Source organism: Platalea leucorodia (genome assembly GCF_965183815.1).
Source record: "Platalea leucorodia genome assembly, chromosome: 5".
In the NCBI taxonomy this organism is placed as follows: domain Eukaryota; kingdom Metazoa; phylum Chordata; class Aves; order Pelecaniformes; family Threskiornithidae; genus Platalea; species Platalea leucorodia.
Window position 1 is genome coordinate 39,693,708 of NC_138827.1, and position 129,030 is coordinate 39,822,737.

Consider the following 129,030-nt stretch of genomic DNA (forward strand, 5'->3'; position numbering starts at 1 on the left):
CAGGAGAGCGTGAAAGCAGAATGCTCAGCTCAGCTCGTACTGCTTTGGTGAACCACAGCTATTTGGTGACAGGACCAATAGCTTATTTCCTAGACAGCTCTGCAATATAAAACTGTAAGACGACTGAACTTACATATTTTTACTGCACTGACCATGCCTTCATTAGAACTAACTCTAAGACATCAATCATTTTTCACCTTATTTAAACTACCACTCTAATCTATAGCCAACAAGTAACTATGTGGTAACCGAGGGCTGTAGCTTAGAAGTGACTAAACAGTAAATGCTGCAACCTTGTTAAATCATGAAAAATTTATTTTCATTACATATATATGAAGGTAAAAGATTTCAGTCAATAGTGTTTTGAACAAGCATTTCTGACATGGACCTGTTAGTGTAGCTAGGCTGAAACTTAATGTAAAGTTAGTGTTTTGCCTTTATTTAGTAATTCATTTCTAGTGTATATATACAGAATTCATTTTCCTGTTAGAATAACAGAGACAGTAATATTGCAACATTTACATTCCTCATATAAAATGGTGTAATGTACATTTTCAGCTTAGTGTAGATATATAAATATGTACAAAATAAACATTATTGTAATTAATATATTCAGACCAGGTATTATTTAGCAACATCAAAAGCAGATGCACATAGATTTAAGTGAAAATGGTGAAAAACACCTTTATGACATTAGTGACCATTATTTGCATATGTGGAGTAGTACAGATAAAGGCTCCTCTTTCAAGCCTTCTGTGGGCATCCAATAACTTTAGTAAAAACAAAAGTAATTGAGAAGCGTAAGATAATTATATATATATGTGTGTGTGTGTCATGATCAGATGGTTTACTACGGTCCATCTTGATCACAAATGGATAACAATGTAAAACATACACATTTGTTCAGAGCATAAAATATTGCACAACAGCAATTTCTTTTGAGGAAAATAATTCCTGTGTTTGTGAACAGCAAAAATGGTTCTTATGCATTAAAGAAATGATATACTTGCAGTTTCTAAACCAAGGAACATTCAGTAATACTGTCAGAACTGTCATCCATCAACTTCTTCCCAGCCTGTTTTATGGCAATGGTATGTCATTAGCAAGATTTGGCAAAGAGAGAAGGCAGATAGACAGTACGTGTATATATTTATCACAGGCCAGACCAGATCCAATAGGTACCTAAACCAACTGCTGGATAGTTTCAGTTATCTGACAATTTCACCCTTAAAGAAATATGAAAGTCCTCAATGCTAGTCAGTGATAATCACACAGTAGTAGAGTAAGATTCCATTCTTCTCTGCTTAGAAACCATCTTGTCTGAATTCCCAGTCTGAAGGGCACTTTCCTCAGTATCACTGTCACTGCTGTCTACAACTGTGTGATCCAAAGCCATCTGACCAGTCCTCCTGTGTAGATGAAAGTTCACCCCACTCTCCTGTATGGAGTTAGTTATAAAATCTTCATCAGAAGAATGAAATGATTCGTCATCTCCTGTGAAATGGTTGACAATGTGAATCCCATCAAAAGTGGGTTGGTCTGAGAAGTCTCTCTGGCCTTTTAGACATTTGATCTGTTAGAAAAAGTGGAAGTTAACAGTTAATCAGAGCTGAAGAGTCCAGCAGTAAAAAAAAAAAAAACCAAAACCCAAAACAAACCAAAACAAAAAACGAAACACAACCAAACCAAACAAAAAACCCCAAATGTTTCCAAGAAATGTCTCACTGAACTCTTCCTGGATTAAATTAAATGCTAGATCTAGAAGCAGCACATTTGATGATCGCTTCGAAACTCAGCTGGAATCAGAACAAAGTGACTTCTCATTTCTGGCTGCCCAAGCAGAGATCTTGAAAGAACATCTTAAATAGTACTTGGAATTTTCCAAAATTCTCCTTCCACCCTCAGAGTATTTCAGTTTTAAGGCTTAATAATCAAGGTACCTAGAATCACTAATGGCAGATTCCTCCAGGCTATTTACTGCATCTTTAATATCCCCACAAGCATGGTTTATAGTTAGTTTTCTAGAGTGGCCTATTTGTTTTGGCAGCACTTTTGGCTTTCACATCTGACTCTTACAGCTCCATTCTTTCCCTTATCACCTAACTTCTCACTTGCGAAAAGCCCTCCCCCAATCCCAAAGAGCAGGGTCCCAAGTGAATATTGCCAGTTTCACACAGCCAAAGGGGCGGGGGGGAATCAGAGAATATGCTTAGTTCTGTCTACACTGCAGATCAAGTGTCTTTTCATTATCTAGTTCAAACCCAATGAGATTTCAGATCAAGAAGTATGAGAGAAACTTCTCTTTGTATGGCATAAATAGATTGCAGTTTCAATTTTAAGAGAACATCAAACAAGTCAAAAATGATTGTCAGACCACTGACAGATAAGACAACATTTTAATTCAAAATGCACTGTGGAGTGATAAACTATTACAACCATGCATTCAAACTACTCAAAAGTAAAATCTAAAGCCCCGAAGTCTGGCAAGTCCCCTGTTAATTTAGTGAAAATAACTGCAACTCATGGAAGACATTCCTGAGGTTATTGTTTTAGAATTTCACTTTTGCGGGCTTTTATTAGCAACTACCTCAGGCTCAGTTTGACAGTCTAAGAGTATTAAGATAAAAAATCCTAAGGATGCAGAAAAACATTAAAAATGCATTACAGAAACTTCCTAATGTCACTCTGGAAGCTTAAAAAGGAAGATGCATCAAGTGCTATTTTGTAAACGACTTTTCACAGTAAGAGAGACCTGGAAAACAGAAAGAAGAAAAAGCCTGAAGAGCTTCTTTACACAAATGTATTTGACATTTCAGAAATCTGAAGCAATATCCGCTTTGATAAATAAAAAGTGCACCTAGGTCCTTGCTACTAACACCAATAGAAGATTTTACCTGTCCATTTGGGGAAGAAGGGATCTCTGTACTTACCATGGGCTTGTACAAAAGATGAGAATAAAAAAGGGTTTGGAAAAAAGATCACAAGAGTCATAATCATGCTAGAAGCTATCAAATCGGATGTTAACAGCATGTAAAAGCTCCAGCTTTTAATATATATCAAAACATCCCTGTTAGGAATATGGGTGCATGCTATAGATCTAAACTTGTGTTGTAACTACAGGTACTGATGTTAGGTTTTTTCCATTTTCTTCACATACACATAGGCTGCAGTTGTTTCATGAAGAACTTGCTTGTGTAAAGCCAAGCAAAAAGTTCCACAATTGCACAGCATAATTCATGCTGTAAGCAAAATCAGCTTATGCCAAATATTAGATACTAGACAGTAACATGTATCTGGAATAAATATTTTTTACTAGCTTGTATACCTAGATACAGAAAGCCTGATACAGAGATTCTTGTGTTATTTAAAAATATTATCCCTGAAAATATCCTGCAATATGATCAGATTAGCTGCCACATGAAGTTTCCAAAACAGCTATCAATTTTAGTCACTAAGAAAATAAAACACAGAAAAACAAAACGAAACCCAACGATTTCTCTCCACCCTCACCACAGAAAAAAAGCTCCACTGTACAAGTGACTACAAATTTCATATTAGAATAAGAAATTATATGCTTTTAGGTCTGCACAGTTAAGCCATTGGTTCACCTGAAATTATAAAGCTGATACTCAATGTTAGTTGTTTTGAACATTCAGAATGCCAAGCCAATGACCTCAACTGTTTTCCTGAAGACTTCAACACATACCTTTAGATATTCAGGTATTTAGGTAACATGACAAAATCATTGCTTCATGGTTTTAGGCAGTAGCCTTTCCAAACACCAAATAAGAGTCTGTGGAAAATGCTGTTGGTGAAAAAAATCATGAATAGACACAGCCTTTGCCAATTCCTAAAGTGTGGCTGGGAAAACAGTGAGTTGTTATCTTTTCTTATTCTAATGAAGGGATGCACAATCTGTGACCTTCCAGAAACACTTCTTTTGACCCGCAGCTTTACACTTGCCTGCCCTTTGTCTCAAATACTCACATCCAAGGGGAACCAGACTACTAGGAAGAAACATGAATGTACTGTAGAGAATATATGCAACAAGTCTATTGACAGTCATACAGTTCCATAACTTCTCTGTCTGCTTGAAAAGTGTCTGTCTCGGCCAGAAGCACAGACAAACACTGTAGCATAGAATTTGTAGTAGGGGATCAACAGGCTGGATAGCAACACTGCTGAAGAGGACATGGGGGTCCTGACACACAGGAGGCTAAACACAAATCAGCAGTGTCCCTGAGCAGTGACGAAGGCTAACAGCACACTAGGCTGTATTGACAAGGGCATAGCCAGTACATCGTGGGAACCAATTCTTATCTGGCACTTGTTAGCCTGCATCTGCTGTATTCTGCGCTTGCTACCTCACTCCTTCCTCAGTACAAGATATTCATGAGTAGTTTCAGTGGAGAGGCACCAAGACAGTTAAGGGGCAGAAGCTTATGCCTTAAGATAACAGAGAACTGGTTCTGTACTGAAATGCATGGGAAGAAGAGACATTGATCATAACACAAAACACAAGGTTGTGTTTGAATATGAAAGGCAAATAATTGCTACAAGGCTAGTTAAGAATTAGAACAGGTTGTTCAGAGACTGTGGACTCTCCATCCTCAGCGGGTTTCAACACCCAAATGACAAAGCCCTAAGCAACCTGCTTTGAATTCAGGGTTGATCCTGTTTTGAGCAGGCAGTTGGACTAGAGGCCTCCCAGGGTCCCTTCCAGCCTGAAAGACAGATTACAATTCAGTGAGATGTGTGAAAAGCATGGGCAGTGGGATGCATGTTACTGTTCTTATGGCAGCCATTTTGAGTTTGAGAAACTGAAATACTTTGCACCTGCCAAAATTACTGCACTAGTATTTGTTCAGGAGCATTTCTAAAGGAGCCTGATTATCTGCAATTTCTGTTGCAGCAGAAAGGCTTTGTAAGGCTTCTCAAAGCGTTTGGAACAACTTGCAGACAGCACATGCTCCAATGCAATTAGAGACCAGCGGTTAATGCCAGCTTAAGGCTCTAAAACAGAGGTTTCTTAAAATGAAAAGTTTTGTACTCTCACATAACTTCACAGTCTAGCAAGTGAGGCTCTGCACTTCTGATAGAAAAAGCAGTATCTTTTTTCAAGATGGGAACATAAGCAGTGTCCTACTGGCTCACGGCAATGGTCCATCAGCCTAATATTCTATCTCCAACAGTGACAACAGGACTTTCATGTTGGTTTGTTTTTAAGGGAAAGCATGTCAATATGACCAATTTTTGCAATTTATTCCCTTCATATTCCCAAGGCCCCACTCACTTGTCCAGGAACTGTTGTAGCAGATATGGGAGTGCATCTCTTCCTAGCTGTTTTCAGCATCCATTTATAGATCAATTGTCCATAACTTATGATTTATTTTTTTTTAATTTGCTGTCTACGTCCACAGCTTCCTGTGGCAGTAAGTTCCAGAAATTCCTTTATTTGTTTTAAACTAATCTCCTATTTGTTTCAGGAATTGCCCCAAATTCTAGTAAGGCAGGAACAAGTGGTGAAAAACAGTTCTGCAGTCATGATTCTGAAACTTACATCATAACACCTCCCTCAGCCTTCTCTCTAAAACAGATGAGCCCCAAGCCTTTTTAGCCTCTCACAAACAGGCAGTGCTGAAGACCAGTGATGATTTTAGTTGCCCTTTAACTTCCCTACAGACCTTCTTTAAACTCTCTACATCCATCTTGAGGTGTAGAAACCAGCCCTGCACCAAGGTTTTGTAGTGGCAACATAAAATCCTTTATTTTGTTTTGAATATATACTTCCTATTGATGCCCAACATTGTCTTGTCTGTTTTGGCTGCTGCTGCACCCTAAGCCAATGATGTCAGAGGACTCTCAGTGACAACTCAAAAATATCTTTCCCAATCTGTAACTATCAATTCTGTGTTTGCCATCATGTAGGTATGGCTAAGATTTTGCAATTAATGAATTACCTTATTCACATTGAAGCTCATCTGTCACCTTTCTAAGAGAGATTTTTTGAGATTCTTGCCATCAGTGTTTTATTTGAACACAGAAAAAGAGCTTGAAGTAGGAAGTAAAGCATTATGCCAAGATCTTGTCATTCGTGTAGCCACGCATATCAAGATAATGGTAAATCCGACTAAGGACTCGGAGCGGGGGGCACATGGACCCAACCCAAACACCCTCCCAGCCCCACCCCAAACCCTAGTTCTACTCTACCCTTATCATTCCACCTGAAGGAAAAACAGCAGCCCTTTTTCTTGCAGCCATGTTGAGCAGAGTATGGACTTACACCCCAGCGTCTGTCACTTCTGTTCTCTTTTGTACAAAGAGCCAATACTGGTTAAAGCTTTTCAGTTTTGGGTCTGGCCCTCCTTCATGTGAAGGGAACTAGACCTCTGTCACCCCGACAAGTGATATTCAAATGAACCTTGGCTGTTTCTTACTGCTTCAGTTTTGCAAGAATCTCAAATCTGATCACATCTGTAAAAAAAACAGGTCTGGTAAACCCACATGTTTTGCTTTTAATTCTCAAATCCAGGTCGTATTGTCTAGATGACTGCAGCTTCAACCCAGTTTTCACTACAGCACATTCACGTGGTCTTTAAGACATTTCAAAGGGTTAATAACATTATGCGACCAAAATATATGTCATATGCCATCATTATCGCTTCAAAAGCCAGCTGAATCAATAACAGAATGTAAGTAATACTGTTTGCATTTATATACCTTCTTGTGCCTAAAGAATTCAGCATTTTAAAGAAACTACGTCCTACTGGTCAACATATGAAAAGACTTTAATTTTACATACTCTTAACAGGTAACAGTGTACTTTCACAAATTCAGAAGAGCTGAAAAAAGGCTAAGAATCAGATCCTAGAACCTCAATAAACTTTCTTACCTGATGCTGACTGCCTCATGAAGCCAGGCATGAAGGAGAGACAGTAAAGAGAAATTTAGAAGTTTTAATACAATTCAAAAGTTCTTCCATGTTAAATCATAGAATAGTTTGACGGGTGCTAGTCAGTTGAAATCAAGTTATATTTCTAAGCCCCTTTATTTTTTAAATAGAGAGCACAGGTCAAGTTTTCAAGTGAGACTTCATGAAAGAGAGTTCTACTTAAGCTCTGGGAGACATTTTTATGTTGTAACCTGTGAGGTTTTTTTTAAAGCTAAGTCGTCAGTGGTGGAAGGAAGTCAGGCTAAAATGTTACTTTCTGCTCCCTTTAAAAGGCTTCAGTAGCTAATTCTTGAAATTTTCTCAATTCTGAAGTAGTAAAGAAGAGTTTTAACAAAGCTTGGCAAGAAATATTCAATCTACTCACAGCAGGATAAGCAAGCAATACACAAGTGAGATCAAAATATGATAAAAATATGAACGCTGCCTTGGGTGAATGAAATTCATGAATGAACTTCTTGGCAGAAGGCAGTATGTTACATTTTTATTTAAAGAATAAAGATACTGAATTCTCAGTGCTTTTACTTATAGCAAGAGGAATCTAAAAATCAGAGTTCCCTCTTTATTTGTCTCCACCTTAGTAACAGTAGGAAGTCTTAGTAAGATTTCCTGCTTAAAAACCAAACATGATTCAAAAGAAAACTAGAATGTTGCTGAAAGTATGATCTAACCATGTTTAGCTGAAGAGAAACAAGTCATAAGCATTTTCAAATACCTGTCAGAAAAACATTGTCAACTTGGCAACATGAAAAGAGAGATTTAGAAGTCAAAATCTAGTAACAAGCCAATTAAAAATACCAGTTATGATCTATTAAATTATAATCACATTGAACATGAATAAAAGCAACTTAATGGGAGCTCTTAAAACTTCCTGAGACTAACAGTCCACAGCCTCTAACGGGATCCCTTATCACACTTAACAGTTGACTGCTACTTACTGCTGACCCTCTCCCATTGTGACGAGATCACTCCAGTTTAAGGCATACGCTAGCACACTATCACTTCTTTAAAAAAGCTCCCAGTAACTTCTTGTAGAAAAATGCTTATCTCAGAAAATGAAGTAGTCGCAGCACCTCAGACTGAATTAATGGAAAATACGTTGTCATTTGGGAGACAAATATCAGTCCAGGTGAATATCATCCAGTAGGTACTACAATGCAGAAGCATTTCTGCACATGTATACAAAAAGAATGAACAACGTTAAGGTTGCAGGTCTTTTCATGCTACTTTTTCACTTCCATGAACACAAGCAACTCCTTAGATATCTTGAGCTCTCTGAAGCCCATTTTTAAATATACGGTTGTACTTCCACAGTGAGCTACATTCATACTGAAACCATTGCAACATGAACATTGCACAAATGGAGACATGAGCTAAACGAATAGTTGCAGAAATTAACATTAGCAATCCATCACCTAAAACAATTCTTAGCAAGTTTAATGGCCGTACAGCTACAATGCAAATGGGGTTTCTAAAGTTCCCCAACAGAATCAGCTTCCTTATATGAAAGGGACTGCTAGGCATGCATTGTGACAGAACTGTATCAGAGCATTTTTAATGAAAGCCATTGCTTATTGATCTTTGAAAAGTCTGAGATTTAAAAAAAGCTTAAGTATGGTCTAATATATCCTGCAACAAAGGAAAAGTTTAATGCAAAACCAAACCAACTTTAAAGACATTCTTCATCTTCCTCAAGCACGAGACAGTTTTTACCCAAACATGTGGATCATATGCAAAAGGCAGAGGATAGTCTTTTGAAAGCTTCCTGACAACTTGTACAGCTCTCAAGATTACATGTAAAATAAGAGTACGTGCAAAATAAGTCAACAGCACACATTGCATATAATACGACAACATTCTCTGTTTACAGACAGTGACACATTCTCTAACAAATTTAAAAATAAATTTGAAAAAGCTATGTTAAATTAGAAATGTGTTATCATTGTAACTGTATTAGGACAAAGCTCAAAGTTGTGGCTTTTATGTCAGTGTCAGTGAATTTCCTGTTTCGCTTCAGTTAACATCGAGGTTTTTTTTCTAAAGCCATAGCTATAAATGCAGCCATAATTAGGATTATTAACCTGTAAATAACAGCCACGAGCAATGCCAGACAAGGGTCATTCTTGGAAATTACTGATGATTCAAGAAGCCCAAACCAACCAGACCAAACAGATGCTGAATCCAGGAACTCACATTTACTCTGCTTGCTCCCATTACCTGATCACTATTGTCCCTCCTGAGGAAGAGGCCCTAATACCACGGACTCACTGCTTGAAAGATAACAGCTGAGAGGGACTGTATGGGCTTCTCTTCCCTGAAATCCATATGAAAAGCTGCAGAGATAGCCACTCCCACATCTCTTACCAAAGCCATTTTGGATTCTCCAATGCCATATCTACCTCTAGAGATTTAAAAACTGAATTAGAATACATTTTGTAGACCTCAAAAGATATACAAGGAATATGTAAAAAAAAAAAAAAAAAAGAAGAAAAGAAAAAGGGAGGGGGAGAAAAATCATAATGAACCATCTTTTCCTTTTACCGCAAGGCAGACATGGAAGAGATCTACAATAATCAGAGATATCCTTAGCAGAGAAATTCAGGAAATAGGTTACATCTTCATTTATTGCTTTCACACAGTTGTCTGTCTTTTTTCTTTTTTATTTAAAATACTAAGATTAAAACTCTTCCAGAACAACTTTGAGTCTTCTCAGATTTCCTGAAGATGTTCTGCTTCAGCTTAAGATCTGACTAATTTTGAAATTGATACAATAGAAAATTATATTCTCAAATAGGAAGTGTTACTGTGCTGTTCTCTTTACTGCTCCTTTCCCTGAGATTTAATCTCATGTCAAAATTCAAAAAAATCCCAGCAAATTAGCTAGATTTTGTTGAAATCAAGTTGTTCAACACATTCTAATGGGTTGTTGAAGAGTCACGGACATAAGGAGGAAACTGAATACATTTTAAAATGCATTAAAAAACTCTGGAAAGCTATTTCAGGGAAGTTTTACTACAACACTAACATGGACAAGAATACTTTTTCCCCTTGTAGTTCATCTAAACTATAAATATTAAAGTTAGCCTGAAGCGTTCAGGGTGGGGGTTTGACATAAATTTGGGGTTTAGCAGATTGGAATCATCATTGCGTAGTTTTATGACTTGTCTTTGCTTTTGCCTTCACCCCACCCCCAAAAGTGATGTTTGTAAGGCAGTACTCAAGATTCTAATGAGAGTTTAATTTAACAAATTAGACTAGTTAAGCAAAATCAAGCAAACTGAAATAGCTTTTTAAAAAAAATCCAGTGCATTAAGTACTGTGACATAAGAAAGCAGGAAATGTCTTGATCATGCTTACAAATAACATGCACTGAGAGCGTTTCAAAAATCTGTTTGCAAAATTGCTTCCTTTGCTTACTAGTTAATAAATCACTATTAAACATTTCATTTATCATGGAGGCTTATTTTTTTTTTTAAGACATAGTTTTGTCTCTGATATCCTTTAAATGTGGAAATTCATTTCCTCATTAAAAATTTTCACCCAGCAGAAGTTTCAGTCAGATAAACAAAATACTGAATTTTAGGGAGTCTAGCAATGACCTTTGAAATGAAGTTGTTAGCTAGTCCCTGTAGGAAGGGCCAAGCTGCACTCCAGCATACTCAAGACTGTCTGGGATCCACCTTAGCACATTTGGGACTGAGTTTAACATGACTAAAACAGGAAACCTACACAATCAACAATGAACCCTGACAAGAGTTAATGATCCTAGAATAGTGCAAGTTTAGTGGTTTCTATAAAATAGTATTTCTAAAGAATATAAGCTATAGTTTCCCAAAGAAAATGAACTCTGCTTTCTATGGATGAGTTCAGAGCTGTATTTGCTTCCTGCTAGCATTACCTTGTCTGCCCCCAAAACAATTTTATAATGCTCACACCAAGATAAAAACCAGTTGACAGAAATTCTTAAAGAGAACTTAGCAGAGTATTTGGCTCCTTATTTTGAAGTGTGATAAAATGAATCTTGGAGAAAAGTTCATTTGATTTGTTAGGGTTTTTAGGACAAGCAGAAAGAAGCAGATTGAGAAAATTAATTTTATATTACTTTCAATATGGTCGAAGGGTTCAAGGAAGGCTGATTTGCAGCATAACTTAATGGTAGGAAGGCTGCATCTGTCCATATCTAGTTGTCTCCAGGGTCTCATATGTGTCTGAACTTCTTGATCTGCACTATTTCAAAACAATGCAACTGTTTCTGGAGTTCATAGATTGAATTCAATCTAATACAGTTGTAGTATGATCTGTCCACTTGTTACAGCAATTGCAGCAAAACACCTTGAAACTGGCAACAACAGAAGCTGATCAGAAGTCAGAGCAAGTATTAAACTCCAGGCTTGATAAGCCTATTGTGGGCCCAAACCAGAACAGCAGTGAATGACAGTATTATATACCCAAACAGATCTAGTCTGCTTTTTTTAGTTGTACCAATATGGCTGCTATTCTTAAAAGATAAAAACCCAAAGAGTCTCTGGACAGAGATTTTCTTTTTTTTTTTTTTTTTTGGTCATCTATAGTGGGATTAAAAGCAACAGTCATGAGGTACTACAACATTAGATGAACCTGCCCCACTCATTGTTAACTCTTTGGAATCCAAGCTCATGTATGTGATTAACTACTAAATTCTCTTGTTTAAGGAAAGAATTACCTTTGTTTTTGAAACTCGTACTTTTAAAAGGATGACCCAGAGTAACACACTGGTATACAACCTGAAATATTTATCTCAAATGAACTTTGCTGACCATATCACTAGACAGAGTTCAAACCATTGCAGTGTGTCATAAGTGAAAAGCAAAAGAGCAGCAAGAAATTTCCAAGACTGAGTCATTTCAGGCTTCTGGGTTTTTTAATAGCACTTAAATATTTGGCCTCTGTTTTAAATTTCCAGCTTCTGTAAGTTATATTCAGTCTCACAGTAATACAAAATGCTTTACAAAATCCCTATAGATGTCAGGAAGCTTAAATAAAATCTATAAAATAGTTTTAATGCATTAAAAGGAAGCTCATCTCCAGTTGTCCTGCTATTTATTTCATATTGCTCTGAATGTACTCTTACATTTCCTGACTTAAGTTTTCATAAAAAGTGTTTTTTCAACATTATCAGTTCAAGAGCACTTGAGCCAAAAGGAAATACCATCTTAAATGTATGTTGTATATCAGTTCTACCATAGATGAGTCTGCTGTATTGTAAACGTGACAAAGATTAAAACTAGCAACAAGTGTTCAGACCAGAAGGTTTCCAGTGAATCAGAACAGGAAACCAATAAAGCGATCAATGGGAGGTCATGACTTTTTGATCACTGCACTATATGGTTAAAGAATCTGGTTTTGATCTAATGCCGTGTAATCACATTAAACTTTGAAGTTCTGTATCAAATATGCAATTGAAATAGCAAGAGCGCTAAGGAAGTACCCAACTTTTAAACTATTTTCAAAAGAAAATCAGTCTTGGGTAACTAAGTCAGATTTTATCTATTGAGGGAATTTTTCTAAGATCTGACAGGTTTGTTGTAGTGAGGTTATATGCAATTCCAAAAAAAGTTCTAAGCTGACTTAGCGCTGGGAAATTTCTATAAATACCTAGTTGGTAGGTGGAAGGAAAGTTCCCAGAAACTCTCCCTACGAGAAGTTCTAATGAAAGTGTTTATTTGGAGTTAGGACATGGCAACAAAGATATTTTAAAACAGCAGCATGATCACACTAAACATACTGCAATTATTATATAGGAACTACCTAAATCTCAATGCCCCTTCTCCCTAGAGCATGCATCTATAAATACAAAAGTTACTGAAACCTCAAGCATTAACTAGAACGTACTGGCTGATACAGAGACTGAAAATGTACCCATTATGGGCAACAGTTACAGGAAATTACCATTTTGCACTTTTACTCTGTCCTTTTAAAGCATTCCTCTCTTGGGCTTGTTTCTCACATAGATGTCAGCTGTGTATGGTTGCTAACACAAAATTTTTTGCAAGGAACAACTATTCAGATAAATTCAAATCAGTAGAACCTCAATCTCAATCCCTCCACTTTTCAATCCATAGGCAGAAACATAGGATAGACCCTGACATAGCTATAATTAGTACAGCAGACGGGTCACGCAGCATCAACACTCAAGAGAAGACCGTCATTGCCATGATAATGAAATAACTTTATCTGTAATCAGTTTACTTGCTTTGACAATCCAGACAAACTCTAAACAGAGACTTAGTATAGTTAGGTATAGCTAGCTCCATTAATCTCTAATGCTACAATCAAGAACTAGCATATTGCTCAGCAAGACAGATCTGGAGCTTTGTCACAGTAGGATACAGTAAAAAAAAAAAAAAAGGGAAATGTTTGTAAAGAGAACAATCACCAATCTTCATTTATTTGATCACTGAATCTCATCTGTCAGCAGCGGCAGTGAAACAGTTAAGATTCATGTCTAAAACTGTTGCCCTCATCGAAGTGAGCAAAGCACTACCTACTCTGAGGACAGACTACATCACTGTCTTGGTTACACCGTTCACATTTAGAGGTTTCCTTCACTTTCATGAGAGAGATGAAAGATATTTTGTTGATGGTGTTGCTACTGGGGGGAAGGGAGAGGAATTGATCTTAACCTGAGGCAAAGATGAGGATGGAGTTTGTGGCCAAAGATTTGTGGAATGGGGTACCCATCATTATGGAATCAATCCTAGCTTTTTGAGCAAGCGTAACATGTCTGTGTTAATTACGCTATGAACACCCATTCAAAATTAATTGAATTAAACAACTGATGTTCCTACAATATACAGGGATTCCATTGTGCAATAACACTTGTGCTTGTTGATTGCTTAGTTAAGCCAGACAGTTTCTAAAGCTAGTTGTTTTATTAAGGGCAGGGTAACTAAATTGGAGAAAGTTATTGGAGAATTAAGACTCCCAATCTGTTCAGTCTCATGCTTCTGTAACAATCAAGCCAGTATAACATCTCTGACTCTCAAGGACAAGCTGAATTAAAGGAATAAAGCAATTCACTTTTCTAACGCATACAGTATATATTTAACTATCCTGTGTAGACAAAGCTGCTACATTAGATTGGGTGTTTGCAAACCACATGACCTCACAAACGCTATCTTATCACATCACAGGTTCCTCAGACTGACCACAACCACTTAAATCAGACTCTGCCAGCACAGAGGCTCGGTAACTTTGACACGTACTAGTAAAGCATCTACATTTTTAGCTGTCCAGCAGCCTTGCAAGAACTTTAATTGTGGGGAGGGAAAAAATCTGATGCTCTCTTGTCCAACTGTGCTTGCAAGATACAGTAAAAGAAAAGCACATGATTTATTGTGCTATAAACTTCCACCACAAGTTGAAATGCTTACTTTGTAAATCTGAGGGCTAACATATTTCCTTTCAGGGACAACATTTCTTATCAAGTAAGAAAACATTTAGAGCATGCCACATATTTTGAAAGCATTTGTCTACTAAAACAAACTATTAGAAGGTGTTAATGTGATTCTAGTCAATATTGAGAAACAAGCGCTTTGCAAGAGTTAATACAGTACTTTTAACAAACGTTACAGTTTTAGTGAGAACTATGAAGTGAGAACAGTGTAAAAACTGACTGAAATAAATCCCACAAACATTAGCTGGTTTTATGAAAGCAAGCAAGTAAAATGACAATTGCCAAGAGAGAAATATACATCTGCCTGTACTACATGGAAAGCAAATAATACACTCTTTCCCAAAGAAAGGGGGAAAAAATAAGTTGGCAAGAGACTGAGTGGAAGAGCATTATATCTAATTATAAATTTTACAGGAAGAGTACTAAGCCTTTTTGGACTTGCTGTTCTTGCCTTAGTTCTGATAAAAGAAATTTATCCTATTTCTGTTTCCAAGATACCTAAATGCTGATAAATCTGATCATCTCTTATTTGCCTATATGATCTGATCCACTGCTAGCCACCACCCTATAAATATGTCTTCAGAGGATAACTTAAAAAAATTCTAGTAGGTTGAACTTAAACTAGAATTCGCTTTCCCCAGTTAATCCTCCTATCTCCATCATGCAAAGCCATGCACAACTCATAGCTTTAAAAGTTACTTAAAGATGTGCCCACACTGCAGTCATGACTGCAACACAGCATAGGCACATCCAAACCAAGTGGCTGGACAGCAGCAGTCCAAGTATGGCAGGATGAAGCTCAGAATTATTTACCCTGCTTCTGAATGTAGTCTAGTGGTGCTTCAGATAAGAGAACGTTTGATTTGGTAAGCATTGAATTTGACTCAAAAGAATCCTAGTAACAAATTTAACAGAGGAAAGGAATAATGCTTCCTGCTCGTGTCCCGCCATCAAGCCCAGATGCTATTATTGAGAGAAATAGGAGCTAGGAATGCTGCTAGAAGTGGCCAGCCCATCTTGTGATACTCCAGTGGGCCACAAGCAGCAGCATCATTTTGTGCTCATCGATGGCTGATGCAGGAGTCATTTAGCTGCTTGTGAAAATATTCCCTCATCTCCTCAGGGGACAACCTGGACTAAACTGTGCTGGGGACCAGAACCACTCACTGTACCATACTGTTTTAAGATTATTAACTAGTATTAAAAAAAACAAGGAGGAAATAATTTGGCAGCTTTTAAACACAGCTTACTGACCATACAAGTTTATGGTATTTAAGACCAAAGGAACTGTTAATGTGGTTTAAACTTTCTTCCTGTGTACTATAGTGCACTGAATTTTATTTAGGTGTTGTATTATGTGGCCTATATAGGTGGGGTTTTTTTAATCCTTCACACTGATGTCTACGGTTTACTTTCCCTTCTCCATTTTAGTTTCAGCAGTGAAAGCCTAGAAAGCTAACTCAAGTTGCAATATGTATCCTTAATTCAGCCATATTACCAACTACTCCTTTGGTCATAACTTATGCATTATTTATCCTCAAAGTAATTACTTAAGTGTCTTGAATTTTATTTACACAAGCAAAATCTTTTAAAAGCATAGTATTCAATCTCCAACTTTTATATCTCTCTTCATTAAGCCAATCTTAATGATTGCTCTCACCAGGAGCAAGATCAGACCATGAGATAACACCTATATCAGAATCTTACTGACTGCATTAGGTTCTTAAAACATAATATCAGATCCATTCCTAGATAAGCTATATGTATGTGGGAATGGAAGAGTAGTAAACTAGTGGTCACTACTACTTTGAATAGCCATCGAGTTTTCAGATACTGAAAATGGGAAATACTTAAAAAAAAATCCCCCCTTTTCTGCATTGTCAATATGCAAGAATTTAATCACCAGAATTTCACTTAAAGTTATTATAGCCTTTCAAAAGCCTCAAAGAATTCTTTCAGCAGAATAATAATACTCCAGTCATCTGTCATCTTGTTCTTTTCCATCAGCCATGCTGAAATATTATTGATATGTGCAGTTTGCAGAGGGTTTTCTAACTGTTGGAACACTGTTCCAACAGTTAACATCAGGATTTTGTTTTTCATTCAAATACCAAACACACACGCATAAGATTTGCACATTAGCAATCTCATCCTTGCTTCCTCTCAAAATATTTCAAATAATTATTTGTTAAGAGTATATCTCATTACAGAGGAACAGCTAGGAGAAAACTAGCTCCATATTCTGTCTCTGACATTGGTCAATAGCAGATGCCTGGAAAAGAATGTAACACTAGGCAAATATGTAGTGGTACTTTCCCAGAATGTTGTTCTCAAACTCCACCAAGTAGCCCATTTTTCAATTATACATGTGACATCTGTACATCTCCAGGGATGCCCCGCCCCCGACCTTAGGCAGTTATTTTTTCCACTCTGTATTAACATGGATTTTAGTATGAGGAACGATTTTGGATCTAAAGGAATTTAATATTTTAGATGTGCAAAAATCATATCCTCTAGTGTCTTCTTCAACAGACCTCCATTTTCATTTGAAGATTCTAATTCTTGCACTGGAAGAGAAGTGAACAAATGCTCTCTACCCATCATCTTCATCCCACTTACAGTTTGAATATTTTATATCCCCCCCATTCAAAATTCCTTGGATAAAAAAAAAAAAACAACCCAACCATTTCCATTTACTAATGTTATCTAGATACCAAAAGTAGGTGAGTAGGAATTAGTTGATCCTCTTCCTTAGGGTCACAAGTTGCACTGGCTGCTGAAGGTGCCTAGACAACAGCTAGAACAGTATGAGAAGCAAAAGCAAGGGCACAAAGACACAAGTCAGTTTATTTCAAAACTTGCTATTTTGCTTCAGTTATCTTGCCTGGTAACTTTGTGTTTATTACGCTTTTAGTATTAGTTCAGTCAAGTCCTAATTCAGTCAGAATTTGTATCCCCTGGGAATGAGAGACATAGCAAAGAAACATCCCAGTATCTTTTGAAAGCTCTACTCAAATTTAAGACAAAAATTGCAGATAATTCCCAGAAACCACCTTCTCTCCTCCACAAGTCTCCTTGACTCTATTAATGTCTGAAACTTTTTATCTGGAAATAATTTTTTTTTACATAAGAATATAGATCAAGAGCAAAAGGTGCCAGGATTATAAAGAATATTTTGTATGTAAAAAATGCCAAATAATTTGTCAAAAAAAAAAAAAAAAAAGCATCACTAAGCTCTGAGTATTCTTCAACTGCTTCCGAGCTAAAAACAAGTACTGAATCCCTCAAGTATAGGAAAACGTTGTTAAAATGGATTTTAAAGAGCTATCTTCATCATCCATATTCCTGCTTTCTAAGGAAAAAATGCATGCTAAGTGAAGGAAGCACTAAGTTTCTGTATGTTGTTGCTCCCCTTCATAAAGCTGTCCCCTAATGCAGATGGCCAATACACAGTAGAATCATAGCCTTATGGAATAATGCTCCACAAGCCCAAATTGTAGAGGCTACTTGCTTTTGCAGCCTTGAATACATACTAGGCAGAATTTAGCTTTTAATATGAAAACTTTCATAAGATTAAAACAAACCTATGTTTGATATACTGTAGTAATATAATAATATAATAATAAGAAACTGAAATTTAACAGCAAAACAAACTCCTTAAAGCATTCCAAGAGACACAAAAATCAGCTAGCAGTATGACAAAGACAAACTTTACAAAGTTTCACTTGAAATACAATTTAAACTTAAGCACTTCAGTCCTAAATCACAAAGTCTGTAAGACTGGAAACCACTTGCTTTTGTCTCCAAAGGTGTCTTGTGGTCTGCCAGTGTAGTTTGTGGGTAAGCATGTCAATTCTAATCTTTTGTACCACTCCTGTAATCTAGGTAACACATACAAGCCTTGCAACATCCAACAGGAAGCAGAGACAGCTGCTGTGTAATATATATAAAGTGACTGCATGTACAGAGGGGCAGTGCATGAAATGCAGAACTTCAGCAGTTTATAAATCATTTAATTCCATTCAGTTTGAATTAAAAGTAAAGAGTGGCAAACTACAAAGAACCTCCTCCTTTTCTCCCCAGTACGTGATTTATGTTGAAATGCATAACAACTAGTTCAAGATTTCTCTTAGTCAGTTTTTCTTAAGCCTTCAACTTTACTTAAGGGAAACTTGTAACAGTCCAAACTTCCTATGTATTCTTTTCCACATACAGTAACTGCTTTACTTCAGTACTACCTACTGAAGTGGGATACTCTCTTGAAGGGTAAAAGTGTTTCACAAAAGTTGCTTTCACTTAATGTTTCAGTGTCTAATCAAAGGCAACTTCTATGAAGTACTAGCACTCCTTGTGCAGCCTGAGAGTATGTAACCCACTGTACAAGTCTTGCAGCGCCTGTATACTCATGCCATTTATGTTACATCATTTAAAGCACCTTAACTGTAAGGTCAAGTGGCAGAGTACAGTGCTCACCAGCCCTTACTGCTCTTGTGCCAAAGACAGGGCAACCAAGCTTGTGTACTTACTGACAAGAGTAACAAAATTGCTTCATAGAAGCTGCAACCTGTCAGGGCTGCACAATGGAAAAGCATTTTAGGTTAAAATCCTACTCAGCTAAAAGTCATCAAGAATGCTGTAGAGGTAGCTTTAAGAATGGAAGGAAAACAGAGGAAGAAAGAAAACGCTAGGTGGAAAGATTTCAATTTATGAAAAGAACAAATGGCAATGGGACGCTAATTTCTGAAAAGGCAAGCAGAGTGTCTAAGTCTAGTGCATACTAAAAGCTCTGAAAGAAATTTAGTCATGACTTCCTGTTTGAATCTGTGACAATCCTCAAAATTTCAGGTTTTCACGCTAGTTTCAGCCTTCAACCATAAAACAAGTCAGCCAATAAGGAGGAAAGGAAGTGCAGCACTAATCTGACACTACACAACTTTTCACAGGATTAGCTATTGGCTAACTAGAAATACTGCACTCCCCGAGTGTCCTTTCATTATGCACAGCTGTTTTTCAAATGTTGATAGGTTGTGTAAAAGATTAAAGGATAGCTGTCAGTAACTTTCTAGGGAATTAACATAAAAATGACTAACATGTATTTCCTAAAGTTAAAATGGCAAGTTGATAATTGATTTATGTGTATGTGAACTGTGAGTGAAGTTATGGCTGCACTGAGGAATTTAAGTATGAGTTCAGCATTTTATATAGTAAAGTATGTTAAATATTTTGATTCTAACCCATATTTGGTTACTCAAGTTAGTGCAAAGAGCTGCACGTGACTAGATCTGAGACGTGTGCATAGAGCAGAAGTCTACAACACAAGTATTGTTACATGTTCTCAAAGCTCCAGCTTTTGTCTGTTTGCTCTCCTGAAATGTTCATCAAATACAAGTTTAAGACTTAGTGTGAAATAGTCAAACTACAATTCAGCTTACCATACTACAGAAATCCACTGGTTAGGTATAAGAGGAATCAGGCAGATACCTTGTTAGAACAAACCAAAAATCCAATACAGTAATTCCATTTATAGTTATTTTACTTTATTTGAAAGGTAAGAAAAAAGGCATCATCTTTTTCTATGTAATTTACCTTGTACATTTAATAGCAATGTGCCTAACTGGTTCAGTTTTGGATGCCATACTACCAATTTCAAGTATGTGCAATTTTACTCAGTAACAGGAACACAACAACTTGAATTTACTATGAATAAGTCCTCTTATAATATGATTCGAAGACTGACTGTAGCATTACTATTCCCAGATGAGTAATAAAAGCAGATGAAATTTATCCTTTAGGCTGCAAGCTGCACCATATTTAAGACACATGCAAAATTTTGAGCTCAGAAAAGGAAGACCAATGTTAATCAATGGACTCAGATTACAACAAAGGGCAATCAACTGGAAATTTTTAAAAATATAAACAAAACTTTTAAAAAATTAAATTAATAATCTGAAATTATATGCAGGGTTCTGATATGTAGCTGATTGAGGTTACCATACTGAAACGGGTGAGAGAAATAGCTGAAACCTGAGGGTCAAACTTTCTTCCACTACAAAGTCAAGAGGTGTTACCGCAGCAGCCTGTTGCACCCTGTGCCATACTACACCACCCCACCCCCCTTTTGGTGGAGAGGATTCAGCTTTAGACCTTGGGCAGTAATAGTGACCCTCTTTTTGCTGTTCTCTGGTGTTCTAGGTTTGCCCTGTCCCTGGCTACTAGCCTGGCTTGCAAACACTGATGGAACAATAAACCTTTCACTGGAACTCTGTGATTAGGGTGGATCGTGCTATTGCCACATCTTGGTACCATTGCCATCTGATGGATCATATCACAGGATAGAATTAAAGTATCTAGCTCCTCCAGGTTCCACTGATACAGGAACACATGCATTCAGATTGCTGGCCAAAGACATGAAATAAGTGTTTATCAGAAAGCCCAAATATGGACTTAGTTTGCAGTTACTTATATTCAATATAGGATCTGTTCATTATTTTGTTCCATCCTTCAGATGGAGAACTTACAATTCTTCTGATGTAAACGTCTGTAAAAATGCAGTACTGGAGAGGAAAAACAATGTTCAATAAGCAGAATCAGCGTTGACGGCCATCCCAAGACATTTAATCTTGTTTCACGCACCCCCCCCCCCCCCCACCTTAAACTATAACTTTTACATTAATTTATGTCCAATTTAAAGTTCCGCAATTACAATATATTAGATGGTAACCATGCAGTGACCAAGAACTCTGTTCCTTTACCGTGCCTTTTACAAGTTAACCAGTTAGGAGGTTGTGGTCAGCATGTCACATACACCATCACCCTATCTTCAGGAAGATGAATTTGCAAATTTGTACCGTTACTTTTAGCTTCTGCAGAGGCAGAATCAAAAAGCAGCTAGCCAAAAAGCAAAGAGCATGGTCATTAACAGATTAACACATGAAGACACTTCAGTGCAGATGTAAAAGAGTTGGCTTATTTAATTGGTATTGACTAAATTATACTAATCCTAACATTTAGCAGTTGAGGGCAAACATTTTTGCCTCTTCCTATTGCCACTTTATTCAGATTTTGCTGTTTCAGGAAACACTGCAAGCGAAGTTCTTTACTTAGCAGCTACGTTAATCCAAGACAATTATTTATTGGCACCAACTTACCTACATACATTTCAGACTTAACCTTACATTATCTCAAAATCAGCCCAATGGGTTATGCTCAAAATAAAGGATTGTGCGTTAAGTATTACTTTCCCTCCCAAATTTTTATTTAAAAACCATACAAAAAGATATGTAACAGTAAGGGAAAAAAAAAAAAACTCAGTAGCAAACAAGGACTTCCAGGCTTTAAGAAATTCTGTGAAAGGAAGCATTCAGAAATACTGCCAAGATAGAACTTGTCTACTACATACAGAATTTCTTCCTACTGTTTCTGTCTATCAAAAAATGACATACTTTGTTCCTCTAGTGTTTACCTAGTTTGGAAATTAAAGATTAAGCCACAACAAAGCACACATCTGGATGAGGACTGCCCTTCTACATGGGATTACTCAAACTCTGCTATTATTGAAATTCATATTCTCCCTAGCTGATGTTTTCTTTCAATCAAATTGAAATGCTAATCAAGATTTGTCTAGACTTAGCTGTTTAGGAATCACTGGTATTACTCAAAATTATCATTGTTCTGTGAGCTGACAAACGTCATCTTCATTCCAACCTGTTCACATAAACTTGTACACATTAAACACGTACAAAATTACATGCCCTCATGACAATTGAGTTGCTCAGCCAGATACATGACAAATGCTTGTATAGAGAAAATTATGCAACAGCTTTCCAACAGTAATTCTGTTTTTCCTCCAAAGCAGTGGTTTCTTACCTTTTAAACTTACACTGACCAGAAGAAAAAGTCAGTACAGTGCCTTATTTATTCATAATGCAAAATATGCAAAATATCTGGCTTTCTGGGAATTCTACAAGCAACTTATTTTCTCATAAGGAACAAAGCAAGCTAGTTATAGTCCTTTAATGGAAAAAGCCATGTTATTGATTTTAAAATTTGTTTCTAAGTGAGCGTAATGATTGGTAAAGGTGCTGGACTGATGGCCCTAGAGACTATCCTCAATCTATAGCATAGACAGCATTCTAAGATGCTACACTATGTTATAACTCTCAAGGGATCAGTCCTAAGAGGTTGAATCCACCAAGATTGTTATGAAAACACTACCTACACTTAAAGAAAGGATGCGTTTATTTAACAAAAGCAAAAAGGCAACAAACAATTAGGATGTCTGGCTCTATGATACTACAGTTTTAAGCAACACCATCAGAGCTGTGTATTAGAAGGCATATGGAAACAGAAGCAGACTACAAATGCAAAGATGACTGGGCATTTTGCACACAGTGTAGTATTAGGTAAAGACATTTCTTCACAATGCAGGATGAACTGAAATGAGCCAGTGAGCACAGTAGTTACATAAGCCATTTTGGTTTCAGGACCTTCTGATTTTTTTAACTAACAGAAAGTTACTACAACTATTAGACCAAGGAAGTTTGAAGACAGAAATTTCATAGGTTGAAGGTTTTGGCAGTTTAAAACTTAAAAATCTGTTAACTGATATTAAGCAAGCATCCTTTTTCTTTTTAAGCAATCTCAGTATACTACCATGTAAAGTTCATCCTCATGACAGCAAGGACGAAAAAAATCTACACACTCCATTTGCACAAATGCAGCTTAGTTTCTAACTAAATTAGCCTTAAAAGTTGTAGCTAATAAAGACATAAAGGGGCTTATATTTTCATGCACATAGCTCCAAATGCAGTAAATGCAACAGGGTGAAATGTGATCAACTCATGAAATTAAGGAAAAGCACAAAACAGAACATAAATGCTGATCTCATTCAATGTCAAATCATTTAACTAAGCAATTTTTCGTTCTCTTACATACCAGGATAAGGGCAAGATTCATGTATGAGAGTTAGTTTTATTACATTCATTTAAAATCACGTATGTTGGCAAAATCAGGTACTGAAGCTGCAATAACTATTAGACAAGCAAAACAAATGAAAGATAGGACAAAAGGTGCAACTGATCAGAGACAATAGTATTTTACCACTTACCTCATGATGCAGCTCAGCTATCTGATCTTTCAGTTCTCTGATGTACTGGTTGGAATCAGATTTATTAAGCTGCCCTTGAATTTTTCCTTCTTCTTTCTGTTTTGATTAAAAAGAGAATCTTATTAAAATTATTCACAGATATACTATATTAAAAATCTTATTTTACCTGTCCACATGTTTTTGTCATGAACAGAAACTATTCACAGACACCATCCAGCACTTTTCATCTGGCTGGAGTTACAGCAGGTATCTAGGTGTGTCAGTAGCTCAGACCAAGCTGACCCTCTCAATACCAGCCATAGTACAGGCAGGATTCCATGGAGAAGCATGAAGAATTAACAAAGCTTCACAGGTGTAGTTCACATCCAATGTACACGAGGTTGCATATGCAATTTAGGAAAGCACCCCTACAGAACACTATCAATATACGGAACATATCTTAGCGTACATTACTTTCACTAACAAAGTTTTCATTTAGTAACAAGGAATTTCCCTTTGTCTCCAAGCGGCAAGTAAACAAAACATGCTCTTTCCTTTCATTGTAGGACATGCACTGGGAAACACTAGATATGACAAGCATTTTTCTCCCCTAAATAAAAGTTGTAGCACACAAAATATTGTGGTATTTATCATATAGGAGTTCCAGAGAGCATAAGTGAAGAGAAGTATGTCCCCTAGCACCAATACTGTGAGAGGTATAGAGAAAAATCAGCAAGTAAAAAAAAAACCCAGAGATGAAGAGGAATGTGAGATTTCCCTCATTTGTCAACCAAATGCAGCTCCTAAGTTTCAAGATGCTCAAGAAGGTGTCATCTGCACTTGTATGCCTGCAACACTGACTTTCAGCTTGTCTCTAAAGGGAATCCTAATGTGACTGAACCAAACTTGGCAGATCTGAGATAAATAACCACCCTTGATGGAGAAGGCAGCCCACATCTTCAGTTTGCTACTAGCAAGTCAAGAGCAGCATTGGGTGTTTGGTTTTTTTTTTTTTCCATCTGAGTAATTTCTGAAGCAGCCACCAGCTTTAGAGGACAGAAGCACCTTGATTTTATATAAATCTTTACCTTGACTGTAAGTCACATACAACCAATATATTACAGAAATACAAATATAATGGGAATATCTGTTTTTTCTACCTGTAGCTCATTTTGCTGAAGTTTGAATTATACTTGAAGAAAGCAAACAATTAATTTCAACAACAGGCAAGTTCAAAGTCATTTGCAAACAGAATTTAAATACCTTTTATTGTCAAATGTTCTTCAAAATACAGGACAAAAAGCTTTAATGTAGAGGTTCTCTTAAAACATCCCTCTGAAATATCAACTCCAAGACAGAACACGTACCAGGACATTAGGGGGAGGGACAACATACCCCCTTCCAAACCCTTCTGTTGCATGAAGAAAACAACCTTGCCAACACTGTCAGTATTGGCAACCTCAAAGCAATTTCTCTAATTTCACACTTTGTTTTTCTTGCAGCAAGGCATGCATTACAATATTACTCGTAAAATAACTTTGTCATATTCACTATTCATTCACAGAATCTGCAACATGGAGGCACAAGATCCTTTAATGCATAATTCCATATTGAACCTAGTTTCCAGGGCAACCTATGGCTCAAATTCACAAAAAAAAAATTATTAATATTAACAACATTACTAATTTTTCCTGTCCTAAATAGGTTAAAAACACACCCACAAACCCATCATCTCCCTTTACAAGGATGACTATTGGTATTGGAGAAACCGAAACAGAAGCAACATAGCTGCAGACCAAAAATAATGCTGTTTACATCTGTGTATAGAGAAAGTTTCATTGCTGTCAGAAACTAAGATTCCAGACAATGAGAATGACCTGATCTCTTGTGGTAGCAGGAATATATGGGAGAAATGCTTGTCTAAGTCCTTTCCCTGTTTGAAACCCTGACTTTTCCATTTAAGCCTCTTGTTCTATGGACTCCAAATTACTATGTAACCATACACGATAGGATCAAAAGGCAAGAGTAAAGCAAGCTTTTACCATCAATAGAAGATAGGTGCCCCAGCCCTTTTAAAATGGAAGTGTAATAAATAGCTGAGCTTACATTCAAACTGGATGCACAAGAGGACATGAAACTGGCATTCCCAAGTCAAGTCAGTATAAAGTAACAGCAGAAGCGCTAACATTTACTAGCTTAAGTTTGGCACTGCACAAGTAGCTGGAAGCTATTAGTGTATACCACAGAGCATACCATATTGGGAGTTAAAACACTTTCATTGTATTTATGTTTATTGTTACTTTTTATTCCATAAATAACACTGTAAAGTTAATGCAGATATCACAGAATAATTTGACATGTAAATTTGCTCATGGAAGAACTGACTCTAGCTTCAATAAAGTGGAGCTGAATATAGGGCATAAGTCTGGCTTGCAAGATCATCATTATTAGTGAAGGGCAAATAAGTTTCAGGTTTCCTTTCAGAACTCACAGATTTTTATAGAGCTGACAATTCACAAAAATGCATTTAGCACAAAAAAGGAACCCTGCAATGTCATTTTCTACAAACATACTTTTCAAAGAAAAGTCATGCTGTAACTTCCTCTTGCAACATTCAAAACACTAGAGGTCAGAAGCTGATCCTTTTAACTGGCTGCAACAGAAATCAGATATTTCTAGCTAACTAAATAAGCTCATTCTATAAGCTACAAAGTCTGTTCACAGTGGGTAAATTGGAAGGATGACATAGGAGAAATTTTAGGACGAGGTCTTCTTCATAGCTGCTGTTCATCTCGCTGAGCAACAGCAAAGATACATTCTACTTTTTTTTATATAAGCTAAGTTGATCATGCCATTAATTTAGTTAGCTAATTTACTTATTGAAAAAGACACTCATGCAGGTGCAGTAGCAAACCATTGGAAAACATGCAGGGGTAAGACACTATAGCATTAAAATATTTTTAATTCTTACCAAATCATCTCACTTAGAGAATAAATAATAAGTAGACAGCTGAAAGTTTATATACTTCAAATGAAAAAAAATTTCATAAAAAGTAGTTTTATTTGTCAGATTATGATCTTTAAGTTACCCAGCATATTTTAAAACTGTGAGAAGAGATTGATATTTCTCATTGATGCATATATTTATTTTCATACAAAATATTACTATGATCTACAAAATTATTTCACTTTCCAGTCACATTTCATATTTGCATTAAGTTCAGATTACTTTCTAGCAATTTCCAGCTTCTGATGAGCATTTGTTAATCAAAGGCAAATTTTAATGTGAGCAACTTAAATTTGGTCGTAATATTCTTTAACACTAGTTTTTCATTAGGGCAGCCTGACAGAAGTCAAGAAGAAATATTGTTGGCAGGAAAAACTTCAACATGGCAATTCCTTTTAACATGACAGAAAGCAATATTAACAGCTTTCCCTACTATCCCTTGGTATCTGTCAAAGGCAGAATACTTTCTCCCAAAAATTCTGTAGCTCTAGATTTGCTTCTCAACCTACCCTAGATTATACGACACCTTATCTATTACTTCCTGATTATCAGAAAAACCTATTTCTTACTGTTTCTATCAAGTGATCTTAGTATCATCCCAGAGTCTCTTTTAAGGAGTATTGTCAGCATGTGCGCATCTTGAGATAGTGAAAACCTCCACCACTGCAAAACAAACCCTATATTCTGCCACCATGCAGGTTAGACTCCCACTTGTACATCACAATTCTAGATGACATTAGATTAGTGCCAAAGCACAGCTATATGCCATGGTGATTGGTGAAAGCCCCAGAGACAGCAAGTACACTCATGCTCCAAACATTTATCAACACACATGGAAACTGCACAAAGGATTTTATGTTCGTTTCATTTAGTAGCCTAATTAAGAAAGCTCGAGCAGGTTCAGCTTGGATTTTTCAGTTTCAAATATAACACCGTATTACACAGATATAATTTCTAACTCTTCACACTGATCTAGTCATGAGGCAACTGAGATTAATATCAGATTAATACCATCTGTTCTTAGTTCAGAATCTGCATTAAACTTGGCAGAGAAATAGAGGGACAAATTAGCAAGGTTCCAAGTGACATGAAAGCAGGACAGAAACTGAAAAGTGAAGATACAACAGGTACTGAATGGAACTGAAACAAAGGTAAGGACCTTAGACAATAACACTGATGGATTCTTGCAGATTTCATCTTCAGCCGACTATCTGCAGGATGTGGCTGTTGCATTTATTTAGTTAGTTGATGTACTGCAGGGCAACTGAAGATAATAATCTTCCAGGAATAACTACTAGCCCTCTATCATTCATTTGCTTCTCTGGAGATGCACGTTTTCCATTCTTCCTGTTCTACTGCTGCCATCCTTCATTTTGCTTCCAGGTATCATAACCCTCTACAGAACGGATTAATTCATTTCTCCTCCTAAGGGTCCAACAGTATATGTTGAAAAGGTTTCTAGGCTCAGGCAGGAAGAAATCAGTCTTGAATGGATTAAGTCTTGTCTGGCCTCAGTCACCTCAGCCTAAGAACCAGCTATGGCAGATGGAAGCTCAACTACTAAGATCAAAGGGTAACTTGAGTTGGTGAACAGAGGGTTACTTGCCCAAAGGACAGAAGCCTGCACTCTTCCTGATCCAACCCCAGTAGCCAGGGAGGTTGGAGCCCACATTCAGGACATTCTTGATATCCTTCTTTCTTGTCAATCCTAATATTATCATTGCTAGCTTCTTGCTTCAAGTGTTGAGCCATGCAGATGTGCTGGAAAATACATGCTTTTAGAATGGACTGATTAGGCAAGTCTTTCACAGCTAAAACAGATTGATCTCAACTCTCTTAAATGTAAAGGTGCTCAAGAGCAAAAGAACATAAAACCGGTCTTCTGTAAAATGACCAAGGAAAAAAGGGAGCTGACTGCCCTGCTCAAGGCCCTTCTGTATTCTGAATCCAGCTTTAACTTTCAATTTTTTTTAAATACCCAAAAACTAAGGGTTTCTGTTTCCATTAAATTACATTTTCATGTGCTCTGGCTGCGAACTGGTCCAGCAACCTCAGAATAGAATAGAATAGATTATTTCAGTTAGAAGGGACCTACAATGATCATCTAGTCCAACTGCCTGACCAATTCAGGGCTGACCAAGTTAAAGCGTGTTATTAAGGGCATTGTCCAAAAGCCCGTTAAACACCGAGAGGCTTGGGGCATCAACCGCCTCTCTAGGAGGCCTGTTCCAGTGTTTGACCACCCCCTCAGTAAAGAGATGCTTCCTAATGCCCAGTCTAAACCTCCCCTGGTGCAGCTTCAAAACATTCCCACGCGTCCTGTCACTGGATACCAGGGAGAAGAGTTCAGCACCTCCACGTCCCCTCCTCAGGAAGCTGTAGAGAGCAATGAGGTCACCCCTCAGCCTCCTTTCCTCCAAACTAGACAAGCCCAAAGTCCTGAACTGCTCCTCACAGGACATGCCTTCCAGCCCTTTCACCAGCTTTGTTGCCCTCCTCTGGACACATCCAAGGACCTTCACACCCTTCTTAAATTGTGGGGCCCAGAACTGCACACAGTATTCAAGGTGAGGCCACGCCACAAGTTACTAGACAGCCCCACTGACATAAGAAAAATTAAATTGCTTTCATGTTGCTTGAGTTAATTTAATTGAATGCTTCCTATTGTAGCATTTACTTCAGTAGGAACCTGGCATTTCACTCTGCATTACTTTTATACTGTGCTTGAATAGTTTTGTACTACCGTGCTTGAGCAGTTTTGTACTTCTGAAGAAAACACTCAGATCAACTGTACTGGTTCAAAAGTGAATGTTAAGACTCCACTTACAATTTAAAAGTCTTTAAAGTATGAACATCATACCTTTTAAAAGGAAATAGCATAAGCAATTAGTAATCTCTCTCTTCATGGGTTTTTTTAAAAATCTAAGATTATACACATAGGATGTGGGTTGTTGGTTTTTTTTTTTTTTGAGGGGGAGCACTGTTACAGAAAATCTGTGGTATTTGGGGAGGTCACGACACAAAGAAGAATAGCTGGTCGCTAGGCAAATAATAGCCATTTTAAGTTTAAAATGAATATACAGTGAAAAAGCCAGATAACGTATCAATAAGCAAAGTGTGAGTATTATCAGAATAGCAAAATAATGAAAGCTAGCCAATTCTGGAATCTAGGAATTTTGTTTAAAAAAAATCCCACAGTCATATGTGAGTGAATCTCTACATCCATTTCCCTGGGGTACTGCTTCTGCATATTGGCGCCACTGCAGTGCCTAGGCTCTCTTCCCAGAAGGGTTTTTAGGAAAGTAATGCCAGTTGGTGTTACATTATAATTAACGATCCATCATCTCGATTTCACTGCTTTTGAAAATTAATAACTCCTCCCAGTCTTATCGTCTCTTCCAACAGGCCAGCTCCACCAGCACTAACAGGGTTAGAAAACTCCATATCAGGGAAACAAACACCCTACTGGCCAGGTATCACTTCTCCTCAAGGAAAAGGTACTTCTAACAGCATAAGCAGCCAATACGCAATCCAACCTCCTGCCTCAGGGGTTGTGTATAGAGAGGGAGTAGCACGGGCAGCGGAGCAGGAAGTGAGCCCTACAGATCAAAAAAAGCAGTTGCTAAAACAGAGCTCACTTAGGCCCCTTCAGTTTTGGAAGCTCTCCTCTCTCATTCTGCTCTGAAGTACTAAAGTTACTGTACTTGCCTGCATACAAAGAGCTACATTGAGAGCTCCTGGGAAGAAAAATCTGTTCCCCAAAAATTTGCTTCTTAGAAGAAAAATTCTGCCCACCAAAAAGCATCAGTTGAGATTCATGTTTGTAGTATCATACTTAAATCCACCTTTGTCTGGCTTTCTAAGAGAAAAACAGCTTTTCTGTACCTTCAAAAGAAGCAGCAGCTAGTCTCAAGAAACACGCCTACTGAGAACTACTGAGCATGTGGAGACCTTCCAGACTCAGTCAGCATAGGACCAGGATGCACAGCTGGCAACACAAGAGCGCAAGGACAGACTGCTTCAAAGACTGCTGATCTTAAATACCTGAAACCATTACTGTATAGTACCCCCCAAAAATCAAGTATAGTAGTCATGATAAAACAAAGTTTAAATAACAAATAAATCAATCAATCACTGGAAACTACCTGGAACACACTGGAGGCCTTAAGCCTGCTTTTGCTGCTCGACCAAGAAAGGTCTAAGTAGACAATACAGAAGATCCATGTAATCAAATTTCAGTTGCAAGTGGTTCATCCCAAGAGGAGCACAAGCAAAAGTTTTCTAAAACACTCTTGATGATCACATCAGAGTAGGAAAGGAAATACAGGTCAACAAGAAAATAGGCCATTTTAAATAATAAGAAAGTATCTAGGGTTGTCTTCACTTTAATAACTGTGAACTTAAAACCACAGAAAACCAAAACCAAAGTTTTTATAGGCAGCCAAAATCCAGGCACACCAGATGGTTGCTGTTCCTCAGATAACAGTGTATCATCTTTACTAAAAATGTCTAGAGGGTAGGACATTTCCCCAACACCCTTAGTTTGATCTCTTCTGACTTAGAAATATTTACTTGGTAACAATCTGTCTCAGCCTTTTTTCAAGGGAGGCTTTTAAATTCTTACTCTGTGGCAAAAGACACTGCATTAAAAATGTAAATGAAGTTTATTCAGAAGGGTAAATGTGGTAACTAGTGTCCTTTCAGTGACTTTACAGTGACTCATTCTAGACTTTCAAAAAACACATCACTAACATCACACACCACTATTGATAAGAGTAAAAAAAGTTTCCTGTAATTTGAAAAGATGGAAACAATTTCTTTACTGAACAGTCAGTACTTGGAAAAGTTATTAAACAGAGGTCATAGAAAGGCTTTATTCTAACGAAATAGTGCTAAAAGTTTAAACTGTGGGGGAGAAAACTAGCACAATCATGGATTTCCTTTACAGTTGTTCTCAAAGCAGCTTTGACATGGTTAGATAGGGTAAATGTGACAAAATTCTCTGAATCTGCCAGGAAACACATCAGGAGGAAGTGATGTTATACCCTGTCCAGATCAACCTAACAAAGAGAGAATGAATTCTTATAGATAGTTTTTGCTTTAAGATTACTCAGGCCTAAAACCAGTTTTCTATATTACAAGTGTGCTCTGTACCTCCCCAACCCAAACCAGCTATGGATAATTTTAAAAGGATGCTACAAGTCACCGGCCTGAATAGAAATAGAGGGAGAGGGATTAAGCTGCAGAGCAGAGACACCAGCGGACCCAGTTCTGCTTCCTCAGTCTGTCTACACTTTCACTGGCCTAGGGCTCCTTACTCTAGCCAGCTGTTTGACTCTAGCTTGCAACTGATTTAACCTTGCCTGAATTTCTCTAAAGCCTCTTTTTCTCTCATTTAGTCTGTCCTTCCTTCAACTGTTGCAGGGAAAGCTTTTTTTTTTTAAAGAAAAAAAAAAACAACCCACAACATCAAGGGACCAACAGGATTGCCCATGTGCGACCAGAAGGAACACTTGCTATTAGGCCAGAAGGTAGTGAAGCTTGGTAGACTTTTCTTGGCAGCTTTAGGAAAGCACACACAAGCTAAAAGCAGTAGGGGTTTAAAGGCTTATATTAAGAAGTTAAAAGCATTTGCTTGTTGCAGTTTGCAGCTATCAGACCAGTTCAGCTGAAAACAAGAAAGACTAATTCCCTGAGGAAACAAACCTGACATTTTGCTGATTGACTATAGACATAAAGGGAGACAATATCCATTCCTTAGTCCTGGCTCTCTATATCTTACAAAAGGACGGGACAAAAGGGGTCAGAGAGTGCATGTAGTTGGGCCCAAACAAGTCATTTGGTTATAGGATGTGAACCTCTAACCTTTGTGAGAAAGTAGAACATATCATGTTGAAGAGAACAGCTTCTCCCCAGTGTGGAGGTACAAAAAATAGCAGCCTAGCCATCCAAAATCCATCCTTTATTTGTTAATAATTTGCTCAAATGTCCTGCTCAAAACCCAGAAGCCTGCTAAATACTTCCAAGTCATGTTTGCTTCCCAAAGGTTTTATAAGCTGAACTGGCAAGTGAGAGAAAAATAAGGAGAGGATAAAGGAGAGGATAGAGGAGAAAAGAAAGGCTGACAAAGTAAACCTTTGTTTATACATAACTTCAGGGTTTTTCTTTGTCACTTCTGGGGCTTGGGTATACGCAACGTAAGTTAAACTTCACTTACACTTCAGTTTTTTGTTATTTTTGCTAAGGAACAACTCATACATTTCTTTTGTTTAAGAATATCCATCATGTATTGGACTATGCTTTGCACTTCAGTATGCTTACACAAAAGTTTAAAAGCTTAGCATCGGGAACCGAATGCCTGACCAGGATAAGATGACAAAAATATATAAAAAATAACTTTCTAACATCATAATAAACTGACACCTTGCTGCAGAATTACATCTACTATTAAATGATAGAGTTCTATCTCCTCTCTCTCTATCATTATTACCAACCAAAACTAAGAGTGACCCAGAAACTGTGATTTAAATCTAGCATTTGTATGTGTAACGTCAGATCCGTTCTTATGTGGGAGTAGTGATACTCTGCGTTACAGATTTAACACTAGTGTCTTGCACTTACACCTACATGAACATTTAAAAGAAAACTGCACAATTTAGGTTAAGCATTGCTATGGACCATGTGGACCTGGCACTGAATCCCTAGAGCTTCTTAGAAAAGCACCATCCCCCTCAAAAAAAAGGAAGGTTATGTGGTAAGTTAACTTCCTCCCTTCATCTTTATCAGCTTTGAAACAATATAACAAGCAGACCTATTTGCGATGCTCCATGTTAAAAGCGCAATTACTTTGAGACTGACACCTACGCTCTAAGACTGGCTAAATGTATTTATGGTATTAAATATTGCATTTCAAGTCATAAAGGCAAGTCCGGATTAAAAGGCCCTCTGCTCCCCACATCAGGTCACAGCAATTTCAGTGACAAGCTGAATGGAAGAGAACGGGAGGCAGCTCTTTCTCCAATGAGGAACAAGTTATCTAGATTTTCAATTTCCTTAAAAAGCAGCTTTTGTTTAAGCTCTGTTATCAGTTGCATGTTTTATAGTTTACAAGCTTCGGGACTTAAGGCTTTCCAACTCCATTATTACTTTTTTTTGGTGCAGGTGTTTCGGAGGCCTTTGAGCATGAGTACCCAAAAAGGAAGTTTTGATCATAAGTTTCATATTTGCTGGCAAAATAAACTGGTCAAAAATATCTATCTGCTTACAGAATCTTACAAAAAAACACCTGTCACAGCCCAATAAAAGCATTTCAAGTCACAACTAGGGTGTCAAAAATAAGTAAATTGACATTAGAGGAACTTATTTCTACTAAATCACTGTTATTTTAAATGTCTTTATACAGTTAACACTCAAAACCTGTATTTCACAACTGAAGAAGTTGTATTTCAGGCTAGTGTAAGTTTGAGATCAACAGTTCACCAAAAGCCTAACAGGGCAAACTCATTAAATTAGGAACATGAACCCCAGCCGCAGAATGACTTCATACGCCAGACCGTACACAAAGAAAGCATTCTCATTTGTGCAGAAAATCAAGAATCTTAGTAAGAGACTACAGATCAAGAAATCATGAACAGGTGATCATCTAAGAACACCAAAGAGACTGGAACCTGAAATGCACTTTAAGAAACAAAAACCAAGGCCACCTAGAATATGAGAAAAACGGAAAAGCATAACTAAAGATTGCATCATGCAAAGTAGTAATTGTGAAAAGGAAGGAGATATGATGTGGATAAACAACCGATCATGAGACAGTGCAATATCATGACAAAACAGGGACGGTGTAATCTTTGGCTATATTAGCCAGAGTCATGAAATAGATTACATTCCTGCACTTAACTTCTTTACCTGTCTCATGACAGGTTATTATAAAAATCCGCATGCAATTCTGGCACCCATAGCTTAAGCAGAAATATGAAAAGGGAATAGTAGAGCGCTATAAAGTGACTGAGCACTGATGATTTGATCAGTCAAACAACAGAAGACCAAGTCAGATGTATTTACATTAAAAAATGAACACAATTCTAATTGCGCAACAGAAAAAACTATCAGAAAAAACAACTGGTCATTATGGGATCCACCATTTCTTCACTTCATAAAAACAAGACTAGAATACTTTTTGGGAGACCTGTATCAGTCAAACAATGGAAGCAGGATGGCATTTAAAGTCTGTGCTAAAGTGAAAATAATGCAAAATGAGTACTGGCTCCTCACCTACAAAATCGCATTGTTTGAGGTAACCTTTAAACTTTTTTTTTTTTAGTAAAATGCTAACACACAAGTAGAAGATTGACCTAAACTCAGCTATTCTCTTGTTATCTTACTAGATGATAAATGATTCATATGCAGTGCTTACTGTAGTTATCTAAGTATTTCTAATGTACTGATCACAGCATTATCTAAGCATTACGTGATTAAAAGAAATGATTGCTTTATCTTTTAATAAATTTAGTGCCTGCTGCACTACAGGAAAAATATTCAAAGTGAAAATTCTTTATGCAAGCTCCATTAAATTTGTTTGTGCATTCTATATATGAAAAGATGAAAAAGATGCAAGTAGTTGAGAATCATAGGGAAAAGGCGGCTTGGACACAATACAGTAAAATCATCACCTTGAAGGAAAGATCTCAGAGGAAAGAAAGACACTATCAATACCAGTTTTTTTTAAAAAAAAAAAAAAAAAAAAGGTAAACTAGAGAGTAACTAGCTTGTAACTTAGGAATAATAACCAAGAAAACCTTTGCAGACAGACACAGCAAAATTCAGACAGGACAACAGCATATGAGTACAGGAAGGACAGACTACAGTTAAGACATCATGATTTTTCAAAGCCAACAAAATATAAAGAACAGTCATTTATGGTTCTCTCATCAAGAAAGCAGTGAGTTCACAGGACAGTGAAAGCTCCAAGAGGAACTGAAAGCATAAGGAACAACACAGAGGCCAAAGAATGCATCTTCAGATCCTACAGTGACATGGTACCAGTAAACAGCATTTCTGGTTTCAAGATTTACATAAAGGGAGTAAGGGTTTAACAACAAATCCTCCAATACTGGCCGCAGCAGGAGAGCAAGCACAGAAAAGAATGGTCGCTGGAATAAAATGTGTGCATTTTTTTTGGACAGAGGATGCTTTCAATCTCATCTATTAATTGGTAAAAATTACCAATTACAAGACAAAAAACAAATACAGAAGTCAGGGTTTAAGAGAGTGTTGCCTGTAGCCTGGTGCTTGTACAGAAGCAATTATTCACAGCTAAGAAGTATGCCCATAAGATAGATTTAAGGCCTTTGCTTATAAAGGAGGCATGTTCAGCAATGTAGCATTGTCCCACTCTGCAAAGCAGTGCCTTGTATTCACAATAGGTTAATAAGAAAAGAAAGCGGAGGAAGAAAAAAGACCACAAAGTACAAAAAGTAATCAGTATCAAGTTACACATTTAATGCCATCACTTGTTACCTGGATTTCTAATTCGGCAATATGCTGTTGAAGTTCAGCCACAGCTGCAATGCGGTCTGCCTCACGGAGCCGTACTGCCATCACTTCTTCTTTACTCTGAAAAACGTAATAGATTGAAGCTAACAAATATTATCGGTTTCAGTTGATTAAAGACTGTGCGCTACTTTTACCCAAAATCATGTAAGTAAAGAAAACTTAATACACCGCTGTGTGAAATATCATACCTATTGATAAGGCATATTCTAAAGAACCTAAATTTAATTTTAACCCATAGAATTATGTAAACATCTAATATCAATTCTAAACTATAATAATCTAAAAAAATATCTGTGTAGTTTTGAAAACATGCTGTTATCAATTTCCAGGTCCAGAAAACAGCTGTTTTGTGTTCAGAAATGTTATATTGTAAATTAAGAAAAAGTATTAACATAACAACAAAAAACCAGCTCATACTTCAACTTTTGACTTTTTATATCTATAAAGAAACAGCAAAGCTATACAGGAGTTACTTACTTCATCATTCTTTTTGTCTAAAAAATAAATTAAAAAAAAAACCGAACACAATAGCACAGATATTCTCAACCTCATTTAAGTCCAGCTATCTTAGTCACAGTATACAACAAAGATTTGCAAGATAGTTTAGAATAAAATTCTAATGCCTGTAACCTACAATCAGACTCCTGGTGTAAGTTTAACCTGTAAGTTTCCCTATGAGTGACAGGCAATTTGAGTTTGGACAAGAGAGAAGGAAATTCCCTTATTTCTGTTTTATGAGGCAAGTGCTCAAGACTTCAGAGCACGAAACAATTAATATTATATTGTCAGCAGCTTGGTACAACCACAGAGAGAAAACAGTGATAGATATTGAGTGAGCAATACTTTCAGCTGGAGTGCAAATAATTCTGGGGAAGGGACAGGCTAGGCTCAGGTACACCTACACTTTTATGGCAGACTGGTGTAACCCTACAAACTATAGTTACTGTAAGTCAGTTCCAGTATTTCAGTTATTTTAATGTGTGCTTCAAACGGACAGTCCTTAACCACCCTCATTAGACAGTTTGGTTGAGACCGAATTGAACATGCCAAAGCTTATCTATAGTAGCTACTTGAAAACACGCTGTTTGTTTGAAAAAAGATCCCTGTAATGAAGGTACATCTTCTACAGTACCCAATTAACAGCATTTGTAATCAGTGGAGTCCATTTCAGAGAAATCCACCATGTGCTAGACAGAGTTCAGCCATTATTGCTAAATTCTGCTGCATAATTGCTCGAATGAAGCCAAACCCACAAGTCCACAGGATTGCATGTACTTAACTGAAAGCTAAAGGACAGACTGGCTTGGTTTGACTTTGGTATCTGAGATGAGTCAATAGTGTTGCTCTAGATGGCACTGATGCTTTATCTCCGAAACAGAGCATGTTCTTAATAACTACCACAAAAGTTGATATGGTAGGAAAGACAAGACTGGGGCGGGGTCACAAATACTATGTTGTAATTTCTTTAGCAAAACTGATTAGAAAGATCAGTGTTGTGTTTCAAGAAACAATTTGAAATTAAGTCCTTGCTGTAAATGCAGTAGTCAGATAAAGAGGGGAAAACAGCACACACCAGTGACAGAAAACAGTTGCTGTATAGGTGGTATGAGATGCAACTTGCTACAAAAATTTTAATTTCTGCTTATATATTTTAAGCTATCCTTTAAAGAAAAATACAAGCTCCAGAAATAACGTACCAGTTCGTTCTCCATAGAAAAAACAATTGGGGAGTTGAAAATACAAACATGTCTCTCTTTGATACACCACTTCTGGCAGAAATACAGCTACCTAGCCAAACTGTAGTGACAGAAATAAAACTAGAGCATGATTTCAGATGACTTGAACCAATTGGAAGAAGAAGAAAAAAAATATCAAACATCAGTTTCTAATGGAATCGTGAATAACAAACTTGCTAGATTTAAGGAGATGCAAGGTAGAACTTTTAAAAATATTTAGTGCTACAAAACTTTAGTATTTGTCTGTGTTGCTCCATGACACTGCCTGAAAGATTATTGAAACTTTCTTCATCAGTTTTGAATACAAAGTTGTTGTATCAGTAGCATATTAAAATAGCTTTACTTCAGGTATTTACACTGCAGTACTGTCTTTTCAATTCAACCTACCTGCTACTATCTGTATTGCAAGCCAAATCTCAGTTGGTAGCAACACTGTTTAGTAACATTGCAGATACTGAACCTACTTCTAGAAGGACCGTAGGCATGAAAAGTCCGCTGTTATTGCTGCACGCTTGGAACATATGCCTTACATAGTAGTGATAGGGTATGCTAGTTTTTTGTAAACCTAGTTAGTATAAACAAAGCCACTAACGTTGCAAGGTTTTGGCTTGACAAGCATAACAATATTTCTCTTTCTACTTTAAACTTCAGCTTTTATTTTTTTGTTTAAATTCACTTCAAAATTAAAATCTCATTTTCCTCACACAGTGAAATAACCTTAAACAATCCCACACAGGAATTGCCTTCATTTATTGGGATACAGAGGTGGGGAGATGGGAACTTAAAGCAGTCTCTTCTATAACAAGAAAAAGTGGAAGCATTGGGCATGAGTCTTGGATTAAGCTAAAAATCATGCTTCCAGTAGTCTGAACATGGAGAGCAAAGGAGAGGAAACAGAATGACAATCCTTACAAATCAACAGTCAAAGGACAATGGCTTTTTATATCCTCTCATTTTTCATTTAACTGTATATTATCATATAGTTAGAGTTTGAAATTGAAAAGTTTTTCATGAGTTTGAAACAGCAATAGGAAGTTCAATACCAAGTTATGTCCCATTTAAGGAGCAGGAGAACACTTGAACTTGTGTATATTGTTTAACATGGCTTAATTTTTTTGATGACATGGCATTCTTCTTATATCTGTAAAACATTGCTGAATTGTTTGTATAGATTATTAGAGAACAAAGTCACAATGAAAGTTCATGACAAATATCAGAGGTGGAGGGGAAAGGGAATACAAGGCAAAGCTACATTGAAGCAAGGTAGTTTCCAACAAGTTAAATGTGAGCATCTTTCAATACAGTTACCAAAAAAACCTTGTGTATTTAAACAGTACAGGAGTCTATATGGTATTATACTAAGCCTCATCCCAAGAAGTCACAGTCCAGCTCACAGTTAAACAGTAGAACTCCACGTAACATATATGCATCAGATTGGTAATATTTGATTTTATATCATAAATGTCCACTTGGAAAACACGATACAATGTAAACTGTAATCTTATTCCTATCAGTGAGTGCAAAACAAGTTTCAGGATCTAATGTTGCTGTATGTCAGTACCACTACTTCACTGGCTATTGACCACTGCTACTTTCAGAGAATCTCTAAAAAATATGACTGGTGCTCTGTCTATTACTATCACATTTTTCTCTATCCTGTGTTAGAACGTAACTTTCCAAGCAAATTATCCCAGTGAGAATAGTCATGTACATTAACTCATTAGTCAGGTTAAAGACACATTACTCTTTTTATAGTCAACATAAAAACTTCAGAATATTGACTACACCCTCTCAATCTCTTAAGGATTAATGAGGACCTTCAGTATTAAAAACCAATCAAAAGTTATGGGTTATATGAAAAGACATATCACCAAGATCATGAATATTGGGGGAGGAGGGGGGGACGAGATCAATAAGAATAATCTCAGCACGTAAAAAATAATAGCACTTAGGAAAACAGTGATTATGGTAAACAAAACCCAGTCAGTAGAAACAATTACTTCTAGTTAAGATTGACTGGCTTGTTTCCTAAAAGCTTGTGATGGAGTTTGATGTGTCAGCAGAAGTTACGACTTCACCGCACTTTAGATTCTGGTTCCACCGGTAACAAAAACGGAACTGGCAAGACAGCAAGAAAAATGAGAACCTAAAAAAACCTGAAATACCTGGAGTACATCTCAGTTACTTACTGTTCTTAAATTTCTTTAAAATGGCACTGAACAACAACAAAAATCAGCTTACTTTTGCTGAAAGAACTATAACTAATGCAAAACTAGCAGGAAATTGCCAATTACAAATTACACACTGTGGCTTTGAGTAATGAACATAAGACTAGAGTTTACTACACAACTAAATTGTCTAGATTTATTCATTACCTTGGAGAAAAGAATTTGTAAGAAGAAATTAAAATCTGTAAAAACTGAGAAGTGTGATATTATAGCAAAACTGTGCACATTAATAAGGATGTCATTTCATCTCCAGGCTAAGTGACACCAATAAACCATTCAAACTACACTTTTGATTCATATTGTCCACAGAAGCCTTTGCTGGAATTGCAGCTCATGCAGTCTTTGGGGTACGTAGGGTGTTACAAGCAAAATGCATGTATATTGGATAAAATTGAAAAACAAACACTCAACCAATAACAGTGTTCTGCATGAATGAGAATAGAAACAAGCAGTGCACATAAAGGTTTGGTTACATTAAAGGCAAGAGTAAGTTGTGATCATGAAAAACAAATTATACAACAGCACCTGCTCTCAAGTGGCAAATTCACAGCCACAGTTTAAAAAATAGTAGTCTGATTATTCATCTCAGTACTATTTTTAACATCCTAATAAGTATCCTATTTAGAAATTACTGACTATTCAGCTCTAGCTGATTTTATAAAAGACTATTCATACATCTTTTGGAAATTACATTTAAGTAAAAAGTTGGTTTCCTGTCTCTAGCAAATAATGTCTTAACTATAGTGCTTTATCAACTAATATTACCCTTTTTTGAAGTAAATATCAGTAGCAATTTCAGGAAAATTTTCATCCAATTTAAGAGGAAAAAAGCTTGAAAAACTTATCCTTTATTTCTTGTCCATATTATGTGTGCACAAGTTATGAAGACATAAGTTATTAGTAATTGGTTATGGATTTAGTTACAAAATTGACTAATTAAATCTGAGATTCAAACATTAGATTGGGCTCTCTTTTGTGCATTGCCGGCAATAAAAACTACTCTCTTGCCCAGTGTTTTTGGGCTGTCCCCTTAAAGTCTAGTTACTATTAGGCAATGACTACTGTAACACTCCCTTTTGTACACCTCTTCATTCAAATACTACTTTTACTCCCCTTTTTTGAACCTAACCTAATTTTGCAGTAATAGCTCGTGCTGAAGTAATGAACCTCTTCTCTCACTAGAGACGATCGGAGTACACAGTGATCAGAATCTGTGGTGTAAGAGTGTCTTTTTATATATTATACACAGACACTTTTCCAAGTAGAACCACACTCTAAAGTAAAAGTTTATCTTTGTGGGACCACAAAGAAACAGCTCTGTCAAAACCTCAAGTGATTTTGTGAGATGGTAAATTCAAGATGATACTGTCAAATCAGTAAAAGAAAGTTTTGGTTTTGTGATTTCTACTTCTCAATTAAGACACAACTCTATCCAACAATAGCAGACAAGACTAGAAAGTACATACACATTAGCACACAAATAGTCTGTTCACAATGTTGTTTACCTTGCATTCAATCTCTGCTTGTCTACGTTTTGCTTCATTCAACTGAGCAAGAAGTCCTTTGTTCTGTGCAGAAAGATACTGTACCTTCCCCTGTAGGTTGGTAACCTCTTGCTCTGCCCTTCTTAAATGGTTACTATTGATCTGATTCTGAAATTTATGACAAAAAAAGGGAAAGAAAATGTGTGTTAAGGAAAGATCTTTGATATTAATTTAACTCCCTGAAGTCTGACAAGAAAGACTTATAGATCATTTACTATAAAAAACTTTTGATGAAAAAGCATTCAGAATTTTCTATGTGTAATCAGAAAAGTTTGCATGGCATTTAGGATATTGGAATTGTTCTTAAACAACAGATGACTCATTGTAAGAACATTATTCCAAAGCTGCTGTACATCTGTTTTTCCCAATCTCTTGCTTAGATAAGTCAAAGATTTTCTGAATTCTTAGCCCAACTACAGCAACAAGCTGATGCATCCAAGAAACATCAGATACGTCAGAAATACTGTGTGCCCATTTCTCTGTCCAGTGAATTCCTGAAAGTAACATGGCACCTTAATTAAGATCAGTACATGAGTACAAGCCACACCATTTTTATATAAAACTGTGCATAGACCAGTACACAACACGAGAACCACTGTATTTCTGTCAAATGATAGCTAAACAGCATAAGCGCATACAAAGACTCGATGCATAACACTGAAGTGAGAAGTACCTACAGGTCTTCTGACTTTAATATGTGTAATCCAGACAGCAGGATACCTATGCCCCCTACTGACTAAAATAAAAACACAGATGGGGGGAAAAAGACAACAAAACAAAAGCACACGTTAAATGTAGTGAAACAGTATTAACACATGAACGAAAATTTTGAAGGTTAAGACAAGAAGGAACTGCTGTTCATTTGGTATAGCAAAAGTGGTGCCTCTGTCAGAAAAAAGCCACCATGTGCTTTGCAGTTAGCTCATCTCTCTTCAGTAGCACATCCTTATGTGCTCTCCTGGTTTCTGGGATTGCTGAAGCTTGTCAAGTAAAGGATTTCTTTGTTTGTTTGTTTCTTTAGCCTTTTGGATGCACAGGGCTCCTTCGAGTAACACTTCCATTTAGCAGCTATTTCATGGGAAGACTTCTCAAAAGCCTGTTACAAATCCTTTTCAATCAACAGCACATTGTGCTTATTGATTCAGTTGAGACTTCACTAATATAATATGAACTCACCAACTTTAGTGCACTTTCCTTTCAGATTTGTTTGCTTAATAATCACTTATTCCCTAGTTACACAAAAAAGATCTTCGCAGACAAGTTATTTTTGTCTTTTCTGCACAAATCTCAGCAATGGTGAATCATGCTTTTCTTTTCTGGGACATGAAAGGTAAATCTTCTGCTAAAAAAACTTGACAACATGCAGCTGTTTTGCTGAGAGTCCACAGTTTAGTAACCAGATTCATGATCTCAGTGGATAATCTAGTATAGGCAATTTCACCAGAAGAAAGAAAACACTGCCATTTAAAGAATTAGAATTACTATTATCAGAATCATCAATTATGTTTGTGAAATTTAAAACACCTTAGAAGTACTTTTGTTGTTACTCCAGTTACAATTTAATGAATTGAGATGCACACACATTCACAGAGTTTACCAATTAGTCCAAATGAGAAATGCAGAAAGCTTAGTCCTAGAAAAGACTAAAGAAGAGACATTAAAGTTTGACGGTATGCACTAGATTCTCCCTCCTAGTCTAACAGCATTAAAAAAGCGCATTTTGGAACTAAAGTCATGCCTGTAGATAGTAAAAGATCATCACCAGAAATCTACTATTTGACACCAACTTGCCAGCATTCAGCTCAATTCACACATGTTCAATAACATACCTGTGTTTCCATCTCCATCATTCTTTGTTTGGTCTCTTTCAGTTCAGCCTGAGTTTCTGCTTCTCTCAATCGGACTGTCATCAGCTCATCCTGTAGCTCATGCACTGTGTTTTTTCTGGGAGGATCTTTCCATCTTCCAGTGGTACGAGCTAGATGACGCTAAAAAAATAGCATGCCATTGCTGGTAATGCCTCATCTTTCCTGGTGTTCCCTTATTTCATTTAAGATCTCAGTTATATGGGGACAAGTCGCTGTAGTGCTCCTGTTTGTCCTGAAAACTAGAAACCCAGGCAAGCTTCCCAGTTTTAAGAATAGACAATTAAAAAGCTGAAGGCAGTCATTCCGAACTACAGTAGGTCAGTGGAACTGCAAGTATATCCTGAGACTTTTGCCTATTTCTAGCCCTTATTAACGTTTAGTGAAGTAGGAGTACTGATCAGGTACTTCCTTCCTACCAGAATGGTTAGCTGGTAGCACAGGCTCTCTGCCACCTGTAACAACTAGGAACCAATTTCTACCATACTTTTGAAGTAAAGTTTCTTGTGGCAGCTGCATTTAAAGACTTTCCCACCTCAGCGGCTTGATCCACAATCACTAGGTTCTACATCTCAAAATTTCATAGTCTTTTGCTTTATCATCATTCGTTGAAAATAAAAATAGTTAAAAGCGTATTGCTACCCATACCTGCCAGTGTTCCTCCAAATCTTTCACTTGCTGCCTTAGTTCTTTGAGACCCATCAGAGCTTCTGCTTCTCTTAATTTTACTGCAATCAGTTCTTCTTGTAGTCTAGCAACATTTTCCTCATCAGGGAGAGAGCTGTTCCTCTGCAACAAGGACCATACTCTTAAATATGCATTTGAATAAAATTGTGCTTAGTGAGACCCACTCCAAGAATATAGACATGGAACGATAACTCTTATTACTAACCAAAGTTTCTTAATTACACATCCCCTGCAAAATAAAATCCCTCAAAAAATCTAAGTACCTGGATATAGCGAATGTGAATAAATGTCTTCCAACGGCCAACTACAGAAAAAATTGACAAGGTAGTTTTAGGTATTCTGACTTCCACATTTCCCCAGACGATATCCCTAACAAACCATTATTTACACTATTTTTCACACATCATCAAAAATATGGAGAGAAATCAAAGATTTTGAGCTAGTTGATAAAAGTAAAGCAAATGAGGAACTCAAATTATACCCTTAGAGTTATAACTTTTCTTTAGGCTTACAGGAAAAATAATAAATGGAAATTTACTTTGTGAAGTAGGTCATCTGCTTTTAAAAAGGAGAAAAGATATGTTGACGAAGGAACCATCAGTTAATATTTATAAAAAACAACCAGTCAAGAAAAAGTCTTACAGATGAAAGTGCATGGATGTTTACAAAAACACGTGAGGAAAAAGTAGAAAGACTAGAGAAAGCTAAACAGAAAACAGGAAAACACATGGCAGGAGTGATCTGAGGAAAGTAAAACAATGATGAAAATATAATAATGGAAGTCTGGGAAAGAAACAGAGGGGAAGAAAAAGGACATAGTCTGCCTAACTACAATATCCCTACATCAAATCATCAGACACCAAATACTCAAAAGTTGAACTGTTCTTCATCACTTTCTACTGTATCTCTCGGTAGTAATTTTCAGCAAAATCAAGTATTTTTGTAGATATGTAATACTGTGACAGTTGCCAGGTTTTCTTGAGAGTTGAGTAAGTACATGATTAACAGAACACAGCGCAATAGCCATTTATCAGCATCTCTGTGTTTCAAATCATGGGCTCCAAGTATTGGCAAATATAGGAAGCGATAGAGTGTGTTTCTGAATGTTTACATCACTGTCAGTATAGCCATGCAAGTCTTGGCTTACCGAGCAGTTTTCCCAGATTACATGACACATCACCAACAGCAGTGAAGAGCTGTATTTGTAGGCGTTTGAGGCAGTTAACTTCAGTCACCTTCTCACGTGCCTAAGTTCATTATGGACAGACTGAAATACTACTTTACATCTGAGTTTGTCTGGTACACTGGAACTTCCCCCACTGCTCCAGTTTTCCTTCACATTTAAGTTTTTGGTGTATGCCATCTTCATGCTGATGAAGGTTAAGTAAATAAGTAGTCTGTCTTTGAACTTTGAAAAATACTTCGATCCTGAATTCTTACCAGTGTTCAGTACAGTAAGAACTACCACACTACTAGCCTGTCAGACTCCCATCAAGCCCCTCAGATAATTAAAAAAGTAAAATCTCAACGCCAGTGGATTAATCTAATTAGCTAGTAAATTCTGCCCACACTCCTGAGTATACAGCTCTTCAAAGTTTCCATGAGGAAACAATTTCCAACGCCAATACAACAGGATCTGAAGAGCGTGCTTTATTTTAGGTCCACTAGGGGGGTTTTTTTCTTTCCTTTTTTGTCTATTTTATTTTGCAGTTAGGTTTATCTTCAAAGAAAGGTACATGTTTGACAGTTGGTTTGAGTACAGCTTGAAGTCTGGCATCAGCAAGTTACAAGCTGGGAGGGCACCCAAAAAGCAGTAGAGACACCGATACTAAACAGTGGAGGTATTCTTTCCCTGCCCATAATGGGACGAAGTGGGAGACACTGAAGACCTAGGAATGGAAAAGTTGAACTCTTTCCTCCTCCCCTCCCAAACTATTTAGTTTTGGATCACCTCAATGCTCACCCTAAGCCTACTGCCCTTGTTGCAGGATATAATTTTGAAACAATTCACGTTTAGCGTAAAGACCACCAGAATCCAAGTTTTCCACTGCAGTGGGCTTCAGGAACAGGAGAAAAGTGATCTGTTCTTCACAAACCTTTCCCAGTGCAAACAGATGTTAGGGTTTTTTGCTGTATTAACTTCAGGTTTGAAAAGCATCTTGCAATCAGGAAAACGTAGAAGAGAAGATTCTAGAGCAGAGTTACGCAAAGAATTACAGGGACCTGTATTCTGTTTCTAGTGCTATTTTATACAGAAGGTCCTGGTTTGATTTACCTTTTCCATCTCTAGAACTTTATCTTGCATCTCCTTCAGGGCACAATGGGATTCTGCTTCACTCAGCCTGGCTTGGACCAGCTCTTTTTCCAGCTGTAGCACAAAGTCTTCACTGTATCGTGAACTGCATTTATGCTACAAAGTTTGCAGAAATATGTTTAGTATGAAGCACAGATGGTTTGAAAGGGGTTTTATATGCCAGATTTGGAGTGAAAAGTACATTCAAATGCTTAACATTAGGAATACTAGCTTAAGACCAACAGAAGTGCTTACCTTATACAAGTCTACTAACATGTCCCTCCAGACTGCTAACAATAAGAACCCTAACGCTATGCCTCTCAAACAACTGCACCTCCACACAGCCAAATGTGCAAGACCAAACTGAGCCCCCTATTTGTACTGATGAGCAACAACCCACACTTTTCTCTCATTGTTACCCAAACTAAAAAAATTCTCAAAGGATCTGTGATTATTTTGTGATGTGCAGAAAAAGATGCTTAGGAAAGACTAGCTAATTACAGGGTTAATACAGTATGTCTCTTGATCCCTACTCACTTAAACTCTGATTCAACAGAAGCCTTCCATAATCTTGGATTTAAAATAAAGCCATGTATGCTTCAAGGCGCAATCACTTTGGTTTGCCCCTTTCTTACACTCCAACCCTTGGCTCTCGTTTGCTCACACTACACATATTCCTACTGAGATTCTCTTCTAGGGCAAGCCCTGTGGCTCTATGAGAAAAATCCAGGCACAAGTAGCAGTATAGCCCCTTCCAGACAGACAGCACAGGCCCACGCTACAAAGAAATTTGATTCTTTCCATACGAGACTTACTCCCAGACTATCCCCAACCAGCTCTGGACACCCAAACACATTCCCTCAGTAATAAAACAGCAGTTCAGAACTTAAGGTCACCTTTTCCAAATGTCAGGAGGAAGGGAAAAAAATACAGTTCTCCTCAAGTAAGTTAATTCAACATTAACTTATTTTTTGACTGTTGTTTAGCCGGAATTATAAGTGAGATCTATCCTTTCACTTGCTAAAGCACAGTTTCATGAAACTGCATCTTTCAACAGATACATCCAACTGAAGTCATACATACTAAGCATTTGTATTCAAAAGCCCCACTTAACTTTCTCCTCCGCTCAATAGTTACAAAACACATTTTATTTCTTTCTTGGGTCATTTTAAAATGGCGTGAGATTCACCACAGATTGTCAGACTTGCTTGACAGGCAATGCCATCCTAAATCAGCATTTAAGTTCCTGGTTTAGGGGGGGAAAAAAAAAAAAAAAAAAGGTGTTGAAATTGCCAAAGCGTAGTTGCCTAGTTACTGTGTATGCACGGCTACCCTGAAAATTAAGTTTAAAGGGAAATCATTTAATACGTCTTTGGTGCCATTAGCTACATTGTGAAGAGTAAATACTATAGAAGTTCTATTCAATTAACAATGCAACTTTAAAATCCATAGAGTATTCGTTATACTAAAGATACAGCTCTTTCTTACTTTATTTTACGTTTGCATCAAACAATTTAGTTTTCTGCATCTAAAAACAGTTGACAAAATTAACAGAAAAGTCTTCAGTTCCATAGGCTTCTGTTAGGGTATGGCATTGTTAGGGTATGACCTTTAATGCACAAACCAAAGGCAAACAGGACAAAACAAGGATTTACAACATGTAACCACATGGTCAAGGAAATGGTTTTTTATTTATTTTTATACTTCTGCATGCCAGCTAAGCCTTTCACCATGACTTACAGTACAACCCAAATTCAAAATCCACATTAACCTTAGTGTTAAAATTCATTGTATTTCTTTTATATGTATATATGTCTACAGGGAGCTATAACGGAAGGGATATATACAAAGCATTAAAAGGCAAATATAGCTCCTGCAGGCAGTCTTTAGTGTCACTGAGACTATCCATTTAAGTGCTCATCCTACTTAACTGTGCAGTTGAACACACACAGAACACAATGTACAAAGATCACAGTACGTTTAATATTAATTTTCCCTTATACAATACTAATTTAATTCGTACTACTTTTAACCCACATAGTGTCTTTGCCTCAGCCAGCAGTGGAGGTAGCCCTGATTTGAGTGTAAGGAGAGGATGGGTGGACAATGCTGATGCATTTCTACAGTTGCTTCACACGATATAGGAGCATGAGTAGCATACCTATGTAACACACGCAGACGCAGAGAATAGGCAACAGCTCTTCCTTATTCCCTGGCTGTTTGTGCAAGTTTGTGCAAGTTCATCAGATGATACGCACAGCAACTTAAATGGACTCTACGCTTCTTGTTTCAGATTCTGCTTATGATACATATGGACTAGAACAAACACAGTGTGCTTTCCCCAGGTAAGAAGTCCTCTTGTACGTTCCAGGAAATTGAGAAAAAACAGCAATTTGAAGAGCTGAATACATCCTGATTTTGCAACAAAATATAAGTATACTCTAAATAGTTTTGGACTACAAAATTCTAACAGATGTTTGTCAAATAATAAGTAATGAAGAGTGTAAGAAAACTTACTTATCTAGTTTCAGGCACAAGTCTTCTTTAAACCTGTCTTTAGATTTTGCCTGCCTAAGGAGTATGTCAGGAGTACCTATCTGTTTAGCCACAACAAACTTTAAATCAAGTCTTGATAGACTGGCAAAAAATACAGCCAAGATCAAAACAGATTTAAAAAACCCCAATATTCACAAGTTCAAAGTTGTGATTTTTTGCTCCTTAAAAACACCAGACACAATTTTAATAATTTAGTTTATAAAGGTAATGTATATAGTCAAAACAATGTTTGAAAACTATTTTAAGACTGACTTCTTTAGCAAAAAAACTGCTTTTATGTATTTGCCTTAAGCCCTAGAATTTGTGACATAAACCACAATGTGAATCCAGATTTCCAGACACCAGCCAAATGTTTTAAGCACAGTAACACTGTTTTTCTTGGCTGTGTTGAAAAGGTGTCTGTAATATAAAGCACTAAAAATGTGTCAGTCAGTTCTGAAAGTCAGCTATTTACTTCTGAAGGAAACAAGTCCTTGCTTGGCTTCACGCAACTGGATTTATATTCCCCCAACTTTTCTTAAAATCTCAGAGATTGACACAACCATTCCTAATACTATTTTGGCCGAGTGCTTTTCCAGTACTCTATAACTGAAGGGCAACTAACAGATTGTTCAGCAGTTGCCCAGCTAACTTTGTTTACACATTTAAGCACTAACTGTAGTATTTTACTAAATACAGTATTTTTATTTTCTGCTTTTTGGTTGCAAATCAGAACATAATATAAAAAAGTATATTGTAAAATAAAGTGAAGCCTTCCATAAGGATGCAACACTCATTTACAAGCATGTATTCCCTATATCAATTACTATGCTCTTAATTATTATCAGTCATTTTAGCATGAGTTCCTGAAGAGAAACTAGGCATTATAGAGTTGCTGTAACAATAACCAAATACATGGCTATAAATTACCTTGCAAAACGCATATGCTTCCATCTGAATGTTTAGTCAATTAAAATTCTATCTTCCCATAATACACTTGAAGTGCCTTCTTAAAAATAAGATGTGAAGCAATTTTAGCTTGAACTGCCTCTCATTTCTCAGATTCAATTTTCAAGCATTCAGACTGGCGAACTGGGTGATCATTGAAAATTAGAGTATCACTGGGAAAGACTGAGATTTGTGTTCTGGAGGCGTATTTAACTGGCAGAAATCATTAGATGATTCATTTTTATACCTCCAGCAGAAGCTACCTTTATCATTTAGAAACAACAGGAGAAAAAGACGGGGGGGGGGGGGGGAAACAAACTTCAGCACATAATTATCAGGAGTAGGTTAGAACAGGCTGATTACCCTCACCCCTAACTCCTCAAATACCATCGCTCTTAGCATGCCTCAAAAGAAAACCTTCCGTATTCTGTTGAAGTCAGGCATAACTTCCTCTATGCAGTTCTTGATTTACTAGCAGTATAAGGAAGAAACCGCTTTCCTCTTAATCTTTTGGTTGCCCACCACATCTAGAAGCCTTTGGCAAGTTCTATATATAAAGATTAGACATGCCAGAGACAGATTAGTACCATTCTCTTCAAAACCATTTTGGCAACTCCAGGAGCACTTCAGAATATTGTTAGCTTTACAATTATTTTTTCCTAGCTATCAATATGAAAAATTGTACAGGTTATACACTGTTTTTAAAAAACTTACACTGACAGAGTTCTTCTAAGATGTAAAAGTTCACATCCAAAGTAAAATTAAGTATGAAGTCTCCATCTCAAACCTTACTATTTTCCATTTCCTTTTCCCCTTCCAAATGACCTTAAATATATTCAGAAATACATAGAATACATTTGATGACACTTAATATGTGATTTATTACATGATCATTAGTACTATTTCCAGGTTGTCTGGGAGAAATAGTATAGCAGAACTTCCTTTCACTAAGAAATAATGGTAAGAACCTCTTTAAGTAGACTCAACACTTTGTAATAAAGTCATTCTGGTTCAACTAAAAACTCCCTATAAATACTTAAGCACAGAAAAAATTAAAGTTGCATGTAATTTGGGCTTCTGGTGTTGGACTTCAGTCAAAACAATACTCCTCTACCCATCTCCATATGCAGCCTTACAAAGCAGTGCAGAATTTCTTCACACACACACATCCTGTAGTCCCTTTCAATACTAACCTTTAAGCCATTCAACTTGTGCTATCAAATCTCATAGAACGGATAGAGTAAACCCTAGATAATATTTAAATACAAACGCACAGCCTTTTTACAAAGGATATGTTAGCCTTCTTAGACATACTATGGTTTAGATAATATTTTTGCTACCGACAAAACAAAAAACCCTACTCTTACTTCTCCTGCCTCGTGATTTACAAGTAAAAGTGGGTTGTGTTTTGTTTTCTTTTTTTTAAATCCCATAGTGTTGTTCAGAAGAAGCAGCCACAAGCATCCTTAGGCAGTTCTTTTCATACATTCCTATTCAGAAATTCATACCCAAACTTTACAGTTACTATCATGCTGAAACAGACAACTCAAGATTGGAAAAGATGTAGATTATAAAATACGTAGGATAGACGCTGTACCTTTAAATAAGTACAGATAAACTATGCAGCCATTTATAAGTTCACTGGGCAATCATTTTTGCTAATCATGAACAAAACTGAAATAATTGCAGAAAAAAAAATTAAAGCAAATATTCCTAAGACAATACTGAAGAGGAGTATTGCCAAGAGCAAAGCTACTGGCACTAAGAAGTGGTAAAAAGATTTATCTGTGTACGCTACTGAAAGTGAACTTTAAAATTCAAAAGAAATTGATGGATTTCCACTAGGTGGGGCCCTAAGTGCATGCAGCTGTTTACATTTGTTGCTCCTATTTCCATGCTTGGAAACAAAGTTAAAAGCTTCTTCAATTACAAATCTTCCTAATGCAGCAGAATCTAGGGAACTACTAATTGAAACCATATTAACACTTTCACCACATTGTCTAAGTTAATTCAGAGGGTCCTCAAAACCACAGTACTATTCTTTACACTTCAAAATTAGTCAGCTACTAGGCACAAATCCCTCTATAACCACCTGGATTTACAGCCTCAGTTCCACGCACAGACTATTTCCTATAGTCATGCTCACATTTAACTGGAGGAAAACAAGGCTGCAAGCATGCAGGGTAGGAAGCGTGGCTCTTAAATTAACTGCCCATTCTTGCATTTTACTTACTCTCCACTCCTGCAGTACCTGCCCAATCTTCTACCCTCACATCTCCAATCCAGCCCATTTTGCAATTCACAGTTATCTATAGTTTTGCTCAGGACCAGTTCCCATGCCTAGCCAACCTGCCAGGCTTCCCGATCATTGCTACTCAATAAGGTCCCCAGCATAATTAAAAGCATTAGCTTTCAAAGTCATGTTACCCATCAATTCACTAATAGATAAATACAGCATTTTAGTCTCTTTTAATAACTTTTAATTGAATACAGGTAAGTAACACGGGTGCCTCCAAAGACACATTCCAATGTAATCAGACAATAAACAGCTGGCTACCCATGTCTATAAACATTACTTATTTTATTTCACTTGAAAGATTACAACATATCTAGAATTTTGGAAAGCATCACTAACACATCTCCATCTTCCTGATCATAATTTCTTCCTGTTTTTTTTCCCTGAAGAAACTGAAGTTAAACAAAAAGCAGCATTACACATTACAGAGTAACAGCTCATTAATAACGCCTTGCAACTATTCTAAAAGATATACCTTTTTTTACACTGAAATGCATTAAACAGACATAATAAACCATTTCTATAACGTTGCATTTAAGTTACGATTTCTTTTCAGTCCAACGGTAAATCTCATCTCTACCTTCCAAGACAAGATACAAGTATTTCCAGAGCTTTGGTGGAAGATGTGTAAAACAAACTGCCATATTGCCTGTAAGGGATCTGGTAAGCAGCTGCAGTATGCTGTAGTTCTAAAAAGTTGTATTTCATATTCCTGAAACGCCCAGAGCTTCAGGCAAGTACTTGGATACCACCTACTTAAAACAATATGATCATATTCACATCAACACTGCTAGCGCACCGTTTATTCAGCAAGTGAAGACTGCTGGAACTGCTTCCCTTGGTCTCTCAAGAAAAGATACTGAGCGCTTCTCTAAGTTGCTTAGAGAAAGTATCTTCACTCTCATGGTAACGGTCTGAAGTCTTGCACATTATACTACCTAAACCACATAGTACATACATACACAGTACTACATACAGCTGCTAGAGGTTATTTTCCCGCTCTATCTGCACAAAAACCCCCACCTTTTAATATAAAGTCCTGTAGCTCCAAACTCGGGGACAATACCCTTCTATTTTCGCAAGCAGCAAACTTAAGCATGCTATGAAAAAAAACATAGGTACACAGAAGAAACGTTAACATGGAAGAGACTGACTTAAATGAGAAGCTAGGTAAAGGCATTACGAATGACCTCTCAAATTTGAGTATTCAGAGCGACACAATCTGCGATAGCTCGATTCTTACCATTAGGAGCTACGAAAGGTTTTGTGTGTGGGTTTTTTGTTAGTATTTCTTTGGTGGTGGGGGGGGTGGGGGGGGTTGTTGGGTTTTTTTCTTTTTTGGGTCGCTGTTGGGTTTTTGGCTTGGTGAGTTTTGTTGTGTTTGTTTGTTGGTTTTGCTTTTTTTTTAAACTAATAACTTACATCTCTCCAGGGTCCTGAATCTCATCTATCAGTAAGAACAGACCAAAATATCACTTAGTTCAATTTATGTAATTTTAAGAATGCAAATCACAATGAACAAGCATTTACGAGGACAGCACAGAGACCATGTCATGATGAAGAAAAATAAACACAAGTGAGTGAAACAGATGAGATGATGTGCTGCCAGGCTCCTTACCCATTGCTGCTGCTGTTGGAGCTCCCTGATGGTATTCTCAGCTTGCTCCAGTTTAGTAATGGCCTCATCACTCTGCTGTTTGATGGTGGCCAGCTCCCGTTTTATGAGGTAGTTTTCCTCAGCCTCCTGGGCCCTTGTCACTTGTCCCTTAGGACATAATTTATTTTTTTTAAGCAATTGAGGACAAATCCGAGAAAGGCTGCCTTTGTGATGCTTAGCTGCTTATTTCATCAGATTGGTTTTGCAAACAGCATGGAGTACAATTGGTAGAAATTTTAGGACAAGGTAGTACTAAACAGCTGCTTTAGTACTTTATTACAAAGTTCAGCATCCGTTTAGCAAGCACAATTGCGTACTTGCATTCAATTAAATTCTTTTCATGCAATATTACTCAGTTGTACATGCACAGATTTAAGTTTGCAATATTCAATTTCAGTGTTAATACAGTGTCATAGAATCCATTTGTCATAGAAATTTGTACCAAAAAATTACATTAGGTTAGGAAAAATATTATAACGTGCAGGTATTGGGTTTATATATTTTTTAGTAAACAAAATTAAACAAGTTTCTAGCAAGAGATTAGCTCTATATTTATTCCAAATCAGCAAGGCAGGGATAGAGTACAGCATGCAAATATGCATGCATTAAAGCAGTTTGGGGTTTTTTGAGAGTAGGAAGAGAGTCATACAGTAAAAGACTAAAAGACTATACCTGTATCAATCTATCTGCCAAGGAAGCACTTTCCTACAAAGGAAAAATTCAGATAGGAATAAGGAAAAGAAAAACCAAAAAACAAAGGGGTGATAATAGTGACAAAAAAGACAAGAGCCAAGAGAAAGAAAATGCCCAAATTCTACCTGTTTTCTGTGCAAACTCTTTTTGCAAAATTAACAACTCTTCATATAAATTATGGCAACTCAGCCTGAAAGTCCCAGGCAGCAGCCTTTTCTGCAATAGATTTAACACAGTCCATCTCTGATACAAGAAGGTCTCAAAGCCAGATTTCCGTAACACTTAGAATTCACCTACAGGACACTGGCTATTTTTACCTGAATGGCTTGCTTCCCTAATTAACAAAAGTCACTGATACATTATCTGATTCGATCTAGTAGATAGATGCAAGACGTGGTCTATGGTCCGTCCACAACATGAAAGGAAGGCATAATTTGAGCACAAAGGAAGCTCCACTAAGCACTGAGGCATTCATGCAGAACTAAAGCTTCCAAAAAGATGAAGCAGGAAAGTTAAATGGTGCAAACTGACAGACACAAGTGGAAAATTTCAACTATGACAGCTAATATTTTGTTTTACTGAACTCCTGCAGTAACTCAATTGAGCAGTTCATAGATTCTCTTTCCTTGCCAAAGTTTTGCAAGAAAGAAGTTTTCATTTATGCACACTGACAAGCACTACATTCCCCGCCCTCCCAAGTTGCACATTTAATTCATTTCTACCCTTGAAAGCACTCAATTTTTGCAGATTCTACAACGGAACACATCTATTCACAGAGCATCTCTGTCCTTGGAACTTTTATTAAAGTTCAAACTGGTTGATAAGAGCTGTTAATCAGAAGTTAAGGTAAGCCATTTGTCATTAAGGTACACTAAGGAAATCACAACTAAATCATGTAGGTTAGGATGAGGAAAAAAGATTTTTAAATAAAAATAAGTTTTCAACAGAAGAACTGAATGTGTTTGTTCACACTTTATGAGCTGTTTTTCAGATGCTGTGATGATAATGATCTTCAGAAATCCTTATTAACAGATAATATTTTCCCATTTTGAAATGTTCGCATTCCAGTCAGAATGGGATACTCAAAGTGAATTCTGAAATTTTAAGTATAGAATTTGAAAAGCATTAGTGTCTGGCAGTTCATCATGGATTTCCTAATTAAAAAAAAAAAAAAAATCTGATTTCAAACCTCTGCAAGTTCAGTATAAAACAGGGTTATTTACTATTATAAATTTGCCAAGAGCATCAAAGTGATTCACTACAGCTTCAAACTTCTTAAAAAGTGTCTGCTCTTTTCAGTTAATTTTATCAGCACTTCAACATTAGAAAAAAAGATGTTTATAAAATTGTATTTTTGGTCACAACTTTCACAATATGTCCTCATTACGTGCATTTTTCCAAACTAAATTCAGAAATCAATTAATTAGAATTTTGACATAGATTGACTGTTTTCCCAAGAAACTGTAATGGATTTAACATCTGAAGTGTGACATCTTTCAACAATGTCACTCTATATTGACTCTTTACCGTTTTCTTCCCTGTGAAACATGAACAACTGTTCACACACAAGAGCCTTCAAATTTCATTTGTTGAAAGATAGTTGCTATTCACAGTTAAGATGGGCAAGAATGTTCTCATTCTAGAGCAGAGCAGCTCAGATGCAATCTGTCACAGGAAGCACAATACCAGAATACAGGAGAGGCCATCAGAGAACGATGCCTGCATGTTGGCAATGTACTGACAACAATTATCATGCATACTTTTAAAGTTACATCCAGTTACAAAGAAGCATAATAAAACTCTGTTCCAGACTAAATCTGTGAGAAATAAGTCTTAAAAGATATTCTCCCCCCGCCATGCACCCAAAACTGCTACAAAAATTCAAAACTATATAAAAGACATTAATGGCAGCAGACTTCCTGTACTGAATGTGAATGCTGCAACAACACCCCTCTATACTGCTGTATTCGCTAGCGATGAAATAATCTGCTTTCATCTCCATCTCTCTCTGGTCATTGGTAGGTCTGTCATTTTGCTCCTACGTAAAAACACCCAGCAACTTCAGATTTTCAAAACTGAGGATTCTCTCACAATAACCTCTCTTCCACCCAAGCAGTTCACTATTTCATGTAGTCTTCTGGACTTTGAACAGACACTTCTAATTCAGAAAGAAAACAGTACAACAAAAGTTGGGCACGTCAAAATGTTTGATTTCATATTCACTAAGGGCCAGACATAAAAACCTTAAACATTTACAAGCACTGACCCTAATTGCTTTGTTATTGCCACGCTATTTGGCTAAGCACTGTTAGTAAACACCATAGATTAGCAGGAAAAACAGTAAGCTATAATTCTGAGATTCCCATTTCATATCATAAAATTGCCATCAATTTAAGTATAAGTTAACACAGATTAAATCTAATCACCAACATACTTACTTTTTCTAATGTTTCAATGCGCTGTTTCAGGAGTCTGTTTTCAGTTCGTAACCTCTGGAAGGTAAACAGTTCAGAACTGTATTTCTCAAGTCATGAATTGGAAGTCTGATAAAAGCCAAGCAAGCTAACACTTTTATCTCATCACATCTATGAACGTCAATATAAATACAAAAATAATTAGTGACTTCTTTAACATCCTTTTATACGATGTACTAACTCAAAAGATGAGCTTAAACAGCTTGATACAGCAAAGATGAGAAGAAGCCTCACGTTACACGAAAGCATCTGCGCTGCACTAGATGAAAGCAGTATATCTGCAGGTGAACCACAGGGCTTAACCACACATTAGACTTGACAGCCTCCTCTTCATAAACAGAGCCAGAGACGGTCTTCATGGTTACGGGACATGAAAGTGCACTCCCTGCACTAGGACAGGCTCATGAGATGTAGCTACAAGCTTTCCTTCCTTTTCCTCCCAATAATATATGTCAAATTATATAATAATATTTATTTAATCTATAAAGTTATGCTGAGAATTATTTACCTCAGATGCCCCAGAAGTGAGAAATAATTGTGCTGAATTGCATATTTTACCAGTCCATTTCCTATAAATTTTAGCAGTCCGCATTCAGATAGAAGAGATCTGTGCCCCTAAGAACAGAGCCATGGATATCAGTCCAGGAATGCTTTATTCTGCCAGGCTAAGAGGCAGACTCAGTGTGCTTGTTATTCCATCTCCCTAAAACAGCAGAGCTTCTTGACAGAAGAGAGTAAGTCATAAATGTTTTATATAAGGTCCCAAAGCAGGGCCGAGAAACAGACAGCTTTGGGTTGTTGGGTTTGGTTGGTTGGGGGTTTTTTTGTTGGTTTTCTTTGTTTGTTTTTGTTGGGTTGGGGGATTTTTTTGTTGGTTTTGTTTGGTTTTGTTGGATTGGGTTTGGGGGGGGGGGCGCAGAGCAGAGAAGCATTTGAAATAAGTTAAAATACTAGAATCTGAAGTTACAGTTGTCTTTCAAATAATTTTATTCTGTCCTATTCTGCAGAGAGCTGTATTTGAGTCCTGCAAACCTTCTGATTTGAGATGACATTACAGCAGGTCCTAATGCTGCTAAACTGCCTCACTGCCTGTTACAACAATAACAAACTGCCTAAAAAAGCCTGAAACACCTTCGTGCTCCCAGGTGCACGTCACTGAATTTTTCTCAAGAACCAATGCCTTAGAAACTGCTGTTGAAAGGCAAAATGACCAGCAGTGGACAGGAAGAAGGAAGGCTGTAACTCACTCCCCTCTACTAAGCTCCGTATACTACGCTTGCCCTTCTCACGGAACTGGCTAAAAACGTGACACAAGGAAGCAAATCCAGATCAAACACCATGCTGTGAAAAAAATGTGAAAAAGGAAAAAAGCGGCAAAAGCCTATTTATGTCACAAAAGCAAAAAGATGCACTGATTAAGTAATTACAGGAAGTAGGTCAGTTAGTAAAAGGGAAACAAACTGCACTCGCAGGGTGGTTGGTTTTTTGTTTTTGTTTTTTTTCCTCCATATTATGCATCAATTGCAGAAGCTCCAAAAGAAAAAGTGACTGCAGACAGAAGACACTCAATCTTGGGTCCAATGCATAAGAGAAAACAAGATCTCAAAAATCAATGATAAACCACTCAAGCGCATTCTGATAAACTCTGTCTTAACATGTGTTTTACACACCTCCTGTCTGGGACATGTACATCTAAACCAGTGTATTCGGAACCTCTGACAAATGAGACCATCCGTAACGAAGCTTCAGTCAGCAGAAAATAACAAAACCTAAAGTACAGCAGGCCTCCATCAAAGATTTTTCTTTAAATGTCCATCAGAGGTCTCAATAATTTCACTATAAGTGTCCTTTATGACCAGATATCCCAAATACAAATGCTGAAAGAGAAGAATGTGGGGACCTCACTTACATGTCCTGCTACATAGACAGATCAAATACAGAACCCCACATCCAGGAATTAAACTGATCCATAAGTAAATTTGTTGAGGCTCTCTTACTTTAATTTCAACTTGTTCTTCCATTTCTTTTGTCTTTATTGTAGTGTATTCCTTTTCTAACCTAAAAATTAGAAATAGTAAATTATGATTAGAAAAATTGTGGCTAACTTACTTGTTGGTGTCATACCTAACAGACAACGGTAGAACAGAGATACAGATTATTGATATTTCCTCTGTTTAAGTGGCCACTGGAAATGCACTCCAGTAAACATTTAGACTGGACATTAAAACTAAACTTAAAAACACAAAGACTTCTGTAGATGCAAACAGACTCTGAACCAGCACTCTGAAGTGCAGGTGCTTGCTTGTATACATTTATAGTGGCAGTGATTTGGAGCTACTCTGTAATAACCACACAATGTAATTATACAATAAACAATTCAATAGATTTAGCCAAAAGAAAAAAAGAGCTTGGGAAGCCTGGAAGACAGAAAGGTACAGAGAGATTTGAGACAAATATCTTAAACATATAAAACAATTTTGGCCCCTCTCCAGCAAACCACAAAATTGTCCCAATTGAAAAAGGCGGCAACAAGAAAAAACAAGCTGAGATAAACAATACCTCTACAGAAGGCAAACAAAGTTTAGACTCAGAATGGCAGGATTTTAAACTACAGACACTTATATTGGCTTTCAGAAAGCTTTGTTACTACTTCTGTTTTAGAGAAGACTGCTCACTCTACAGCACTGATCGTAGGCTGCTAACAGAAGGACTGGCAAACTCAACCCGAAAGACCCTAGCACAATCTGCAGTGCATGAACCGTGAATATACAATATATTACAACCAACTGGAGAATTGCCAGACTTAACCCTGGAAAAGCACAATATGGTTTGATAAGCCAAGCTGCACATCATTTACCAAAGGCAGAAAAGAGAAGATATGCAACTAACCTTAAAAAAAATAATAGTAGTATTATGCTCAGAATTTCAAACCCCAAATGAAAGTTATTTTACAATTATCAATGATGTTACAAAGTTTCATCACTTTATATTTTAAACAGCACTAATCTTGACCATACGTGCACTCTTTAGCCCTGTGAATACTCTTCCAGTTGCTGAAAAACTGTAAACACTATAGTCTTAAGAATTTAGGCCAGATCATAAAGTTTAACCTCCTTTCCCTGCTTCACCCTCAAAAAAACCAAACAATCCTTCCCCCCCCCCCAAAAAAACCAAAACCGCTCACTCCACACCCTGCCCCCTCCACCTTTTCTATTCAGATCCTGTTTACAGAAGTGCTGTAATTCCCCATAACTTGCAGCTTTCTTCAAAAGCTTTTTAGGTTATTTGTATAAATGAGGTATAGCTTTATTTCAAGAAAAATGGCAAATACTGCTTTCGAAGAATTTTCTTGTAGACAGAACTTCAGTTTTAACTGTTTATAGTACTAAATACCAAAAAGTTTAAAGATGAAAAATTCAAAATGAAATACTGAATAACTAGTTTTAAAGATAAACAAACAGTATCTCTTAGCAACAGTATAATCTATTTTCTCAAAATGTTATACCTACTTTTTCATCTTTTTTGCATTGTATTTGACTTGGTAAGATGCTTGGATTAATTTGTCTGGACCACTGTCAAACTGATGTGGAATGACCTTTTGAAAGTGCTAAAAGCAATCAGAGCACAAGATTACATGTAATTAATAGCTGCAAGGAAATACACACACATTACACATTTCAGACATCTCTTACAATTATTTATAACCTTAATTTACCTGTAACATTCCTTCCATGTCAAGTTGCAGTAATTCTGCTTGGTTCATCTGAAGCACTGCTAAACCTACTCGAAATACTATCTCTAAACCCTGAAAACAGAAGTTAAGAAATATCCAACAATTATTCATGGCATTGTCAACAGTACAGAACGATTCTACTATTTACTGGTGTTGGAAATCTCACCCAGTTTCTCAAACAAGCAAAAGGGCTACTGAAAAATCTCTCAACAAATTGGTTCTGGGTTTTTTATTTTGTCCCGAAGACAAGTAGTCCGGCTATTTGTCCTGATGCCAGACCCCCCCCTATAGAAGCTAGTGCTGAGGTAAAAACTCTTGAGTGACAGGTGTTCTCTATGTCAGCTTTACCAAAAGTTTTAAATATATCTAGTACAAAAGCCCCCAGGTACTTCTTAAAGTCATTTTAATTTCGGACATGGTACAACACAGTTGAACTATTTAAACAGATACAAGGGAATGTCTCGCTCATATGTACTGTCTTGGACATTCTTGAGCATAAGCTGAAAGGATCCACCTTTGATTTACTATTTTCTAAAAGATGATTGCAGAGAAAGAGCATAAACAGACTGTGAGCTTTGGTTTGTTACCAGTTACAACCACGCAAAGCTCTAATCCTAAACACGACTTAGGTGTCTTTGTGATAGTGACGCTGAATCATTCCATACATTTCTTCGCCTACTGTTCATCATTTGGACAACAGAAGATCCCAATGCTCCCTCTTCTTGGCCTTCGTATCCCCATGGAGCTTTAACTTTGGCATGAAAGCAGCATTACTTTCCACCCCAAACTTCCTATCACACTCAGAAACTGATGTCCCTGTTGTAGGCAAAAGCTATCGCGTTGCATCCAGAACTGACAGGTTTGCTAGCCCTTCAACAGGCTTAGAGTACAAAGCTGCGTACAGTATCTACGTTCAAAGACTTAGTTGCTCTTCCTTGACAAACTACATACACAGACGTCTTCCCCTACCAAATAATCTGATAAGCATAAGGACTAAAAAGCGAGTATCTGAGATTTGCCCATCATAATGCCATTTATACACTACCTAAATAACTGCTTTTAACAGCTACTCTTGAAATGGAACATCAGTATTGAGTAGTTACCTCAGACATAAAGATATCAAATATTCTTGTTGCAATTGGTAGTGGAAAAGTTGTGAGGAATATAGTTAAAAACCATGATGACGCATACATAGAAGTGTGGAAACTTTGAGACTGAAAGTGCACATAAAGCTCTGGAAGATGCTCCTGGAAAAGAAGAGGAAGGAAAAATATACGTTAAGCTTCTGCTGGTAGTTTTAGTGTGTCCATGTTTTTGACTAATTTTGAATAAAAGAAGAATGTAATTGATATTTAGTACAGACAGCAGCTTCGTAGCACAGGACTGGAAAAGATATTACTCATCGTTATCAAGAACCATGCAACAGAAGTCCCAGTATTGAATGCCCTACAACACTTCTACCATGCAAAGCACAGATTACAAAAACACTTCCTGATCCTAATAGGAAGTCACAAGCTTGTAAATCCCTAAGTCACATCTAGAGTGGGCTGCAAAAAAGAGCTAGAAAGATCTAGGGTATAGCCAGAGACCTATGTCTTCTTTGCTACCCACCCCGATCATCATTTTAGGAACCGTATCACAAAACACAAACCTATTTGCCTCTATCAGCCTGAACAGGAAGAAGTTTTTTGTGTCCCAACTCTGAACAAAATTTTAACTCCACATATGAGGGTATCTTCCAGTTTCCATTTTTTTAAAATAGCTATAAATTGACTATGAAGACATTGACTTTCAGAATCTTCAATCCAAACAGAATTAGACATTCATATGCTTAAACTGTAGCAATACAAATCCTCTTGCTTCAGTGTTTAAAGCCAGCCGCTGCCTGCCAAAGGTTAAAAACGTAGACCACACAGCCACACGCATTTACTTCTGAAGTTCTGAAACTAGCTACTGTCAAGGGAACAGCCTGTTAGCCAACAGACATGCCTGCTCTTGAACTGTAATTCCCAAGTTCCTTATTAATAGGTACTGAAGAGAAAGTTTGATAGACTTTGTACGTACCTGTATCATGCATTCAAACTGGTACATACAAAGGCCCAGTTCAGCCATGCTTGGTTTAAAGAGTTCTCGTAGTCTGTAATCTTGCATTAATTTAACAAACACACAAAATGCCTCTTCTTCTGGCATCTGTAATTAAAAATTAAAAAGCACAGTAAAAACTCTGGACAACAAGGATGTATCAGACTAAGTGCCTGGGAGGGCTTAAGATTGTTTTTGTGTGTGTGTGGTAGGGGTTTTTTTTTGTTTTGTGTTGTTTTTTGTTTTAAGGGATTTATAACCAATTGCTATAATGTACTCTTGTATATATTGAATTCTATCAAGTGATTTCTAAACTGAAATGGAGGTCTGCAAATTTCTTATAATATACCCTACTTTGTCATAAAACAAAAAGCAGTAACACAAAGGCAGTTTTAAGATTATTAAATTAACTCTGAAGTTCCATTTGAACTCTGAGGAGATCCGGTGTAATAGAATCGAAATGAGATGTTCCTTAATAGTTGAAACAACATTCACCAAAATAGCTTGCAAGTCTGCAATCCTACCTTAGCTCTGAGAAATAAATGTATTCTCCCACTCAAAGATGGTATCTTCTTGGCAAACAGAAGCACAGAGAATAAATCTCATTTGATTTGCAGAGTAAACAGCTGCCCTTGACAATTCTGTTGTAACAAAATGACTAAGGACAACTATTATAAAAATTCCCAATAAGCCACTATGATATATTACGCATTCTAGCAGGGATTTTAAAGGTTCACATTTTTAATGTCATGTTTACCTGCATAAGCAGTAATCCAACTATAAAGGCGCTTCCTTGACAGTATCCAACCTCACGATCCACCAAAGAATAAGCCTAGGAAATAAAGTTTTAAGACTCTCAACAATTAAAACCTCATTATTAATAAAAAGCAATCATAGTTCATGCTGTTATTTTACTAATAGCTTACTCTTCCTCTCCCAAATCCAGCAAGGACAGACATTCTACCCAGAAGTTTTAGTCAGATATTCTAGTTGCTACCTGCTGCTGCAAAGGGGTACAAACTCTGCTCTCCAATAGCCTACAAAGCTAAAACTAAGGCATACCTGAAAAAAGATCCATGCAGTTTTCTACTACAGGAATTTGCCAAAAGATAACAGAGACAGCTGGCATATAAACTGCACAAGGCTACCACTTTTATAGGAGACAGACCTGACAAAGAAACAACAGTTCTTTTCAGAAGAATTACACGCTGCAGTTTTATTTACAGGTGGAGGAAATGGGGTGCTCTCCATGCACGTTGTATCTTCATTTTGGAGTTATGGAAGCTACTATGATTTGGAAACCTGTCAACTTTTCTGTTGAAACTGTCGCATGGAAATCATCTTTCAAAATTTAAGCTCTAGGACAATGAAGACAAAATAACACAAAACTTAGTTTTATGGCAGCATTCTCATTTTGTGCTTGGGCACTGTAACAGCTGCACATTAGCTTGTAGCTGCCATTTGCTGCTACCACTTGCAGGTTCAGAAACACTTGAAAACTGAATGCTAGCTTTGATTTACAATGCTCTTGTCTTGGTCAACATTGTTTACTTTACTTCATGGCACACTTTATCCCATTATACTATCAGCAGTTAGCATGTGACTTTGTTTTAATGCAAACTTAGTAAGTTTTTTAAATCTCTTAGAAGTTAAAACCCTTAACTATAGGAATACCATATTTGAAAGCTATCTTTGAAACTGCCATGTAATTTGTTAAACCATTCCAATGTTGAGCAGAATAAGTTTAAAAAACTTAAACACAAGAAACTTATGCAAGTTCACTATATACAAGGCAAATTATTTTCGAAACTTCTGTGCACATTCTTGCTAATGTATTTTTCAAGGGCTGAACTACTGACTTACCTTCATTACATTGAACAAGACCTCCTGTCCAAGGCTGTCTTTTTCTTTAAAAAAATCATGTTCCGGGTATGTTCTAGCAATGTCCCTTCTTATTAATTTCTCACAAGGAGACGTCATTTTCAAAAGCTCTGAATACTGATCCTTAATTGGCATGCTTTGAGCACTGCATAAAAGTTGCCAAACAATTGCTCTGAAATGATGAGGTATCCCTTTTCGAACAAGCTCCTAAAGTATAAAAAAAAAAAAAAAAAGAAAAAAGAAAAAAAGACACAAATTCATTTATATTTCCTGAAAATATAAACATAAGCCTAAAGAACAAAACATTTCAACAAATTAAGTTCCTCACAACTTCAGAAAATGTTTACATCATGTCATAAACCAATCATACAGTTTATAATGTGTAAACCTCGATTTTAGTGTGATAGATTGTTAGCTAACAAAAGCAAGGAGACTCTGAATCATTTTCAGTGCCTAAATTAGCTCGTGAAAGTATTCCCCTATTCATAGTAAGCTACTTGAAAAACCGAATAGTCAAGTAATTTTAAACAAGAACTCCCATTACCCAGAACTTAATACAGTTGGTTTTGTATTTCACAAAAGATGACTGAAGATAACACCCTTAATTATATTTGTAGTGATTGAGATATAAGAAATCACCAATTAAAAATTATTTCCAAGATAGGTAAATGATAAAAAGTGGAACTGTAGCACAACCACCTGCAACAAAAAAAAATTGCACAGTGCTACTATCAGAACTCACTTGACAAACTTGACAAGTTGTGTCTGATTTCTCTGGTGTGCTGGTACGTCAAAGTTCTCTTTTAAGAAAGTATTTAAATGTAGTTTCAGACACTGGACCAAGGAAACATTAAGGTGACATCTACTGAATTAACTAAATTTACTTTATCTTCCCTGAAAAAAAAAAAATCAGCTAGGTACTATACAATTCAAATCTTCCCAGAACAACAGATCCAGGAACCTTATACTGTTTAGAAAGCACAAGCAGAAAGTAGTCTTGTTGCTTGATCTGAAAACTGAGGAGAAAAAAAAAAAACAAAACAAAACACAGTGTGATTCAGGAAGTTTACAGACTGTCTGAGTGGTACTTTCTGCAACTAGGATCAGTCTGGCCTGATTGTCTTTTCAAGACTGTTCCTTTAATAATTTTTTGTACCTTAAGAAGTGTCATCAAGTATTCTGCCTCCTAAAGGATAGTTTCATTCGCTAGTATTTATTCTGAAGCCAGAGTAATCTCCTGTTCTTCAAAGCTTCCTCTTTTTCCTGTTTGTTCCAAATATTTCTCCTACTTCTTCAAACATTAAGATTAATTAATGCAACAGTGATAACTTTTAAAGAGACTCTTGCTTTTGAGTTTTGTTTTTGTTAAGCTTGAAATCTACTGCAGGAATTTTGCATCACTGACCTCAATTTTCTAATATCCCTAAGATCTCCAGCCTTCTTCAGAACCATCCTGGTAACGCCATTCCACCTGTTTGTCCCATCTACGACACAACTACGACACCCTGTGTTATTCCCTAAAAGATTTCCAACTCCAAGACAACCACCCTATCGCATCAGCTTTCCACATCTGTCTCTAGCGATCGTTTGTCAACAACGCACTATCAGATTGTAGATCAGGCATCTAAAGCCTCAAGGGCTACTAGTAACGAAGCGTTAGCAAACTGGTTTCCTCCTTTAAGTTACCATGCACCTGCTCGACAGAATGACAGGGTTAATCCCTCCAACGTTCCTAAAGGAACAGCAGGGAAACACACCTACTAAGCGGCACTATGATGATGCTACTCTACACAGCATTATGCACACTGAAAAGCAGGACTTGAGTCGTCCTTCAGAATCCCTCCATAAACAGAGAGCGAGTTCTGAAGCGGATCGAGAGACATAAGGGTGGAACACATCACCGATGCAGGAAGGTGAATACACGCCTATGTCTAACACTTTAAAAACTTACCAGATATCTAATAACTTAAGACCAGCTTTTACAGCCAAGACAAAAAAGATACCTATGCTGCTAAAGTCATACCTACTGGCACAATCAGGAAATAGGTATGGATGTTCTGGTATTCCATCGTAAATGCAGAATGACACAGTTTAGGCTGACTTTCGACAAAGAAAATAAAAACAAAAAAAAAATATTGAGAATTATTTAACCAGCAAAGGAAAACTCACTAGCAATATAATTAAATATTTACTGAAAGTTAGTCAAGTACTCCCCAAATTATACTTTGCCAGCTGTAAAAACAAGTGATACTTGTGACACTTTAAAACATTCAAATGCAGGCAGTTCAAATGAATTCTATCCAACCAGATCTACTTATTACCATCTCACTTCTCCTTTCTCTTGCCAGGTTCATGTGGCCGCCTTTTCACGGCCTTTTGGGAATACCTTTCCAGAAACTGTTTTCCCTACGCAAGCAGGAAGCCTGGAATTCATTTTCTTCCCTTTTTTCCTCTCTCAAGTCATGTTCTCTCTTCGCAACTGCTTCACATAAAAGATACTTTACTTTAGCCCATTGTTCTGCCTTCCCACAACCTATTCATATACACACATTTCAAACTGCTCAAAAGACCTGGAAATTTGTATTCTGCACATAAAACTGCAGACTAGAGCCAAAAGAACCAAAGCAGAACAGACTGGCCTACGAACAAAAAATCCCACGCTGCTGTACTTGCTGCCTCTGAAACATGGATATGTTCAAATGCCCTAGATGCTTTTTAGTTTCAATTTAAAGTGTAATTGAATTCCACCTCTGTACATGTGCACAACTAAGCCAGACTGGACGCAAACTGGTCAAAGCTTGTCCAGTCCACTCAGAATTTAGAAACTATGTGTTCTTCTCCTTAAGGTCATCCCTGGGGTCAACACACTTGGCATGCACAAAAAAAAAAAAATGAACTCAGAGCCTTATACAGTAGAATTATCAGCTCTTCTAGAAAGAAAGCTTTAAAAAGACAGCTGCTTAGTGGGAAAACAATCATCGCACCCAGCTATCAGATGCCCTTAAGTGGGTTTTCAGTAATTCCATTTTGGAAACATGAAGCAAATCTTCCCTATATTCATGGGAATCTCTCATTAGAGGTAGACTAAAAACTTTAGTATTCAAGGTATACTAAATGCATTTAGTTTTCAATAAGAGACATTTGCTGGGCATAACTGTTACCGAAGTCTGGTAACAGTTACATAGGAAGCACTAAAGCTTAGGGATTGAAGCAGATTCAGCTGGAAGTTTCTATTACATATTTATTTAAAAAAATAAGACCACGAGGAAGATAAACCAGTATCACTTCTATCACATTACAAATATACCCTAAAAAATAGTGTCCAACTACTACCTTAACTTGCTTTTCTTTCTTTTTCCGTACATCTTCCCATTCATTCACAATCCTCCCCCACAGGATCCATGAGTCTTCTTCAAGATGGCTGAGATTGCTAGAAGCTGATGAACTAGATACAAGAGAAGATCCACTATTTCTTCTTGACCCATCTACTGACCGCAAGGATTTGCTATCTGTTTCCAAGAGTCTGCAAAGAAAGCACACAAAAAACAAATTTGAGTGCTTCTAATCACAGGACCACACTACTAATTGTCTTTTTAGAACTCGATTCTTCCAACCTCTTTACAAAGAATGCACCCAAAGGTTCAGCGGAACAGTTTTTCCAACATCCATTTGTACTAAATTTGAAAAGAAGAACGGGTCGATGTTACTGTTTCTTCTTGAGATCTCAACTAATTCTGCAGACAGAAGAACAGCTCACATTGCAGCCTTTTAAGAAACGGATAAAAATGTTATATTGTGCATCGACAACACTAAAAGAACGGAGATTTTAATACAAGTGTTCTGTGGTCTCATGAACTAAATCTTAATACATAAAGATATCAAATTAGAGAAAGTACAGAAGCATCGCAAGTCCAACACTTTTACACATTCATCAACTGGAGATTAAGAGTGCTAGAGGGAAGATGCACAAGTTTTGTTTTGAGGCATAAGTACCAGCAAGAGGGCTTTGATTTTACCAGCAACAAAAACCTCACAGCTGTTGTGCATCATACTGACAGAGCGAACATAAGAAAGTGAAATATCCTCAGTGACAGTGTCAAATGTTAAAGTACTGCAAAAGAGACAATAATTTTAAAGAACAGACAAAGAATTAGCCTCCTAAAGTTCTACCTGATTACACTTTTTTTTTTTGACAGTGTAAATGCAGACGGAATAATTAAGACCTGAAGCAATATTAAAACACCTGACATTTGCTGACAACTGTTCACAAATCAACATCATGTTTTATAAATGCATGGGAAAAATCTCAGACCTAAAGAATGAGGAGCAGGCAACAAAAGTGGTTAGTATAGCTAATGAATGTGTAATTAAAGCCTGGAGTTCGGATGTGGGAACTTCTGGGGTGCTCAGGGAGCAAGGGATACATAAAGATGTGCCAAGTGCTGGACGAGTTGCTGAAGAGACTTCCCTGTCAGCTGGTTGCTATGGCCATCAATTTTGCAAGGAGCTGGCGATTCTGGGCAAAAAGGCAAGCTTTTTCCTCAACTAATATTGAACCCCATAAGCAGGGGGAAATTTTTTAGACCACATGTTAGGTAAGAGCAAGAACTCAGACTAACTTGAAAGAGTGTTTTGCTACCTCAAGAGTTTCATTTGTGCTTTAACTTCCAAGAATTCCAACATCTGTACATCAGAGTGAACTGGTTGAATAATTTCTCAATGCACCTGCAACCCCGCCCCCAGCATTTCAGCAAGGTCAGGTTAGGTTTTAGATATTTAATAAATTATAACCCGAGTTATATTGCACCTGAGATCGTATACAAATCTCAGGATACCTACAATTTTTAAGCTCTCTGCTACAATGGAGGTATTTATGCCAGCTTTCCCTGTTCCCAGCTTTCACCTACTGGTATTTATGGAAGTTAGGAAAAAAAGGAATTTAATTCACGAAGACAACTAGTACAGTCTCTGCAGTAGTTATTTTGTTTGAAAAAGGGTTAAATAGTAGTGCCTTTGGAAAAAAAACCCACCAAGCTTTTTCAAGACCGATTTTAATGTAGTCCATATTAAGGGAATGCAGAAAATCCTGTTTTGAGAAAGAAATTTAAAAAAAAAAATCCATTTTTAATATTTAGAAACCTGGTCCATACTGATCCGTAATGAAAATGTACAGTTTGGAACTCCTCCTCTCAACCTGAGACAGTGCCTAAAGATCAAATTCAAAGTAATCACAGAGGAAAAACAAGCACAGAATAAACATCACAATTATAAAAACCAGGTTCTAACTAGTCACTTGCAGTTTTCACAGCTTTCTACAGAAGTTATGCTAAGTTTCTGTAATTTGACCTTACCTGGATAAACTCATTGTCCTTAGATTTGAAAACAGGAAGATCTTTTTACAGTAAGTAGGGAGTTCTGTGGCGTTTAGTCACTGTTATCTTTCACTTAAAACTTTGTAAATTATTTACGAATGCCAAACAGCTCCACCAGGACTCTGGACCGAGCTACCTCGTCATTCTGAGGGGACTTTCAGTGTAACTGGATTACAGAATGCTACAAGACATAGCTTGATACAATTTGAGTTCTTTCCATTCCTAGCTGTTTAACTAATTCATATTCTCCTTACTGACATAAAAGCCAACAATGAAAAGGAAACCTTTAAAAATATCCATCACCAGCAATTCTTCCAGCAAGCAGAAACAAGAATAGTTCCCTGTGTTCCGAGTACAATTCCTTGTCAACAAAGTGCCACTGTGCTAAAGTGCAGATTCCAACTGTTCTGAAACCACGGGGCACCCAGCATAAGAGCATCAAATTTCTGTATTAAAGTGTAGTATCTCACAAGAAAAGGCACACTGGATAGGATAGCCTCTGATTAGAATTCACACAGAGGACTACTGTGGGACTGAACAACAGGTCTGGCTAAAATTAAATAAAACCAGATGAGATTTACTAAATGAAGAAAGCTGACTTGAAAAAGAAAGGCTAGCAAGCCCAAGCTCACATTCTTCTTTCAACAAGCAAACTAGTCTAACTGTGGGGCTTAATGAGATGACTCTAGATGTAAAGACATTACGCTCTAACACAGATAAGCGGTCCAAAGAACAGATATTACTGCTTTTCAAATAAAAGTTAGTCACTTAGTCGTGAACAGAGCTGAATGCCTCAGATTAAATGCAAATTAGCACTCCCTCTTATTTTCTCCTTCTTTTGATAAATTTTCATTTGCTACCAGCACAGCAAAAATTACATATAGTTCATCTTCGAAGGAGAGACAATCCCATAAACCACAAGAAAAAGAGGGTGAGGTGGTTCTAGAAGCTGCCTTCCATTCTCAGCCAAGAACTAGACAGATATAACAAGTTCCCTGTAAGTTGTATCGCTATTAGGCTGCAGAATACAAACATGAGAGAAGACATGCCAGGTGACACCATGGCATTAGCCCCTCCTCCTCCCAGTTACTCTTCTCCTCTACTGACAGTTACTACCCTCATAACTGAACCAGCAGAATAAAAAACCCCCAAGTACCTCAACTGCCTCAGTGCAAAGTCCAGCATGGTAGCAGAAGGTGGAACAGAAGCCAGTTTGAACCAAACTATCAAACTCTGCACTTCGCTACAGCACAAGGGATAGCAATCTGCAGTAGGTATCAAAGCCCTGCAGCTATCTGCTAAGTCTAAAACCTATTTGGAGTTCGAGTTCTCCCTTTACAGTCAACCTCTCGTGAGCTACTGAAACGTGCTCATCAAATACAACCAAATTTTGCAAGAGGCCAGGTGACTTAGAAGTCCTGCCTCAAGAGTGCAAATAAGTATGAGTTCTGGAAATTCAGCATTAAGAAATCATACATTCCAATTTTATTTCTTCGTGAGATTGCCAATTTGCAATCACTGTGCATGTCAAGAGCAACTGATCCAACTGAAAGTCTCATCTCGAACTGGAGATGGTGCAGATAGATATACACTCATGGAAAGGCTGCCAAGAAAACGGTTGCTTACTATACAAAAAAAAGCCGGGATGAACAGAAAAGACTGATTAGGAATTTACTTTTCATGAAATTAAGACATTATGCATCTGCCACCATTAGCATAACAGCAGGATGCATCTACTATTTCTTGCAAATAAAGATGGCTGAACACTGTTCCATCTCTAAACAGAGCGGGTTATACAGTGGAAAGCAAGAACTGGGTAAAAGTGGAAAAAATAGAGAAAATGGAATTCAGAAATCTTTAACATTTCAAAAAGCTAATAGAAATTACAGTTTTGATCTAAGAAGGTGGGAAGGTTATATGAAAGTTTCATCCCTGAGATACTCTATTTTAAATACAGTTGGACTTGATGATCTTAAAGGTCTTTTCCAACCTAAACAATTCTATGAAACTGGATACTGAAAAATCACATGGCTCCAGTGTACTTTCTTAGGATTAGAGGCAGCTATAAACACTCCTGTAAAACCAGGAGAGAAAAAACACCTTTTAGAGTTCCACAAAAAAAGAACTTTTAAAAACATAGCACAAGAACACAAGTTCTTAAACCTTGGGGCCTTGAAATTGAAATGCTGTGCCATTAAGTTTTACCTAACCCCCCTTTTACAGCCTCTGTGCTGAAATTGCAATAAACCAATTTTAGTCTCATTACTGTACTTTGAAGACCAAAAAGTTTTCCATTCACCTGTTCTGTTCCTCAAGTTTAGCGAGCAATTCTAAGTCGTCTGGACTCAGCTGTGTTGGTGAGGATGGTGACAAGGCGGGTGTAGACAGGGTGGTAGAGGAGGATGTAGTGTGTAACGAGGCAGATGGACTTGCCACCTGACTGGCCATTTGACTGACGGTGTGCGATACAGTGTTCTTCACCCATGAGAGAGTAGAGCTCAGCTTTCCTGCAACCTTGCCTGTCGCCACCTGCGATGACAAAAAGAAGAGGATGCAATAGTTGTCTTATTTAAATATTTTTTCAGTAAACCTGCTGTCACTGAAGAGAGGGGAAAAAAAATACAATATGCAAGAAGTGACATGGAGATTATTTATTTTTCCAGCACACCCAGGACTGTCAGAAGCAACAGAAGCATCAACAGCAACACAATATCACAGAAGTAACATGCAAATATGCTGCTAATCCACAAAGAATGACTCAGAGGAATTCCTGAGGCATACTCACAGAGGTCATTTCTGCAGTACAGAAATACCACAGGATCCAGGATCAGCTCAGACTTCCCATTACAAAAATAAATAGAAATAAAAGCTTATTTTAAAACATTTTGATAAACTAATAATGGCACAGAAACTGTAGAAACATAGGTCTAGAAACAGTCAACTACTTTACTGTTGGACACTGGAGCAGTACAAGTATATTGATGCAAACACCCCAGCCCACCCACTGCTCACCTCCATTAATCCCTACAGCGGCAGGACGGAGGAGCAGGGGCACCGCATTTCTAACCTACACCAAAGCAAAAGATCCTCTAGCATCTGCCAGCGTGCAGAAAACAGTCACAAAGAATTTATGCCCGTGAATCTACAACGGCTCCTGAACATCTTACATTAAGGCCTCGTGCTGCCAGCTCTTCTTCCTCCCTTTCTCTTCAGATCGCCCCTACACCAAGTGTCCTTGATCCCTGATGCCACTGCCAGCACCTTGACGATCCTGGGGTTTGAGAGGGGTCCTGGAGGAAAAGTGAGAGGTGCCACTAGAGCAGAAGGGAGCTGTGAGCAGACAGTCAGGGAAACTGCGGGTCCAGGAATGAGGAGGTTAACTGGGGCTCATCATAATCTCCTGCTACTTCTTGACCAGCGTTATGGGGTAACGCAGCCTAACAGATTCACTGATCGCTGCAGAAGAAAGAACTGCAGCGCATGGAGTTATTTTCTAATGGACCCCTCACTTCAGCTTCCTTCAGCAACTGAAAATGCAAGAGACTTTGACGTACAGCGTTCACAACAGCGTTCAATTCCTCCCCTGGCCCAAGTCAGATCAAATCTAGATGGACCTTAAGGAAAGAGCTAGCTGCCTAGCAAGAGGTTAAAACTTCTCAAAACCAAGGTCGAAGAGGAACTTCCTTTGAAGTGGTGCTGCTGGCAACTATTTCTTTTGACCTTTGCTGACTTCCTCAAAACACTGAATTGCTCAATGGTTGTCACAAACAATTCTGCAGTACAGCCTATAGAATAATTGCTAAGATACTAAAGACACTGAGCTACAGAAAAAAAAATCCCTTCCCAAGATCCTCTAACAGAATCTAACTAAAGCAGAATTTCAACTGGAAAAATAACTCCATCTCAGCACACCATGCGTTTACCTTGAAGCACAGTACATAGACTGAGAGGTTGCTAAAGCAGAAGCTTTTATTTAGATACAATGCTACAATTTTTTGTGAATCAAAAAAATCCAGCAGTATTTTATTTTCACATCATATCAAAAGGAAGACAGACCGAATGCCTCCAGAAACAAGAGGAACACTACAGGCCAAACATGACACAGCAGTACCCAATCTCCCCACTGCCTCTCCACCAGCAACATGACACTTAAGAGCTCTCCCAGAGGACTGCAAAGAGGTTTCCAATTTCCATATGCTTAACATTCATTCTGGAAATGGTAACAGATTTTGCTAGAAATCTTCCGATGCAGGGATACAAACCACAGGCAGGAACAGTAAGGTCACAACGTAAGAACCAACTGGAACCTTTCCGATGCTTGTGTCACCGTTGGACAGGAAAGTTCACGTATATCAATACGTTTTAAAAAAACCCAAACCAACACGTGACCTTTTAAAGATAATCTTTGATTTTACAAAAAAAAAAAAAAAATCACTCTCAATACTAGCATTTGCCACTATCTTTTATACAAGAAAGGAATAAAAATTGCTAGAGATTTCAAAATCTTGTTTAATACATTCATTAATATTTCACTCAGTAGATGTCCTTTGCTCTCTATTGCTACGAAAGAATAACTTATTGCTGTTTCACTTTGAATAAGATAGCATTACGATAAAGGTAACTCATATATCTCACTTAAGAGTGATTATTTTCTCAAAGGCTTTAAACTGCTTAAAATATGACAAGTAATGCAACTACGCCAAAAATAAATGTTGGCAGAAACAGGCCCAATCTTAAGAACGCAGCAAACTTGACTGCCATACACAGCGGGTTTTAAGAGTCACCCATTCTAAGAATTTTACACATAAATATTAGAAAAGCAGTGATTTTGAGTAATACTCTGTGTGACAGAAACAGGAAGAGAAAGTATACAACCAACTTTTATCTCTTTACAAAGGAAAGTAACTAGGAAGACTTAAGAACATTCATTCACCAACACACCACTAGGCATTCAAAAATTAATGCAAAGGTTTGTAGAAACCAATGATGTGAAGAATACTAAGAAAAAGTATGGTGAAAAAAACCACGCAAGCCAGCAGTTAAACCAGAACAATGGGTCTAACAATACTCCTGTTTCTAAAAGCAGTTCAGAGTTTCCTTAGAACGTATTCAGAGAATTCATACCAAAAAAAATTCCTAGTCTGAAAGCATTAACACGTATAACAATCAAAATGCACAACTGCAAAAAGGAAATGTTTGAAGATCAAAAGGCTCGCAGTGAAATTTGCATCAAACACACATGAAGAATTCGTTTGGGGATAGCAGCTACGGCAGTCACCCAAGGCGAAGCTAAATTAAGAAAAAAAATTTCTCATATAATAGCTAACTAGTCAAGCCCACATCCCTTTTGCCAGGCATTTCCAGAGTTTCCTAAAAATCTAAAGCCAGCCCTCAAATTGTCAGCACCAGTGCAGACACCTGGACCTAGACATGAAGGCATTTAGTATCAGCTCGTTATCCCTTTCCCTAAATAGGATAGAGTAACAAGATTTCCGTATTTCATCATTTCTCCTATGTTAACTTCAAAATCTATATTCAGTGACCGAAGATTTCAGAGAGTTATTCTGTGACAAGTGACTTTAGGCCTTCCAGAAAACAGGTCCCTGGAATTTGAAAATGAGAAAACCTTGCTAGGAGCACCACACCAGTATTCTTATCAAGACGCACACAGTGCTCCTACACTTGCCCTTCCAACTCTTTACCCTTCTCTTAATGAAGAATGAAAATCCCTGCTATGTGTCATAAGGTTTTCAACTCTACGTACGCTATTCCATCCAACAGGGTAGCTGCACTTAGCCACCGCTAAACCACAGAGCACTGCTACTCCCCACCTTTCCGCCGACGATCCCTGCAGCAAGAAATCCGTGTCCCACTATGGAGACAACACATACGCGTAGTACAGAAATGAATCCTGCTGGCTCCCAAGAGATAGGTACCTCTTTCCTCTGGCAGCACAAAGGAATGAGCTGAAGGTTTCACTCTAGCCCCTTCTGTGAAACTGGGGCTCCCCATTTAAAAATCACAGAGCTATCAGCTTGTTGAAATTAGTCCTTCTGCCTTTAATTATACCAACAAGGATAAAGTCAGTATGAATGATGGCGGATACTTCCACTGGGTATCACCAACTCCAGGAAACACAGGAAAATCTGGATGAGCATTTGGTTTAACACCTCCCTGCTTTAGAGTCGTGATTTTGCTAACACAGCATTCCGGAAAGACTCAAGAAAGCCAGTATCGTTAAACCTTTAATCTTTTCTTTGTGTTTTTGGACAGAGTCTCCTCAAGGATTTCCTAAACAAATGTTTCTTTTAAAAACTGGTTATTATTTAACCACTGATATTTCTGCAGGCCTGCAGCAGTATCTCCCTTTTGGCTACAACAACGATGCTCTGCAGTTATGAAGCGTCCTTCCCTTTGCTACTCTTCATTATTGTGGAAGAGAGATCACAGTCGTGTGCTCTGCTGTTTGTAGCAGTAACAAGGACAGCCAGGTACACCACAGTGCCCGTCCCAAAAATCTTAGCTAGGTCACAGCAATAAATCCGACTACAAGAGACAGGACTTTTGCCTTTGCCATCATCCTCTCACTAAGCGTATGCACCTATGCTCCTTCCCTTCTGTTCTGCCACCGGAGCACTCACGCTTGTGCAGCTGCTCTGCCTGGCGCCCTCCCGTGCCGCACCGTGTGCCGCAGGCAGCAGCTACGCAGGCGGCTCGAGCCCCGACTCTGCTCCCTACGTCCCAATACTTACCAGATCTAGGCAAGCCCCTCACTACGAGAAGGACATTGAGGTGCTGGAGCGTGTCCAGAGAAGGGCAGTGAAGCTGGTGAAGGGTCTGGAGCACAAGTCTTGTGAGGAGTGGCTGAGGGAACTGGGGTTGTTTTAGCCTGGAGAAGAGGAGGCTGAGGGGAGACCTTGTTGCTCTCTACAACTACCTGAAAGGAGGCTGTAGCGAGGTGGGGGTCGGTCTCTTCTCACAAATAACAAGCGATAGGACAAGAAGAAATGGCCTCAAGTTGTGCCAGGGGAAGTTTAGATTGGGTATTGGGAAAATTTTCTTCACTGAAAGTGTAGTCAGGCATTGGAACAGGCTGCCCAGGGAAGTGGTTGAGTCCCCATCCCCGGAGGTATTTAAAAGAAGGGTAGACGTGGTGCTTAGGGACATGGTTTAGTGATGACCTTGGCAGCGCTAGGGTAACAGTTTGGCGTGATGATCTTAAAGGTCTTTTCCAACCTAAGCGATTCTATGATTCTAAGCTCTCCATCCCTTCAGTTAACCAGCTCAGGCTGGAAGCCCCCAGTTAACAGTATTCTTTGCTCAGCTCACCTCAGCCAGTTTTTCAGCTATGCAGAGAGAATTGCTTTCCTTTTTATTCCCAGCATTTTTCAGATGCTGAAATTCAAGTTACGTTTGAAGAGTATAAAAGGTAACCTACATTGCCTGGGAAGCATGCCAAATCATCGAGAGCACCATCGGGATGATCACACTATTATTAACTATTATTAATGCGTGATCAAAACCAGAGTCAACCCATTTTAAAAACATGCTTTTTTGCCACAGGAGTCTCACTCAAGAACCTGCCAATTAATCAGACTTTGAACACAGGTGCTGCTCCTGGGGACACCGACACCTTCCACTGAAGACGGCCAGGTCTGGAGGCAAGCAGGCAGGGGTACGCCGCCTTTACCCTTTGCGGGAGGACACAGGGAACTGAGCAGGCATCATCCACCTCCAAACCAGGTATATTCATTCAGGCTCCATGCCATATTAACAGCTACACTGCTCCCGGTTTGCCAACAGACCAAGTGCACAGGAAGAGTTTGTTTGCATCTGCCTGCCTAAGACTACGTATATACCTCCTAAATAAATGTGTGAATTTTGGGTTTGAAAATATTGATCTTTAAAAAGATGAGAGGGACAAGACTTCCTACTCTGCTGCAGCTTCCAGTGAGCAAAACAGAACTACCAGCAATTCTCACCCATCTGGTCAGTCATCAGGCAAGGTACAGACCTGTCTGCTACGTACATTAAGCACTAAAAAGATAATAAATGTTTATGTTGATATTATACACAGATACATACAATGTGCAGTTTACATATGCCAATTAAAATACATAAAATTCAGTATCTCAGCTTTATGTTTAGTATCTTTAATTAGCTGCTGATTACAGTGCTTTATTACCAAGAGGAAGTACAATACTGTATTTAGATTTTTGAGTTACTCGAAGGAATACTGCAGTGGAGCAGCATATGAAATACTTTAAGTAAGGCTAGCTGAAGCTAGACCACAGCATCCCACGTTACATACAATTACATAAATCCCTTTCCCCGAGAACCCTGAGGTATTGTGCAGCACCTTGCGGCAAGCCCAAAAATGTTACCACCACACATTTTTGCATTTGCCAGACAGACAATATTTGTTTTTCTAAAAACGTCTATTTATATTTCTTTTAAAAAAGGTATTTCACTGTACGCATTGAATTAGCTTAATACCTATATTCTGCATTTCCCTGAGGAAAATCTGTATTAAAGTTACAGGTATCTTGATTACCCAAAATACTCTCTCAACTATTCTTATCATATGACAAAGTAAAAATAACCGCAAGCCTTACACAAACACTACTGTATGTATTATATGCCCTCTACTCTTTCTTCTCTTCCTGAAAAGGGAAAGAAATGGGAACTTCCAGAACACAGGAAGTAATCCTCATACTATTCTACATATAAAAAGAAGTCTCACATAATTGGGGCTGAAATTACGTATGTGGTTTTCAAGCCAGTTATATAGCATTCCATGGACCCAGTCTCCTGCCTGCTTCAAAAAAAGTTAATAGCATTCTAATGTCTGAAGAATAAATTAAACTGACTCAGTCAATGACATATGTAGGAGAGGTAGCTGGTGAATCAGCCTGTTATCATGCTTCCTGACAAGCTAAAATCCTAATTTAGGGCTCAAACATGGTTTCACTATAAGCTTCATCTATACATTTTACACTACAAATTCATGCAACTGATTTCTGCTGAAGTCTGAGGAAAAAGTCCTGATTGACTCTTACATTCCTGATTTTTCTTGTAATATCACCTAACAATTGTCAGGAATATCATGGCTAGCATTCACCAGCTTCCATTTCACTCCATATTCACTAGCTCTCCAAGTCTTTCTGATATAAAGAATAAAGCAGTCTAACATTTTATATCGTGTAAATCTTAACCTGTCAGAAAGCTTTCTGTAGCATCATTTAGTAAATACATATCCTTTAAGAGTCTGCCTCAGACTCTAACATGTTGGGGTTTTGATGGTCCCAAAACATCTGAAAGATGAAACTCGAAGCTGCAAGTTGACATATACAACACAACAGCCTAACACATATGGTGTTTTAAGGATGTACTTCATTAGAAATGTTGCAGTGATCCACTAAAGGCTGAAACCATTGCCCGAAGTCATATCAATAACATTTCAATCACTGACTAAACGGCACTGAAGTCTATTTATCTCCAAGAACAATTCCAGGTTTTTAATTACCTCTGAAGTCCAGTGCAGTTTACAATCTGTCAAGCATTGTCCCAGTACGCTAGCTGAGAAGACAAACCACGGTGCTTTTGCAGACGCTATCTCCTGTCCATCTAAAGGTGGTCCTTTATCAAACAAGTTTCAAATCTGACAAAGGAATGCAACAACCTTCAGGAAACCATAGAGACCTTCTTTCAAGAGGAAAAGAATTGGATACAGTGCTTTTGTACAAAAGATGGCTGAGACCTCCTCAGAGCTGCAAGAGAAAATACCGAGGGACTACAGTAAAAACCTTTAACGGGGAGCTTCCTTTGTTTCTTTGTTCTCTTAGACCTCGGTTTGGAAAACCTCTTTGTATCTGACGTTCAGCATGCCAAGTTACACACACATACACTTGAAGGACCATCCCCTTGGCTAACAAAACAGAGGGAAGAATCAGATTAACCAGCTAAAATAAAGAACAACGCCTGCAAAGTCAGTTTGTTTATGCACTAGATTGGAAGATTTCATTTTTCTTTCTTTTCAATAAAATGCAACTCTATCATTTCACTGGAGTTCAAGTAAGTATCATCAGGCATGTACAAAAAAGTAGCACGCACACTGAAGGACACATGTTTATCATTAAAGCTCCTTTCTACAAATTTTACTTTCTTACTCAATCCCTGAAGCCTAGCTTCCTTAATGTTGCTTTTAGCCATCCTCCTCCTGGAAAGGAGCCAGGACTAGCATCTAGACTACATTAGGGCAAAAATAAACAAGCAAAAGTATATAAATGCAGTTAAGATCCACTAAAAGCCTTAGGTCCATGTTTTGGAACAACTCAGTCATATTTTTAAATGTTCACTGAGCCTTAATGAAAATCAATGTTTTTAACACAACTCCTCATTAAAAAAACATACAGAATTTGCGAGGAGTTAAATTGGTAAGTTTAAAAGGAACCAATATCTGACAAGATGAAAACATACCATTCCATGCCACATTTGTTTTTACGTACTGGCAGCCCAAGTATTTTCTAGGCATAATTCTCCTTGTTTATAGAGATTCAATAAACTTACGCCACAATCTACAGGCTAGAACCAAAATGCTCATCTCCCGTTTAGTAAGTTGTGCACAGTTCCCTTTCCAAAGAGATGTACAAAACAAGACTTGATGGAGAAACCAAAGAACATAAGCATGGTCTTATGGAATATGGTAACACTTGAAACTTTAGTAATTACTTCCTAAAACTTTAAATGAATCAGGTGACAGAGGTTGGTGAGAACCTACCTTCAGAATATTACTATTTTTTTCTTTAAATGATCAGCTAAAAGGTCAACTTTCTATCAGTTATACTCAAATTCAAAAGAGTAAAGCAGTTTCTGAATGACTGACTGGTAAGCAGCTTTACTTGTGAGCTACCAATTCATTGCAACCTGCAGCTGCTGACAGAGAACAAGAAACAAGAGGTACAGGTGTAACCAATTTAGTAATTTCCACATAGGAAAGTTGTCTAAGCTATTCAGTAAACGTAGGAGATTTAAACACAGGTGAATTCATCAACACTCAATTCTTTTAACACAATCCATGCCAACATCTGTGGTCTTGCAGTAGTATTTAATTTTGCCCACCAATTTACTTAGTATATCCACAACTTGTCTTCACAAGCACTTACACTGTAATTGAAGCAAGGATATTTTTGTGGCTATAGAAGGGTCTTCCTCCATACAATTGAAGTCTGTAACACTGCACTTAAAGAAAACTAATTTTCCTCAGTTATTGACTAAAGAAAAGGGAGACGGCTCTTCAGAGAAATGACATATCTACTCATCATCAAATGAAATCAGTTTTTTTCTGATTAGTTGACCACTAACTTTTATGCTTTCATTTGGAAAAAAGGGCATATTTACTTCTTTCAAAAAGGCTTTCTAGTGGAAAAATGCAAGGAAGATCAATGAAACACGGATGATTTTTAGTGCCAGTCTGACACCAAAAAGTTTACGAAAAAGTCCCAAGCCCATTCTCTCATGGTCTGTGTCTTACTGACACTTTCTTACTGACACTTACAGACCATGAGAGAATGGGCTTGGGATTTTTTCTGATGGAATTTTAACTTGCCTTTGTCATTTTGTCTTTAGAAAGACTGATCACAATTTTTTTTCCAAAGGGCTGAGAAATACTTACTAAAGCTTCAGCTAAACCCATCAAGTTCCACCACTAACGCATTCCAAAGGGGGGGGGGAAATTACTTTGCTTAATGAACATTGGGTTTTAGCTCTGCTGTTTCAGAGAGCATGGAAGCTAGAATTTCTTTTTACTATGCCTGAAAGTAGTTCACTGTTTGAACCACATATAATCAAGAAGAAAACCTGAAAAATGAGAGATGTAAAACTAACTTCTTCTATACAATGTCACTCTATATAGTGATGTGGATGGCACATGTCCAAAATGTTAGGTTTTGACTAGCTACTAGTTTTTGACACCCATTTTAAGTGACATTCGATAGTTTTACCCTTCTATAACAAAAATAACAGCAAGCTCTTCTAACATCCTCTTAGTTACAAGTGCGCAGTCAACTTGAGGCAGCAACAATCCACTCCTAAAAGACTGGACCCATCTGCCAGTCTGATGAAACCAAAATAAAAAAATACATAGTTAATAGAGTGTAAGATACTGGTGAGTCAGTCAGGTCTGTATCATCACAATTATACTTTTTTAATTAAAAAAAAAAGATCAAGGACATGTTATGATGTCATCAAACATATTTAATGCTATGTTAAGAATCACTAAGACTTAGTCATGACAACAGGGCATAAGAAAACTCAGGAGTTTGAGAAGTTCAATAGCTTACCATGTCGCAGAATGCATTATAACAACCTATTACCAAAACATTAAGTTTGGAGGTTGTTTTTTTGGTTTTTTTTTTTTTTTAAAGGATTAAACCGTAGAAGTAAAAATAAACCAGAAGTTACTTGCAAAACAATACGCATCAGACAAGATGACAGATTTTGGTAACAAAACCCATCAGAGACAGGTAAAATTTGTTCTGACAAAAGAAAATAAAGATATTTGGTGGTGGCTTTTGGCTGCGTCTCAAGTTGGAACCTAACACAAAAAGGTTAAGTGTCCACCGTCGTTCTACCACACCACCTTACTTTTTGTCCAGAGCAAAGCCCAACCCTAGTATTGTATTTCAACCCCAAATATACAATAACTGCCTCACGGGGGCTCGGAAGGATTACTTTTACAGAGGATTAGCAAACAAAGCTGACAGTTACGCAGCCTGAAATAACACGAAGACCACAGCACGATCCCTGCCAGCATGACCGAAAGGAGATCCCATCCTTCATTGCCTGAACCCTACCGCAGGCTCAACGCTCCCTACGCCCTCCCAGAAACAGCACTCTGCGGCTGACTGAACACTTTCCAGAGTTCACCGGAAGTTAAACAACATTAAGAGTAATTAAGGAAAAGCTACGATTCACTAAATCACTCCTGCTGCTACCTTGTGAGAACATAGTTTCTGTGTACATGCATACAACAAAACCACATCGCAATTGCGTATAAAATGAGCAAGGCAAGACAAGAGCCCCGCACTATTACTAACCCACTACCCATCTATTCCAATCACCACTTGCTGGAGAAGGAAAGGACGCACTTCAGCTACAGACACTTCAGCAGACAGGACTACAGGGAAAGCAAGAGGGTATTCCAATTTAAAGGAATCAAAAAACTACCAACAGATAATGTTGGTTGTTACAAATATGGAAGACACAAGGCTTTAATTCAGCATGCTACCTACGAACCTAAATGACATATATTCAAGAGCTTCAGAGAAGATATCTAACAACTTAATATTACATACTCCTACAGTATTTACTATTCACTTTTTTTTTTAAACGATAACTATTTTAATTGGGTCTTGGAAAAAAACTGAATCAAGAATACGTAATCAAGGCAAGTATAGGTTGAAAAAGCAAAAGTCATGAAGTCAGGATTTGTTTTCTTTATTGTTCCTCTTACCAGAAAATAATTTTCTTTTAAACTATGCATTTGACACTTAAAATGACACCTAAAATATTAAATTCTACTATGTCTCTTCCTTAAGCATTAGAAATGTGTTTGTTTTTTCTATAGGTTAAGAAAACAAACCAGGAAGAGTAAGAAAATGTAAACATAGTATTAACTATGCATACCCCAACTTAGCTGTTTTCCTCCTCCTACATCATGATATTACAACCTTGAATTAGCAAGGTAAACAATTTTTGCTTTCCAAAATTCACTGACAAATGACTTTTCTTCCAATTTTTATCACTTATCCATTTATTATCAATCCTAACCAAACAACAAACTGACAGTAAGTGTTCAGGCACACCGCCTCCCCCCCCTTTCTCTTCTTGTGACCTTCGAAGGCTTTTCTCCCATCTCTTCCTTTCCATGAACCCCATTTCAACCATTCCGCTCTCCAACCATCTCCTGCTTCCTTGTTCAAGAACAATCAAACAAGTCTACAGAAGACAAATGTATGGAGAGCAATTAAAAACAAAACAAAACAAAACAACAACAACCAGCCAAACCCCAAAACAAAAAAATCCAAGCCACCAAGCTGCAGCTCAGGAAGCCCCTAAGCCTCAGCCTGCAGGAGGTGGGAAGAGACACAGGGAGAAAGCAGGGCTGTTCTGTGGAAGCTTTCTCCTCCGAACATCTGCTCCTCTCAGAGGTACCGCTGGGCTGGGCGGACACTCGCTGACAATCGCTGCAGCTGCTCTCATCACAGTTTACCAAATTCAGGCAATGCTGATTCATAAGACTGAGTGGTTTCCTCCTGATCATGCCCCTCTTTTTCATCGGCCATCTCTATTTCCTCTCCTAATCCCTACTTGAAAAAGAATTCGTATCTATACATTTCAAAATAAGCCTTAAATCTTTATAAGTGCAAATATAGAGCTGTATAATCATGATCAAGGCAGAAACCGCACACTGAAAGAAAGGAAAAGAAATAAACAGGCACCTTTATGCAAAACACTTTTTAGTACTATCTACCAGAGGAAGAAAAAAAACCAAACAAGATCCAGTTACCTTCTCCTTTACATACGTGAAGTAAAGCAACTTAAAAAAAAAAAATAGGAAAAAAGTTTTGAGTTTTCCGACGAATACTTTTGGAGATAAGTAAAACATATTGAATATGGCCAGTTCTTCTCTGTATGAATCTGCCTCCTTTCCACATCTTTTGTATGGGATCTCTGGGGGGGTGTGGGGGGGAAGTGTCCCAGGCTGACACGAAACGCTGTTTTCATGCAGTCAGTGTTAATGCCAGCTCATGCTGGAAATTCAAAATGGTATGCCGACTTCAATCTGCTATAAAATTGCTCTGACGAGCAACGCTGAAAATTAGCACGAATTATACGGAACCACAGAAAAACAACAGTAGGAATTAAAGCTGGAGTACACAGCAAGTAGCCAGAACATTAATACCGAGTTTTTACCCTTATTATATAACCCCGTTCGTGCAGATGCAGCAGGAGGTGCCAGTAAAGGAGACCTCCGAAGCAGCATTTGAAAATTACCTCTCTCCGAAGAACGAAAGGCCCATAGGTGCCCGGTGTAACGTTCCTTCCATAAAACCAAGGAAGAAATCACCCTCTGCAGGCAGAGCCGCTGAAGTCTCCCCCGGGCCGAGGGCGAGAGCCCTTCCCCTCCCCACGGCCGGCACCGCGGGCCACTTCCAGCACCGAGTTGCCGGCGACCCACTCCCCTCCCCGCGGCAGCCGCCGCGGGCTGAGGAGGCGCGGAGCGGGGCTGAGGCGCGGAGGCCCCGCATCCCCCGGGCCGGCGGCCGGGCCGCGCACGGCGGCCTCCTGTCACCCCCACCCCGCGGGTGGCCGGAGGGGAGCGGGCTTTCCCTGCCCGGCAGCGGCGCGACGCCGCCCGCTTCCCCGCTCCACCGCGGCGGGAAGGCCGCGGGCGCTGGGCGGGGGCGGCCGGCCGTGCCCCGCCACTGCCCGGCCCCGCCGCGGCCCAACGGGAGGGGTCGGGTCGGGACGGGACGGCACGGCCGGGGTCGCCGCGCCCCGCCTAGGCCCGGCCGCGCACCGCCCCCGGCCGCTCAGCGGCGGGGTCGCGGGCCCGGCCGCGCCTCACCTTGGAAGCGTTGCCCGCGGCAGGGAGGTGCGAGCATCGGCGTCCCCCGCAGCCCGCCGCCGGCCTCCGCCGAGCTCCCCCCCGCCCCCGGCGGCTCGCCGCGCTCCGCCGGCCCCGGCAGCCGGGCCACGTCCCTGCCCGCGCCGCGCGCAGGCGCACTCCGCGCGCCGCCGCCGCCGCCGAGGGGCAGCCCCGCGCCCCCACAGCGCCGGCCCGCGGCCTCGGCCCGCCGCGGGGAGAGCCCTGCGCCGGCCCTGCCCCGCCGGTGGCGGGCCCCGCCGTGCCTGGGGCAGCTGGGGGCAGGGCCTGCCGGCGGGAGAGCCGCGGCTCCCCCGGGTCGCGGCGGGCGGGTTGCGGGCTCGGTGCCGTCGCCCCCCGCGGCTCCCCCAGCCCGGCCCTTGCCGCTCACCGCCGCGGCGGAGCGAGGCGGCCGCCCCGTCGCCTCGACGGGAGGCGCTGGATCTGCCCCGTTAGGAGCCGGCTGGTTGGTGCCTGCCCAGGGGTTTCCATCGGGACGCTGGAAGGCGCCTACGCCAGCGCGTTCCGCGGGAGCGCCCCACAGCCGCGGGCTGGACGGGCCCCTCCGTGCAGGCGTCCGTTAGCCACGTTTCGGACAGATGGCGATTAGGTTAGACAGACAGCTGATAGGCTGTCCGCCCAGAGCAGCTCCCCGTCAAATAATGAGCCCATTTGCCATTGTGCTTCTACAATGAAGAATAGAGGCTCCTAGACAAAACCACACGGAAGTTTCCATTTGTAAGGATTCTAATAAAAGCTTAATTTAAAAAAAAAAAAAAAATCTAACACTACCGGGACACACACACTACTCTACATACTGCTTTATAGCCAAACATGCAAAGAACGTACTCTTAAAAACCAAGTAAGTGGCAATAGCGGGAATAGGCTGTAGATAGGCCTTAGCAGAACTTTTTTTGCTTCAACGAGGCTGTCAGCTGTTGCAAACGAGAGCAGAAAAAGTACAGTCGCTACAAGCGACCACACCGGTCAGTCCGGTCACAGGCAACGGCCTCGCTGCCGTGGGTCCTCTGCAGGCAAACGGGGAGAGGGGCCCTGCTCGCAGGGGCGCTTTCGTCAGCTTCCAAACACGAGGCACTGCTCTGCAAGAGCCACGCGATAGCTGGCTCTCCAGAACATACCTGAGTAAAAACACTACATCCAGTATAACAGAAATGGAGAAATAGCATCAACGAAAAAAATGCAAATACACTTTTTTCCTGTCAATTAGCAATATCGGTAAAAAGCATTTTACTAAAGCATTGAAAATCTTAGCTTTTACCTCGACAATTTCAGTGCCTCTATGAATAGCAGTCACCCTCTTACCAAACATTGTCACTGAAGGTGAAAGGAGGGATTTGCCCTGAATTTGTAAGTGATTCAGGGGTGGGGCTAATGAGCTCGGCTGGAGCCTCCCTGCCTTGCGGGGTGACCACGAGCAAGAAAGCAGGTGGAGGCGTGATGGGGCAACGGGCTGATTTTTGTGATGGTCACCTATTTTAGGAGCAAAAAGTCTTCTTACAGAGAAGAACAAGACATTGATTTTACTTTTTTTTGTTTAGCAACAAGACTAACGGAGTCTTGCTCACGATACCATTGCCCGTGAGGCGTTTCTCATCCAAGTAAGTAATTGCCCAGCGGTTGCCAGCAGAGCCTTACTGGAGAGCATGCGCTGATATGCTAGAGAGTAGCTAAGACAATGTGCTCCCCTACGGTTACTTTAGGTAAAAATTGAAAAGCATGTAGCATTCTGAACTTTATAAAATCCAGACTTAGATGGTTAAATATTTCTGAAGCTAGGAACTGTGCTGGTACTTGCCCGATGTAAGAAACATTTATTATTTCTTTCATTCTCTTGTGGTTATTTATATCAAATTAATAATTTTTTGAAATATTGATCTATGTATAACAATTAGTGGGGTGGGGTTTTTTTTTTAGGAAAGCGAATGAGGATAACCAGACAAATGTGTCGGGAACAAAGACGCTGGCTTTGTGCGCTTTTCCCTGACAAGGTCAAGAAATATGATGCTGCTTGACCTGATTGTCCTAGTATATGTATATAGAGATATGCAAGCGTATATTTTTGCTGTATGTCAACAAATATCCATTATGCCAAGCATCTGTAATTTATTTTAGGAAGAGCCTTTGACTGGGTTTTGGTTAGCTTAATGTTTTAATTATTTGCTGTCCAATCAACCGTGAGGATTATCCCTAGAGAAGGGAGGGAATTACCACCCCGCAACACTGCCGTAACTGCTGGTTTTTGGGACCGGACCCCTGGCCCTTCCCGCCGCACGGCTCCCTGCGCCCAGCGCTGCGGGGGCGGTCACGGGAGGCAGGCGGGGAAGCGCCGTGCGGGCGGTCCGCCGGGCCGGCAGGGGGCAGCACGGCGGGCGCCGGGGACGGGCCGGCGGCGGCGCCCCGCCTGGCGGGCCAGGCTAGGAGCTGCGGCTGCGCGGTGGGCGCGGCCTTTTCCCCCCTGCTGCGGAGCGCAGTCGTTGTGCGGAGCGGGCCCCGGCCTAGGCCTAGACCGGACAGTACCTGGCACGATGGTCAGTACCGGCCCCCCGGCGCCCGCCCGCCGCTGGGGAGCTCTGCCCGCCGCTCTGCGCCCGCCGCGCGGCTCTGCCCGCCCGGATGGAGCCCGATGGGCCCGCGGCCGGGGCCGGCTCCAGCGTGGCAATGGCTGCCATCAGTGCCGGGGCCGCGCCGCGGGGCGGCTTGGGGCGGCTCGGCGGGGCCCCGGCGTGGTCCGGCGCGGTCTGGTCTGGCCCGGCCCGGCCCGGCCCCGCTACCCTCGGCGCTGCCGCCCTGGGCCGCGGCCTGCCGGCCCGCTGCGGCGGCAGGCTGGGTCGGGGTCGGGCCCGGGCCCGGGCCGCAGGCGCGTGGCGGCGGGACGGCGTGGGAGGGAGCGGGCGGCGGGGCCGGGCCCGACAGACCCCCACCCCCCCCGGGCCGGGCCCGACAGAGCCCCCCCCGGCCCGGCGGCCGCCGGCGCCCGGCCCGAGGGTCGGGGAGTGCGGGTGTCCGGCGGCCGCCCGCCCGCCTTCCCGCCGCGGGGTTGCAGGCGCTGGGGAGCGGCCGTCCCGTGGCGGTGGCGGGGGGCTGCAGGAGAGGCCGGCTCCGTGGCAGAGCTCGCCGGAGAAGTAACCGGCCTGAGTGACTGGCGGTGACCACGGTTACCGCTTCGGTCCGTGCAGACGGGCCTGCCGTTAACGAATACAATTCCTGAAGCTATACGAAGTTACGGGGAGAAGCGTGCATTAGTTCCTGTGGGAAGGACAGACATTCTGGGGTTTGGGTGGGGTGTTCTTTTCCATTTTATTTTTATGGTGCTTTTTTAATCTAAATGTATAAGTAAACATGTTATTTTATTCCTGATTTCGGCACGGTTTTATTCAGAGCAGGTTTAATTTAGTTAGCATGGTCTTGGCTTACGTGGTTATATGTTAATAACGTCTAGTTATACTTCTTATTCAAGGGGTTTGTGAAAGTTGTCAAGAATAAGGCGTACTTCAAGAGATACCAAGTGAAATTCAGGAGAAGGAGAGGTATTGTTAAATTCCCTGTAACATATAATTAAATGTCATTGGGGAATATTTCTACTTTTTTCACACCTGTTTTCTACACTATAACTTGTTTTTCAGAGGGAAAAACCGATTACTATGCTCGTAAACGTTTGGTAATACAAGATAAAAACAAGTACAACACCCCTAAATATAGGATGATTGTGCGTGTTACCAACAGAGACATCATTTGCCAGGTAAGGTCTGTGGTGCTTCCTACTTACCCACCAGAGAAAAATGAAGAGAAAGGGGGATGGTTGAAGCAGCTGGGGTTTTTTAGGCTTGATCTGAGCAGTTTTTATATTGTAAAATAATTTATTAGAGGAGAACAATCTTTAACGTTGACACAACTTCAGTAATGAACTGTCATCATGATCCAAAATAAAGTTTTACTAGTGTCAACATTCTTTAGCAAGATTATTCATAATACAGGATTGTGCTGTTTTAATGACGGTGAGATAAGTAGAAGATTTTAGGGAGAGGGAAGATGTCTCTGGGTTTTTTTTCTGCTGTCTTTGAAGTGCTTTGAAAGGAGGGCCTTTTTGCTTGACTGAAGACAACACAGCTGACTACGTGACCTGTCAACCTGCATTGACTATTGCACCGTATCTAAAGGTGCCTTCTCTTTTGAGAGGTTTTTTTTCTATGATGCTATGTGGATCATGTGAAGCAGGTAGGCCTTAATGATGGCTTTCCTGTGAGATGAGACTGGTATATAGGAATAGTAGGCATTTTTTTTATGCTTATTAAGTATGCAGTTGTGTGTTGCATCATATGCAGTTCCTTGCTGTGGTTCACTTTCCTGTTTCATTTTCAGAATGAAAATGAAATGAAATTTGATTAATTTTGAAGTTAAAGACTTAGGCATGTTTGTTCTATCACAAATACATGTGGTTAAGCTCAAAAAAAAAAAAGAGGCTAGGAAAGTTAACTGTTGTTGCGTTCCTCATAGAGTAATCATCTGTTGAGAACAGTGGAGGGTGGTGTTTTTACAGTCAGTTCAGATGAAACTATATGACCTTGACGAGGTTATTTTATCTTTGAAACTCAAAACAAGAATCAGTGGTGGCAGGTGCTTACATCTGACTGATAGTGCCTTTCCAGTACGTAGGAATCCTGCAAAAAGGGGACAACTTTTGGATGTAGAAAGGAGGTGCGGGAGTCAAAAGGAGAAGGCTCTGTATGTGAAAGGAGCAGTAGAAACATATCTGACAGTACTGCTGTCTTGCAGGAGACTCCTGAGATTGTGAAATCTCAGACCCATTAATAAAATTACTCCTTAAGATTAGTAACAATGTTATCACAAACTCTGTATCAGCTGCTTTTGTGTTTTTCTGAGGTGCGTTATATACTGGTTATATGAGGACTACATGCAGGAAGTGGGACAGAATCCATCCACGTCTGTAATGATTCTTTGAAAGGTTGCTTTTGTAGGCAGTTTCCTGGCCTCTTGATGTACGTGGAGAGGTAAAGAAAAGTTGTTGCTGACATAACGCTTTCTCTGGCCTAATAACAGATTTGAATTCTTTGTGTCTGTACTTGAGGAGTTAATTATGCCTTAAAAAAAAAGTGAAAACCACAACCCATTGAGCTTGCATGCAAAGGTTGGCAGTTTGCTGGACATTTCTATCCAGAATTCCTATCAGCTTAAGTAGATGTCAAAGAAACACTAAATAGAGCCCAGAACTATTGTGAGAACACTAACAATTGTTTTGTTGTCAGATTGCCTACGCCAGAATCGAAGGCGACATGATTGTCTGTGCTGCTTATGCCCATGAGCTGCCAAAATATGGCGTGAAGGTTGGCCTGACCAATTACGCAGCAGCGTACTGCACAGGTCTGCTGTTGGCACGTAGGGTAGGTATCTGTCTGATTGTCCGGAAGCTGCTGCTCTGTTTTTCTGGCTTTCTTACAGAAGAGAAAGCTCACTGTCTTCATCGGTGTCTTAGTAGAGATACCTGACTCTGCAGGCTTCTCCAAATATTAACTGTTGCTTTTTACCATATAGATTTGACGGCCTCTTGTGACTGTCAAATCACAGAAGTATGACAGCATGCAGTTTCAGCTCCAGCAGCCCACTTTTAAGTCTCAGCACTTAAGTTTGGTGGAGGGAGGGAGTCAGGATTAAAATGTAAGAAATGTACCTTTAAGAGTTTGAAAACATGTGAACAGCATCCATCCATTTTCCATACGAGCTCATGAATAAGTCTTAAGTTCACAGGTGCACCTGTTGGAATAAAAGGTTGAAGCTTAACAGATATGCTTACCGTGGTGGTCGTTGTTAAAAACTTTGTTATTAGTATGGGGGGCATAATTTTTGTAAAGAAATTTGTTAAAAACATGAAGATTCTACTGCAAATTTGTGTTTTATGGTGGTAGTGATTCTTCATTTTGTTAATAAATGGGAAGAATTTCAGGAGTGCTTTTTTTTTTCCTCCCTTCCTTTCCCCACAGCTTCTGAATAAATTTGGCCTTGATAAGATCTACGAAGGCCAAGTTGAAGTGACTGGTGATGAATACAATGTGGAAAGCGTGGATGGAAAGCCTGGTGCTTTCACATGCTACCTGGATGCAGGTCTTGCCAGAACTACCACTGGAAACAAAGTGTTTGGTGCTCTGAAGGGTGCAGTGGACGGTGGTCTGTCCATCCCTCATAGGTAATTTAGTCTGTTTGGAAGAATTCCTTTAGAATTAACCTGAGATGCTGCTATATGTCACAGTCTACTTGTACTGTCACTTTATGTTGAAATAATTTTGTTATGACCTGGTAAGGATTATGTAGCCTAGGTTCTGGGGTGGGGTTTTTTTGGTTTTTTTTGGTTGGTTCATTGGTTGTTTTTTAATCCACAAGTGCAATTCTGATAGTGCTGCTGGGAATTTTGCAACTGTCAAGAGATGCTATTAAATTTTTAGGAACTAAAGGCCATCTTGTTGCTATTACTTAAAATCATCATTGATGGAATGCACTTAAGTAAATATCCTGTAGTGTTCTGTTGTTTTAAGTCTTTAGCAAATTGTGTGTATGTATTAATTTTCACTGCGAAAAGCTATACGTCCTGGGTACAAAACCACTGACATTTGCTACAGTTGTCCATACCATAGCAGGTCTGAGCAGTCCACCTGCACTTAAAATTTCCACATGGAGGTTTTGACCGTTCCTGTCATAGACTATGAATGACTGAACCAAGATTTTTGGCAGTGTTATCTAACACTGGTATTAGCTGACTGCTTCTTTCTACTAGCAATTGGGGGGGGGGGGAATCTGAGATCTCTTGTGTGTTTTCCTACCCTTTCCCATGCTGTCCTAGTCATTCTTGACGAATTGTCCGGTTTTTCTGACTTGGCTGCTACGTGATGATATTCCCAATGACTGAACACTCTGTAGTTGGTCCATGGCGTGTATATGATGTACTGCACTGTTTCAAGACGGGACTGATGGCAGCTGAGATGAACTTAAAAACTTCTATTTCTTAATTTTCTGTCTTCATTTTTAGAGGGTCCTATCCCTCAGTTATCTGTAGGAGAATCTGACGTATCAGTCGTGTCTTTGTGGAGCCTAGCCTCCGAAATAGAGGATTTGGCAATATGTCTTAATCTGACTGTAACTGCTGTTTCACAGTACCAAGCGTTTCCCTGGTTATGACTCGGAAAGCAAAGAATTCAATGCAGAGGTTCACCGCAAGCATATCATGGGCCAAAATGTTGCGGATTATATGCGTTACCTGATGGAGGAGGATGAAGATGCTTACAAAAAACAGTTCTCCCAATACATAAAGAACAACGTAACACCTGATGGGGTAAGATTTATCTGGCTGGCTCTTGTGCATTAATAGAGATGCTGATAAGTCTTGCATAGGGCCTTCTCTAGCAATGCAAATAAGCTTGGTATGTAAAATAATGTGATTCATGTTGTATGTTATCCATGCAAAGAAAATATTTTTTCCTTCATTAAGGGCTCTGTAGTATATTGTGGATCTTTTGAAAGTGAAATCTTTTTTTCCTGCTGTGAAGCTTAGATTTATAGGCAGAATGTTAAGCTTACAGGACTGCATTCTAAGCTAGACCCCTTTTTTCTGATACGGAAATTAACTTGAAGTTTCTATACATTCTACTCACTCATTCCTAATCCTGCACCACAGCCTGTCATTTCTGCAGCTGTGGTGGGTGCAGCTGTGAGGATGGGCTCTGTGTGACATCTGTTCATCGTTTGTGTGACCTTATAGGTAGTTCTAGGCCCCAGGTGAATACAGAATAGCCCAAGCTAGCCCTATTGTAGAAGTTAGTGTCACACTGCGGAGAGTGTAATGCAGCTTATTTTAGAACTATACATTTTAAGAATATTTTGTGCAAAACAGTAGGAGATATGTAAGATTACCAAGGTGCTGCTTTGACTTCTTTCAAGTGTTAAACTCCTTTCAGATGGCTTGTGTTGCTGCCTGTAATGTTTTTGCTTGGTTTCCCCAATTGCTGGTCCGGAAGCTTGAAACAAATGTTCTCATGTCCCCTTTTTAGGCTATGGAAAACAATTTCATTCTTTATCCCTTTATTGCTGTGGGGTTTTGGTTTTTTTGTAAACTTAACTTATTGCTAATTTTTTGTAACTTAGTCTTTACTAAAAAATAAGTAACATTGTATTGTAAATGCCAGCTTCATCTGTTTTACTAAGCAAACAATACTTACAGCTTGTATTGCAATGAAGTGGGTCCAGGACTTATGTCACTAGCTAGACGGTTATTCTTTAAACTTTTCACAGCTGGAGTCTAGTGGTCTTAATTAACCACCAGCAAAGGTATTCTTAAAATTGGTGCCATTATGGAGCCATAGTTGTCTTTGAGACAGAGCAGAAGACGGGTGGGGATCCTCTGGTACCTTCTGCTATTGATCTATGTAACCGGACAGATCGCTTCCATTTTCCTGTCTTACATGTTACGAAGAATAGTTGCCCAAGTGCAATGACCTGCTGTGTGAGCTGTCAGAAACTGCTGTTTGGGTGTAGCTGCTGCTGATGTATTTCTGTTATGGCATCCTTGGGGATGATGCAGGGACCGTCAGGGTTCTTGCAAGACTTGTTAACCTGTAGCTGCCTTCACAACCTCTTCTACTCTTTCCCTCTTACTAAGCAGCTTTGTAATGTGTACTACAGTAGGGTCTGAAAAGTGGTAAGATGACATGTCTGATGACAGAGTTTATGTGGAGTAATTTTGGTTTAATAAGGAAACATGAAGGATTTTATTCTAGGCAGAAGTAGAATAACTTTCTAGACTGCCTTTTAATTTAAATGTAGGGAAGCTGTAACACTGAAAGTAGGCTTCAGAGGAAAAAGTATTTCAACTACAAGATGCTAGCCTGTATTCATGAGACTTGTAAGTAGTCTGTAGTTACTCTATGGCCTTGGTTCCCTAACTGTAAAACAAGGATAAAATTAATTTCTCCGCTTTGTGTCTGCGTTGTGGGTTTGGGTATTTAAATTGTATTACAGTGATAGTAGGAATTTCAGTATGCTGTGGCAGTGATGTTCTGTATGAAGAAAGCATTTTAAAGGCAACCATACAAAATTACAAGCTGTGTTGTGATTAAACTTGTTTCTAGTGCATGCTCGGGTACAGGTATCTTGGATTTTTTATATGATCCTACAACTCGACCACTATGGAGAATTTAACTTTTTTTGTTTGTTTGTTTGTTTGTTTGTTTTAAGATGGAAGAAATGTATAAAAAAGCCCATGCTGCTATACGGGATAATCCAGTCCATGAAAAGAAACCCAAGAGAGAAGTCAAGAAAAAGAGGTAAAACTCTCATCCTCTTTTAACATGAATGTGACTCCTCTGTTGAAGATATTTTAGTTAATGTTAAAACAAGTAATGGGATTCACATTGCAGTTGTGTCAAAACTCACATGTATTTTAGGTCAGGTAAGCAATTTTGTATAACTTTGTCAGGAGTGAACATTAGCAGTAGGAATCTAAAATTTAAGAGCCCTCAACTACATTAAAAAAAAAGAAAAAAATCAGAAATGGAGCATGCTCGTGGCCTCAATAGCTGGAACTCTTAAATGTCTATCTTCAGGTCTTAAGTGTTTTCAGTGGGAAAGCTGCTTCTCTTCAGGAGAGGGCAGGCTGACTAAACTATTTTGTTTTTCTCAAGGGTCTGGGAGAAAAGAAATAAAGGCACAGCTATTGTATTGGGCTTGATACTGCCTGTACTCGAGTCACAGAAGAGTACTGAGCTTACCTCTTGAGGAATTAAACTCCTGCAGCCTAACCATGCCTTTTTGTGGTGCCCTAACTACAGCCTTAAATAATTACAAGGAAATAAAGCATGTTACAGAAGTGGGAATATGTTCTAGCATCACAGTTCTGGTGCACTGCAGCTTTCTTGACTACCTCTTTGCTTATTTCTGCCTTGGATGTGTCATACACTGTGCTTACATTGCAGATGGAACTGTCCCAAGATGTCCCTCGCCCAGAAGAAAGACCGTGTTGCTCAGAAGAAGGCTAGCTTTCTCAGGGCCCAGGAACGTGCAGCTGATAGTTAAGACAACTTCCACAATTTTCTATGAAGCTTTGGAAAAAGTGGCAATAAATTTATTGAGTAAGCAACTGTGTAAGACTGGCTTATTAATGTATTTATAAAGATGCAGAATATTTTTTATGATCCAGATATTCTGTAGCCTTAAGGGTTTTTTTCCTCTTCAAAGTACTGTATGAATTGAACTTGTTCACAGAGAAGAGAGTTGACAGACTTCAAAACCAAGGCTGCTGCATTAGAATTCTTCCCATAAGAAGGGGAAATCAATTTCACTAGATATAAGAACTTGCTGCTTCTAACTACAAAAAGATTTTAAATTTTTAAAAAGGGCTTTGCATGTCCTTCACGCTTTTTCTTTCAGCATACTTAATGTTATGGGGGAAATCTGTAGCTTAAGAAAAAAGGAGGAGTAGTCACAGGTTCTAAAGCCTCAGCCCAAAGGCAGCCTTAGGCTTTCAGGAACAAATGCCAACACTTTCCCTACTGTGACTTAACTGTAGCTGATACAGGAATACATGCCTAAATTGCAGTATTTAAACTTCCTCCAGTAACTGAAGTAAGCACTTCCACGCACTCAGCTCGAAGTTCTGGCTGCTGCTGAAACAGGTACTGTCTTAAGCTAAATACTTTACATTATTTAGTGATTAGACAAGAGAATTTACTTTTAAGTTGCATATACATGCCTCAGGGATAGGGGCAAGTCAAGGCCTCTATAATTATCTTCTCTTCCATCTCAGTTTCATAGGCACTTCTTACTTATTTGTTTCCCATTAGGCTTACTGCAGTTGCTTGTACAGTTAAAACATGAGTCAAGTAGGCTACATGGATGTTTTGCTTTAAGATACTGATAGATGGTAAGTACTGCTATTGAAAGAGAAAAGGAGGCCTGTGATTTATTGTAAATGAAAGTGTGTGGTTTTTTTTTTTTCCAATGAAAGCTCCAACGTGATGCAACAGCAATAAAAATGACGGTTCTGTACAACAAACTGTACTATTAAACATGTTTTCCAGTTGTTTAAAATACCCGACATCACTTTAGACTCAATTTTCTCTGCCCAAAACCTAGTAGCAATTACAGTCAGATTTTTTCCACCAAGAACATGACCACTTTACGTTTGAGTGCATCGCTGCCTACAAATACTTACTAGCTTGTGGTTGGAGGAGGTAATCAAGTTAGAGACAATAATTAGCATAGTAATTCCTAAACTAAAAAGCTGATGTTTACAAAACTGTACACTCTTAACCCAAGCTGCATACTATTACATATGGTACGGAGAAATGACTATGTTGGTCCTGTACTTCGGTTTAGTCATTCAAGGAATGCATTTAATACAGGATACCTAAAGCAATTAACAACCTTTCGAATATTTAAATAAAGTTTGTCCTTCTTACCTATGCTGAAAATGAATCAAGGGGCCAGGATTTAGAAGTATATGGATGACAGCCATTAAAAACATTAAGGATTGAACTGCTTCATGCCTAAAGCATTTACAAATCAAACATTAACAGATAAGTAGTGAGCAGAGTATTAAGGTGTTTTACAGATATCCAGTTCTGCATAATTGTGAACATAGATATAAATCTGAGAAACAACAGGGATGCAGATTAAAGGTGGTACAGTCGTCATGCCAAGTGGAGTGCCAGGATCAGATGGTGTTTATTTACTCATGACTTGGGACTTAACAATGACTCATAGATGCTACTGGGGAAAAAAAAAAAAAGAATAGTAACACACTACAGCTCACTTATGTTCCACTTCATTCCTAGCTGTTACTATCTCGTAGGCTCCCACTTAAGCAATATTACGTGATCCTGAACAATCCAGCTTAATCCTCTTAACTATTGCAGAAAGTAAGCAGGAGGCTGTAGCTAAATCTGGAGGGACAGTAAAGAGTCAAGAGTTCATCCACAACTATTACTTGTTTCACATGTCATACAGCAGATTCCTACACTATGCAAGCTTCCTTTTTTAACTGTTAGGACATTTCTGCTATCAGTATTTTTAAAGATTAATTAACTTAAGTTCTCATAAAATAGCTCAGTCCACAAGCTCCTTACTTTTCAATACTTGCTACAGCTTAATTTGGGTTAGAGATTTCAACTGAAGTACAATAATCTACAGTTTTTGAAACTGATATTGGTATTGCTGCTAGACTATATACATGATTTTAAGAAATGACATATATTCTAAAATTCTTGGCTTCCAACATGGTTCACTGTATAAGGACTTAATTAAAAAGTGTTGAACTACTTAAACATTCAAGATGTAAGCATGAGGTAACAAGGTGTAAACAGAATCTGATTTAAGTCTCATATTACAACCTGTCAGTTCTAGAATAAAATTCTCATTTTCCACAGTTTAAAAATTACTGATGTGCAAATTCTGCCATGCCAAGGTATTAGTAAACTTCAATCTCACAGTTCAGTTTATTCACAACAGCAGCTTGGACTCGGACACATTATTTGCAGTAGTGGTGGTTCTTCATGAAACTACTTCGGATAAAAATCTTTTTCAGGTATTTCACAAGCGAGCAATGATTTTCACAGAACTGTAAGATGTTCCATCAGTTGATGTGGTGGCACAGTGAATATTTTCATCCTGTTGAAGATCTGACAAAGTGCACAGAACAGTCAAGCATGCAGGGTTTTTGTTTCCGTAACACAGCACTGGAACACCAGAAGTGCTTCTGGCCTCTGCCTGATCGTTCAGTGGCATGTTCGTTCTTTGAGAAGCCCCGTCCTAAGATACTGACTGAAGGGCAAGAGTTAAAGAGCCATTCATGAAATCTGAGTAAAGAAACGTCTTTAAAAAATGCTGCAGATTATAAGTTTTTATCAAATGTGGTAGGCCACCTCTAGTGGCAGGCATCAGTATTATCTTCTGCTGGTGAAGAAGCTAAGAGTCATTTGTATGGGAAATTTTCTTCCACAGTAAAGTTTTTAAGTTATTGAGTATTAAAGAATGCTCCATTTCCATCTGATTTGCTGTGACTTTAAGGGCAATACACAAGTACAGTTGTTTTTCTAGTTCTTCATGGATATCAGAAGGAGCACCACGAAGCAGATAGTCTTTAAGTAGCTGACAGGCTTTTGCCAAGTTTGGCTGAATTACTTCTGTGGTACATCTCATTTTGCTTTGGTCACATAGAGTTCTACAGTCTGTACCATAAATACAGTCCAAATCTGATTCACACTGCCGATCTTTAATTATTTCCTTCAAATTCACTTCTGGCACAATTTTTCTCATGTCCATCATTTTCAAATCATATTTATCATTATATCCCAAGTTTTTGGCACTTGTATCACACATAAGAAAGTTTCCATAGGGTCCATGGAAAATATCTTCCACAAATTCTAAAAGCCCTATAGCTATTTTTGCCTTTCTTGGCCATGATGGAGTAAACCATTGGTCCATGCTTCTTCTGAAGCCAGAGGGAATGAGAAGTTCTATAATCCATGGAAGGCTGATTCCATAGAGGGAGGTATATTCAACTCTTTCGGTCACATAGAGATCCCCACAAAAACCCATCAGCTTGGGAGTATGTTCTTTATCCTGCAAGATCACCATTAACAGAAACTCATCTAGCTGCAGAAGTGCCCATGCAGATTTCGCCTCTGGCAAAGAAACTCTACCATCTTTGTTTCCATCAGCGAAAGATAGGATGAGATTAACCAGTTCTGAAAGATTTCCTTGTTCACCCAATTTTGCCTAAAAGCAACAAACGAAAAAGATTAAGTATGATTTCATTAACTACCACCAGTCCACCTGTCATTCTACCTCCTGTTATTCTCCTTCTACGGATAGTATGGTAGGGTATGTTATGTTCTAGTTTTCATTGGTCATAGATGTTACAGGACTTGCTACCAGATGCCTGAAGAGCTTCCTTTTTGTTCTGTTTTCAAAGGCACCAGGTATATGATCTTCTGAAAGTACTAGTGTTCTTTGCATTTCAAATTGCAAACATTAAAATTCAAACATTGTTCTTGGTCAGATCAGTCTTTAGAAAAATCATATCAAGTAGCTTGTTAAATATTCTCTTAGAAAAAGTATGTAGAATTCAAATGTTTAGATCAGGTTTAGTTTTCAGCTTATTAAACCTTACAGGTGTAGAGAAATTACAGTATCATCAACTACATTTTGGCCAACTATAAAAAGTACCAAGACATACTGGGTACAAATCCCATATGGTAAGTGTACTGAAATACATCATTTTGTTATTTGATATATCATACCTCCAACTACCTCTGTATCAATACAGAGAAAGAAGACATTGCTGGAATCGGAACTGTTGCATTACCACCAACACACACACAGAGTCAGATAAACTTTTCCCAAATTCTCCTAAAAACTACTCTAAAACACCTGCTGCTCACCCATTCTTAGAGACAAAGCTACTGTAATGCATGACAACTGTCATCAGCTTTACGTAATTAGGTTATCCGTGTGTGCATGTGTACACATATGCTCACTCAGCTAGAACAGCATTATTTCCATCACTGGAGACATAGGAGCTCTAACAACAGCAAGAGAATTTTAAGAAATAAACCCCAAAATCAGTATTGACGCAGCATCAAAGTGATGACTATATTATGAAAATTCTGGGGTAGCATTAAAGCAATAGAAATAAGTATCACATTAATATAACACAGAAAGAACTGGGAGAAGTATGGCTGGTCATTCTGGTTAGAGAGGTTCCTGCTGCTCAGTCAACATAGTAACTCTTCCCAAGCATGAACAGTTTTCAAAGTGTGCTTCAGTTTTTGTACCTGGTTACAATAACACCAAAAGCAGCAGAAAATATATATTTTTACCATCTTTTCTATACAAATACAAGTGAAGCTGTAGACATGCAAGATGATACTTTTTTAACAGATGGAAGCTGGTATGTAAGGAAAAAACTTGATAGTTACTTCAAACGTCGAGATAAGCACCTCCGGACAAAACTATTTTTGTGCTGATTATTTTTCTAACATCCACTTGAACAAGGCTCATACAATAGGGCATTCTCTCCAGCTGCAGGAAAATAAGCCTTTCTGTCAAAATAGACTAAATAAGCATATACTTACTTTAAAAAGACCATATACCATTTCTTTGAATTTCTCAACAGTGGTTCCTCTTGTTGGTTTATCAAATAGGACTACTTCCTTCCTTGGTTCTGGGTCAGTACCAAAATCAAGTTGAGCAGCTTCTTCCATCTGGCATTTTATAACACCTTGCAGATTTCCCCAGATTCCTAAATACATCTATGCAGGAAAAGAGGGAAAAAGGTAAAAAACACTGTCGAAGTCCATCACCTAAAGACCACCTGTACTCCAACCACCGCGTCAAGGGTCAAGTTGCAACACATCATTAGAAAACGGAGTCCTGCGTACAGACAATGCACAGAGCACGTTCAAACAATGGCAGCTTCAAATACAACACACTACTGCAGGTACTTACTTAGGCGACACTACACTGTCAAAATACAAAGACAGCTTGATAAACAGTATATTGGCATTGCCACCATCACTGCATAGGTTAAGAGGCCGCTGCTTCTATTTGGGAAGCAGGAGAGCAGAGAAGTAGTACGCTGTACAAAAGTATAGGTATTCTGTCAAAACGTGGAAGGATCCAGTATATTATATATATGTTTATAAAACGTGTATTATAAAATAATAATATACCCCTCTACATACAGGAATAATATATCATATACAGGTACAATATATAGGTGCATATTGTATATAATGTATTATTAATAACATATAGTATACCTATATATTCTCTCTATATAGGTATATTATATAAATATTTAGAAACACGCTCTGCATGTCACAGCAAATAGAGTTTGAAACAATCTGTATCAAACAGTTACAGCTTGCTGACACTTAAGTCTACTTGATGTTCTAGAGAACGACATTTCAGTGGGAAATAATAAAACTAGGCTGGATGAGTAAAGCCTTACCTGGTTGTTGGGCTTTGTTGACAAACATTTCCCAAAATACAATGTTTCTTTAGCACAAAGACTGCTACATGCTGACCCATCAATAACTCCAGTCTTGTATTTATCACACTGAAACAAACAGGGAGAAAAATATTTAACAAATTGCCCAAGAAAGGAGGCAACAACTATATCTCTCCCAACACCTGACTCTTGAAAGAAAAATCTAAGAAAACAATTTTAATAACCCTATGCCAAAACAATGTTAAGAAACATCATAACTGGTTTTATCTGTAATTGAAGATGTAATCTTACTTCAACATGATGGAATATCAAAATTTGATTAATTTACATGTGGCACTGATGGAATTGGCTGTGGAATTAGTCAGGACAAACACTTAAGAAAGCTATGCTAAATATACTTACTATTATTTTCCTACAGTCATGTCCTCTGCATAGTTCTGTGTAGGTCGAATATTGAACGTACATAACCCAGCTGCCAATAAATACTACTAACCAAGAGATGAAGAGATACTTCATCCGCATATATGAGAAACGTACCTAGAGGACACAAAGAGAAAATATTCTTTGTAATTCATAGAATCACAGAATCATAGAATCGTTAAGGTTGGAAAAGACCCTTAAGATCATCGAGTCCAACCGTTAACCTGTCACTGCCAAGTCCACCACTAAACCATGTCCTCAAGCACCACGTCTACCCGTCCTTTAAATACCTCCAGGGAAGGAGACTCAACCACTTCCCTGGGCAGCCTGTTCCACTGCCTGACTACCCTTTCGGTGAATAAATTTTTTCTAACATCCAACCTAAACTTCCCCTGGCGCAGCTTGAGCCTGTTTCCTCTTGTCCTATCGCTTGTTATTTGTGAGAAGAGACCGACCCCCACCTCGCTACAGCCTCCTTTCAGGTAGTTGGAGAGAGCAATAAGGTCTCCCCTCAGCCTCCTCTTCTCCAGGCTAAACAACCCCAGCTCCCTCAGCCGCTCCTCACAAGACTTGTGCTCCAGACCCTTCACCAGCTTCATTGCCCTCCTCTGGACACGCTCCAGCACCTCAATGTCCTTCTTGTAGTGAAGGGCCCAAAACTGAACACATTCATTCAGCAGTAGTCAGAATTATAGAAACAAACATGATTTACTATCATCTCACCTTTAAGAATTTGACTTCCACAGTGATAAAATAAGCAGACTGCATTACATGGAACATTTGCTTCCTTCAGTGAGCAAAACTGAAAGGGCAGGTCAGTTTAACTTATGTAGGTGGAAGGAAAATTAAGATATAAATAAATAAAATAAAACATGACAGACTCTCATAGGGCAAGCCAGGCTGCAAGTACCAACTCGATCAAAATCATAAACTGACAGAGCTCAACTACTTGCATTTTTCTCAGACCAGTTACTTATGTTCCACTCCTGGTAAACCAAGTCCAACAGACCAGTAATCTGGTCAAAAAATAATCTGTGTTAACGTATAAGTATGCAAGATGATAGATATACAGTGAGCAGGGTGGGTATCAGAGACAGGTTGCATGTGCTGAAGTCTCCCACTCCTTCCTTGAAATGACACCATGTAATTATGCAACTAAATTTCCTCTGTACTAGCCTCACCTTCAGTGGTCTTTCCCATAACTGTATACAAGACTTTCCTGTTCTTTCTGTGGCCTCACATTTACATTTTTCACTAGGGAAAGAGGAAAAAAGTATTTATAAATTAAGAATTGAGGGAGGGCTAAGTGCTTTGTAAGGGAGAAGGAACGTTTTGATTTTTTTCTTTTTTTTTTTCCCCTCCTCTGAGTCTGTTGTGCTAACAGTTTGATTTTCATACTCACATCAGGATTAGAAAAGAATTAGAAAGTCAAGATCAGCTTTAGCAACAGAATATAAGGAAAGTGCATGAGAGCAGCTGTACTGGGTCAGTATGAGATTCATTTCTACTAGTATCCTGATCTTCAGCAATAGCTATAAATAGATGCCATTGAAGAGTGAGAACATATAATATATATCCCAAATGTACTTCCATTTTCCTCTATAAGAACTTCCTAAGCCAGATGTGATTTTCTATATTTAGTAAATCTCAAACCATTTATCTTTCATGAACTTACCCAGACTCCTTAAAATCCACATAAGCTTTTAGCATCCACAACACCCTTTAGCAATTAATTCCACAGGTCTCCTATCCACTGTACCAGGGTCAGGGACTGGACTTTATTTTGCTTAAATCTGGTTCATATTAGCTTTGTTTGAGATCCCCTAGTTCATGTACTGGAAGAGATGAGTTATCAATTTCTGTCCACTCTCTCCACGTGTCATGATTTTGTGAGCCTCCATCACATGCCTCCCTTCCATGTCATCTCTTTTCCAGATTGACAGGTCCTAACTTAGCTGTTCCTTATAGAGAAACCATTCCATATGTTTGGAAAAGGTTCCAAGAAAGGTAGTAATGATGAGCAGTTTTGCCCTCACATACATACATACCAAGTTAACCCATCTCACACATACTAATTTCAGACGGCTCCATATGCACGGGAGAAAAAGCACTGAAATAATTCCAAATTACTACAATTTGATAGTAATTCTCTTAAATCACAGTAAATGGAATACATGGTAATGGTATGTAATTTATTTATTTTTAAGGGAAGTAAGATCAAAGAAGAAGTTCTAATCAGTTGAACGGTAGCTTGGTTTAACACCTATCGCAAGAACTGACTTTTCAGACCTTAACAAAAGAAGTATAATCCCTAGGTACAGAATTCCTACTCTCAGCCTAGAGTGGTTCCGACTCTTCCATCGTAACTCATCTCGTGATTCAGGGTATACTTTCACACAGTCACTCACTCCATCTGAAGACTAAAGAGGAAGTGTATCTTGACCCCATATAGTTCTGTAAGGAACATCGAGACTCAAAGAGAAGCAGGAATGCAAGAAACAACACAGAAAAACTGCTAGGAAAGATGATGATATACAGCTCAGCCCTTAATTTTATATCCTATTATCATTCCATTATATAGCATAACCATTTTACAAAATAAACAGGTAATTGTAAATCAAGGGGAATGTGCACGCAAGGTGTTTTCTTTCAAATGTGGAAGAGCAGTCCCAAATCCCATGTGACTCATTCTATGAGAAAGACAGAGAGCCTTTTGGCTGTATTTTGAGAGAAGTGGGTAGACACCTCTTATGCCCAAATGACCCTAATATACAATGCTGCCAAAGCCAAAGGCCTCAGTCCAAGGAAATCTTAATCTCTGTCCCCTCACCCTTCCCCTGCAACAGAACCACCCAAAAGACCAAACTGAATAATGCAAGAAGATAACCCAGCAAGTTACACAGAAAAGCAGGAGCATGCCAGTATGGCCTTTAAACAGTTCTAGCATAAATATTTCTCATGATGCTTTATGTCCCTTCGAAACTAGTACCATGAACTTCCGTATCAAAATACTGTTTGTGTTTCCAAGATGCTAATAAACATGTATCTACAATCTCTGCAAGAATGTAAATTTAGATACAAAATGGGTGAACACTTCTCCTGCGGACAAGCGGAAGCAGATGAACCCACCCAAGGCCTCACAGGTAATGACTCATGCCCAAATCTTGATCTCAAGTCACGGTCCACTGGTCTAACCACAATTTCATATTTCTCTCCTTCTGTAGTAGAACAAAAATGTTTTCATGTTGTCTTCATGTGATCTACTGAAGCTTGTTCAAATCTGCACAGTCTTCACCTTGCTTAGCACAAGAATTCAAAGCTTCAGTAAAAAATTAGGAGCATCACTAAAGTTTATTTGGGAACAACCTTAAACTTCAGACATCTTATCGAAGTAGATGAGAGTTGTAACATGCTTGTATACAGGTCTAACACAAGAGGCCTGACTTGAAAGTAGATGTTTTCTTTCCATAGGACCATGTACACACACTTGTCCACTTTATCATCTCAAAACTTCTTTCCTTGCTTCAAGACCAGTTCCTCTGCCTTTGAGTAAATACTGTAGTTACAGTCCAGCATCTGGGGATTTAAGAAAGTGATTTCTATTTTCTTTAATATACTAAGCTGTAGCTTTCTATATTTCAGCTGAAATATCACAAGATGATCTGGTCATACAGCCACAGGAACTTCACTGATAAGTAAATAGTTACAGTCAAAAACTCATTAGTGTCACAATCTACATTTTTCTGCTTTTGAAAATTGGAACCGAAACAGAACAATCACATCTTTGGACTTGCTTAGACTGCAATTTCACTATACAAATCGTTCAGTACAGTACAAATTGCTTTGCCCCTGCTTCTTCGCATCTCCATACTGAAGCCCATTTTTGTCATAACTACACCCAAAGAACTGTTTGTGAGTCTATACCACAGAGGAAATCAGGAAGTTGACCTGACTCACAGCACAAGCCTGCAAACAGTTGTGTCAGCACAACTGCAGGATAGTGCACCTTGGCAAAACTAGCAGAGTATTCTTAAGTAATTTTACTAACAACATTTTAAACCTATGTCTGCCTTATTTTTAAGTTTTGTTCCTCCACTGCCAGTGCTGCAAGTGAAGTCAGTTTAAAGAAGACCATGTGCTGCAAACAATTTTTTTTTTAACCATTCGTGTTTTAGATTGTCGAAGAGAACAAAATGAATATTCCTTTCTGTAATACACATAGCATATTCACGTACCAAAAAGTCACTTAAAAACCAAATCATTGTACCCACCCACAGTAAACCATGTTTATAGAATCCTTGGTCTTCTCTAAACATCCATGAATAAGACTAAATATTAAAGTTTATCATTAAATAAAGTAAATGTTTTGTTAATGCTGTCTAAGAAGTACTATCAGAATTTTGAAAGGCTGGTTGTGCCAGTGTAAATGTCCAATAGTTTCATGAACCTGCACGTCTTCAATATAATACAGGTTAAGAGGAACATGGAAGACAAATACCCAAACCCACACTTACTAAAAAAAAAAAAAAAATTGCTTTCAAAGATTTGGGCTACTTTAATAAATGAAGTGCTTGAGTACCCTCTTATTTATATGTAACTAGAGAAGGAAAGGTAGGAGAGAGCTGTACAAGAACATAGGATTGTCATGCTAGATTACATCAATGGTCCACCAATAAAGATACTTTGAAGAAAACTAAGCGGGGGGACGGGGGGAGGAAATCCCATCAAGGAATTATCAACAAAAATTTAGAAACCACATAATCAAATATTTCATCACAAGTTGTTGATTCAGATCACGTTTTCTTCAAAATAAAAAACTTTCTTAACTGCTGGTGACTGACAGCTCATCATATGCATCATGATTTTGCTGCTAGAAGTCTCTGACAGACACACCTAGGAGAAGTGAACTTTCTGTAACCAGGAGCTTGAAATACCTCATACCCTTGGTCCCTCCAAGTCAGGGCTGAGGTTAGCAAGGGGACAGTGTTAAACAGATAAATAAATAAATAAATTTGTATCTGATCTATGTTTAAGCAGAGGATTTCTGTTTCCAGGACAGCTAGCTCCTCAACTGATTAAAAATTTAAAACTGTTTTTCAACTTTTGTGAAACTAAGCAACGGTTTTATTGTGAAAAATAAAATGGAAAACCTGATACTGCTTCAGAGTGAACTCTCAGCCATGAGCTGAAAGCTTGGAAAGCTTATGGAGGGAGACCTGGGAGGGGCAGGAGGAAGTGGGTTCCAGAAGATGGCCACAAGATGAACAATATTACCTAGCTTTAAAGTGGAGGGAAAACACAGAACTGCAGCAGATGTAAATAAGTCACTTTTTTTTTTTTTTTTACTAGAAAGACTACAATAATTTATGAGTACTTATAAAAATATGACAAACCACCAGCATGCATTACACCCTTTCCTCTTAGAAGAAATAATGCAAAAAAGGTCAGTTCCAAAACACCAAAAAGGTGATTCCAATCCCTGCAGCTGTGGTCCTGCTGCATGCCTCAGCGGTGCATCCCTATTCCTTCCCTCCGTCACACACACTCACTTGACTTGATCTTAAAACTACCTAGTTAAAAGAAGAGAGAGATACAACTAACTGCTTTTATTCTGGTGATAAATCTTGACCAGATAGTGCCTTCAACCAGTTCTTCTTTTATGACATTTTAGTGGGAGTGTTGTAAGACAGGAATAATTTCTGCTATTTTCCTCAGAGCCACAAAGACCTTAGTTGGAGTAACGTGTAATTTCCTCTAAAGCATGGTGTCCGCAATATGGATACAAACTGGATGGAGTACAAAAGGAGACCGACAATAATGCTGTGTGGTTTACAGCACATTTAGAAACAGCTTAGAAAATGTATGAAGAAGCTGGGGGTAGGGAGGACAGAACCACCAAGAAAACAACACTGACAGCAAGGGGCTCGGGAGCATCAAAAAAAGAAATACCATACATAGGCCTTTCCCATTGAAAGAAGGCTATTTAAACGACAGAATTGCAAGACTTTTAGTGCAATCTCCTAGCTTAAAAAAAAAAAAAAAGACAAAATACCACGCCTATGTGCTTACAACATGAAGAATCGTAGGCTTTCTTGCAAACCACGCTACTTGAAGAGACTGATGAAAAGCAGTAGAAGTCATCCTACATGTGAACCAGCAATAAGTGAGAACTGATACTTTACCAATGGGTTCAGAAATACTTCCCCCATCACCACCCCCTACAGAAGAGAACTGAAATCTTAGTTCAAGCTCAGGTGGACTCAGCCTCATCTATGCTTTCTTCCAAACCATTTTCTCTATTTAGTCATTTACAATTTTCACTTACTACTTTTTTCTTTCCAGTACCCATCTCAAGCTGTTTGCTTAGCCAGTCTTAGTGTCCCCCTCTTGAACCACACATTATCTGCTATTCTTTTTCTTCCAGTTATTTCCAGTCTATTTCCATCTGATTCTGCAACACTGGCCTCAGTTCCAGTCTTCCTTCACTGTCTGTCTTCCATTCTCAAGTAAGTTTGCAGCACTACTCACTGCCTCATCCACTTCTTCAGTTTATCCAGCACAACTTTCCTACTTCAGAATCCTTGTCCTGAATTACTGCCCATGTACAAAATGTGCTTATCATCCATAAGCACCCTGGGATGCCAGCAGAGGTGGTACGGCAAAAGCACCAGGAGAGTGTCCCTCTCCCTGTTCTCACTTCCAGAACCAAAGGAAAGCTGTAAGCAGGACAGATGGATTCTTTGCATAGTTTAGTTCTTACACCCACACTATACAAAATAAACCAAAACAAAACCAGAGAGATCCATTCTATCCCAGCAGATCTGTCCCAGGAAGCCTAGGTTACCAGCCATGAGGCAGCCCTCCAGCAGAAGTCTCTTGAAACACAGTTTTGAACTGAGAGGTGAACCAAACCAGTAGATCACTTAGATACATTTAAGGTACAGGATTGATATGGATCAGTTGTGAGCATACAAAGAGATTCTTCTCAGTCCGTCTAGAGAACACAACGTGCTTTTTCTTTGCTACCTTCAAACTTTGGGCTGGTTGAAGGACAGATGACACATAATAGTTTTAGCACTTACAAGTAAGAACTACCATAGTATAGTCATGCAGGTTCAATGACTTCTGTAATAATTGACTTACTTTTATTTGTTCTTATATCACCTAAAAACTCATGGTTTCATAACCTGGAGTTTAAATTTTTTTTGCTGGTTTCAACATAGTAATAATACCAATGAGTGCTCTGTAGTACAGTTCCTGAAATTATTTAACTAGGTGAGTCATTCATCTATTTTTACTTTGGCCTAACGTTTCTGTAACTAGATACAGCACCAAACAGAAAGAACAACCTTCTTTGCAAGCACAATGAGATACAGCAGCATCTGAAGAGAGGTACAAAAGCTATTTGTAATTAAAGCATGGTATTTTGATAAAATCAGATCATATTCAATTATTGATAACTATGCAATGAAGGCACGTTCATTAGGATTTTTGTACTTGTCTTTTTGTCAGGATTGACTTCTAGTCACCTGAGCAAACAGCTGCCCATTATTCCCACTTCCACTCCGTTGCCCAAATCCTCTGTGAAAGGTTACTACCACATATCAGAGTCTGTAGAAGGAAACACACTTAGGTCTCATACTCTGAGAATCATCCTCTTCAGGAAAAAAACATTTTCACTGGAATTTTCCAGTAGTCAAACAAATAATGAGCTGGAGTAGCTAAGGTATGAGCCCAAGTCCACTGTGCCACTTTAGCTGTATGTATGTATAGTAAACTAACGGAGCATGGGGTCAGCGGAGCATCTTGGACTACTCCAGCAACACTCTACAGAATTCAGCTGTCAGCCCCCTTACGAAGTACAATTAAGATGTGCCAGGCTGAAATGAGAATGGCTGCATTGGCAAAGGCTGACTCAAACCATCCTTAACTTCTTGCATGCACACTGTCACAGAGCTAACTTAAGAAATTTTATTTTCCACCTAAATATATACCATCGGTGTAGTGTTGTGAACCTAATCTCAGACAGTTTCATCATGTATTTCATAAAATAAATATATCAATCCCAAACACAGCCATCACACCCACAGAGAACCTCCAGCAACAAAACTCTTGAGCATCCAATCTAAAAAGGATTTATGTTTTTAAACAGCTTATGATACTCTACCTAAATTTGCTGCCAGCAAAAAAAAAAAAGGGATCTTGTTTGGCATTTCAGGTAAGTCCTCTTCCTTCCTACTCAACCTCCCATGCTCTTTACTCAGCCTAGAGCTGCTGAGATACACTATACAGAGCAAGAAAGAATGGTAGTCTCCTATTCTCCATCCAGCACTTGGCCTACAGCAGCTGGAAAAGCTGACGGGTGACATTCCTACACATAACAGCTTTCTCCAGAAACGTGGGGTTTTTTGGTTTTTAGTTTCTTTTTTTTTTTTTTTTTAAGCAAACAGCACTATAGTACAATGATCATAATTTAAGAATTCAGTAGCAAAGCTGGGGGCTTTCTATATCATCTCATGTACTTTAACTTTCAAGTGTCTTTCATTTATGAAGTTTAATTATGTTTCTTCAAATTAACTTTTTTGAATCCTACCAGAAGTCACCTCATATCTTGACATGCCCTCTGCACCTTCTTGAAGGAAACACTCTCCTTATAAGTCCCATTCTTCAGATAAGTCTCAGTACTATTTCTTTCAGAAAGTAAATAAAAGCACCAGTTAAAAATAAGCCAAAAAATATTTCCAATCCAAACGGCATCATTTAATTCATTTAAAACCTTTAAGTTCATGGCTTTCTCCTTTTAGCCACAAAAGGGCAGGCTGCAACACAAGGGCAGGACAGACTATGCAAATCGGGGGCGGGGGGGGGGGGGAGGATCAAGTTAACACAAAGTGTATTCAATTATAGCATTTCCTACATTTTTCCTCTTCAAGACTGCTATCTATAAGCAAACTGCATCCAGAATATCTATTTTTGCAATATAAAAGAATCTAACTTACATCTCAACAACGCTAAAATTCTGTGCCAAAGAAACACATGCCTGAACATCAGTACTTACAATCATGCTGATAAAGGTTCAATGTTAGCTTCGCTCAGCTTCTTTGGGGCAGGGTATAGGGAATCTATTCATATGGTCCAAGTCCCAGTTTACCCCATATTGCATTCTACAAAGCATTCCAAGTATTTCCTTTAAGTTCTGTTATCCAAGTTGGGAGACAAGGAACGTAAGGGGAAATTTTTTTTTTTTTGCTGTAAAATGGATATTGCCCCAAAACAAAGTAATCAAATCAAGGCAGAAGCTATAGCAAGACACCTCCTTTCCTCTGATAAGCACCAAGCTTTCCGACAACTTTAAGTGCTTTCTCTTAAATGCAATTTTTATTTTTATTTCTCCAAAGAGAAGTATGATTTGCCAGAAACTATCACCATACATTCCACATTTTGATACTCAACACCACACGTAAAAACAATGCATGACAAAAATTGCATCAGTACGGAGTTTCTGGGTATGTTTTCTTCAACATACCAGCATGTCTTCCAAGGCTCTGTGGCTCACAGAAGCCAAATCTGGATCTCTAACTCCATCACACACGCTTTCAGAGATTCAAAGCAACATGAGAACTTCTTTTATTATGTGAAATTCTATCCACAGACATGAAAGGATACCAAACACAATGGCAGGCAGTTTTCAGTGATTCAAGCAACATCTGTGTGAGACAGAAGCTCATAAAACTTAAACAAAAAAAAAAAGGGGTTGCAGATTATTATGAACAAGCAACCACAAGAAGGACACAACTGTCATTTACAGATACTAAGTGAAAATATATGAAGGATTATTATTCCACAGCTGCAGTCAGTCTGGAAAATAAGTCCGCAGAGAAGAGGATGCTTGGGGCAGAGTTTGAATAGGAAAGATAAAAAAAAATTTCCTTTTTTCAAATCGATTTTTGTTTTTAGAAGTGAACCTTTCATAACTATTTAATTACCCAGTCCTTAATAAAATATTGCAGAACACCTACAGCGAGAACTAAAAATTATTTTATCAAATCCTCATTTCTACAGACAATTATGACAATGGTCTTCCTAAGGCCTGTCACAAGACTCTTCTCTACAAAATGTCTTCTATTAATAGGATTACTGAAAATTCTAGTAAGTTAACTTCCTTCAGTATTTCCCCACACATACATAAGAGGGAGCTCCTGTGAATCAGGAATCATAGTAAATAAGTGTTAACGATTATCTTTCATCTATTTGAAAGATAGGATACAGTGATTTCCTTTAGAGATGGGGGGGTGTTTTTGGCTTTTGTTTTTAACTATTTCTAATAACCCTAATATTGTAGAACATAAATACTATACCACACAAAACTACTGGTAAAATCTGAGAAAGATCAATAGAAATAAATCTGTCAATTTTAGACAAAGTTGTTTCACATGTAAAAACTGCTTGGGAACCAAAGCTTCTGGGACAACAAACCCTCTTCATTCCTCCAAGTTTCTTGCTGACTCCTTCCATGCACCTTTATAATAATAAACTTTAAACCAAAGTGCTATTTAATGCAAATTTGTATTAAATACATACCGTTTAGTACAATCTCAGAGGCCAGCAGTGGTATTGACTATATTCATAGTACAGGAGAGAATACTGTATACATGGGTTTATCCAAATTTGTTCACCTTGTCAGGCAGAAAGAAAACGCGTTTGGGACAGAAAGTCCTCCCCAAATGCCATCTGACTACATCATATACTTGGCAGGAAGTTCCAGAGAAGCTAGATTTATTTTGGGCTCAGCACTCTGCCAATGCAGTCACGTAGCTTTTGACTTGCAAGAGACTTGGGTCCTGCCAGTTCAGAGCATGGACAAGAGCATACATCTGCTTACAGAAGACTACAAGGTTCCACCCTCTTCGATTCAAAGGGAATTACTTCTCTAATAAGGACTTCCTTATCACGTTCAGCAAAAGGCCCGATCATTATTTGGTTTCTTCCCATACATTTCCTCCTATCAAATTTCCATTTCCTCCCCAGAATCGGTCTGTGAGTGTAGACACACTTAGTCCACTTCATCTTGTAAGTGCCAGAACTGATGTGCACGTGCTATACTAATGCAGCGGGGACAGGGATTTAATGAGCCTGGTTCGGTCACACGTGCACTAGTGCACCGTGAATACAGCGGCCTTACTGCACATATGCTATGCAGATCATTTGAACACATGTGTGAGCAAGAAGTCGCAGACAGAGACTAGGCAGCAATACATACAGACAGACTTAATTTGAAATCATGACAAACTGCTAGGAAACATTTTTAATAACATATTCAGGGCAACAGAAGGACTGACAGTTCCAAAATTATGGAAAAAGGAAGAAAGTGTTTAAAACCAGGAAACACAATTTCTCTTTTCGGCTCCACTCTTCCATCAAGACTTTTAAATATGAGCCAGGGAACGCAAGAACGAAGGAAAGCACTTGTAATGCCTAAAAGGATATTACAGAGTCAACTTCTTCCATCACTTGTATATTCTACTAAGTCATGTGCATTGAATAATAATTAGCCATTCGTCCCTGGAACAGAACTGGAAAACCATGTCTGGCAAAACTCAAGCCTGGATGCACTCCAAAGCATATGGAGAGTAGCAGATCAAAATGAAACATAACTTGCCAGTTTTTTGGTAAGTGTACTTTTTATTTAAAACATTTTTATGGTTAAAGAGTATGAAAGTGTTTCTTTGTTTAATAGTACAGAGAGCTTAATTCTACAAAGTATTCCACATAACCATAGTGCACTAATCTTCTCCAAATCTGAGTTGCTCACTCCATTTGTTTTACCTATTAGCAACAGGAAAGAACAGATAAAAAGAAATTGTAGGCTGATCATGTCAGAAATCCTGTTTTGTTCTCTGTTCAGGTTGTCTTATGGACCACAGGATGCATTTCATGTAGGCTGACACGATGTCTGAGAATATTAGCCCACGCTGTCTTGGATGCCATGTACTGGACACATTCACATTTTTAAGAGCAGACAGTGTACACTTAAGATTAGGCTAGTGTCTTGAATTATTTGTATCGTGAGTAATCAAACTGAGTAAACAGAGTTGGAGATATCTTTTGAAATAAAATAAGATAATGACCAAGATGAAAAACAGCATGCTTCCCCGTAGAAGTTTAAGCAAAACAAAACAAAAAAAAAAGAGGATTAAAATCTCAGAGGAAAGAGATGATACAAGAAATTTCTGTTATATAAAACTTGTTTATTCTTTTGCCCTTCAAAGACAGTCTCTTGTACATTACTGAAGTCCATGGGACATCTCTAAAGAGTCTGTGAACTTGGTCCAGAATCTCTAGAGGCCAGAAAGCTTCCAAGCATGCAGGTGTTCTTTACATGATTATTATCATATGCAATCCTGCTGGCTTGCCCTCAGCCTCATGATACAATTGCTAGCTACAGCTATCAGAAAGAACTTCAGGACAATGTCTCCCAAATTTGGGACACTAACCTCTCCTTTAAAATATAAGTCAAATCCCAACAGTGTTAATCACCCAACTGTAAAATTCTATAAATACAATTAGATGGTTTTTTTGTGGTATTTAGGAGGTTTATAAGCTTGTCAGGTTTGAGGGGTTTTTTGTTGTTTTGTTTTACTATTGTTACATGATTTGCAGTCTAAGCAATGGGAAAATTTTGTATTTCAGAGTTACTGTTTTGTGACAAAACCTCAACATTGTCTCTGTGGGTCCCTAACCACTAGGTTTTGGGCTGAGGCAAGATATCTAAGAGTTCGCCCTGCTTCTTTTACATGAGCTGATACTTGGCAGCACATCCTTCTTAGCCAGAAAGATCATCAACTGGTTACCTATGGACTTAGCATTCTGCATAAAAGCTAAAGCACATGTAAAATAATAATAATAGAGCATTTGCTGTAAAGTATCAGTTGCAAACCAAGTCATAGCATCCTGCTCCTATTACAGCAGGAAAGCTAGAGCAGGTATTAAGTTCTGTCTCGCAGAACCTGATGTTCTATCAACTCACTTCACGACACAGTTTTCAAAAAGTCTGGAACACCAGCCAACAAAATTTGGAAGTCGCTCAGCAATACCTTCCATTGTACAACCATCTTCCCTGGTGTGCTACTTGAAATATTGCATAGCAATACTACACAAGTCTTTCCATCTTGCTTGTAGCTACATCTCAGTGAGTTAAAGTCTAGCATTTATTTAGAGAGCACTGGCTTCTTTGGAGATAAATCTCAATAAAGCACTCAGCAATTAGTATAGTTAAACCATGACTACATTTGTCATGCACCAACAGTAACATGCAGTGACAAGAAAAGCCAATATATTGATAGCTTGCTGCCATTCTATGGATGCATCAAATATCAACATACATTCACTGTCTAACACTGAAAAATATGTTACTGTTCACAAAGCCACTACTAGATCTCCTAAAATGAATCTGTAGAATATTCAAATGCAGCTTCCAGTATAAGAAAGCACAGTCAGAAATATTTTTTTAATCTGCTATAGAAACAAATATGTAACTTCTTCGGCTTTTCTAATATATGATCTTGCTGTCTTCCTGTTTCGCACCAGATTTTAAAGTCACATATTTTGCTTAAAAGACCCTAAAGTAAATGTTGAGAAGAAGAAAGGAGAAAAATGTTATCAGACATCACCATATAATGATCAGAGAGAGACATCATCAAGGCAAAGGAGGCAAACAATTTGGAGAATCCTACTTTGAAAGGTAGCATATAGATTATGAATTCATTTTTATTTGTATCTGAGGCTTTCTCCTATGGGAATCCAAATGCTGTACAGGTATCTGCTTCAGTAAATAGATCGACAGCAATCTTTTCTGGTCTGACAATCAAGTGATACTGACCCAGATTTGCAGATACACACCATAAAACAAATAATGACGAGGATAAGATTATACCCGTATCTGTACACTTCTCCTTAAATGTTACATCCCATTTCAGGTACTTCCAAAAAGAGAATAAGATCAGAAAAGTTCCAGACGAGGAGGAATTAAAACATTCGAGACTTTAAAATGCATCAGGATGAAGTCTACATTTTTTAATCCAATGATCACAAAGTATTTAATAAGATATCAACAGATGATGAACATATAAGTAGCATATATAAGAAAAGGAAATATTATATTTATCCCCTCCAACTCAACAAATGCTCATTTTAGTTACAATTTAATTAAAATATAATGCAACAGATAAAAAGGAACCCCAGACAATAACCCTCAGTGTACCACAAGGTCATAACTGACTAACATTTCACAGTAGAAGTTCCGGCTACCTGACAGCCACACCACTTTCAATCAAAACATCCTTACACGGATAGCTTAAGTAATACAAACGTGTACCTGCCTATGTAAATAAAAAAGTGTGTCTATGAACGCATACACCAATGCATGGAGCAACTAACTACTGGACACCAAAAGTGGCCGACATTAATTCTTTTAGGACACGTGAAAAAATGAGTCTGCTCATGCAAGCTTTAGCCCATCCTCTGATGGGATGGACGTCGAGAGCACCGGCGATAGATGTAAAGGAGGGACATGTGGAGGAAAGGAGGGGGGTTCCTCGGGGCCCTGGCAATGCCGCGGGTGTAGCTGCCCAACTGAAAGTCTCCTGTGAGCCCCGGGGGCCGGGGAGCCGGCGGGCGGGCTGCCGCGCTAACAGGTCCTGCCGGCGGGCAGCGCGGGCCGCTCGGGGAGGGCGCTCCGTGGAGCTCGCTGCACCCCGGCGGCGGCAAGGGAGGCCCGATCCGACCGGCGGGGGGGGGCGGCAACAGGCGCCGCGGCCCCCGAAGCCGCCCGGCACCTGCTCCCGTGCCCCAGGACCCGGCGCCCAGGGGCCCGCCGGCCGCGGCTAGCGCCTCAGCCCCGGCGCCGCGACCTCCCGCCGGCCGAGCCTCCGAGCGGCAGCGCGGCGCAGCCGAGCCCCGTCCGCCGCCAGGCGCCGGCGGGAGGGAGCGACGGCCGCACCCGCGGCGGGCCGGGAGAAGCGGCGAGCCCTGCGGGGGGCGCCCGCTCCCGAGGTAACTTTGCGGGCAGGGGGGAGAGCGGGGAGGGAAGGGTGCCGGCACCGGCCCGACCCGCCCGCCGCGGGGGACGGCCCGCTGCCGGCCTACCTGCGCGTAGTGGGGTTTCCTGAGCCAGGCCCCCGGGAAGAGCCGCCTCGCCATGGCAATCACACATCCCCGCAGCGGGCGGCGATCGGAGGCGGAGCGGTGAGGAGCGCTTCCCCGCCTGCCGCTGCAGCCGCGCCGCCGGCTTGGCACGGCAAACGCGCGGTGGTGGCGGTGGCGGTGGAGGAAGAGGGAGCGAGAGCGGCGGCCGCCCTCCCTCAGGCACCGGCCGAGCGACAGCAGCTGTCAGCGGGCAAAAAGGGCGGGCAGCTGCCGCCTCCGCCGACGCAGAAACCCACCCGCTGCCTAAGGGGGCGGATGGCAGCGGCTGTGAGGGAGCCAGGCGGGGCTTGGGGGAGGGCGGGGCGAGGGGAGGCCCCGCCCCGCCGGGGCGGGGCCTCCCCTCGCCCCGCCCTCCCCCCGTCAGCCGCGTCGAGCCGTTGGATCCGTTCCTCTCCCTCTTCCCGCTCCCGGGCCGTGAGGGGCAGGAATGGGGCTCGTCGAAACGAGAGCCACCCCCCCGCCTCCCTTCCTCCCTCCCGAGTTCCCCTCAGCGCTTATGTCTGGCAGAAAGCGGTCGGGCCCTGTCTGGGGACAATTATGAAGAAGTCAGTTAATAAATAATGTGTCTCATTGATTGCGAACAGGCTCCCGTCATTTACTGGACACGGTATTAAAACCAGCTGTGGGCCTGTTACAGTCTAAAAAAAAGAGTATTTCCTCCAAAATAAGGAGGGAGCGTTTGCCTGGGCCCTTATTAACACAGATGAGGGACAACAGTCTCGTGAGGCAGGGAAAAAATTATCGACGGCTCCCTCACCAGAGGATCTCAACGCTCCGCACACCGTGAGAAGTCCCAGCCCAATGGAAATTAGCGGGAACACTGTTAACGTCAAGTAAAACTCTCCTTTCTTATGTAAAGTTTTATTTTTGTTCTGCCTTCTTGTGTTTAGGACTTGATCGTGACTGCTTTTAACGCAATGTGTTTAGCAGAGTCAAAGTCAGAAGCTGGGAGTCTCCCGTTCGGATGCTTTTTGGCTGCAAGACTTTGGGCAAAAAGATTATGTCACGCTGTGGGGATAAAAATAATGAGGCGATGAACGTAGCATGTTACGGCTTTTGGTGTCCCGTATGCTTACCAAAGAAGGCTTCTTTGATGAAAAGACGGGTCTTATGTAAGAATAAGTAACGTTTTTTTGGCAGGGCTTACCCTTAAGGAAAGATGTGACTCTGGAAACCAAATGTTAGGAGCTGACAAAGTATTAAAACCCTGCAGAATTTAGAGAGACTTGTGCTTTAAGATTCAAGAACAGTCTGCAACTGCTTTTTGAATAATATAATCACTGCCAGAGTCACTCTGAAGTATAAATCTGAAAATTAATTAGTAAGATTTGGCACCCCTGTAAAAGCAATCCTGGCTTTAATAACAGCCAGCGACTCTCACAGTAAGAGTGTTTTCTTCTCTTCCTATTCAGGCAGGCCCAGATGGCTGCGCTTTCTGCATCACCTCCCTCTACAGTTCAGTGGTTTGCACAAGTTTAGCTAGATTACAGGCACGCAACGGAAAGGCAACACAAGAGGAGACCACAGAGCAAACATTTAAACATTTTGCTGAATAATCTCAAGCCGTTACTTCATCCAGTGTTCTATGCCAACCCTTGGAATGACAGGCTGGGAGTAATCATGAAACGTGGGTCTCCCATATGGCAGGCAAGGATCTAAATGTTTCATTCCTGTTACGTCTGGATCCAAACAGTTCCTGGCATATGTTCATTAGGGGATGTATTTTTCAGTTAGTACATGAGATCTTAGTCATCTGTGAGAGCAGGTGCTTTATTCCAGCACTGAAGTGTTTAGTTCTTCTTCAAGCACTCTTTGTGCCCAGGCTTTGCTAAATGCTAAAAAGTACAGCCATTTCAGCCTTTTTATGCTCCCTGTTAAACACAGAATTCCCAGTTAAGCCTCAGTAAAGGCACCTCCCATGAAAAGCTAGGCCACGCAAGCCAGAACAGTAACAGAAAAGGTGTAACATGCACTGACTTGGCATTCAGTGGGTGTGCAAAACCAAAGGAATATTCTAAAGACCGGGGGGCAGATGCAGAAAAGCAACTGAGATAGAACATAAATCATACTGATGTGTTATTTACAGTACAGCCGTTCCATTCACACATGCCTTTCCACTCTGCAGTTCACACATTATCCATTTGTGTATGCCAATGCCAAAACTCTGGCATATCTTAATGCCCAAGCAGTAAAAGTTATGCTGATTTATTGCTACCTGTTAATATTTAAGTTTCCTATCCAGCTATATCAACACTGAGTGTTGTTATTCTAGTGATGCAGAGTTTGTGTGTAAGAAAGAGAGAAATCAACTGCTGATTATACAAATGCAGTGTTTGTCAATCACGGTGTCAAAAGGTAAATGTGGTTTTATAATACCATCTTACCTTAAGCTTCAGTTCTATGACAACTTGGAGCTTATTACATGGTAAGAATAACTCAGGAAAACCTAAAAGCGGTTCCATGTGCTGAAGCGCCCAGGAATTCTGGACATACAATGAATGAAAATATGAGACTAATGAGGAGAATGGAAAACTACGGGGAAGAATCTGAATTCTTCAAGATATACAGTATAACACGCACCTTTATAAATATAATAAAGAATGTTATCCAGTTTCTTTTGAAGGAAAGTCTGTGTTACTTGAGCAAGTAATACAGGTTTTAACATTAAACAAAAGCTAAGCATTAACTTACTGCAATGGTGCTGGGCTTGCTTCTTACACAGTTATTTGAAGCAGCTGCACCCATGTAGCGATTTAACTCGAGTGCTACCATAAGAGACCCCATGGGAAGTCCTCAGGGTTCACACACTCTCCCCACCACCATATTATATGCAGGGGGGCTCTGGCTAACATTAATAATCACAAGACTTCCAATGTTAATAATCACAAGACTTCTCTTTTTGACAGCAGCTGTACCAATTTTCAGTCTGCCTAGCATGGCTTCCTGGATTAGTGCTCTTATTCTTTGGAGATGCCTAAGAAATATTCTGTGATCCCGGGCAGTACCACAGTTTTAAAGTATTACAGCACCAGTAGGAATGGAATGCCTTAGTATTTGCCAGTTACCTTGGTTTGTAATTACTTTTAATAAATGTATTTAAGCAATATGCAACATGACGATGATTTAAAACAAAACCACCTGCATTTCCTAAAATAAAGTCTGCAAAAATGTAGAGGTTTCTCTCTCTTCATATTACCCAGCTATCAAGGTGCTTGCTCAGAGATGTATCTGGGAGTCTGTTTTTATACAGACCCTACGTCCTTAGGCTTGTCTTTGTGGAAGAGAATGAAGATCTGGGGACACATCCAACATTCAGACCTAAACTTTCCCTCGTGTTCCCTTCAGAGTGAGATTATATTATTTCCTTCCCCTCCTGCAAATTTCTGTGAACTCTGTGTTAACTTTCATTTTATCCTAATAGATTATTTCCTATCACATTCAAATTCTTAAAAATGCTAATGCTTCTAGTGCGTGAATAGGTAGAGCCATCTCTTACCCAGAAAGCAGACAAAGCCTGTCAAGGATTCCCTTGTGGCTTAACTTGTTATAAACAAATCATTAATCTATTTGAGGAAACAGACTCTTCTAGCCAGCAGGTTTCATTTCTAAGGCTGTATTTATATGGTCACTTTAAGCTCGCATAAATTCTTCCTGCTGCAGAAGCAGATGGTGTCACCTTCTTCTCTTGCTCCTGCGGTTGGTGCCTACCTTCTCCCTTGCGTTGGCATAACCATTTCTCTTGCTGTATAAAGAACTAGATCAATGATCTGAACTAAAAACTAATCTTAATTCTTTTTTCCTCTCAGTTAGGTCCAATTCCTTTCATCAGTAGCTTGGATTTACGCCTGAGTAAAGTGGCTGTTTGTAACCACTGAAACTTTTATCTTATTTAAACATATATACATCAAAAATAATGTTTTAATACAGTCAGATAAATGACATAAATGTATGTGACCCATTTTTAGCTCTTGACTGAGATTAGATCCAACTATTATTAAACATTCAGAGATGCTGATTAACTTGGGGTACAAGTCTTTGCTTTGAGAGACACAATGTCTACTGTTTTTTCTGGAATATTGTTTAAAATTCAAAATGTACTAGAAAATATTACAGTTAATAGGTCTTAATAACATAACAGGTTTCGAGTAAATAGGTCTTCATAAATTCAGAATAGAAAGCTTTCTATATTACAGCTATTTATACGTTAGAGGACTGAGGAAACTCCAAAAATACTCTGCTCAGAAGAAAAGATTTGAAGGTAGTCATTACCTCATTAATGGTCAATTGTAAGCAAATGCTAAACAACAGTTCGCGTTTGTGTTCTCATTGTTTCAAAGTCTACAAAGACAACACAGTTCAGATTCAGTCAACTAATAAAATCAAGTTTCCTTTGTACATCCTTGTCCTTTCAAGTCTATTTCCTCTATTAATTGCAGGAATTATGAGGTTCAAGAATGTTACTCAAGATTAATTGAGGTTATATGTTAAAATGCATCGTCAGAGTACACTTGCTAGCATTAATCTATTTCTGGTTTGGAAATAATTTTATCATTTTCAGACAACTTACTTTTGCCAAATGATTTTTAGAATGGACCCAGCTTTCACCATGGTTATTTTGCTTAATTATCCAGGCTGTTTCCTTCTTTGAATTAGTGGCAAAATAAAGTTATAATCTACTATGAACTTCTGTTCACACTACTTGAAGTAAAATACTTGTTTGTTCTGTTTATCTTACGCTCGTGGTAGTCATCTGTTAAAAAACCCAAACATTTTTATAATCGGAATGTTAAGCATCTTAATTCCTATTTATGGACTTTCCCATAAATAGTTGAGCTGGCATTTTCTTGGTGCCCTACTGCCATTTCCCAAAATGTCTTACCCTGAATTAGCACTTCCACCTTCCTCCTTAATTTATAAGGTAGCTCGGAGAGCTAGACAACATCCAAGTTCTACCCCACACTCTTTCAAAACTCCTACTTAGATTCTAAATACTGAATTCCAGTACTGAAGCTAGTAGACGCTGACGTAAGAAGGTTGATGATGAGAAGATGTCAGCAGAATTCAATTCAGAAAGAAGGTGTTCATTTTTAACTCCTAAGGAGGTGTAGTATTGGAACAAATTACCTAGCAGGGTAGTACATTTTTCAACACGTGGTGTACTTAATTAAGAGCTCCGACTTAAGTGCAATGAGGAAAACAGCTGCAATGGTTTAATGCATTGCTACCCCCAGCTGTCCTGCCATCCCCTCTGCCGGAGGACATTTCCACAACAGAACTGTTTCAGTTCACAGTCTAGCATATTTGCTTTAATTGCCTGTGAACGTCAGTTCACACTAAAATGCTAGACTGTGAACCTCAGCTAGTGAGGTACAGATATGCCCTGCCTTCTGCCAGCTATGGTACGGAGGAGAAAAATGGGCAGAAGAGCAACTACAGATAACAGAGCTGCTATGATGTGAAACCTTTTCCTCTCTTGTCCTCTACTACTTACACCTACTCCCATGCTGTTCTCTCTCTTCTGCCATGCAACTGGTTTGCGTAGCTGAACGGTGAACTGTTTGCTGAACCTAAATTAAAAATAACACAGAAAAAGAAAAAAGCCACATCAGTTCTCTGGTTTGATTGCGCATGCCACTCAAAAGGCTGTCATATTCAGAGATGCAGGAATAGCTTGGCATTTGGAAGAAGCGGCAGAAACAGGAACTGCTTAAAATGGGTTAAGAAGAAAAGCTCTTCAAATCTGCCCTAAAACTCTGATGTCGCCTTAAAATATATACTCCAGCCCAGGGATTTGCTGGGCAGAGTGAATGAATCATTGTGTTATGTAGGAATCTGAACTGAACTAATCATTCCTTCGGGCCTTAAATCATACATACATAAATCTGCTTCAGTTCACACGCTTTAATGAAGCTGAGAATCTGGCCCCGTATGCAAGAATTAATACAATGTACTGGCCTGCCTTATCAAACAGTCTTCATGATACTGGCAGAAATTACTCAAGACACAACACTTTGGCTTACTGGGTTTGCTACATTCAAAATCTCTGCCCATGAAATGCAGAAATTTTGTACTGAATTGTTAGAAGATTCTGACAGCACCCTGGAGAAGCAGTAACAATTAGCAGAAATCCTTAGGAAATAAATATTTCCTTTTAGGAAACCTCTAATTGTAAGGATTATAAATTTTTTAGGTCTAAATAATTTTTTTTTTCTTTTTGGTATTATCTTATTAAAGTTGGTCATTCTGAGGTAATTTGTAATACATGAACTTTCTTAAAAAGCTTATCACCCCTTATGAAGAAAGCAGCAATGTAGTGCTTAAATTCCAAGCTGTTAACTAACTATATGTACAGTTCATCTACTTAAGTATTCACCATTGGGTTTTTTTAGATAAAACAGTTTTCAATTCCCTTTAAACAAGCAACAAAACAAACAGCCAGCCAGTCAAGTATATTCCTGGCACAGAGCAGATGCCTTTTTCGATCCCTAGAGTAGGCAGTCTATTGATTGTATATTAATTAATTCCTGTAGCCTACTTTATAGAAAGTACTGTGAGCTTGTTGATAGAAAATATCCCAGTAGGCATAAGGTATTAATTGAATTATATTAAATTTGTCAACATCTAAATTTCTACAGTACTTAGCAGCAATTCCCACTATAAAGAAAATGACTTGAATGAAGTAAAACTACTTTATACTTAGAATTATTTTTTTTTAGAAGCAGAAATGCTGTTTTAAGCAAAGTATGGAACTTCATTCACACACGAATTTTCTTAAATCATTAAAAATACCCAAGCAGAATAAATTCAGCAGTCTAAAATATATTCTTTGAGTTCTTCTCTATGTAATAGTACACATTTCTGAACAACAGATGGTTTTGATCCATCTATACAAAGTAATAAATGAACCACAACACAATAACTACTAGGTTACAGCATTTCTAAAGGTGTTTTTTTTTACCTAGCTGAATGACAAAAGGCAATTTGGAGTACTAACAGTTTGAAACTCTTTAAGTAAATGATCAAGCTTATGCTAATGTAGTACACAGTATTATATTTATCTATATGCTTCATTTAACTTTGGGGAGATAAGTATCGCTGCAGTCATAGACTGATTACATCATATCAATATACTATAAAAGTATCTTGTCAAATGAGGTTTGTGCCTGGTTCCTGCAAGGCTCTGCACGCCTGGCTCTGCGCAGCGCTGCAGCTCTCACTGGCGAGTTCTGCCACATGCTTTTTCAGCAACGCTGAAGTTCACAACAGAAGTTATTTTTCCCCTGCCCCCTCCCAGCTCATTTTATTTCTGTGTCACAGTCATCCCTGCTCCCACCCCCTCCTCTCCGTCCCCCAATCTGGACAAAACTGTTCTGAGACAGCTTTATAACCTAGACCATCAATATTATTCAATTATTTTTAATTAGAGGTTATTTTTAACCCGGATTGTTTCTGTGATGAAATTCACAGCACAGCTGAACAAACAGTTTTTGCCTGCACTCAGGGTGCATGGAGAGTGCCCGAGAAGGAGGTTGTGGTGGGAACTTCTTAAACCAGCCTGACTGCTAAAGAAAATGTGTCGTGGAACTGCAACTAAAGTCATTTTGTTATTTGACGATATGGTATCTGTAAGAACATAGGCCTCAAAGATGTATTTTAAGATTGCTCTGTATGAAGCTACATCAGAAATCACGCTATTTGATTCCTTGTCTTTCATTTAAAAGAAACCAAGGCTGCATTTTATATACAATTAAGTCTATTAAAAATGGCTATGATTTGTCTAAATGTATAAACTATTACAGTTAATTAAAGCGTTTATTAGCTCAGAAGAAACTCATTTAAAATATATCTTTTGTGATAAACTGAATATATTCAGTGCTATTATGGTGAACAGTGCAACTGTTGTGCATGCCCCGAGTTCTCATTGTACGTAGGCTCAGAGGCCTCTTTCCAAACAGAGCATTCAAATGACACCACCATCACAACCCGACAGAAGCTGTAGCAGATAAAGCATTTTCTTTCGACAGAGCAGGCAATCTGACCCTTTCTAGATCTTTTGTATTACAAAGTAGCTGCACAAAAGGAGATTTAATCCACAAACCCGCATTTCCAACCCACAAAACCAATTTGGGCTTGGGATTTGGGAGTATACCTGCAAAAATATTAGTCGTGGGTGAGGTAAACTGAACAGTTCTTTGAAGACATAGAGAGTCTTTGTTAGACTTTTACACTTCTAACAGGGCTTAACAGGTAGCTGGTCAATGCAGTCATTGTGTTTGACACAGGTAGCGCCGTTTCTTTGAAAATGTTTCAGATGACTACAGATATTTATTTTCTGTTTTGTCTAGATATGTACTAAATAACTTGTTATAGTTTAGGTCAACTTTGATGTGAGATTTGCAGAGTTTTCAATCCACTTGTTTTGTGACTGCCTCTATGTACACAAACAAACAGACTCAGTGTGTGCCGACATCCAAGCTGACCTCCTTTCACCTATGTTTTATCCCAGCTTCCTGTTCACATCCTGCAACCGTCCACATAAAAACCCTTCTGCACAGTTTTGTTTGAACCTGGACTCACTTACACAACTGAGGATATAGGTTTATCTCCAGTTTTACTTCAAGTCAAACTCCAACCACCACTACTGTTTCCCACGTGTCAGAAATTGATGGTTACAATTTGTTTTAATTTAAAATCAGGACAAAGTGGAAATGACAGAACTTTTCCATCTCTTTTTTTCTCCATCCCTCTTCCCAGCCATCATGTATGATTCAAAGTGGATTCTAAACAGAAGAAAATTACATATCCAACCAGTGATTAATTCATACTAAATTTGCTGTTTCTGTTTAAAAATGTTTTTAAATAAGACCTGGACTTACAGGTCTAGCAAGTAAGGATGCCCTTTTCACCACAGGCTATCCACTGGTAATTAAATCACACCAGTAATCTGATACAGCATTATATCTTTACTGTCACAGACTTTTTACATCCTAGAACCTGCAGTAAATTAAAAAGTCCTTGGAGGCCATCACTACTTGACCTCTTGGTCTGTTTGCTGAATTCCAGGCAGGGCAGAAGACAATCAGTTCTACTTTTAGCGACCACCTGCATGCTAGCACAGTGTCTTGTTAATGCTTGCCTGCATTTCCTCCAGTCCTTGGCAAGTACGGCTCTAGAATCGTTCCTACCTGAGAAATCCGAGACAGCTGGTAAAGGTCCTGGGAGAGGCAAACTGACAACAGACAGCTGTAATTTGAAGGAGAATTAAACCATAGCAAACTGACTTCTGCATTAGATAATCCTCACACATACTTAGTATGCTTTCCCTTTTGTGCATTGTCTTCATAAGTTTAATTTGTCTCAGCTTTTTAGGGTGTTTTCATGTAGGCAGGCACTTTGAATGTGGTCTTTCTCATCCTGAAGTTGTCTTCGCATCTGCTTATGGCAGGTCTGGATATTCCCCTTTGCATTACTCATGGACAAGAGGATGGACTTTGATTTGCTGTAATGGAACACAGCAGAGCCATAAAGACCCCTGGATGGCCACCACTGTTGCCCAGGCTGGGAAGGCATGTGGTCCTCAATTCCAGTTGGGCTGAGGCCATCACACGATGCTTTTCAGGATCAGTGAATTCACAGGGCCAGGATGTCTACCTGGCAGGCCTGCTTGGCACACTTCTGCTTTCCTGACTCAAGAAGCAGCTCACTTGTCCCATAATCAGAAATATTTCAGTTGTCACTTCATGAGCTGCTCACGGCCATGAAACATACATTTGACCATCTGAAAGAGAGATGGCAGTCCATGGGGCCAAACTGAAGGTCAGTTTATGTTTCCCTGTTGGCTTGTTGTAGATGTTTCATTCTATAACTGGAACAGAGTAAGAAATAAGCCTTTTCCCTTTGCATTTCCATTTTCTAAAATGAACATTTTTATCACCTCTTCTGCTACCTTGGTTCTGTACTCCCTCCTCAATGTGTATATACTGTCAGCTCCTAGACTCATGAAGTCACTGCAAACTGATCTGGCTGAAAACGAACCCATTTTTATACATACATATATGTGTTATGTATACATAGATGCATAAAAGCAATGTTTTTCAGTTGGAGCCGTTCACTGACCTGCCACATCTGTGTGGCTCCTGGCACAGGGGACAGCTACCATGGCAGACGACAAGTGCAACCTTAGATGGCAGCAGCTGTCAGACAAGTTTGGCTGGGTCAGGAAACTGTACCCTCAGCTACAACTTGCAGAGAAGAGCTGGACTTGCAGCCCCTCACTGGGGCTCGCCTCACCACCCTCTCCTTCGGTCCAGGCCTCCCCTGCCTCCGTGAGAAGTAGGCTCAGGGGACTGAACCAGCAGAAAACGATTTACCACTGTTGTGGGGTTAGTTTATACTACTTACTGCTATGAAGCAGGTCACTCTAATGTCAGAGGAGCAGCCAAGCGGGCTCAAGGGGAGCCCTGGCAGCACACCGGGAGGGAAGCAGCAGGACTGCCAGCCCTTAGCTCACATTAGCTGCTTTGCAAAGTTCGCACTCCCACCCAGATGCAAAAGCTAGGGCAGGGGACTGCTCAGCCGGCTGTGCGCGTGTGCCACATTCCCCCACTTCTCCCAAACCCATCTTCAAGTTTAGCTATCTGCTAACTACATCCGTGCTACGATAGCTTCAGATGGGACTATTTTAACTACATTAATCCAGTAGAAATACAGCTCTTCTGTGTTGATAAGACCATTTTTTTCTACTATTCTAGTGATACATTATAAGAATTTCACTAGTTTACTGAGGCACAATCTGGCTTACAGTATGGTGTTGCAGCCTGATGATGTTGCAAGTGAATGCACTGTTGCTTTGGTTTTACGTTGACATTTAACTAATGTTTTTAACTCATCACAAAAGCACATAGCATGGGGAAAAAAAAAAAAAGAAAAAAATGTTGTCTGTCCTGGCAGCCCCAGATTTTAGGGACAGAGTCAGCACTGTATAGATGGGGATGTCAGTGCCGGTGTGAAGGATGTCAAAATAGAGAACGAATGACTGATGTAATAAGAATTTATTTTGATGCTGTTTCTGTATGATATTTTTAGCTGATTGCAGATAAACAATGCTGTGCTAGAACAGAATCTGGGCTTTCAGGCTGAGATAGCATGGCATCAGGGTGGAAAGATCAAAATATATGCCGGACAATAGCTATTACATTTGGATTAGCCAAAAGAACGATACTTAGATTGCACCTTTTACTTAAGTATATCAAAGTTAACAAATGTAACAGCATCACTATTTTATAAGCAGTGGAAAAATGAAGTATGGAATTGATGACTTGGATAGTGTGTTGGCCTGGGACCGCTTAGGGTTCTTTCCGTGCAGCCCTCTTGGACTGGCAGCAGCTACAGAAAGGGCTACTGCCTTATCCTCAGTCCCTGCAGCTGAATTTACTGGACTGGAAACAGCTGTAAGTGTTAGCAGGATCCCATCATACTGCACTGTTCAGAAGTACTTCGTCTCCATCTTCATCAGATAAAGAGATGCTATTAGGAAAAAAAAAAAAAAGAAAATAAGAGAAGTGAGGGCCTTTCCATCTGAGTGGGACTTGGCAGGTCTGCTGAAAGCTTGTGAGAAGGCCCATACTGCATTCCAGGTGGTGGGAGAGCAGAAGGAATGCTGTACTAATTCT

The 129,030-nt window shown here is 39.0% G+C and overlaps 3 protein-coding genes across 8 annotated transcripts; 1 reads left to right on the top strand and 2 right to left on the bottom strand.

Moving 5' to 3' along the window:
- Window positions 1-352: 352 nt before the first annotated feature.
- EVI5 (ecotropic viral integration site 5) lies at window positions 353-85,762 on the bottom strand. 4 transcript variants are annotated; one of them, XM_082312481.1, is made up of 20 exons: window positions 85,684-85,762; window positions 72,352-72,581; window positions 68,014-68,203; window positions 64,663-64,887; window positions 63,557-63,631; window positions 62,782-62,907; window positions 61,821-61,964; window positions 60,700-60,789; window positions 60,494-60,591; window positions 58,982-59,042; window positions 56,949-57,002; window positions 54,490-54,522; window positions 53,779-53,925; window positions 46,364-46,498; window positions 44,050-44,190; window positions 43,366-43,524; window positions 41,498-41,644; window positions 35,993-36,088; window positions 23,491-23,586; window positions 353-1,573 (listed from the first exon to the last, which is right to left on the bottom strand). In XM_082312481.1, the coding sequence occupies exons 2-20, from the start codon at window positions 72,498-72,500 to the stop codon at window positions 1,268-1,270; spliced, it is 2,472 nt and encodes an 823-aa protein (XP_082168607.1). In that variant the 5' UTR covers window positions 72,501-72,581; window positions 85,684-85,762; the 3' UTR covers window positions 353-1,267. The 4 variants fall into 4 exon arrangements, with proteins under 4 accessions (XP_082168607.1, XP_082168608.1, XP_082168609.1 ...); XM_082312482.1 differs by lacking the exon at window positions 85,684-85,762 and adding an exon at window positions 85,110-85,149; XM_082312483.1 differs by lacking the exons at window positions 53,779-53,925; window positions 54,490-54,522.
- A 2,406-nt stretch (window positions 85,763-88,168) lies between these two features.
- RPL5 (ribosomal protein L5) lies at window positions 88,169-95,860 on the top strand. The gene is made up of 8 exons (XM_082313622.1): window positions 88,169-88,250; window positions 89,180-89,249; window positions 89,346-89,461; window positions 90,987-91,121; window positions 91,719-91,921; window positions 92,884-93,061; window positions 94,960-95,048; window positions 95,697-95,860. The coding sequence occupies exons 1-8, from the start codon at window positions 88,248-88,250 to the stop codon at window positions 95,794-95,796; spliced, it is 894 nt and encodes a 297-aa protein (XP_082169748.1). The 5' UTR covers window positions 88,169-88,247; the 3' UTR covers window positions 95,797-95,860.
- Window positions 95,861-98,685: 2,825 nt separating this feature from the next.
- On the bottom strand, window positions 98,686-117,352 carry DIPK1A (divergent protein kinase domain 1A; the record flags this gene model as incomplete). 3 transcript variants are annotated; one of them, XM_082312595.1, is made up of 5 exons in its annotated part: window positions 98,686-99,498; window positions 100,857-101,033; window positions 101,735-101,842; window positions 102,137-102,271; window positions 117,299-117,352. In XM_082312595.1, the coding sequence occupies 5 exons, from the start codon at window positions 117,350-117,352 to the stop codon at window positions 98,686-98,688; spliced, it is 1,287 nt and encodes a 428-aa protein (XP_082168721.1). The 3 variants fall into 3 exon arrangements, with proteins under 3 accessions (XP_082168721.1, XP_082168722.1, XP_082168723.1); XM_082312596.1 differs by lacking the exon at window positions 102,137-102,271; XM_082312597.1 differs by lacking the exon at window positions 100,857-101,033.
- Window positions 117,353-129,030: the final 11,678 nt, after the last annotated feature.

Bases quoted from the DNA above. Each gene is read 5' to 3' on its own strand.
- RPL5 (XM_082313622.1), top strand. The intron at 89,250-89,345 runs GTATTGTTAAAT...CTTGTTTTTCAG, and splicing joins GAAATTCAGGAGAAGGAGAG to AGGGAAAAACCGATTACTAT. The intron at 91,122-91,718 runs GTAGGTATCTGT...CTTTCCCCACAG, and splicing joins GTCTGCTGTTGGCACGTAGG to CTTCTGAATAAATTTGGCCT.
- EVI5 (XM_082312481.1), bottom strand. From the start codon at position 72,500: ATGGCCAGTCAGGTGGCAAGTCCATCTGCCTCGTTACACACTACATCC. The intron at 63,632-64,662 runs GTAAGTCAGTAG...TTTATTTCCTAG, and splicing joins TCTTGTTCAATGTAATGAAG to GCTTATTCTTTGGTGGATCG. The intron at 43,525-44,049 runs GTATGGGTAGCA...CTATTTTTTTAG, and splicing joins ATTTGGAGGAACACTGGCAG to CGTCATCTAGCTCGTACCAC.